At 37.5% G+C, this 144,179-nt stretch overlaps 1 non-coding gene and 1 pseudogene across 1 annotated transcript; both read left to right on the forward strand.

Annotated features, from left to right (window-relative positions):
* The first annotated feature begins 53,363 nt into the window (after nt 1-53,363).
* LOC127212405 (3-hydroxyisobutyryl-CoA hydrolase, mitochondrial-like) lies at nt 53,364-118,459 on the forward strand (annotated as a pseudogene).
* Nucleotides 62,476-62,607, forward strand: LOC127212536 (small nucleolar RNA SNORA17). The gene has a single exon (XR_007833575.1). It is a non-coding gene; the product is annotated as a small nucleolar RNA SNORA17 (small nucleolar RNA).
* Nucleotides 118,460-144,179: the final 25,720 nt, after the last annotated feature.

Genomic DNA, 144,179 nt, shown 5'->3' on the forward strand with positions numbered 1-144,179 from the left:
ATCCTCATAAATGTATATGCATATACTTCTGCACACGTGTGTGTGTTACAACAGTTAATGAAAAGGAGGTTACAAATCTGAAAGATAGGAAGGGAAATTATATAGGAGAGTTGGGATGGAGAAAAGGGAAGGAGAAAGTAATTTAATTATATTATAATCACAAAATAAATGTTTTAAATTACATTTTAATATTTTGTGAAATGTGATAAACTTTTTTAGTATTTAAAATAAGGCATGGGTTTTCATCTTCGGGCATTATATTTCTTTAATCAGAATTAACATTTCTAACATCTATGTCATTCTATAAAGGATTTCACTGTGCATTTTCAGGACATCTTTATGGAACTGGTTCATAATGTTTTAGTGCTGTGTGAAAATTCAATTTCTGTTTCTAAAGAAGTGGTTCAATCTCAGTCCCACCAACTGTGTATTGTAGTCACTGTCCTGATGTCTTTAAGTCAGTCTCTCTCTCTCTCTCTCTCTCTCTCTCTCTCTCTCTCTTTCTCTCTCTCTCAGCACAACCCACACACACACAGGAGAGAGAGAGAGAGAGAGAGAGAGAGAGAGAGAGAGAGAGAGAGAGAGAGAGAGAGAGAGAGAGAGAGAGAAGAGTTATAACAGGAGGACTTAAGGGTGTGGAAGACTTTTCTGACTCTATTGCTATAAACTCTTGCAACACATAACAAACAGCCGATCAGAGAAATGGCAAACATTGTCTGTATTCTCTGTGCACTTGGCAGGGATTTTTCATATTGTACATTATTGGCTGTGCTGTGTGATAGCACAACAGAGCCTTTGTAATGCTCTCGGCAGAGCTATTTATATACTGCGCCTCTACTAAGTACCCTTCCCTCTGCTGGTGTTCTTCCACAGCCTCAAAAAGAAAGTGATTTTCCCAAATAAAAGAAGTATGGATTGGCATCATTCGGAGCACAGGATGCTGCAAAGGCAAAATACGTCTTTATGGAGCTCACATTAAGTGTCATTATTTTCTGTTGAATGGTAAAATGAAGGTTAGCCTACAGTGAAGAAACGGGATAGTTCCCTCAAGCAGGCTAAGATAATTAGAATCTGGTTTGCCTGCACCTGAGTTCAATGCATTTGTTATATCACGGGCTGTGGACTCTGGGGCCACTGGTTATCAGAGATTTCCTTCATCAACTGTTCAGATCAAAACTTTAGCAGATGTGGGTCAAAAGGCACCTTTTCACTTGGGATAATTTTTAAAATTAGGTTAGTGAGAATGTAAATGACTTTGCTGTACATGGTACACAATAAAGAGAGTGTAAAGTTAATAACAAAAACAGTGATAAATAATATTTTCAGTCCTTAGAGTTCTAAATAAGTGACTAATAATTTTTAAACTGACAGTCAAATGCCTAGAAAGATAACATCATAAATCTCCCAGGTATTTCAAGCTTGGTTTGGCAGTGGATCTTATGCCTTTGAATCTACCTTCTTTCTCTAAATTAACTGAAACCTTTGGGTGTTATTGAATCCATCAGTAGCACTATGTTCCTGCTTTTGTAAGGACACAGTTGATGTGACATTCTAGTTTTAACTTGACATTGGATGTGCTCTCTGTTATCAGATACAACCAACAAGGCTCTGCTGCGAGCTGACATTTGTATTCACATTAAAAGGTCTGATATTTGTATTCACTCATATTCAGTCAAGACATGCTCAACAGCATGACTTTAAAAATAGCATAAAATGCATACAAATAGCAAGGGAGAGATATACCAGCAGAATGCAATGCTCCTGTCCAGTTAATGTCATGCTAACCCGAGGATGTACAAAATGTCAATTTTCTGTGGTTAAGGCAGCCTGTAGATATGTGTTCAGTCAAAGGAAAAATTAGGCAAATGAGCAAAGATCTTTTATTTTTTATGTATTCATTTCTTGGTTAGCTGTTTAAAAGATTAGATAGCCACAGGAGGAATAATTTTCTAGGCCTTATTAGTACAGTAAGATAAATGTCAGCAGAAAATAAAACTGTAAAAATAACTGTCAGGTGTTTTAAAATTAAGCATCATAGTACGGTTAATAAATAACATGATTTTCATAAAGGAAAATCATGCATATACTTTTGTTAAATATAGGTATAAATTTATTCTCTTCTTGAGATAATTGTCTTTAAATGTCTCCCAACTATGAAACTCCTAGTTATTATCTGGCTTATTTTCTATGCATGTCATAAAAATATGTGTTCAAACTTGTTAATAGGACATATTACATGAAGACTTATAAGAACTAATAAAATGGTGACCGATAGATATGTGCTCCAGTTTCAGATTTATAGATTTGGCAAATATCTGTCAGTGAACTTATGTTGGTAAGAGGAAGCCTGCTGATAGTAAGATGCAAGAGCTTCAGCTAGTGGAAGAAGGCTAACTTAAGAGCAGAAGTTTGGTACTGATGAGATGGCTCAGCTTTTAAAAGTGTTTGTTGCTCTTTCACAGGATATGAGCTTGGTTCCCAGCACCCGTATCTGACAGCTCACAACCTCTCTAACTGCCCCTCTGGGAGATTCATGACTCTCTTACGGCCCATTAAATCACCCACAGGACATGCGTAGGCACCAACACATACTCATTAATAAGCACAAAAACAAACCTTAAAATAGAAAAGTCAGTGTCTAATATATTCAACTAATTATAAAGCCTTTTGCCAAAAAAAAAAAAATAGTGGTGTTTTAAAATAGGGCCTCCCACTCAGAGGAAGGATATCAGACTACCAAGAAGAGACTTAATACCCTAGCATCATATTCAGGGAGAGGAGGTCCCCCTCAGTCACAGTTATAGGGAAGTGGAATGGGGTGAAAGAGGGAGGGAAGGAGAAATGGGAGGACGCACGGGATGGGATAGCAATTGAGATGTAATATGAATGATTTTATTTTTCAATAAAAAAGTAAAATAAAATAAAATAAAAGTAGGGGCTCCCAAGCATGAGGCAGACTCTATTTAGCCTGACGGTTCTTGAGTGACTTCTGAGACCAGAAGTTCATCTTCTGAAATTGACATTTGTGTGTTTGTGAAAAATTGACATTCCTGAAAATATATGTTGAAAATTTGCATGTGGTGACTTTCCAAGTTTCAAAGGCACCTGAATATATCAAACTCTGTGTGAAGTCAAGTAACCAGGGAAAGTGTTATTCTTCTTAGACATATTTAAATACATATATATGATTGTTGACTCATTTTTATAATTTTCATTGATACAATAAGAAGCCAGAATTTCTGAGAACATAATTTGGACATATTGGATGGCAGTTGATAAAGATAACTATGTTTAAAAATAATCAGTCTAAAATGTGTATTACATTTTATTCTATCTATGTATCATCTATCTATCTATCTATCTATCTATCTATCTATCTATTTATCATCTATAAAATTGTACAGCACTCATTGTCTATCTGGTAGGTATTATCTCTATTTTAAACAGGTGGAAACTCTGACTTATGGAGGGTTTTGGTGACATCCGAAAATATTAGTTTTGGGTAAGAATGCTGGCACAGACCCAATCAGCACTTGATTCCAAATCTGATGAATATTTGTATTGCTTCTTTCATTTCCCAGAAATGTTGTTTTTCCTAGTTAAGCTTACCACATTTTTTTAATGTTTCAATTTGTCCATCAGAAATAGGACAAGTAACTATTGGGTCACTGGTAATCATGTATTTGTTATTGGGTTGGTAACATCATATTAGCTGTGTTTTCTAAGGGCTTATGCTTCATGGAACACAGAAAAGGAGTAAATGATAAGCAAACGCAGTCTTTAGTCCTACCATATGACCTTTATTCCTCAGAAGTCTTATACAACCAAGAACTTCCTTACCAGCTCCTGTGAAACTATTGTATTCTAGGGTTCTTCTGTCAATCCACTAAAATAGCCGTAACACGTTATAAGTAACATCTCTCTTCTAAAATGTGAACTCTGCCATTAACCTTTATCTTACATTTCAGCAGTGTTGTTAGCAAACTTTCCTGTTCCTTCCTTCTTGGGAGATGTTCTTCAACTAAGTTCTGAGACACCATTCCCCTGAATGCTTTTTCCTGGTGACTGCTTCTTTTAGCCTCTTTGGCTTAATCTGTCGAACCACAAGATTACTAGATCACTCTTCATTTTTGTCCCATCTCATGAGATCAACTAGTCTCTGGCATTAAATTAATCTGTTTATCAAGGGACTCCTTTTTTCAATTTTATTCTATTAATTTATTCTTATTACATCTCAATGGTTATCCCATCCTTGTATCCTCCCATTCCTCCCTCTCTCCCATTTTCCCCCCACTCCCCACCCCTATGACTGTGACTGAGGGGGACCTCCTCCCCCTGTATATGCTCATAGGGTATCAAGTCTCTTCTTGGTAGCCTGCTATCTTTCCTCTGAATGCCACCAGGTTTCCCCATCCAGGGGACATGGTCAAATATGAGGCACCAGAGTACCTGTGAAAGTCATACCTAAATAAATACATCTCAGATCTCATTTTTGTGAAGTCTCATTGGTACTATCTGAAATATAGTGGATACCTCAAATTTTTAGTATTGAATCAAAAATCCTGCATCTCTCTATTATACTTTCTTCTCTGATTTTTTCCATATCTCTGAAAATATGCAAATAAGTAGAGCTGGTGCATACATGGAGCCTTCACCAGTAATTTCTAGTCTCTCTAGCATGGGAAGGTACTCTATAGGCTACCAAAAGAGAAACTTAGACACCAACCCACCCACAAATCCTATACCTACAATCTTTCATGTCCACAAGATATGCTGGGGCAATGGTGGTCCTGAGCATTTGGGAGTCGTCCACCAATGCTTGGTTTCCCTTAGGCCCACAACACAAAAGCAAGCCATGTTCTACACTGCCCAGATGGCCAAGAACCAGAGACTGGATATCCCAGAGACCTAGAGTAGAACCAATCAAGAGTGTGGAAAAAATCAATGAAATGATCCCTAGTGATATTCTGCTATACTCATAAATTACTGTCTTATCCAGCTCTACCAGCAGATGGGAGTGGGAGAGGAGACCCATAACTAGACATTATGCGGAAAGAGAGTCTAAGCTGGAGGTTCCCATTGGGTTCCTCCCCTCAGAGATGGAGAATCTCACAGGAGAGGAGTCAGGAAGATTGTAGGAATCAGAGGGGATGGAGGACATGAGGAGATGGTCCACTGAATCATCTAAACAGGGTTCATATGGACTCACACAGACTGTAGCAGCAAACATGAGGCCTGCCTGTGTCTGGAACCAGATCCTCTCTGTATGTTATGGCTATTAACCATGGTGTTTTTGTTGGCGTCCTAATAGCAGGAGCAGGTGTCTCTGACTTTTTTGCCTGCTCTTGGAACTCCTTTTTTTCCCCTGCCTATTGGGTTGCCTTGTCTAGCCTCAATATGAGGGTTTTAAAATTTGTCTTATTGTATTATGTTTTGTTCTGTTTGGATTTCTTCTCTTGGAAGCCTGTTCTTTTCTTAAGAGAACATGGAGGATAGTGGATCTGGGTAAAAGAAGAAACGTGGAGGGGAGTTGGAGTGGAGTGAGGAGAAACTGCGGTCAAGATGTACAAGAAAATAATGTTTTCAACCATAAAAATAAATAATTATTTTTTAAAAAGTATTAATTAAGAAAGTGGAAAAAATGAAAGAAAAGCTGCTTTAGCTGTCAGGCTTTATAAGTCTTTATAATAGGTAAACATTTCACTTGTCATTACTAAATGTTGGGTTAACCTAAGTTCATGATGTCAAATAGCATGAAACAGATCAAGCAAAATGGATGCTTCACAGTGAAAGGACATTTCTATAAAAGAAAACAGCCATTTACACAGAGAAACATACTTGTTCTACACAATTTGGAAGGTCACTAATCCATTATGATCTTATGCGGTGGAATAATCTTCCATCCAACATTAGACAACCCTTCTACCATTTCTTAAGAACTTTAAGGGAGATCCTTGTATTTGCATAGGAAACAGCTTGAAACATTTCTGAGGTAAGATATTATATTTATTATAGTTTATATATTATATGTATACTACTATTAACTATCTGACATTGGTAAACTTATAATGTTTGATTGGTTTCTTACATGTTTTGGATACCACTGACTAAATTGTCTTTCTAACCAAAATTCTGCCATCAACAAAGGGATTTTGCTATTATGAGACAACACAATCTTCTATGAAGTTGGAGAATTAAGAGCATAATACTGAACTAAGATTGCAGTGAAGTTCCAATGGATTGTATATTTGATATTTACTGCTAGACAGATTATTGAATATTTTACCATTTATAATCTTAGGAAATAATGCTCCTGGATCATGGTAATGCCAGGATGGTAAGAAAAACACTGTCTGATATGAAGAGGCTGAACAGGAAGAAGGTAATTTTCATTACACACTATTTTGTCACAGTTTCTCTTCCCTTGAATTCTCCCAGATCCTTCCTGTCTCCTACCTACCCAACTCTATTCACCATCTTTCTCTTTAGCAAACAAAGAGGGGATCCGCACAAACAAACCGAAATAAAACAAAGAAAAATGCAAGACACACACACACACACACACACACACACACATACACACACATTCACACACACACACACCAAAGCTCAATAAAACATCAGAAAAAGGAGTATACAAAAGAATATGAGACAAAAATCTGCAAAAATACCATTGTTGGCTTTAGGTTGGTATTCTACTGATGATCAAGGGGCCTGCCCTTAAGTGTACTTCATATACACAATGAGGCTCCATTCAAGAAAACTAAGTTTTCCTTTGGAAGCAGTTACCAATTTCAGATAGCTTCTTGATTACTGGGGAGAGCCTCTGTCTACTCCAGGGGTCATTTATACTTAGGAATATTTCTGTTAGTCAATTGCCTTTGAAACGTTGCACATTGCTTTTTCTGTTTTTCCTTCATTGAGAAACTTTTCTTTGTTATCTAAAGCTTTGTTTATAAAATAAAAAAATCTATATTTGAACTGAAATTTATTAGAAAAAGGACCCTCCAAAAGGAGATGGTTATAGAAAAATTAAGTCTAACTCTATGATGGAGGCATTAACCAGCAGTTCCAGATTACATCTCAATTGTTATCCCTTCACTTGTATCTTCCTGTTCCCCTTCCCTCCCTCTTTCATCCTATTCCTCTCCCCTATGTCTGTGACAGAAGGGGACCTCCTCGCCCCCCACTATAAGATCACAGCCTATCAGGTCTCATCCTGGTAGCCTGCTAACTCTTCCTCTGAGTTCCATGAGATCTCTTTACCAAGAGGAAGTGGTCAAATAGGGGGCACCAGAGTTCATGTCCGAATCAGTCCCTGCTCTCCACACAATTGGGGAGAATGTGGTGCCCATTGGCTAGGTCTGGATAGGGGGACTAGGTTTACTTCATGCATTGTCCTTGGTTGGTACACTGACTGCTATTTTTATATTGTTTGAGTGTGCTTGCTAATATTTTACAAACTGTTATGAGAAATATTTCTTTGAAAATAGAAGAAACTTTCAAATTTTTCCTTATTTAAAATGATTACTACCTGATAATATCAGACTTACAAAATTATCAGATAGCAAGTTAACAGAAATCCTAAGCAAGAATTTCCTAAGGTATATTATAAAAATTATTTTTGTGACACTTAGGATGGGCTTTACACATGCTGGGCAACCCTTGTACTACTGAGCTATAGTTGCAGCCCCACCCTGACACTTAGACTGTACTAAACAGAGTAGCTGCAATAAACTCAATATATGATTACTCTTCAGTGTGTAGCTGGGAGAAGCTGATGGGCAAAGAAACACAACTTGTATTTTGAGACGTATTTCAGGAGTCTGTACAGTAGAAGCTAGGACTGCTGCTGAAGCACTTGGTTTCATGCCAGATGCTCCTCTTTAGTTTATAGAAGGATTGTGGTTTCTCACTTCCGAAAATCTCACTGCTGCTTGGCTAGTGTACAAATGCTAAATCAAACACCTGTTTTCGAGGCATGCACACTTAATAGTCCGCCTACTCCAGTCCATCTGATGCTACATGTTGCATTTTCTGAGGAAGTCTTACAATCGGTATTTCCATGTCAAAATAATGGTCTGCCTTTCTGATCATTTTTATTTTTTTAAATTTTTTATTAATTTATTCTTGTTACATCTCAATGGTTATCTCATCCCTTGTATCCTCCCATTCTTCCCTCCCTCCAATTTTCCCCTTATTCCCCTCCCCTATGACTGTTCCTGAGGGGGACCACCTCCCCCTGTATATGCTCATAGCGTATCAAGTCTCTTCTTGGTAACCTGCTGTCCTTTCTCTGAGTGCCACCAGGTCTCCCCCACCAGGGGACAGGGTCAAATGTGAGGCACCAGAGTTCATGTGAAAGTCATACCCCACTCTCCACTCAACCGTGGAGAATGTTCATTTTTAAAAAATAAGAGAGTGCAAACTGCTTTCTTTCTTTTCTTTACTGGGGACTGAACCCAGAGTCAAATGCATACAAAGCCTCTGCTGCTGGGCTATATGCCTTATCCAGTGCCCCTCAAGCCTTTTTAAAAACCTTTATATCTGTTTCAAATTTTGAATTATTTGTTATTAAAATATTCCCAAATTCAGGTACCTTCTGCAAACATTATTAAGTGAGATTTTTTTTTTATGTACTACATGGAAATCTTTCTTTTCATTTATTATGCTGTGTCCTGGGTAGATTTTGCCAGGACTCCAACTTGTTGTGCAGACTAAGATAGATAGATACATAGACAGATAGAGAAAAGATAAGATCCGCTTAATGGAGAAATGATTTAAAGTTTGTATATGCAAATCTTGTCAACTGTAGATTCTTTGAATATTCATAGTAATATACATGTCTGTATCTCTCTCTCTCTCTCTCTCTCTCTCTCTCTCTCTCTCTCTCTCTCTGTGTGTGTGTATTTCAAATCATAAGTACAATAAAAAGGATTTTTTAACCTTGATTTAAAAAACATTATATTTATTTTAGAATATGAAAGAATGTGGTGTACATGTAGGTAAGAAGCAACAAGTGACTTCTCCATTCATCAAAAGTTTACTGAAAGCATGGTTAGCCAGTAGAACACAAGAACCTGTGGAGCAGACAAAGATTAATTATACCTGTACTCGTGCAGCAATGTTTGTGTTCCAAACAAATTATATTTGCTTGTGTTTAAACGCTGCATAAATCTGATGCGTGCAGATGAACGCGTGTTCAGGATGAGCGAGCACACTTGTTTGAATGTCATATTTATCCCTGTATTTTGTCAGAAAATTAACTTCTTTGGAGTTTGTGCTTGAGCTGAGCATATGGTTGCTGATCTCTGGAGATGACAGTCTATCTGAGCAGCGGCTCCTTATGGCTCCTGCTCTCCTCGGCTGGCAGATGCTTTGGGCTTTTCTACAATTAAGTGGAGATCATCACTGTTTTCTTTGAGCACTGCTGTGCCTTGTACTCTGAAGTGTTTTGTTAATCACTGTCTGCCTTCGACAGAAGCTGCCAAAGCTCTCATTAAGTCTGAATTTTGAGATGTCATGCTCGGATGATGGAATTTCATCCTTTTTTCTGCATGAATGGAATTGGCTATGGAAAGGTGCCAGGAAAAAAATCATGTCACTACAGTGTACTTGCTTTATATTTTGGAGATGAAACAAAAGGCAGTTGGAGGGGGGGGGTCCCCAATAATTTGTCAACTCTGGAGGATGTAGTTTCCTAGGTGATATAATTGTTGGGTGCTCACCTTATTAACAGTAGTTCCATTATTATATTACTTATCAACAGCCAGGCATTTATTCTTCAAAAACTGAACTCTCTTCTCCTGCTTGCCCCAGGACTCTTCCTGACGTTTGCTATCGACTCCCAGTACACTGAAACACAAAGCAAGGCTAAGTCGCATTAAAAACAGAGTGATTTCTTTAACAACATGTCTGCCTAATTGGGGGCAGGAGAAAATATTTGGTAGTAAAGAAAAAAAATCCACTTTTGCCCTTTAAAGTAATTGCTTGAAGTTGTATAGAAACTAAAAACTAAATGCGACTGTTGACTGTTTAATGATTTGCTGCAGAAAACTAAGTGCTATGGGAAATATGGTTTGAAAAGACATTATCCATTTCTCCTGGCGAATCTAATTGTTTCAGCTGAAGGAGGAAAAGTAGGTAGTAAGCCTCGAAGAGAAAAAATACTTAGAGTAATGAGCTCTATTGCCTAATCACTTGAGTCATACAGCATTTGGAAATTTATTAAACTGATCTATAAAGCCCTACTCTTACAAAGAGTGCCACCGCCTACTTGTTAATGAACTTGAAAGAAGTAGCCCGTTTGTGCATGTTTGCCTGTTGCTGTTAACTTTAAACAACAGCATATGCAACGGATATTTCACCGACCCATTTCAATACATAAAAACAAAATAAAATCAAAATCTGTTCCATAGCAGGAGGAAGAGGATTGGCTACTCATGGCCACAGAAACGCTGTAGGCTGCTCACTTCTGTATGAATGAAGTGCATTTGCTGTAAAGCTAAGAATGAGTGCCATGGCACACTATATATGGAGAATGTTCCCTTCATCAATTTCATGATTTTGTGGGTTGAAAGAACTGGGTCACATGTTGATTTTGAATTTTGAGCCAACATCTTATGTAATGGTTTCAACACATACAATGCAGGGAAAACATACTCTAGTGAACATTGTTGCACTGTAATTGTACGATCACGTGGTGCAAGATAGGCATTAGATAAAAACCTTTTTGCATGTGAAATTCTACTTTTCCTCCTTTACTTATGTTTATATAGAGGATTTAGTTAACTTGGCAGGCATAAATAGACCCATGGAATGTTATTCTGTCACCCAAAGTACAACACATACCTGAGCTTAATGAATTACCTCTAGGACTAAAAAGTATATTAAATTACAAATGTCTGTTCAATCAAATAATGCTATTATATCTTTTACCTCCAGCGAGTATTATTTTAGCCTATGGAGTAACCATTCCATAGACTGTAAAGGAGTCTATTACAGTAGGGACCCACCTGAAAGTAGTCAAGAAGATCTGGGAAATCTAGCTGGCTGACTTACCTTGTATCCTTAATATATTAAAAAGACTATGAGGATGACTGGTACAAATGGTGTCCCAAAATAAAATCTAAAGATGACCACACCTACTCTCACTATAATTCAGAAGATGTAGAGGATGCTGCAAAAACCAATGGAACACTAAATCTGTCTTGTTTTGCTCCATCATTGTGGACAAGGTTACCAAGAAACCACACAAATTCTATGATTTTTTTTTTTTTTTTTTTTTTTTTTTAGAAAATGCTATCTGCTGTGTATGACTCAAAGTGGCACTATAACTTTAACTTAATTGTATATTGAAGACCATTAAATACCTGGGTTGGCATAAAGGGAAGATAACATCCAGCTTAAAAATTTCAGCCTTCTTTGTAGACTCCTTTCCATAGAACACAGGTTCAGTAATGGTCTATAATTACTGCAAATACTGAAAATTACCAAAGCAGACATCTTCTGTGTATGGTATGGTAAATCATGAGAAATATTAATTCTCCATGTATATGTACAGTTACATATAACATATAATCTGTATATATGTGTATCTTTCTGCCTATAGTCTTGGATTTATGGTAACTAGTATATTTTTCTCTTCTTTATACACAGGATAAGTTTAAATTTTATTAAATTATTTTGAAATTTACTAAAATAGAATATAAAGGGCAAACATGTCATTGATATTGGCAAACACTTTGCCAGATATTTGAACAGCTCTAGTCATCAAAAATGGAAGGTTTCTCCTTAATCTCTAAATTTTATATTGCATATACTAATTTCTTAAGGAACATATGGAACAGAAAGATTAGCTGTTTACAACGTTTAAATCATCACCTCTCTGCTTCAAAAATTTAAAAATTATAAATCTTTACGGTAAAAAGCATCATAAGTAAGGGAAAACGAAAGAGTAGCTAAAAGCAGTCTTTCTCTTATGGGATGTGATATGATACCTACTCAAAGATGTTGACGTACATCTACTGCATGCTCACCTTTAAAACAAGGATGCCTGCCAGGCATTAGTGGAACAGCCTGTTTATTGTAGCACTTGGAAGATATGGGCAGCCTGGTCTTTATGAGTTCAAGAACAGCCTGGTCTGTATAAGAAAGTTCCAGACCAGCCAGGGCTATACAGAGTGAAGCCCTGTCTCTAAACTAAACTAAACTAAACTAAACTAAACAAGCATCTTAACTGTTCTGTTTTATTAATTCTTGTGCTTTTGATTTAGTAGTATAGCTACTTATTTGACTTAGAAACTCCTTAATCTATATACAGTTTTCATGTGTCATATTGTATATAAAATATACAATACAATTTGATATTCTGTTATTCTGAGATCTCAGTTTCTCTAGTGTTTAATTGTTTCAAATAAAACTCATATATATTGAATATAAACTGTGTGAAAGTAGTATAATTTTTTTATTTCATTTTTTCAGAATTCTAACACTACTTGAAAAGTCATGAGCTTTGTTAAGGCTGTAATACATAAGGACAAATTTCATCTTAGAACTTAATTTGAAAGTTATTAGACATCTTGATGTTTTTCATCACCATAACATCACACCTCAGTGAACTCCCCAGTAGTAACATGGAAACAATGCAGTGGTTTTTTACCTTCCTGTTACATACATGGTATACCCATGTACAACAAGTGATCCAAAATGGAGAACTAAATAAAACTTTGTGTAAGGAAACGTACATGACATAATATTTCGGAATATAACCTCTTGAGTCTCAGCTGAGCAGAGCGCAAGTGCACTCCTTGACCATAGCCACACTTGCAAACATGCTTGGACACTGTCATCTGCTGTGTTCATCCTTTGTCCCTTCATACTCCTTCCACTGTTTCCATTTCTATCACACTGCTGTAGTATATAAAAAAATCACTACTAGACATTTAAAGAATAAAATGATATTAGCAAAATGGGTCATTTTTTAAGCATAAGTTCAATTGACTAATTATAAAATGCTTATGAATATTAAGACAGTAAAACACACTGAGTGACTGATAGGAGAACATAACAAATGCTTAATGAAGAATTAGGTTTCCCACTTTATGCCTGTAAGCAGATCAATGATACAACCCTACTGAACTTAAAAATTGCCTATAAAATATATACTATGTATCAAAAGTAAATTATTTCTAGAAAATTAAAAATCTTAAATTTAGAAAAGTCTTCTTACCAGTTAAGTTTTAGCTATAAATGATAGCTATTGAGGAATATAAATTCATTTATTTTCCTATAAAGATATGAGAAAAAACTTCAGTAGATATATATAATGTACCTATCAGAAATAATTATGATTTTTTTTTATTGCCTAGAATCAAGATTATTGCCTTTGTATTTATGTATCCTCTCTTAGGTTTTTCTTGTTATTTATCTTTTTTGGGTCTGTGAATTGTACGTTAAATCTCATTCCTAAGAAGAATTAGAATAGACAGCTGAATTGGTTGAAGAGAGGGTACAATGTAAAAGAGGGAACTAGGAGAGAAAAGAGGGTAGAGATCAGATCTAAGGAGAGTCGGGGCTGGAAGAGAGAGGGCCAGCAGAGAGAATAGAAACTTCAGGTAGGGGCATTTCTGTGATAGGGTGGAGACTTACAAAAGAGTAGAATTTTGAGAGGATATGGGGGTGACTTAGCTGAGACTCCTAGTAACACCCTCTAACTAGCCAGGACTCCTAGTGGTAGTCCAACCACCCACAAAAATTTTTATCCAAAATTTACCCTGTCTACAATATTTGCAGGGATAAAGATAGAACAGTGAGGGAGGGAATGTCCAACCAATGCCTTGTCCAACCAGAGACCAACCATATTTGAGAGAGCCAAACCCTGACACTATTAATGATAATCTGCTAAACTTGCAGAAAAAAAGCCTAGCATAGTTGTCCTCCAAAGGACTCCAACCAGCAATGTATTAAAACAGAGGCAGAGACTGACAGCTAAACATGGGTCAAGAGTGGGGAGTCTTGTGAAAGAGTGGGGGAAAGGACAGAAGGACCTGGAGGGGACAAGAGGTCCACAAGAAGACAAACAAAGTCAACTAACCAGGGCCCAGAGTGGTTTAAAGAGACTGAAGCACCAACCAAGGACCATGCATGGACTGGACGTAGGCCCCCTACACAGACGTAGCCGATGTGCACTTGGGCTTCATGTGGGTCCTTTAGGAAGGGGAACATGGGGTATCTCTGAAATGGACTTTGTTGCCTGCTTTTAGATCACTTCCCTCTGATAGGGCCGCCCAACTGAGGAAGAAGACTCTCTCAGTCCTGATGCAAATTGATGATCTGGGGTGTGTGGTGGGGGCATCTCTTCTCTGAGGAGTAGGGGAGGGGAGAAAGGAAGAAGAGAGAGGGAGGGGCCTATGACCAGGATGTAAGATGAACAAATAAATAAATTTTAAAAAGACTATCTTTGAACTTTTATTTTTTTATTTTTTTTAATTCTTTTTTTTTATTAATTTATTCTTGTTACATCTCAATGTTTGTCCTATCCCTTGTATCCTCCCATTCTTCCCTCCCTCCCATTTTCTCATTATTCCCCTCCCCTATGACTGTTCCTGAGGGGGATTACCTCCCCCTGTATATGCTCATATCATTGTCTATTTTAAATATTCTATTGTATCTTTAATGTAATGTTACCAGTATTAATTAAATGGCAATTTAAAAATTTAAACATAACTTAAATAATAAGTAAAAATTTTCAAATGTTGTGGTCATTGGAGAAATCTCTTCAGGACAGTGCAGCTGTGATGGGATGGTCAGTACTCGGTTGGATATTATATCTCCAAGAGGGAGCCTAGAGAATTCAAATTCTGTTTTCAACAATGAATTAATATAAAATTCATATTTACCTAGCACTTGGCACCACCGAAAGACACTCACAACACCAACAAAACATTTTTTGCAAAATAACCCTAAGGCAATATTACTGACATCGCACCTCACCTACCTCACATAGTGCACTCTAGCACTAGGAAGAGAGCAGTGCAAATGGAAAGAATTTGAGTTAGAGTCTTAATGCTCTGAGAAAAAAATACAATCTTACCAATTAAAAGGTAACAGAAGGAAATACCTTGGACATTTTTGCTGGTATATTTGGAGAATAGTCTCTTCATAACAGAATTACTTTGCACCACTCACACATATTATTGTAAATCAGAGCAGACTGTTCTGTCCTGTGAATGCTCCACAGAAGTAGGCTTTTTACAACCAGGGGAATTGGGTGTGCTCTCTGAAAACCTTTACATAATTATCTCCTTTCTAAACTTGCCTAGAAAGTTTTACTTGAAGAACACAAGGTACAACTTATCTCTTATATTATAAATCCTTGGAGAAGTCTGGATTTGGGTTCTGTATATTAAATATATGACATGCATGCATTTCTCTTTATATACACATATTTGTACACATGTATAGCTATAATTTTTTAATTAAGGTAGATTTTATTTAAATGCATTTTCTTTGTGAATGAATGCACCTGTGTGGGCTGCATAAGCCTGTAAACAGGTGAGCTGAGGCCACAGGAGGGAATCAGGTATCCTACTCTCACATTCTTATTCTCTTCAGCCAACATATTTTTTTTTTTTACTGAGCCTGTGTCTAGACTAGCAGCCTGCAATCCTTAGCAAATTTCCTTTCTCTGCTCCCCCTACCTCCCAGCACTGTGGTTATAAGAGCAAATTAGTTCCACCCATCCAACTCTCTTGTGGGGGAGAGGGAGGAATGGAGAAAGAATTTATTTGTTCGGGCTCACACTTCTATGTTACTGTTCATCTTTGAGGGACATCAGGATAGGAACTCCAACAAGGCAAGAACCTGGAGGCAGGAGCTGATATCCATGAGGGTATGAAGCATAGCAGATGGGATCAGGAATCAGATGGGCAGTAGTCAAAAACATTACCAAAGGAGATATGGTGGGGTGGATTGCCTGTTAGCTGAAGATATATATATATATATATATATATATATATATATATATATATATATATATATATATATGTGTGTGTGTGTGTGTGTGTGTGTGTGTGTGTGTGTGTGTGTGTATCTGTGTGTGTGTGTGTATATATACTGACACTCTAACATGTAGTTTACTCATTCTGCTAAGAGTGTAGGTTGTACACTGCTTGATTTTGGGGGTAGGTCATGCAGCTCCTGGTGTCCTCGTAAAGAAGAGGAGCAGTGCTTCAGCTAACTGGTCCCTGGAATCCACTGTCGCTCTGCTGTCTGTGCTAAGATCTGAGACAATTGTGCAAAAGGTGCATGAATTTCCATCCAAGGCAGAACCACCAACCCCAAACACAAATTTTCAATTATGAGGAAGCATCATTTTTGTCAGAAATTGATACTTGGAAAAGTTTTTAATTTTGGTGAGTGTGACATTAACACAAGAGAAACTTGACTGCAACAGTTCAAGGTCTAGATCTGCAGAACAGGCTCTGCTAGTTGGAGAAAGAGGGATGGCGTTTGTAGGTTAGTCTAGATGAGGCCTCCTTGGAGTAAGCAGTACCCATGTAGAACAAAGAATGCAATCGAGGGAGAGTAAAAGAAGACAGTGTCATTTTACCCGAAATCTCCGATACTTCTATACTTAAACTTCATTTTACAAGAAGTATAAAATTTAAAGGGTGAGAAACAGAGTAATTAAGACAGAATAAAAGCTTTTTTGTTATTGGTTTTTTGAGACTGGCTTTTTCTGTGTAAACTGAGCCCTGGGTGTGCTGGACTCATTTTATAGAGCAGGCTGGCCTCGAACTCACAGAGATCAGCCTGTTTCTGCTTCACAAGTGCTGTGATTAAAGTCATGTGACACCAATGCCTAGCATCACATTTTAAGAAGACAACTTACATCATTACTTAGTTTGAACCGAAGCTTACCCTTCAACTTTTTTGGTGACATTTTAAGTTTTTCCTGTCATTCTAGGCAGGTAAAAGTTGTTTTCTGTATGTAACTCATTGTAGACTGAATGAAAAAGCCCTGCCAAGATAGGTGAGAGAATAATGTGAGTTGTAAGCAATGTCAGGAAATGAGACAGAATAAAGGCTTCTGAAAGATGAAAATAAGAGAACTCATTCTCTCTGTCTCTGTCTCTCTCTCAGTGTGTGTGTGTGTGTGTGTGTGTGTGTGTGTTTGCGTGCATGTGTGTGTGTGTGTGTCTGTCTGTCTGTCTTTCAGATTTTGGTTTTTTACTAAGATGGGGTCTCTCTGTGTAGTGTGGGATGCCTTTAAAATCTCTCTGTATACCAGGCTGGCCTTGAACTCAGAAATCTGGTTGCCTCTGCGTCCCAACTTCAGGAACTAAAGGCACACACCTTCACCATTTGGCTTCTGGGTTTGTTCAATGTTTACTTTTTCTCCAGGATATTTCTGGACAAAAAAAACCCTCTAAACCTTTAGGAGAAAGTTCTAGCATGCAGCAGTTGATGCCATGGGAAAAAAATGTTATGCGCATAGTCCTTTCTTTGTATTGGGGACTGGAGTTTCCGCACTTAACTTGATCAGAGTGAAAGGCTAAGATGTGTGGATGGGCAGGTGCAAGTACCACACCACTGTGTTCTGGGACCAGAGCGTCTACCATCAGTAGTGCACTTGGAAAACAGCTTTCAAATTTTGTAGAGAATTCTGACTTATACTTTGTCAGCCTGGGGAGAAACAGAAATGTGAGTGAGTATACTTTTGTTCTAATCTAAATTTTCTATATGTTGTTACAAAACTATTTCTAGACAAACTGTCCCAATAGAGGCGAAACAGAGAAATAAGCATTTACTTCTGTTAATTTCCTGAGAAGTCACCGCTAAGCTTCTCTTACCCCAAGTCTTCTGTTGCCCTGGCAACTGCCTCCCTTTACTCCAGCTTAATCACAAGACACTCATATCCTTTTTAGATGAATAAGATTGCACACCTATAAAGAAAAACGCATCATCAAAAGTTGTATCTTTGGACTTTTCAAAATAAGAAATATGTATTTATAGACTTGTCAGACTATGTATGTAGTCTTAATTCTTGCAGTAGGTATGAACCTTAGTTTGTCACTTTTTATTTATTGGGACTGATTATGACCCCACGGAACTCATATCTCAAAACTCTAAGGCACAGCTGTGATGAACGTAGGAGGTTAGGGCCCTAGGAACGGTTTAGATTATGAGGTTATGTCTTGCACTGATGTGATTTATATGCTTGTAAGGGACAGGAAAGATGGTATTTACCTTGATACTTGATAAAGCAAGGAAGTAGTAGCCTTTGGCAAATTGAGAAGAGAGGCTTTGTCACATTCTTCATGTTTGCTTCTTGATCTTGGACTTTCTGCTTTCCAGGGCTGTGAGAAACCAAAGTTTATTTTGAAAGTCCAACTTTACAAGACAGCATTTAAAAGCCTCTTAGACTAGGACAATAATTAACATCATATGACCATAATTTCTTAGGAGTACCTAGGGTGGACAATGGAGCTTTTCTTGTTCTTATTGAGTGTAAACTGAAACAGAAATGGCTACATTTATTTACATTGTAATGATTGATTTACTTTTTCTCCTTGCTAACGTTTTTTTGGAAGGAGGTAGAAAAAAACCCATGATCCAAATCTAATGTGTGAAAAGAAAATGTCTATTTTTGAAACAAGAAAAAAAAAGACAGTGAGTTTTTTTTAAATTTTTTATTTTTTTTATTAATTTATTCTTGTTACATCTCAATGTTTATCCCATCCCTTGTATCCTCCCATTCTTCCCTCCCCCCTTTTCCCATGATTCCCCTCCCCTATGACTGTTCCTGAGGGGGATTACCTCCCCCTGTATATGCTCATAGGGTATCAAGTCTCTTCTTGGCAACCTGCTGTCCTTCCTCTGAGTGCTATACTCACTTATATCTGCATACTAGCCCAAGGGGCATGTCCCACGAAAGCCTTCACTTTCCAGGAAACTGGGACAGAGGAGAGGACATCCTATTGGGACTCTAAATGAAAGAAGCATGGGAGAATAGCAAAGTAGAAGGATCCAGAGGGTCCTAGAAGCCTACAGTAGAACATTATGATAGGCAGATTTGGGCCCAGGCGGACAATACAGGCGGTAAACTTTAAACCCCCATCCAGATCTAGCCAATGGTCAGAACATTCTCCACACTTGAGTGGAGAGTGGGAAATGCTTTCTCACGTACTCTGGTGCATCACATTTGACTATGTCCCGTGGAGGAGGAGACCTGGTGACAGTGAGATTTTTTTAAGCCACTTAACCCTCAGCACAACAGGACGAGGTGGGTAGCTCTGCGGTCTCCAGGATGCCACAGAAACTTTTCTTTGAGTGTGAAATTTTCTGTCCTAATGTGTTTGTTTTCAAATTGTTCAACTACCAAAACAAGACCTAAAGCCTCATGTTTTGGTGATTAAAATTATGCTGTTACACTAATCTAATTATTTGAGAAAGAGGTTCATTACACAATAAACTATTGATCTGATGTCTCCAGATCATGCTTGTCTTACGTTCTCTTGATGTCTTAAAGTAATGAGACTGTCGTGTGATGATGCATCGACATAGAACAACATACATATTCTTAAGTAAAAATAATCTGCATTAAATCACATGGCATGTTTAAGTTCTTAGATGCTTCCTGTGGTTTCCTGCTTGAGTGAAATATCTTGACACATGAATGGTGATGATACCAGTTTGAGCCAGACTCCAGGCATGAGACCTCTGTGGAAATAAGTCTCAGAAGATACAGATTGTAGATCCTGCACATAGACTTTTTAATAAAGCAATTTTGCCATTTCTGTCTTTGATGAGCATAATAGTAAATCATCCTAGCCTTACATGTGTACCAGTGCTGCAGTTCTGTCCCACATGAGTATGCAGCTATTTTGAAAACCACTCTCATAGAGAGTACAGAAAAGGTAAAACTGCCCACTCTTAGTTTTAATAAACACCTTGAAACATGAGTATTGAGAATGTTAGAATATTTTCTACCCTAACTGCCAAAATAACATTTCATACTGCATTGCCGTTTTATGCTTTACAATTATACTTTCAAATGAATTGTTTAATAACTCACTAGAATAGATTGCTAGTCCTTTATGTCCTTGGATTTTCACAAAACACATTTAAACTTAAAAATATAATATAGGAAGCTGGGATTTTATAATACAAAATTACTGCTCCAAAGGAGTGAGACCAGTAAAATATAATCTTCCCATGGCTCTTCCTGAATTTAGACTCCCTTGAAAGGCTTGTGGCTATAATCCTCTGTGATCTGCTGACATGCTCATTGTGTCAGCTCAGCACTGCAAAACTATCAACTCCTCTTAAAGATGCTAATCTCCAGGTCCTCTGGTCTCCATGCACTGACTCCTTTTCTTTCACTAGGAAGCTTGTGGTGGCTTTGTATACTGGGCTTTGGTTTTTGACATCAAGTAGCAGAAAATCACTGTGTATAGAGTGCTGTAAAACACTCTGATAAGTAATATTGCTACAAACATCAAATACCCATAGTGTTCTTGTTCTGTCTCATCTGTTCCAGATTCATCGTTGGCCCATCTTTAAAATATAGTGTGTATAGCTGCACCTTTAATTTGGAACTGATATCAAGCAAAATTCAACTTAGATATTGTGATTTTTTTTTTACACAGATTAAAAGACAAATTTTAATTTTAAAAGAGGCTTACAAAATTGACTACTGCAGTGCAATGAAATCACTAGAACAGCATTATGTAAATTAGCCGAATAAGCGCATTTACATTGTCCTATGCATTTGGTGACATTAGATAAGATGGGAGATGTTTAGAGAACCACACACAGGCCATACAACTTCTGACAGATCAACATATCAACTAATATAGTTAGGCTGAGACATTACAACTTAAATTAGGGTTTTCTATCCAGACTTTCTATTTTGCAGAGTTTATATTTTAATAAAGGAAATTTGATTTTCTCCCTTTTGAACGGCACTTCCAGTTATATTGCCCTTTTGATCCATTTCCATAATATAAACTTTCTTCCTTGGAACTGCCCTAAAATAACACCCTCTAATCCCTTTATAACACTACTGAAAAAAGGTAAATGTGCATGAAAACTCACTTTTATAGACAAATGCACTGACTCACAGCAAACACATCGCTCATGTCTGGACTCTCAGGTTCTGTCAGATATCTGCTTCAGTCAGGGAATTTCTGAGAGTGCAGTGGCATCTAGGTACCAGGGCTCTAGCCACTGTGTGGTTGATTTGTGACAACATTTCATATATTTCCTTTTCATGTAATATGGACCATCTTTCACATCATCTATTTTACACATCCACGTCATAAGAAGCAGTTCAACAGTGATATTATTAATGTCGACACTTTTGCAAATCCCATATCTTCCATTTTATAAAAGATACATCTCATCACTGCACATATTGAAAGGCGATTAGGATGTTTAAGTGCCTTAAGATGCAGTGGTGTATGTGTGTGTGCATGCATGTTTGCTTGTCAGTATATGTGCATGTTTCTCTCTGCACCTACACGTACAACTAGACAGACTTTGTGAAGTATAGTCTTGAAAGAATGAGATCTGTTTAGAAATTTAATGCACAAATTATTGGAAATATTTGAAGCAGAAGACACGGTTAGCTCAGCATAATGAATATGTCTGCCAGCTATTTTTATAATGATCTGCTGTGGTTTTCATTGTCTGACAAACCATGTGCTGTGCTTTACTGAGAGCTTTCTTGCTTGACATAATCAAAAACGATGCGATGCACCCCTCAAAGTCTAGCAGGATAAAAGGAAAACAGCAAAGAGTTGCTTCTACCAATAGTTTGGTTGCATTTCAGTGGAAATTAGCCTGTGACTGTGAAATGCCCAATTCTTGTCATTTATCATTCATTCTTCCTGATTTATAGTAGGGATATTAGGTAATTACAGAGCTTAAAATCCATTTATACATCCCAAATTTCCTAATATGCGTTAAAACACTAGTTATGTCTAAGTATATTGAGAAAACATGTTTATTATACTTACAAAAAGCACAAGATAATTTACTTTTGCTGAGTTAATGTGTGACCTTATTTCATGTGACTACATGCTCATTTGAGAAAATATTTCAAAAGATAAAGGTCTTAGTTTATTAATAAATACGTCAATTTACCGTTAAATATTTAGCATTAATAGGAGTAATCATTTTCAGTTTATACTTCCGTACATTGTAAAAAGATCCATGCTAGATTTTAATAAGGGCACATTAATGTAACACTGGGAAGAAACCTCATACAATAGAATCACAAAAATATGTATATTCACTTGGGTGATAAATGCTTCCCTCTTTCTTCAGAGGATTATTAAAAGCATTCTCTGGAGGAATAAAATGGTGGAAGTCACACATTTAATAGCTCAGGTACAAAGAGTCAGATTGTGCCAGTTGGCAAAAGTTAGCAGGAAGCTGTCACAATAAATGGCAGCAGCTGCTCATAGTTCCAAAGAGTATGTCCCAGTCAGAACTGAAAACTGATGGCATCTACATTAATACTACCTTAATGGCCCATCTGCTGCTCCATAGGGTCCCTAGCTGCTGTATGGAGTCATAGGCATTTGACAGGCAGTCTCTGTATGCCAGACGTACATTGTGCCAAATGTTTTAGGCTGCTTCATCTCGCTCTGATCTGTCAAACTCTCCCTACTCATTTATCAGGAAGGAGTTACGAGGGTTTTCTTTTCTACACATCATTGGCTTTCAGCACTGGGGCAGCTAACAATTTGGAAGGCAAACTATTTTGGTTATTATTTTTTTTTCTAATTGATGATGCAAGGCAAAGTTGTCTAATGTACTGTACATTAGTAGGTAGGTTAACAAAATGCTATGACATGCAAGCCCCGTGGAGAAATCAATCCAGTGCATTTGAAGTGCATTGCTGCATAAATATGTTTCTAAAATTATACTGAAGGAGATTGTTGTACATTTATGTAGAGCCTTACTAACTGGGTAAATATTTTAAAAGCTTACTGTAGATAATTTAGATAGAAAAGCGCTATTATTCTATGGGTATAATTAAATGTTTTTAAATAGGAAATAGAAAATTTCCTCTGATCATATATTAAATATATATATCTCCAGAATGAAATAAGCCTGATGCAGAACAATGAAAGGTGAATGTAGGCAAGCTTGTGTGATGTAGCAGTTAACCCCTTACAGAAGTGACATTGTTAGTTGTCTAGAATAAAATATTCATATTGAGTGTTCTTAACTGTCAAGACAGTCCAGTTCATGTCTCACTGGGTGAATGATCAGTTACAAAAAAAAAAAATCAGATTCATATTACTCATTACATCCAAAAGTGTAGAAAAAAAAACAGATATGGCTTCCTAGACCAAAGAGTTAAGTCTAATTCTTGAGTTCACAGGTGACTGCACTTCTCATTTTGGGGATCAGTCACAATGTGGCTGTCAGGTACAAGCATTTAACAAAACGGGGTTCCCTTCTGAGAAGGGAGTTGGCAATTAAATTCCACATCCCCTGGAACCTTCGTGGGCCTTGTTTCACCTGCATGCACTTCAGACACAGCTGATGGATGCTTATAGATGTCCTTCAGGGCGTAGGATGCATACAACTTTTTTCGTTAAAGATTTTTCTCAGCATCCACCATTAATTTCTAGAATGCCAAGTTTGGTCTCACCGGGATGGCAAGATTTTATGACAAACAAAAATAAACAAATACAGTGTTACATGAAAACCCCATACAATGAAAATGAACTGCAGTGTCATAACACAGTGTCAACCATACAATGTCAACTGTTGTGGTGTTCTTACAAAATAATGTGAGTAAATTAGGTACTTTAGGAATTCTTTTATTGTATGGGACTTTTTTAAAAGATTTTTTCAAATTTAATTAATTCATTCAGATTACAACTCAAGTGTAATCCCATCACTTGTATCCTCCCCTTCCTCCCTCCCTCCCACTTTCACCTTATTCCCTTCCCCTAGGTCTAAGACCGAGGGGGACCTCCTACCCCACTATATGATCATAGGCTATTAAATCTCATCTTGGTAGCCTGCTTATTCTTTCTTTGAGTGCCATCAGGACTCTCCACCATGGAGAGGTGGTCAAATATGGGGCACCAGAGTTCATGTCAGGACTATTTTCGCTATTCTGGTGGTTTGGTTTTTCCATATGAAGTTAAGAATTGATCTTTCAATGTCATTAAAAAATTGTATAGGCATCTTGATAGGAATTGCATTGAATCTGTAAATTGCTTTTGGTAAGATGGCCATTTTTACTATATTAACTCTCCTGATCTACGAACAAGGAAGACCTTTCCATCTTCTGATATCATCTTCAGTCTCCTTATTCAGAGAATTAAAGTTTTTTCAAACAAGTCTTTCATTTGCTTTGTTAGAATTACACGTAAATATTTTATATTGCTTGTAGCTATTGTGAAGATTGTAGTTTCCCTAATTTCTTCCTCTGCATGGTTGTCATTTGTATATAGGAAGGCTACTGACTTTTTTGAGTTAATTTTGTATCTAGCCAATTTGCTGAAGGTGTTTATCAGCTGTAGGAGTTCCCTGGTAGAATTTTGGGAGTCACTTATGTATACTATCAAATCATCTGCAAATAGGGATAATTTGGCTTCCTCATTTTCTGTTGGGATCCCCTTGATATCCTTTAAAAATTATTTTATTAATTCATTCAGATTACATCTCAATTGTTATCCTATCACTTATATTCTCCCATTCCTCCCTCCCACTTTCACACTATTTCCTTCCCCTAGGTCTATGACTGACGGGGACCTCCTCCTCTACTATATGGTCATAGGCTATCAAGTCTCATCTTGGTAGCCTGCTTATTCTTTCTCTGAGTGTCACCAGGCCTCCCCACCAAGGGGAAGTGGTCAAATATGGGGCACCAGAGTTCATGTCAGAGTCAGTCCCCACTCTCCACACAACTGTGGAAATTGTCCTGTCTATTGGCTAGATCAGAGGAGGGATTTGATATTTACTGCTTGTATTGTCCTTGGTTAGTGCCCTTGATCTCCTTTTGTTGTCTTATTGCTCTAGCTAGAGATTCAAGAACTATATTGAAGACATATAGAGAAAGTGGGTAGCCTTGCCTGGTCCTTGATTTTAGAGGAATATGTTGAGTATCTCTCCATTTTATTTGATGTTAGTTATTGGCTTGCCTTTATTAAGAAGACCATCAAGATGGGCAGATCTGGACCCAGGAGTTCTGCTCAAACTCCTGTACCAACCAAGAACAATGCATGCAGTAAAGATTGAATCTCTACTCAGATCTAGTGTTTGGACAACACATGCTTCAGAATAGTGTGGATAGCAGGGACTGACTCTGGCATGAACTCTGGTGCCCCATACTGGACCACTTCTCCTTGGTGGGGAGCTAGTGGCACTCAGAGAAAGGATAAGCAGGCTTCCAGGATGAGACTTGATAGGCTATGACCATATGGTGGAGGAGGAGGTCTATTCTGTCACAGACCTAGGGGAGGGAAATAGTATGAAAGAGGGAGGGAGGGAGGAATGGGAAGATACAAGTAAGGGGATAACAATTGAGATGTAACCTGAATAAAATAAATAACTAAATAACTAAATAACTACGAAATTATTGCATATTTTTTAGTCCAGGTCAATAACAGAAGTTCATTCATAATAATTTTAAGTACAGGTAGTAACCATATAGTTATGTCTGCTGAAGAATATAATCAACTTGCCTTGAAGACTAGACTTTGTGTGAGTAATGGTGTCTAACATGAAGTATAATTATATGCAAATGTGTGTCCCTCCGCACACGTATGCATCTACCATGAAATTTGGAGGAAGGGTTTTGATGGGAGCACACTTTTAATATGGCTGATATTATCTTAATTATTTGAGTATCAATTATTCTGATATACACATTTTAAAAAGTTTAATAGTCAGCAAAACTTAATGTAATATTTATAGGTGAGTGAAACAAAGGTGCTTGACATCTGATGATGCATCACAGTTGAGCACATGTAAAGGCTAAAGGGGAAAACTGAGTCCATGAAGTTGTCTACTCACTATCATATACATGTACGTACCTTTTGCACACTTACATACATATCACACATGCTCACACACACACACAGACATGTGTGTACACACAACAAAAACAAAAACAAGTCCTCTTTTTGAAAAGAGGTTTACATGATTTTAAGAAGAGTTTAACGGTCTTTAAGTTATTTCAAAATTCAAGTAAATAGGCCCATTGCAGCTTTCCATCTTTCGGAGAATTCAAGTCTCTCTTAAGGTTTTACTAATTTATAATTCATCCTGGGGTGCAGTTGTACCACCTCACTTAAGGGTCCTTGCTCTTCGAAAGCAGAAGAGTTAAGTTTGAGGGGTCAGACAGAGTCCTATTGTTTTTTTTTTTTTTTTCTGAAATTCTTTGGTATTACTTACTTTCATTGGTATGTGAAATCTTCTGAGATGAAGAACATGTCTCCATATTAGAAATACTGTACTTAGAACCCAGCAGTGATTTGTGGCATTATCTATTACATCTCGTCTTTCCTCTAACCCTGTGAGGCAAGCATTGCTCTGTTTATACAGAAAGGGAAGCTTACTTAGTGTACTGGCCAGTTTAATGTCAACTTGACCCAAGCTAGAGTCAGCAAAGAAGATGGAGCCTCAGCTGTGAAAATGTCTCCACAAGACTGGACTATAGGCAAACCTGTTGTGCAATTTCTTAATTAATGATTTATGGAGGATGGCCTAATCTACTCTAGATGGTACAATCCCTGGACTGGTGGTCCTGGGTGTTATTAGAAAACTGGCTGAGAAAGACATAAGCAGCAAGCCAATAAGCTGCACCCTCCATGGCCTCTGCATCAGCTCCTGCCTAGAGGGTTTTCCTCTGCCAGAGTTTGTGCCCTTGCTGATTCTGATTATGGACTGACAAATGGAACTATGGGCAGCATAATCCCTGTCCTCTTGGAATTGCTTTTGGTCATGGTGTTTCATCACAGAATAGTAAACCTAATTAAGATAAGTACCAGCTGGGCAGTGGTGGCACATACCTTTAATACTATCACTCAGAAGCAGAGGTACGTGTTGTATTTCTGAGTTCAAGGCCAGCCTGGTCTGTGTAGCAAGCAACAGGACAGCCACCCTGACAACTCCTCCCCCAAAAACAGCAAAGAAAGAGAAGTACCTTTCTCATATGGAATTGGATGTCTTGACCAAGAGTCACCAATGAGGTTGGAATTGATTCTACCAAAGCCAATGTTATACTGCTTCACTGTTTACAATTATATTTTTGAAAATGATATTCCAGGCATTTTATAAAAATATCAAAGAAGCAGAGCAGAAGGAAGGAGTATGGCTTTTAGAATTTTCGTATAAAAGGAGTCTAGCAGACAGAGGAAGGTCAAGGTCTATGCATTAGAGGAAAGCAAAAGTTCCCTCCACAGTATATTAGTGGTATGAGGCCCACACAACTCTTTGACCCTGGAAATTTCTTGGGAGATGATGTTTTACCATTGTTTGGGTGAGCTAAAACTCTTTGGAGCACAATAATAATCTGTGGTATTAATTTCAATTGTTTTTATATGAACACATGCCTTGGGTAGTCTGATTTATTTTTTAGTTCTTTTCTGCCAGATAGTTTTTCTCCAGACACTCCTAGACTTGTAGAAAATAACATATTTTGTTTTTATATAGCAAAGGCTAGTGCACAGGGAGAGAAAAAAAACCAAAATAGTGGGCAAGCTTTAATATAGTTATTACTTGGAATAAAGTATTCTATTTCCCTTGTAATTTTTAGCACAGACTTTGGAGATATGTATTAATTTTTGGGAGGGTAATTTTCAAAAGAAAAAAAAAAACAGGAAAACAAACAAAACTGTGTGCAACTGGAGACAAAGAAAATCCTATGAATATTCATGTTCTCTGCTGGCTATAGCTTTGGCAATGAGACCACTTTTTGGTAGCAATATCAATGCAGTATTTGCCATATAGGAGTTTTCTTTCCCCCCTTACACCCTGTTTTTATTATTCCTTAAGCTATTCCAGCTACATTTTTTGTAGCTTATTTGTAGTGCCCACGAACTAATGTTACTACTTACATGGTAGAACATAACCTCATACAGAATGATACAGGTGGCAAAAAAATAATGGTCCATTATTTCAGATAGGCATGTCAACAGGATCTAGCGACCTGTCTATAAAATATACTGGTACAACCGGGACACACATGTTATGAGAATAATAAAATACTTCTAAAATTGGATTTAAGACCCACTCTATGAGCTGGAACCCACAGCTGACACTGCTAAAGTGGTCAAGAACCTGAGACTAGGTAGGTCATTGGCTTAAGGGAAAATGGCTACTATTGTTCTGCTATAGGGGTAAAATGACTCCTAATGACATTCTGCTATAAGATTAGGTAGATGCATTGCTCAATCCACATGATGCTTGACTCTCACTCAAAAAGGGAAGTAAAATAGGCATTGAAGGTGGATGGAGGGAAGGAATTGGGTAGGAGATGGGATGAGGAAGGGAATAGGTATGGGGATTAGGAGTAAGGAGAGTGGGAAAGAAGGCTGGGTGGGGTTAGAGAATGGAAATTGGAGGTGGGGGCATCTTTGGGATTTGCCAGAGACCTGGGAGATGGGAGACCCCAGGATATCTATGGAGTTCACCCTATCTGAGACTCCTAGTAGTGGGGGATATTGGGCCTGAAGTGGCTCCTCCTCCTATAGCCAGGCAGGGCTTCCAGTGGAGAGATAAGGACACCAATCCAGCCATAAAGCCTTTGATCCAAACTATGTCCTGCCTACAAGATGTGCAGGGACAAAGGTGGAGCAAAGATTGAAGAAATGGCCAACCAAAGACTGGCCCTGCTTAAGACCCATCCCATGGGAGAGAACCATTTTCTGACACTTTTAATGTTATTCTACTATGTTTACAGACAGGAGCCTAGCATAACTCCTCTGAGGAGCTTCACCCAACAATTGACAGAAACAGATGCGGAGACCCACAGCCAAACATTAGACAGAGCTCGGGGAGTACTATGGAAGGATTGGGGGAAATGATTGAGGGAGTCAGAGCGGTCAAAGTCCCCACAAAGAGACCTACAGAGTCAACTAACATGGGCCCATCTGAGCTTATAGAGCCTGAACCTCCAACCAAAGAGCACCCATGCACTAGTCTCCTTGCACATATGTAGCGGATACACAGCTTGCTCTTCATCCAGATTCCCCAACAACTGGAGCAAGGGCCTCTTGGCCTCCAATTCCTCTCTTTGGATTCCAATCCCCTAACTGTGCTGCCTTGTCTGGCTTCAGTGGATTAGGATGCACCTAGTTCTGCAGCAACTTAATGTGACAGAGTGGGCTTGAATCCATGGGGGCACCTCCCTTAATCTGAAGAGAAGGAGAGGAGAGAATAGGGGGAGGTGTGTGTGTGTGTGTGTGGGGGGGGGTGATAGGAGAGGAATGGGGCTATAATCAGGACAAAAAGTGAACAAATAAAATTTAAAAAGAAAGTTGTCAGCAGATCCACTTGAACGTAGCAATTTAAATTTTGTTTCTAAAAATGGAAGAAAATAATAGTGATACTATTAATAATAAAATAATGGGGTATAAATGGGGAAAAGGAGTATTTTCTTTCCTCAGTGAGATTCTTTCATAAAAAACTTAATTTTTCTTTGTAAGTGGTTATCAATAGGAGATAGATATGAAGAAAAGAAATAATACAACTAAATATGGGGCCCCAATCTAAATAGAATTTTCAAAGGAGGGACTCAAATGGCTGAGAAACACTTAACAAAGGTTCAACATTCCTAGTCATCAGGGAAATGCAAATGAAAACTATTTTGGACTTTCATGTTTCACTGTCAGAATGGCTAAGATCAACAAAAGAAATGGTAGCTTATGGTGATGAGGATGGGGAGCAAGGTGAACATTCCTCCACTGCTATTGGGAGTACAAACTTGTACATCTTCTATGGAAATCAATATGGGTGATCCTCAGGATGTTTAGAATCTATCTACCTCAAGATCCAGCTATAGCTGGGCAGTGGTGGTGCACGCCTTTAATTCCAGCACTCGGGAGGCAGAGGCAGGCAGATCACTGTGAGTTCGAGGCCAGCCTGGTCTACAAAGTGAGTCCAGGACAGCCAAGGATACACAGAGAGACCCTGCCTCGAAAACAAAACAAAACAAAACAAAACAAAACAAAACAAAACAAAAGGTCCATCTATACTACTTTTGAGCATATGCTCAAAGGATGCTTCATTCTACCACAAAGACAATTCCTCAACCATTTTAACAACTGTTCTATTCACAATATCCTGACATTGGAAACATCTTGTTCCTCAACAACAACAACAACAACAACAAAAAAAAATGAATAAAGAAAATATGAAACATCTACACATTGGAGTATTACTCAGCCATTAAAAAAAAACAAACAAAATTTCAGGGAAATGGATGTGAGTATAAAAATCCATGCCATATGAAGTTACCCAGAGCCAGAAAGACAGACATGGTATATATTCACTTAAAGGGGATATTTGCTGTGCAGCCAATGATAAGCAGGCTACAATCCATAGAACCAAGGAGATAAAGATGTTAGAACAAAGGACTGGATGGAGGGTGGGGGTGGGGTCCAAATAGATATCCCTAGGAAGCAAAAGTAGAATAGATGTTTATGGATGGATAGGAATCTGGAATAGGAGGATCATGCGGGAGTGAGAGAGGAAAGAGGGAAGCAAGGTGGAGGGGGGAATATTATGAGAGACAATTAAAAGGGGCATTTGAAAGGTAGTATGGGAACTGAATAATACAGTAAAAGCATCCTAAAATGTACACACACACACACACACACACACACACACACACACACACACATATGAAGGTGACCTAAGTGAAATTGCCAAACAATGGATAGACACAGCCCCAACTGGACAAAGAGCTAGAGACTAACTAGCTCAGGGACCTGGAATAAACCAGAATATGGATGCTCTTACAGACAAACAAACAAACCAAACAGTAATAGCAATAAAAATACTCCTAATGGTATTCTGCTATACTCATAAGTCAGTGACTTGCTCCGCCATCATTAGAGAAGCTTCCTCCTGTAGCTTCTTCCTTCAGGACTCAAGGGAACCCTATGGAAGAGGAAGCAAAAGTAAGAGCCAGAGATGATGGAGGACACTAGAAAACCAGGCCCTCTAAACCAACATGATCTGTATCTACATGAGCCCATAGAGACTGTGGCAGGGCATCATGGTTCTGAACCAGATGGGCTGGCTCCTACAGATGAAAGAAGAGTTGGACATATACTCCCACCCCTAAATCACTTTTTCTATGAAATTTAAGCTTTGTCAAAATATAATGCTTAAACTTAATTCCTGTTTCAAATGCTATATGTGATTCTAGTGCCAGGCGTCAAATAAAATCAGAATCATTAGTACTGTGCTATTTTAAGATCTAAGGCAAATTTCAGAATCTGTTAAGGGCTATGGAGAAGTAATTTAAGTTTTTGAAAAGTACTAACAACTCTAATCTACTTTAATAGAGTACATTTTTAAAATCCCCTTTTCCCCAAATGTCTGGAATCACTTCTTAAACTCTAAATGTTTAAATGAAAACAGAAACCTGAAAAATTCAAGCTTACTGATGGCACTCTTTTGAAGACAACTATGTAGCAGGTATGATGTGTTGGAGCATGCTTTGTACCTTCTTCAAAATCCCATACTACTTTTTAATATATTTAGTACAATGCCATGAAAATAACCTATACATAAATATCATTTTGTGGCTGTTAAAGTGAAGCATTTGTAAAGTAATGAAGTAATGGGTGTAGGTCACAGTATGTAGCAGAGACTAAAACAACCTGGGTCTGTTTCATGTGCACTCATCTGGAGGAGATAGGACTAAAATTGTGTAAGAAAAAAAATAGGGGGCTGGAGAGATGGCTCAGCGGTTAAGAGCACTGACTGCTCTTCCAGAGGTCATGAGTTCAATCCCCAGCAACCACATGGTGGCTCACAACCATCCACAATGAGATCTGGTGCCCTCTCTTGGCCTGCAGGTGTACATACAAGCAAAACACTATATATAATAAATATTAAAAAAAAAAAAAAAGTTGAAAGTACTAGACTCAGAAGCCAGGCCCAGGCTTCTTGCCTTCTGGACATGAGATGGTTTTCCTTTGTCTAAATAGATCTTTGCAGTAATACCCTATACCTAGTATGCTTTATACCTGAAGGCACATCAGCATTTGTTATCTTGTCTTTAGGACACCAGTCTGAGCTACAGGAAATTACTTATTTGGGAAATAACTAGCACTGGCTTTATACAGCTGAAGCAAATGATACTGAAGGATGGTTGGAGTTTGTTTCCTGTCTCATAACTTTTGAAAAATTCTAGCATGGATTAAGGAGAAACTCATAAGTCTTATCCCAGTTGGGGAAGTATTTACAGGTTGCTGACTGCTAAGGGAGAGTGAGTTCTGTGGTCCCTGGTGGATTGAATGTACTCTGGTGATGGTCTCACACTCATGTATATGTGAACAGCATTAATGATTCTGTGTGTGTGTGTGTGTGTGTGTAAAAATAACACATGGAGTTTGGAAGTGGTTTTCAAGGAGGAGTTAGGGGAATGAATACTTTCAACATATATGTATGCTTGTATAAATATTTCAAAGGATAAACTAAAGAGCCTTTATTTTGTCTCATTTTTCCAAGACTTTTTTTTTTTTTTTTTGGCCTGCAAAGTGGGTTAGTCACATCTGTATCACATTGTTTACATCAGGAGAAAATAACTGAAAAAAATCTACTCATTGTATTTTTTCCTTAGTCATGACATATGCACTAATAAACATGACTCTTTACTGACGAAAAACCACTGGACTTTTTTTTTTTTTTTTTGGCCTCCAATGGAGTCATGTTCTGGACTCATGTTGTAGACCAGACTGGCCTCAAACTCAGAGAGATCTGCCTATCTCTACTTTCCTGAATGCTGGGATTATAGGTGTGTGCCACCACACCCAGCAAGATAGCCTTTCTTTCTCTCTCTCTTTCTTCCTTTTCTTTCTCTTCCTTATTTCCTTCCTGCCTTCCTTCCCCCCCTCTCTCTTATTAATTAATTAATTAATTAATTCACCTTACATCCTAATCATAGCCACATCACTCCACTCCTCCCAGTCCCACCCTTCCTTCCCCTTCCCTACTCCTCAGAAAGGGGGAGCCCCACTACCCACCGACCAGACTCATCAAGTTGCATCAGGATCGAATTCTTTCTCTTCCCCTGTGGGCTGGCAACACAGTCCTATCAGGAGGAAGGGATCAAAAAGCAGGCAACAACATCCCTTTACTAGTGGATTCACATGAAACCTGAAGTGTCTGTCAGCTACATATATGTAGAGGACCTAAGTCCATTCCATGCATGGTCCTTGGTTTGTGCTTCAGACTCCACTGGCCCCTGTGGCCCCTGGATAGGTAGCTCTATTGCTCTTCTTGTGGAGCTCTTTTCACCTCTAGGTTCATGGAGACTGAAAAGGACACCCTCTAACCAGACAAGACTCCTAGTGGAAGGAGGAGAACACCATCCAACCACAAAAACTTTGATCCAAAACTTACACTACCTACAAGACATGAAGGGATAAAGATAGAACAGATAGATCACATATTGAGGGAATGTCCAATCAATGCTTGGCCCAACCCAAAATCTACCCCATGGAAGAGAGCTAACCCCTGACACTATTAATGATACTCTGCTATCCTTGCAGAGAACAACTCTGAGAGGCTCCACCCAGCAGAGGTTAGAAACAGATGCTGAGACTCCCAGCCACATGTTGGGTGAAGCATAGAGAGCCTTCTGGAAAAGTGGGAAGAAGAATAAAGATAGCTTTTCTTAAGGGCCATCCACAAGTCTTGATCAATGCCACAATAACAGAAAACCTGTTAGAACCATTATTTATAACTGCATTTAATTTGCTAAATAAACCTGATGCTGAAATGTATGCCTCTCAGAGCTATGGAATACGGGCTTTTGCTACTCCAAAACTATAAGCCCTGAATTAAACTATCATAGGATAAAAATGATATCTCTCTATATACAGATATAAAACTATATAGAGAGGTAGAAAAAAAGAAATGAAAAATATGTACTATGTCCAGATAAACTTAACATTTATAAAAAAGAGAAGCTGAGGGGATTCAGAACCATCTAGTGGCCAGGTATGTATTGGGTTTTGATTAGGTGGAAGTCAGAAAAGCAGAAAGGAAAACAGGGTGATGGCTTGTATCCCAAACGTTCTAGCCTGAGGAGGAGTAAAGCCACAGGTGTGAGAAGTATTTGAAAAGTACCGGGAAACGAGAGTAGTTCTGTAACTTTTGCTTGTAAGGATGGTGAGAATTCCAACGCCACATAATAATGCTGGCTTAGAGTCCAGAACGTTACCTGGATAAGCCCTATACCAAGCCCAGAGCTGCCAATGTTATTTTGTGTCATCATGGAGTCATTGATTAATTCCAATGTGAGTGATATGACATTTTCTCTACGACCAAAAAAATTCGTTCCATACCAGAACATTCACGGAAATGTTAGGGCAGGACAGAGTTCGACACTGTACTAGATATGATGTAAATGACTGAATGGATAAAATTAGAAAGGAGGCCTGGTTGTGTGAGGCCCCATTCATCAACGGAAAGAGTAACCCAGCAAGAACATCTGCCAAGGCAAAAGAAATGAAATAGTGTTAGATCTAAAAAATTTCCTACGCAATAGATGATGAAATCACTACAGCACAAGAGGCAATCTGAGCCAGCAAGTCTCCTGTATTCACTCACTCTAATGCTCGTTGGAGCTGGCAGACACACTCAGGTTAGCAACGCACACCATATAAGCAGGTCGCAAACCTCACACAAGATAATAAGGAAGGAGAAACTCCCACCCACCTTCTTTTCTCTTTACAGGACTGTTATAAACTGGCTTTGACTCGCAGGGTTAAACTGAGGTCGGACTTTGCGTGAAGGCAGGAGTCAAAACTTGGTAGCTTATCATATTGTTCTACTTGTAGATTTCTAGGACCCTCTGTATCCTTTTATTTTGCTGTTCTCCCATGCGTCTCTCATTTAGAGTCCCAATAGGATGATAGGCAGATTTGGGCCCAGGGGTCCCGCTCAAACTAAGGCACCAGCCAAGGACAATACAGGAGGTAAACTTCAAACCCCTTCCCAGATCTAGCCAATGGTCAGAATATTCTCCACAGTTGAGTGGAGAGTGTGATACGACTTTCTCACGTACTCTGGTGCCTCACATTTGACCATGTCCCCTGGAGGGGGAGACCTGGTGGCACTCAGAGGAAGGACAGCAAGTAGCCAAGAAGAGACTTGATACCCTATGAGAATATATAGGGGGACGTAATCCCCCTCAGGAACAGTCATAGGGGAGGGGAGTAATGGGAAAATGGGGGGGGGGGAGGAATGGGAGGATACAAGGGATGGGATAAACATTGAGATGTAACAAGAATAAATTAATAAAAAAAAAACTTGGTAGCTTCTGGGGGGAGAAATAGAACTCTTTTTAAAAACTTGTTTTTATTCATTTTTTTTTATCCATATCCCGGTGCCCTTCCTCTTTTCCTCCCAGTCCTGCCCTCCCATCTTCTTCCCAGAGGTACCCACATGTGACAAGAACCCCCACAGAAGACCAACAGAGTCAATTAACTGAGGCCCATGGGGGCTTACTGAGACTGAACCATGAACCAACGAGCATGCATTGGCCCTAGGTCCCCTACACATATGTAGCTGGTGGGCAGCATGATCTTCATGAATTAGCAATTAGAGCAGGGGCTGTCTCTCACATAGATTCTGTTGCCTGCTTTTGGATATCTTTCTCTTAGCTGGACTGCCCTTTTGGGCCTCTCTATCTCTTTAACAGCTAGAGCTGGTGGCTCTGCGGCTGTTTCCATCGTGGGGAGACATTCTAAGGAAAAAAGAAAGGGGAAGATGGAAAGGAAAAGAGCTGATGGCTTCTGGCATAGGCTGCCCATAGAGAAAGGAAAAAAGGGGAAAAATCACACATGTATGCACACACACCCACACACAGAGGCATGTACGCATGTGAGAGCACTTGGTGGATGAAGCAAAGGCAGGCTCCAACATGCTTCAACAAATTCACACACACACATACATACATACATACACACACACACACATACATACAATACATAATCAGACAGACATGTATTTGGTGAATGATGGCTGGAACAAACCTCTAATGAGGGGGCTATTATAGACTCCAGCCAACCTTACATATATATGTGTGTGTGTGTGTACATATACATATACTCACATATGCACATATACATATATACACAAACATGTATGTGCATATGTACATACATATATACACATCTGTATATAGTGTGTACATATATACACATATGCATATATACATATATATACTGTGGATGAAAAAACTCAAAGGTTCTTCCAATATCATACACACATACATATAGACAGACATACAGACAGACAAACAGGCACATATTTGGCGGATAAAGCAAACTCTAAAGAGTAAGCTCCATTGAGTAAGCTCCAAACCACATTTCCCCCACCCCTTTCTCTCTCTTTCTCTGTCTACACACACACACACACACACACACACACACACACACAAAGACACACACACATTTTGGGTGGATGGAGCAAATTTGAGCAGCTCCACCAACTTTTATTATTGTCCTAGGCTTATATACCCTCTAAAGCAAAGATCTGCATTTCAGAAGAAGAAGAAAAAAATACTTCATAGCCATAAAAGCAATTATTACAGAAACAGATAAAGTCTTTACACTGTTGGAAATACAGCAGGGTTATTGATAACTAGGCCTAACTAACCATTTCTTATCTATCACTTCATTCCACAAGTTCAAAGCTATAGTTCTTTATGCTAAAGGTTAACAAAGTTGAGAAATTTTGAGGTGTGATAGGAGGAAAATTGTTTACATGTCTGTCCATTAAGGCTCACACCTAACAAAACATTCTTTATATCCTGTTAGCTCCCACAAGTTCATTATAAGTTCAAAGTAATTTTTTCATATGTCTTTCATGCCACAATCTCATTGTAAGTTTGGAGCAATAGTTTTTCATGTCATAGGCTATCAAGATTTTGATTTGGTTTTTGTTTGTTTGTTTTTGTTTTTAGTATCAGGAAACAGGTCATCTATTTTATGTCTTATTTTTAAAGCCTTGTGTAGACGAAATTAGTTACCATGGTGCATATTTAGACTTGTGATCCCCTCTTTGGACCTAAGCTAGAATGATTGCCTTCCTACATCAGAAGTTTGCCTCCAGCCTATTCTTCTGAGTGCAATTTATATGCTTCAGACATGAAGGTGCAGCTTTTGATATTCTGCAGGAGGTGCTTAACGTTACTTGAATCAAATCAGAAATTTTATAAAATCATTTTCTGGAATTAGAAAATGCTCGATTCACCTAATCAGCATTATTTCGTGAAAGTACATCTTCATATTGGTACTGCAGTCAATCTTTCCTGCAGAAAACAGTAGGCAGTGAGGGTCTCTCTGTGCCATGCCAGATATATGAGGGGGTACAGCAGTGACAAACATGAAAAGGCATATCAGCAGCAAGAAGCAGGACAGAGACAAAACCCCCGGGGTCCATGCCTCATCAGGGTATTCCTAGCATTATCTGTGTGAAAAGAGGGGGCTGCCTTCACTCATAAGTTTTAAAATCAACTTCAAGATTTAGGGTGATCTCTGCGCCTGTTCATGCTAAAAACTAAACATTGATTAGTGTCTTCAAAATAGGATAGTCACTGACTCTATAAGAAGCTTGCTTGCATTGTTATTCAAGTATAGGTATTAGTGAAGTGTGACACGATTTGATTTCAAAGGAAGAAACTATTTGTTATTTTCTTTCTTTCTTTCTTCCTTTTTTTTTTTTTTTTTTTCATCTTCAGAAACAGAGTCTTGTGGAGTCTGGTCTAACCAGAAACTCACTGTGTGGCTGAAGATGGCTTTGGTCCTTGTCCTCTACCCTCAAAGTGCTGTGATTATAAGACGGCTGCACCACCACATGTGGGTTGTGATAGCCTTCTGTAGTTAGTTGACTTCACACTAGCCCTGTTTGCCAAACTTAACATCGTTCTGAATCAGGAAATATATAAATGAATAATTAAATACAATAAAAAATTAAAATCACAATTTCTGGAAAAGATAAAAAGCTGTCAATAAGTCAATGATGTGGAGGGTTATTGTTAACAAATGGAGAGTTGACAGCTGAAAATAAACAAGGGCAAAGATTTTTCACAAGGAGTGAGTTGGAAAGAGATGTATTCTTTATATTCCAATTTCACATAAAATAAGTTTTAATCTATGCTTGTGTTATACCTAAATTAAAACATTATATTTTATTATTCTATTCAAATTGTTAAGTGTACTCTCCCAAGCAAATATCTTTATTCTTCAGCATGTTTAAATTTTACTTACCTATTTGATAGTCTTAAAAAAAATAGTTTAGAAAGTAAAGAGATTCACTGTAAGAATTTCATGTGTCTCTGCTTGTGTTACCTCCCCACCCTCTCCGCTAAGCTCTGGTCAGCTAGTCTCCCTCCCCCTCCCCAGTAGATGACTCCCTTCATCCAGGACACATGTATTCCCGCCCTCCTTTCCATCTTTTTCTCCCATCTCTGGCACTTTCCCCTAAGATGTCCTTTTTACCTCTCAATTTCTCCTTTCTGTTTCATTATCAATATCCCTGCCATACATATAAAGACTCAAATCTAAGATCTATGTTAGAGAAATCATATTTATCTTTTTGATTCTGGGAAATTTCACTTAAAATATTGATTTCTATTTCCATCCGTTTTCCTGAAAATGCCATAATTGTATTTTTCTTAGTGAGTGAATAAAATTCATACACACACACATGCACACATGTACACGCACACACACACACACACACACACACACACATACACACCTATCTGATCAGATGCACATCATACATTTAGGCCATTGTGTCAGTGGTGAGAGGAGTTACCCGAATTCCAATGAAGTTATTTCAGGTTCAGGGTATAACAGGAATTATATATATATATATATATATATATATATATATATATATATATATATGTAATATGTACTTTTAAAGAAACAAAATAACTCCCTATGACTTTTAAAATATCTTTTGTGCTTTTTCTTCATCTCCTTCCCTGTTTCCTTTGGTTGTCTCATGACTCCCTCCATGCTCAGGTAAGTCTCTTTCACCTAGGTGTCCTATTTCCATCCTTGTATTTCTCAAATAATTCTTTTATGCAATATATTTTGATTATGGTTTCTCTCTTCTTCTCCCAAATTCTCCCCAGTTCCTTACCCTTCCAACTGCATGCCTTCTTTCCCACTCATTTTTAGAAAACAAAGATAAAAAAAAAAACCCTCATAATAAAGCAAAATAAAACCAAAGCAAAGAAACAAACAACAATCACAAGAAAGACATACATAGACACACACTCATGCATACTCACACATATGCTTATACTCACACACTCAGATATTCACACAAAAAATCTTGCACACACTCACATGCACATGGACACACTTGTAGGCACACACACATGCATGCGTGCACACACACACACTCACCATAAAAAACAAAATTGGAAAGCACAATATACAAGCAAAGGACAAGTAAGGTTAAAAATCATGCAAACAGCAATATGAGACAAAAAGTATCTCCAACAACAGCATTAAGTTTGCTTTTTGTTGGCATCTGCTGCCCTGAAGTGCGATTTGTACCTAGTGTGATTGGCTCCAAAGCCAGGGGGACCTGATGGACGTGGACAAAAAGGGGTGTAGGTCAGTGAGTCCCAGGTGGTGCAGAATTATATGGAGCACTGGGGTGACTCTCCTGGAAGGATTGCTGGCCTTGGTTCTTTGGTTCTTTGGCAGACAGAATCCAGGTTTTCATGTCTCTCTGCAGGAAGAGGTCCCTGCTAAGTCTAAGTTGGGTCAGCAGGGAAGGAGTCCTGATGGTTCTCCGCTTGGAGAGTGCTAGAGGCAGTCGCCAGAATCAAAAGCCTAAGGGAGATAGCAAAAACAAAACAAAACAAAACAAAACAAAACAAAACAAAACAAAACATCCCAACAACAACAACAACAACAAAACCCCACCCAAATCCAAAAACAAACAAACAAACAAAAAACAGGAATTAAACTATATTGTGCACTCTTAAGCCTAGTGCATTTGGTGTAGAGGGGGAGTCAAGACTAAGCCAAAACTGAAAGATTAAAAGGAAGCAAAAAGTAGGGCAAGAAGGAAGGGCAGGGGAACAGAAGGCTAAAAGGGGAAGGATCAAAAAGACTAGACCAGAATGGGCCAAAATGCGACCTGCCCCCATTTGGGAATGTTGGGGTTCTTAAGGCCTGGAGCTTGTAAAAGAGAGGGGGAGATCCCAGGATGTGGATTCTGTCCATAGTAAATATCCTGAGAGTCTTATCTCAGACAGGGAAACAGCCCATTGCTAATCTGGACATGGCTTTGAAGGTTTTTTTTTTTTTTTTTTTTTTTTTTTTTTTTTTTTTTAAATCAAAGTAGGGCCAGGTCTATGATACCTCTCACCAGATGGGATTTAGGGGTCTGCTGAAATCAAAATGGAGGTCCTTCCTTTTTCTAGCACGATAGGCCGGATTTCTAGAAGTGGGGTGTGGACTTCCACCTTGTTCATCCAACCATTCATTCCTCCATCTCTCTATCTCTGCACATTGTCTCTCTGTGTGTCTCTGTATCTGTACCTAATATAGGAAGAAGCTTCTCTGATAATGCTGACCAATACTCTGATCATATTTGCCTTTTGGCATCTGTGTTAACTCACTCAGATAATTTTTTTTCTAGCCCTATTCATTTACCTAAATCTCAGCCAGTGGTGATTTTCCTGCTGTTGCTAACTGTGTCCTTGTATTCCCCTCTCTTACCCTGCTATTGACCCACCCACTACTCCAGTCTCCCGCCATCAGTTCTTAATATTTTCCTGGTTTCATGGTGACTCTGGGTTCTATTACTCACATCTAATGATTGACTTGTGGATAGCACACACAAATAAAAGAAAACAGTAGGTGTTTATCTTTTCTGCATCTAGGTTGTTTCACTTGGTATAATAGCTTTTAATTCCACCCACTTACTTTTAATTTAGTACTTTCTTAAAGTTCTTAACACAGAATTCAGTCATCTATCAGCCATCCTGACTAGATCTCCTCCTCTGCACCATTTCTATTTTCTTCCTCATTTCCGTTTGGTTTTTCTACTATGCATGCCTGAATGCTTCCATAGGCTTTCAAGGCTTTATTGGTTTTTTTCCTCCTTTAGTTCCCCTTTCTGGCTGGGAATATCATTCATGCCCTAACAGCATTCATACCATTACTTCTAACTCTGTCATGCAAAGACCACCACTCACACAGAGATGACAAATTAGGTCATATCAGGTAAGCGCTGGGTGAACACAAAGCATGTACACATGTGAACCTATATATGGCAGCCCGTTAAGAATCCTAAGACTACATCGGAACTTTCTCAGCTTTCCTAGAGACATATCATTTTCCAGATATTTCTCAGTTGCCAGTAATTCTTTGTGTAGGGTTTGGGTGTTGTGAGCTTTTTCTCATCCACTTTGGCATGTCCAATGATGCCATCTTTGTTCAGCTCACTTTCGTTGGGCAGGATGTGGTGAGCATGTTCACGTGTGTAGCTTCTCACATTACTAGAAGACAAAATCTCAGAGCAAACTCCCTGATCTTCGGCCTTTAAAATCTGTTCCCTCCTCCTCAATGTTGCCTAGCCATGGGTATGAGAGTGTTTTGTAGAGTATCTCTTGGGACTGAGCTCCAAAATGCCTTTCGATTGGTTGTACTGTTCAATAATGGTTGTCTTTTGTTGGAAAGAGAAATTTCCTTGGTGAAGGGTGAAAATTATGTTTATCTTTGGGTACAATGATGGACATTTATTCCTTACTTTTAATTTTATAAGCTTAAAAATGTATTTCTTACTATTTTTATTAATGGCCCAAAATGAAGACATTTTTTAAGCTTTACAAAAATATTTTCTTTCCTTATATTATTGCATTTTTCTAAATATTTTACTTCTCATTTGTTATATTTGTTCTTAAAAACCTAGTTCACAAACAAAGCAATTAGGAGAGGTCTACTCAGGATCAAGATAATCAATATCATCTCCATTTTCTCCTGTGTAAGGTTTCAGAAGCATTCCACACACAGCCCTCATCTTCCATGTCTTCAATGCTTGCCTTCAGAGTTGCTCCCAAAGGATTTATTTTTTGCTCATGTAAGGTAATGTAAACTAACAGAATAATACAAATAATATATGATATTATAATTATGTATATGTATGCATTTACATGCAGAAGTACATTGTAATGATAAAAATTATAATACAGTAAATACATACAGCAACAAGAGTCTGTTGTCTTTCTCTTTTTTAAAAATTTTTTATTAATTTATTCTTGTTACATCTCAATGGTTATCCCATCCCTTGTATCCTCCCATTCTTCCCTCCTTCCCATTTTCCCCTTATTCCCCTCCCCTATGACTGTTCCTGAGGTGGATTTCCTCCCCTTGTATATGCTCATAGGGTATCAAGTCTCTTCTTGGTAACCTGCTATAGAAGAATGGATAAAGAAACTGTGGTACATATACACTATGGAATACTACTCAGCTATTAAAGCTATTAAAAACAAGGAATTCCCGAAATTTGTGGACAAATGGACTGAGCTAGAAATGATCATAATGAGTGAGTTAACCCAGAAGCAGAAAGACTCAAATGGTATATACTCACTTATATCTGCATACTAGCCCAAGGGACATGTCTCATGAAAGCCTTCACTTACCAGGAAACTGGGACAGAGGGGAGGACAACCTATTGGGACTCTAGATAAGAGAAGCATGGGAGAATAGCAAAGTAGAAGGATCCAGAGGGTCCTAGAAACCTACAAGTAGAACATTATGATAGGCAGATTTGGGCCCAGGGGTCCCACTCAAACTAAGGCACCAGCCAAGGACAATACAGGCGGTAAACTTTAAACTCCTACCCAGATTTAGCCAATGGACAGAACATTCTTCACAGTTGAATGGAGAGTGGGATATGACTTTCTCACGTACTCTGGTGCCTCACATTTGACCATGTCCCCTGGAGAGGGAGACCTGGTGGCACTCTGTTGTCATTTTCAATCATTATCCGTTATACTTATTTCTATTACTCTTTTATATGTATTTAAACTCATATATACATATAATATGTTTGTATGTAATTTAGCCATAATTTCCTCCCCTCTAATTCCTCAACTATAACACTACAAATTTTCCATCCCAATTTTATGTGTTCTGTCTCTATCTCTCTGTTTCTCTTACTTGTGGATGAGATGTCATCTTTCATCTACCTCTGTAGCACCATGATTGTCTACAGGCAGGATGTTCTCTGCCACTTATGGTCCTGGAGTCACCCTCTGAAACTGTAAGCACATCTCCAACTAAATTCTTTCTTTTAAACATTGCTTTGGTCATGATGTCTTTTTGCAGTAATAAAACAGTAACTAAGACAGGATCCTTCTTTTAAGGGGGGCTTTAAATCTTAACAAGAAATATAGGAGATTAATTCCCAGCAACATTGCTCCAAAGTTACGAGCAGTGCATTGCACTATGTTGTCATGTGACAAGACAAGGCTTATTCCTCGTTAGCTCCATTACACTCCTTTGAATCACCTGCAAATAAAATCTGCCACTGACCAAGAAGTACACAGTACATGACTACAGCTGTCCTCTGCCTTTGGGTCCTTCTGGTGCCAAGAGTGTAAACGACTATTTCCCCAACACTGTGACCAAGTGTTTGTGTCATTTTTTTTTCTGCAAAGACAACATTAAAGTTCCACTTGTTCCACGTCTCACAAAGGCTTGCTGTAATGTAGTGTTAATTTGTATTTGTCTAGTGGCTGATGAGGTTGACTACTTCTTCATGCACCAGCTGAATGTTAGGATATCCTTCCTTCTCATTTATTCTGGGCACTTTTGTCAGTAATTTGAAATTAAGTTGTCTGTAATATTTATATGTGTATCTGTGTATATTTAAAGATATATACATATACATTGAAAGATATATTTAAAGATATGAATATACCTCACCATTTGAATACGTACTTTTTGTCATAAATATGTATTGCAAAGGTCTTTTAGATGAAAGAGTTCCTGTGTTTTCAGCTATTTCATCTATATAGGTTAAATGGAGAACTTTTTAGCGAATACATAAAAAGGCACATCTAAATGGGCTAAAGGTGTGATATTTTGATACATGTATGTATTGAGTAATGATTATATTAGTATAATTATACGTACCTTCTGAAATACTTGTCTTAACTTTGGCGTCAGAATCTCAAGATCCTTTGTTCTGGAATTTTGAAGTGTGTTTTACGCTATTGTTTCCTTTAAGATCAATGCATAAGCACTTTTTAATTAATGCTCAAATAAAAAAGTACAAAGGTTATAATCTATATTTTATTTATGATTTGCTGTCCTCTTAAATGTTTATCATAAAGGCAAAATTTTTATTTAACCTTTTCATGGTCTTTCTTTTTAAGATATTATGCTGATGGTGACAATATATTTGGCATGTTATGAAAGTCAAAAACATTTATCTAAAACGTGCTTTACTAAAATGGAAAAAAATAATTATACACATTGAGTGGTTTTAAATAAAATTATCTGAAAGTTACATAAAAACTTGAAGGAGGAGAGGCCTGCTACCAAGCTGAGAGGGAAGGCAGCTAGGTGACATTTTCATGATCAAGTATATGGTGGATAGATAAGTGAGGAAAAGAAGCAGATAGTTTGTGTGCTGGGTGGTGAGGGAAGCTTGATAGTAATAGCCTTAACTGTCAACTGATGTCCCTCCCGGTGCTGCAACTGAGGGCCATGTCTAGGTCTGTGGCCCTACAGTAGCAGATAGCTCTGTAGATGTCATTGGTTCATGTTACCATCTGGGGCTATGTGGACATAACTGGTCTGGGCTGCCATGTTGATTTCCAAGGGCTGCACAGAACTAGTCCTGCCCATTGCCTGGGGGAAAGATGGCCCCAAGGGCATAAAAGCAGAAAGATGACCCTGCCCTTTGTGGCCTGTGGCAGGAAGGATAACTTAAACACCCTTCCCTGGGGTGGTGAAAGAAGGCTGATCCCTATGCTGTGAGATGGTCCCTGTCCTTCGCCTGGGTAAAGCAAGAGTGGCACCTGGTGGCACTGGTGCTGGAGAGTGGGCGTGCTTACCAACTCAGCTACCACCTAGGTCATGATCCATGGCTTTGAGTCAGCCCACCCCAACATCTACCTTGTATACGAAGTGGTAGAGCATGTGAAGGCACTAGTCCTGGAAAACAAAAGCTTCAGCATCTCCTTCACACAGGGCCACAGCAGGATATTATAGAGGTGTCCTCGTGAGTATCCAATATTGCTAGTATAAGAGAAACTAGAGGCCTTTAACCAGAGCAACGACTCATTGAAATGAACCTGTGCAAGTAAACTGTTTGAGCAAAAGGGTATACTGTGTGTTATGCCATGACATAATGCAGTTCCCATGGCAATATTCTTAATATTTAATTTAACTTCTTTTTCTTTTGGTGGGGAAAGGTTGCAAGGGCAGAAGGTGGAGATCGCTGGATGGAGAGATGGATAGAACTAGAATCCATGGTATAAAATCTACACACACACACACACACACTTACACACATACACACACACGCACACACAAAATCAATAAAGACTTAGAAAAAAAGAAAAGTTGAAGGAAAGATTGATATCATTTTGTATCATTACTTCTTCAAACTTAAGGTAGAAAATATAGGAAGTATTATTTGTTTATTTAGTCTAGAAATCTGCAAGTAGAACAATATGATAGGCAGATTTGGGCCCAGGGGTCCCGCTCAAACTAAGGCACCAGCCAAGGACAATACAGGAGATAAACTTTAAACCCCTTCCCAGATCTAGCCAATGGTCAGAATATTCTCCACAGTTGAGTGGAGAGTGTGATATGACTTTCTCACGTACTCTGGTGCCTCACATTTGACCATGTCCCCTGGAGGGGGAGACCTGGTGGCACTCAGAGGAAGGACAGCAGGTAGCCAAGAAGAGACTTGATACCCTATGAGAATATATAGGGGGACGTAATCCCCCTCAGGAACAGTCATAGGGGAAGGGAATAATGGGAAAATGGGGGGGGGAATAATGGGATTATACAAGGGATGGGATAAACATTGAGATGTAACAAGAATAAATTAATAAAAAAAAAAAGAAAAAGAAAAAAAAAAGAAAAAAAGAATTATTTAATTGAACACTTTTTGTTATTAAAAATCTGAGCGCATTGTAAATCAAAAGTAAGATCTTAAGAGAACCCTGGTTTTGAAATTGAGTATATAAAACAAAGTGTCCAAAAATAAACAAACTTTTAGTTCTTCTACTTTCTATATAAGGTAGCAAAATGTAGAAGCTACTTGTATAGTTTCTGGTTTCATCTTCATGACATTAACTAATGCTGAAATGTCATCATAGCTGGCTTTCAGTGAATAGCTGGTCCAGAGAAAATTTCTTTTTTTTTTTTAATTGAAAAATGAAAACATTCATATTACATCTCATTTGTATCCTCCCATGCATCCTCCCATTTCTCCCTCCCTCCCACTTTCACCCCATTCCCCTTCCCTATGACTGTGACTGAGAGGGACCTCCTCCACCTGAATATGATGCTAGGGTATCAAATCTCTTCTTGGTAGTCTGCTATCCTCCCTCTGAGTGCCATCGGGCCTCCCCATCAAGGGGACATGGCCAAATATGGGGCACCAGAGATCCTGTGAAAGTCAGTCCCCAGTCTCCACTTAACTGTGGAGAATGTTCTGTCCCGTGGTTAGATTTGGGTAGGGGTTTGATGATGACTGCACGTTTTGTCCTTGGTTGGTGTCTTTGATCAAGCAGAACCCCTGGGCTCAGATCCACCCATCATAATGTTCCTCTTGTAGGTTTCTAGGACCCTCTGGATCCACCTACTTCCCTATCCCTTATATTTTTCTCACCTAGAGTCTCAGAAGGATGTTCTCACCTCTATCCCACTTTCCTGGTAGGTGCAGACTTTCATGGGACCTGCCCCTTGGGCTAGTGTCCAGTTATAAGTGAGTATATACCATTTGAGTCTCTCTGCTTCTGGGTTAGCTCACTCATTATGATCATTTCTAGTTCAATCCATTTGTCCACAAATTTCAGGAATTCCTTGTTTTTAATAGGTGAGTAGTATTCCATAGTGCAAATGTACCACAGTTTCTTTGTCCATTATTCTACTGAGGGACACTTAGGCTGATTCCATGTTAGACATATCAATACTAACTACTCCATCTTCATATATCTTTGTCTTATTTTCTTCTATACTTTAAGTCAAAGTAGAGTTCCGCCTTCAGATAATTTTTTCTTTGCTGAATGGTAAAAATGCATTGTTTTAATCAAAGAACATGTCTGCTTTGAATAGCTTAGGCTAAAACAATTGTATTGTGTGACTTTGAGAATTGTTTTGAAAAAGCATAGACTATCTGAATGGAAATAATTACTCCTTTAACAAGTTGTGTAAGACTATTTGAGTGAGGGCTAAGTATAAAAATGTTTTCCTGTGCTTTCTCACATCATGCACTAAGCTGCTTGTGTAGAACAACATAAAGCCTCATTCTCATATCTCTGTTCGTTTTCAATGCAAAGCCCTACTAGTTAAAGGCATCACTCTGTTACATTTTTAAACTTGATACCCTATGAGAATATACAGGGGGAGGTAATCCTCCTCAGGAACAGTCATAGGGGAGGGGAATAATGGGAAAATGGGGGGGGGGAGGAATGGGAGGATACAAGGGATGGGATAACCATTAAGATGTAACAAGAATAAATTAATAAAAAAATAAAATAAAAAAATTAAAAAAAAAAAGGACACAGCGAACAGTCTCCAGTTTGATTGTATCTTAACTATTGATTTGCTAAGTATAAACATAATTGAAGGCATCTGAAAACATTTTTTTGTGGTGCTCAGTTTGCTTTTGGATTAGTTGAATTCTTATCATTTTCTTTCCCTAAATAAAGTAAACAAGGTGACAGTTCTGAGTTCAATGGTCTTAAATCACGTTTTCGTTTCTACTCTGGTATCATCATAACTTCTCAGACTAGCTGACTCAAGTAGTAAAGCAAGGAAGGAGAGGATATCTTGAATGGAAAGCTTGCATTTCCTGGTGTTATCCTAAAAAATTAGACATTTAAACTAAAATTATATTTCTTTATGTAAATCTCCATCTCTGTTTAAAATGGCCAGTTATAAAATAATTTATTAGCTTTGATTAGACACGCTATTTAATCCTCATCTTGAAAATATTTTGTATTTTAAGTTATATATCTAATTTCTATATTAATAGAAATGAATTTTCAAATGTAGGTAAACTTACATTTGACTTAAATTTTTTGATTTTGACAAAATTTAATCATGAACATTTGTTTCATAACCATAATTAAATTTGTGTGCATTTACTGATACAATACAGTTGCAGGTGTCTAGGTTGTGGAAGTGTCATTGATAACAAACAAGCTAAAGAAACAATTGGAAGTAATTTATATTAGAGATGGCCATGAAGTAACTTATTTTAATCAACCTTTTCCTTTCTTCACAGATGCTAGGTAATGTAATAATTTTAGTAACATTACTTTCTATAAGCAACAACCATCAAATAACCATATAAATACATGAAAAACTATCTGATCAGTTGTAACCAAGTTTGTATCATTTTGATTGTTTAAGTACCAATAGGAAAAACAGCAGGTTGGGCACAAAATTAGAATTTCTCTTTTCTGAGCTAAATATACCATATGGAGTTTTTCTTTTTAGAAAAGAAATCTAGGGCCAGTCCTTGGTCAGATATTTTCTGATAACCCTTGATGGCTGTGAGTGCTGAGACATCTGCTGTGTTCATACTATCTACAGTTACTGTACTATAAACTTTTTACAGACCCCTCCCCAAATATTAGAACTCTCTGTTCTTTCTAAATATATTTCCAAACTAGTGTTTAATCTTGAGTGTTTTATACTCAAGTATTTTTATTCTTCTTCACTGGCTCATATGTTAGGCAATTTGTTTCTTGCTGATGCTTAAGAGAAGATTTATAGTTTTCAACTCCACTTTTTCTTTAGGTAGCAAGAATGTTGTCTCATTGTCTAAATCTTTAGTTTAATTTCATTTTTTTTAATTGTGTGGGAGGTGAGAAAGTTTGTTGAAACTGACGACCGACCTCAATGTGATTAATAGTTTCAAAGAAAACCTACCAACTTTGTGAGTGACATAAGGTCTTCAAAAACCTCAGAGAAATACAGAATATGGGATTTACTCAGGTAATTCATTTTATTCCTTCTCAAGTTTCTGATGGGGCTGAAGACCAGATAGTTTACTTTTACAATTAGGTTGAGCTGTTTAGGGGTTAAGATGTTGTTAAATATAGATAGATGTTTTAAGTTGATAATGATGAGATATGATAGATACTGATTTACATTCAGAATTTTAGACTCACCAAGATAGGAAAGATGTTTTCTTCAAGGATGCCAAATACAAATGGCCAAAACACTAAGAATGCAACATTTATAATTCCTGATTTTTCATGCTTCTTCTTGCTGTAGGTAGTTTATTGTACATATGATTAGTAATATACATGTATATGTAAAAAAATAGAAAAATTAATAAAAAATGAAAAAAGAAAACCTACCAACCAAGAGCCTCTGGTGTACACATTGCCACTTAGCAAATGGTTCAGAATTTATTACAAGATTTACTTTATAGGAAATATTAATCTACTGAGTTTTATTAAATTTCTTAACTAATGTAATGATGCTACATAAAATTTGAGGCGTCTGTTACTCTAAGAAAATAACTTGTTATCCTTTTGTGGATCTTCAAAAATTTGTAAATTTAGGTTTAGGAAGATAAAATATACTAAAACCTGACCAGAATGTACAAAATTAATGCTATTATGATACCTCTAGAGGGCAGTGTTAAATTATTTGAACAAATTAACTTAGAAATTTCTGATGTAAATCGCTCAATTTTTGGAACAGAGACAGTCAAAATGGAAGAGGGACAGTCTCGCTGTAATCTTATATGTGGGTGCAAATGGTTGTCAGTTCACCTCTTGGCCCTTGAACCAGCATGCTTCTGACCTGCTCCCCAGGAAGGAGTTTACGTTCTCCTTTTAGGTTCAATGGGTCAGTACTGGCAAACTGAAAATATGTAGTTTAGAATGTCAACATTTTAAATATTTTCTTTTATTTTTGATATTACAGCATAATTGCATCATTTCTCCTTCCCTTTCTTCCATCCAAATTCTTTCATATAATTCTTCTGGGTCTCTTTAAAATTCATTGTCTCTTTTTATTAGCTATTGTTATGTGCATATGTCATTTATGTATACACACACACACACACACACACACACACACATTTTGAGATAATTTTCCAGTAGGCATTGTTTTCATGCAGACTACAATAAGCTACAGTTTGGGACAAATTTAATTACTTTTACCTTTGCAATTTAAATTATGAATGTTAAACATATTAATACATTAGTAACTTTATAATAATTTAATTTTATCAGATTCCAGAGTACTTTTCTCTTATGTTTTTACTCCATATATATGTACATATATACACACATATATATTACATTTATATAATTTCTTAGACTACAACTGAAGTGGGAGGAAAAGGTGAATAAAAGGAATAATACATCTCTCATTGACAGGTGTCACTTAGCTTTAGTCTTTTTATACGTAAACAAAAAAACACACCTCATTCTCAAAGCACGAGGGAGACGAAGACATAGAGGATGGAGCAGATTATCTGCCTTCCTTAAGCAGAGAACTATAATTTACAGTTTTTCATTTTAGTTCTCTTCTTTGTAGATAGATCTTTCCAAAGTTATAAAGTCAATTTTATTTCTCTCGAATAATCCCGTCACACCCTGAGGTGATGAAAGATGATCTGTGGTCCCAGCTGCTTTGCTGTCTTCAAAAGTAGTTGGAGAAGTAAAGGTTTATTCCTCTTGTTGATATAGAAGGTGGGATCAGAACGACTTCTTTATTCATTCTTCTGGCATTCTCTTTGGGAGTGTAGAATATATGTTCTTTTGTAGAATATGCTTCTAAACTGAATACAAAATCTGAGGTAGAGTTTTGTATTTCTTTCAATATGTTTTGTGAAGGAGGCATTAAATATGCCCTTTAGAGTTGCAGAAGTCATGCTTAATTTAAAATGAAGTATATAAGAAAATGTCAATTTTGCTAAGAAATTTAATTTGTTGACAGGGTTTATGTGCCTCAGTTTCTTACTAGTCTATATTTGAAAAGTTTGTGAATATTTAATGAAAGCTTACAGTGTCTGTGGAGAGGTACAAAGAATTACCCCTGATTTAAATTTGCAACAGAATTTGAGAGTCAAAAGTGATTTCTGTAAGGTTACACCAGGATCAACATTGGTATAAGGAAAAAGTTCTGACTTTACACTTAAAATTTCTTATTATAAAATAATCTTGTCTGTATGAGAAAATAGTTTTACTGTGAAAGTAAAGAAAAAAACTAAGTCTTGTTGCTTCCAAGTTTTATATGAAACAGAGAAGCTCCCTGGAAAGCTTCCTTCGCATCTCTGTATATTTCCTCCTCCACTGCTTTCTCTCTAGGCAGCAGCTCATAAGGTGCAGGACCGCAAACTGATCCTGCACCTAAGATGTTACCCTCTGTTGTGAAGTAACAGCTTTGACTCAGAATAACTATATAGTGATATGAAGCTGGATTTATGTGCATGACTAACCAACCAACCAATATGAAGTTCTTAAGACATTTTTCATACACTTAGATATGACCGTCATGAGTTTTCCAGGGAAATCCTGCCATTTCTCCTGTTATGGAAGAAAATACAAAGCACATTACCTCAAGCAACGCAATAAACAGAGTTTGAAATTACTGGTGGCTGATTCAGTGTTCCTGTTTATATCACACATATGTGCTAACTGTAGCTTCTGGCACTCCTAAAGGAACTGTTTAATGGAATGCGCTTAGTCCAGCAGTAATAGCATTCATTGAGGAAAGAGGCCAGAGTCACTAGACTTACTGAATCACCTCTTAACTTGTTTTCCAATTCCTTGTTCTATTATTGCAGGACATCCATTGGTGGTTTGAAGAGGCATGGCCCCAGAGGCTCATGTATTTGAATGGTTGGCCCATAGGGAGCGACACAATTAGGAGGTGTGGCTTTGTTGGAGTAGGTGTGGCCTCTTTGGAGGTAGTATGTCATTGTGGAGGCAGCCTTTGAGGTCTCATATATGCTCAAGCTACTCCCAGTGTTGAGACAGTCTCTTCCTGCTACCTATGGGTTAAGATGGAGAACTCTTCAGCTCCTTCTCCAGCACCATGGCTTCACAGATGTTGCGAAGCTTTCCACCATGATGATAATGGACTGAATCTGTGACACTATAAGCCAGCCCAAATTAAATGTTTTCCTTTAAAAGGGTTGCCTCTGTAATGGTGTCTCTTTACAACAATAAAATGTTAACTAAGACAAAAGTTGGAACCAGGGGCTGGGGGTATTTCTGGGAGAGGCATGGCCACGCTTTTGTTTGGAGGAATGTGGATTTTGGGGTTTTGGATTAGGAAAGCAGTGGGATGCTTTAAGTGATGCTTAGTGGGTCATTCTAGTTGAAGGTTAAAAGACACAGGTGCTGAGGGTGACTCGGACTACGGGAGTCTGCCTCAAGGGCTTTCAGAGGAGAAAAATTTTAGTATGGAGCCTAGACATCATTCTTGTGATATTTTGATGAAATATGTGGCTGCTTATTACAGCTGAAGGGTCTGTGGAGGAGGATCAAGGTGAAAAGATTTAGATTAATTACATTGGCAAAAAAAAAAATTGCAAAAGAGCCTAGCATAGACTTTGTCCTGCGGTAGTTCATGCTTATGAAAAGCATTTTGATGAAATACAGTAAGATAATAAAGGAAAAATTAAAAAAAAATTTGGTTCAAGGAATAAAAGGCTACCAGGAAGTGAAATTGAGCTAAATCTCATACTCAAGGAGATAAACAGATTAAAGGTATTAAAAGGATTTAAGGAAGTGGTGACTTCTGAGCAAGATCTCACCCATATAAACGTCTACCTGTGAGAAGGAATTAAAGAAAAATTTAGGTCCATGCTTTCCATGACTTTAATTCTAGCACTAAGGAGACAGAGACATGCAAATATCTGAAGTCAAAGTCAGCATGGTCACAGAGCAAATTACAGGACAGCCACGCTTAGGCAGCGAAGGAAACCGTGGAAAACGGAAAGTTGGGCAAGATGCAATTGAACAAGGGCATCATCTTCCAGCCCGGAAAGCAGAAGAACTTTGGCCACAAGGTTATGGCTTTAGAATCAAGGGATAGAAAAAAAAAGGGTTGTGGAATTTCCCTATGCAATGAAGGAAAATTGCTGAGACCGAAATGTCTCACAGGTGTCTCTGTATGGGATGTTAGAAATGCCAGAGACGTGGAATACTTGCTAAGGAAAGGTGCTAACAGAGAGTGAAACTAGTTGAAGAGAAAGAAGTATGTTGCAGTCAAAAAGTTGAAAGGAGTTGTGGATCTGAAGAGCATTTTGACACCAGACATGGATTTACAGTGGTTGGAATTTTCCCAGATGGTTTTCAATCATTGGTCCAGTATTTATTGTATTTTGGAATGACAATGATAATATATATCTTGTGTCATTATATATTGGAAGTATTTGGCCTGGTTTTTTTTTGTTTTGTTTTGTTTTGTTTTGTTCTTAATAGGGGATTAGAATTTGTGCCAATATAGATTGCATAGATCCAGGAAAGACTTTGAATTTTTGAGTTTTAAGCAAGTTTGAGTCTTAAGCAAGCCTATGGGGACTTTTGAAGTTGAACTAAATACAAGCCTATGAGGCCCAGGGAGTAGATAGTTTTGGTTTGAATAGGTGTGTAGCTTCCACAGACTCGTGGTTTGAGTACTTAACCCAAAAGGAGTGGCACTATTAGGACCTGTGGCCTGGTTGGAGTAGGTGTGGCCTTGTTGGAGGAAGCTTTTCCCCGTGGAGCAGAGCTGGGTCTCATATGTGCTCAAGCTATTCTCCGTGTTGGGACAGTCCCCTTCTGTTGCCTACAGACAGAGACCATGTAGAGCTCTCCAGCACCGCATCTGCTTGCTTCCCACTGTGATGATAATGGACAAAAGTTCCAAAATGCTAAGCCAGCTTTAACTCAATGTTTTCCTTTATAAGTGTTGCTGTGGTTATGGTTTCTCTTCATAGCAATGAAACCCTTACTAAGGCCATCATTATTGCTCAGCAAATTGTGGTCCAAGATGACATCACAAGCTCACAATAGTTTTGGATGCATTTTGATTAATGATTTAGGCAAACTTCTTTTCCTCATTTTATAGTTATCCTCAACACAAAAGGTCATTTATACATCAAAAATTTGAATACTTGAGTGGTATTTCCGAGCTCTCTAACACTATGTATGCAATGGGATCTTGGGTATTAATAATTAGGTGCACTGTAAAGAAAAAGCATTTACCCTATGCAGCTACTAACTTTTTACACAAACTTGACTTTATGTCTTGCTCTTCTAATAAAATAAAGATTTTCCCATTTCATCAAGATTGAAACTACTATGATACCTCACACAAATTTCTCTTCATTTCTGAAGTCTTAAATTTTCTTGAATAGCCGGGCATGGGGATACATGCTTTAGGCCCAACACTCTGGAAGCAGAGGCAGGCAGATTGCTGTGAGTTTGAGGTCAGCCTGGTCTACAAAGTGAGTCCAGGACAGCCAAGACTACACATAAAAACCCTGTCTCAAAAAAACAGAATTTTTTTCTTGAACAAAACCACTTTATTTTCTTTCTGATCCTGGATTATTAATATTTCTCAATTGAGCATGACAGCAAATAAAACACGAACTCATGAACAAATATTTTGAACTATAATCTGTCCTGCCTGCAAATATACTAGGTTAATGGTAGCACTAAGCTTGTTGTGGTAGTAACCAACTAACATCTGGTTTGATTTAAAGCCTACTACACAAGATGGAATCCATATTTGACAGTACTTATACCACTTAGAACCATAGACTGAGTAGCCAGTAGACCTAAGATAAAGCCAAATACTACTGATTAGAAAAAATGTAGTGATAAAATGACTCATAATGATATTAGGATCTATACTACTATGTCACAGCCTTATTCAGCCATCATCAAAGTAGTTTCCTTCTGAAGTATAAGGGAACAAATACAGAGACACCCAGGTCTAGGGGCATGGGGACACAGAGCTCTAAATGGGATATCTCCATCCAATCTTACCCCTCAGAGCTAAAGGAACCCCACAGAAGAGGAAGTAGGGATTGAGGACATCAGGAGAGAATGGTCCTCTAAATTAACAGAGCAATGCCCCAGACCTTACAGCGTCTGAAGGAGCAAGGATGGTACCTAAATGAGTCTGTACCTGGTCCTCTGTATATGTATTATAGCTTCCAGTTTAGTATTTTTATGTAACTCCTGAGTGTGTAAACAAGTGAATCTGGTGCTTCTTCTTGGGCTCTTTTCCTTCTGCTGTCTTGCCTTGGCCAACTGCAGTGTGATGGTTTTGTTTTACCTTATTATATTTTATTTTGTCGTGTTTAGCTGTAATCTCACAGAAGCCTGTTTTTCTCTAATGAGAAACAGAAAGTGAATGAATCAGAATTGGGGTGGTAGTGCGTCGGGGGGGAGTAGAAGACGGGAAAACTATAATCAGGATAAACTGTATGAAAAGAATATGTTTTCAATAAGAGGGACAGTAAAGCTGTAGGATTTTGTTGGCATGACGACTGAACTGGTTGGTGTTGGTGGTCCAACTGTACATATGAAACAAAAGGTCTGAAATGTACACTTTGAATACATAATGAATATAAGCCAACTCTTTTTTATTTATTTTATTTTATTTATTTTTATTATTAATTTATTCTTGTTACATCTCAATGGCTATCCCATCCCGTGTGTCCTCCATAAGCCAACTCTTAATAAAGAATAAAGAATAACAAGAAAACAAAAATTATACAAAAACAAAAACAAAAGCAGAAACCTACAGAATGGGAAAAAACTTTCAACTCCACATCCCATAGAGGATTAATAAGCAAAATATATAGCGAGCTCAAAAAACTAGATATTAAAAAAAACCAAATAATCCAATTAAGAAATGAGGTACAGACTATAAAATAATTTTCTTTTTTTATAATTTAAAAGTTTTATAGATTAAATTTGTTCTTTGGAAGTTTTATATATGCACTTATCCTTGTCAGGCTCCTTTCTTTCTTTCTTTTTTTTTTTCTTTTCCTTTTTGTTCTTTTTTATTTTTAATTTATTCACTTTACATCCTGATTGTAGCTCCTCGCTCATCTCTTCCTGGTCCTACACTCCATCCTCCATTCCTTCTCCCCAATCCCCTAGTGTTCAAAAAGGGGGAGCCCTTCTCCCTTATCATCTGACCCCAGCCTCTCAAGTTTCATCAAAATTGCCTACATGCTTTTTCTCTGTGGGCTGGCAAGGCTGCCCTACCAGGAGAAAGTGTTTATAAAGAGTGCATACCAGAGTCCATGTCAGAAGTAGTCCCTACTCCTCATATTATGGAACCCACAAGGAGATTGTGCTGCCTGCTGACTACATTTGAGCAAGGTTCTAGGTCCTCACCGTGCATGATCCTTGGTTGTTGCATCAGTCTCTGCAGCATCCCCTCCCTCTGCCTGGATCTCTTTGTAGAGCTCATGTCCCTTCCAGGTTCTGCTTAACTATGTTCAGTGTAAGTTTATTCAGAATAACCAGAGACTGGAAACAACCTAGATATCCCTCAATTGAAGAATGGATAAAGAAGATGTGGCACACGATGGATTATTACTCACCTGTTAAAAAAAATATCATAAAAACTTGCAGACAAATGGATGGAACTAAAAAACTAAATCATCCTGAGTGCGATAACCCTCACCCTGAAAAACAAATACGGTATGTTTTAACATATAAGTGTATCCTAGCTGTTAAGTAAATAAATAACCAAACTTCAATCCATAGACCCAGAGATGTTAGATCAAAAGGAGGTCTCTAGGGTGGGGGGGTCACAAAGATATCCCTGGGAAGGAGAAATAGAATAGATTTTATTTTAAGGGTGGACTGAGCATGGAAGGGGTCAAGAGTTGAAAGGATCAGGTTGAGTAGGGAAATGGGAGGGACAGAGGGAGAACCAGGGAAAAATAGCTGAAATAAGGGGGCCTTTGGAGGGGGATGTAGAGATGGTACAATGAAAACTTCCTAGAATCTATGAGGGTGATCCTCCTGAGGACTTCTGGTAATGGGGGATTAGAAGTCTCAACCAGCCATCTCTTGAAGCCAGGTAAGGCTGCCAGTGGTGGGACTGGTTTGCATTTGGTTGACTTGTTGGCTGAGAGGGTCCAGTGGAGATTCCAAAACTCCCTAGGCCGATCCTAGGACAGAGGGTTGATCTCTGCAAACTGAAATTGGGGCAATGTTGCCAAGGAAAGCATCCACATAAATTATTGACTGTGGAGAGGTTGAGCTGGAGTCTGCATGGACTCTTCACCCATACATTCTAGCCTCTGTGGTGCAAGAAGACACTCTGCAGGCTACCAAGAGAAGCCTGGATATGACCCCAGGCACAAAAACCTCAACCTACAATCTTTCCTTCCTGCAAGATATGCTGGGGCAATGGTGGAACAGAAGTTGTAGGTGCAGCCAATCAGTGTCAATTTAACTTGAGGTTTGCTCCATTAGAGGAAGTCCATATCCAAACCTTCTTGGATGGCCAGTAACCAGAGACTGGATAGAGTAGAGATCTAGGGTAGAACCAAGCATGATTGGTCCAAAATAAAAAGTAATAATTGTCAATGATATTCTGCCATACTCATAGGTCAGTGTCTTGTCCAGTAGTCATCAGAGAGTCTTCCTCTCACATCTGATGGGAGGGCATACAGAAACCCACAGCCAGACATTATGCAAAGAGAGTCTAAATTGGAGGTCTCCATCAGGTCCCTCCCCTCAGATTCATGGAACCCCGCAGACAATGGGGAGAAAAAAAAACCATGGGCGTCAAAGGGGATGGAGGACACCAGGAGAACATGACCCACTGATTCCACTAAGTAGGGTGCATATGGTCTCACAGTGACCAAAGCTGCAAGCATGGAGCTCACATGGGTCTTTCCTAGGTCTTCTGCCTATATGTTATGGCCGTTAGTTTGGTATTTTTCTGGGACTTAAAATTGTGGGAGAGGACGTGTCTTTGATTCTTGTGCCTGCTCTTGGGACTCTTTTCTTTCCACTGTATTGCTTGTCTAGCCTAGGTGTGAGGGGTTTTGCTTCGTCTTACTGTGTTTTGTGTTATTGTGTTTGGTTGTTGTCTTTTGGAGCGCTATTCTTTTCTAAATGAAGATGGAGGGGGAGCAGACATTGGGGACAGAGGGATTGGGGGGAAGCTGGGAAGAGTGGAGAGAGTGGAAACTGTGGCTGAAGTGTACGAGAGAAAATGTGAGAATTTTAGTTTCCTTAAAAACCCATTTGTCTTATGTGAATTATGTCCTAATCTAAAAATATATGGAACAAAAATTTGAAAAGTATCAGATATTATTTGTTGTGTGTTAAATGTCAAGTAACTACTTGCTCATTAATTATAGTCTTCTTGAAACTTTCTACACATAGCTTGTTTTGCTTTTCATTAAAAGGCAAATATCCTATACATTTTCCTTAGAAATGTATTTGCTTCTGGAGCTTTCAAGGGAGCATATTTTGTTCCATATCGGAGCAAACACCTACCACCATGTTTTTTACTACTTATATAAAGAGTTGCTATTTTTTTTATATCGTTTTATCCTTGAGTGAAATAGGATACCATAATAAGGGAAATTTAGAGATTGAAAAAAAATACTGTTTTAAAAAATGGCTCTGTGCTAATAAGATATGCACAGAAGATGAAATTTGGAAGTTTCCTCAAGATTATATTTATACATGAGAAATGGCGGCAGACACTAAAAAATCAGGACGCTTGATTCCACACATGTAAGACCAGAAAAAGACAATATTGGATTGTCAATGATTATAGGAATGAAGACATTCTTTAATGCACATTAAACTAAAATGGCAGCAGCACACATTGAGATGCTTTTATATCATGATGTGTGTATGCATTATTTGTCTACAAACAAAAAGATGTAATATGCCTGAATTAAGCAGTTTGTCACATTTTAGATTTGTTTGTGTCTCAAGTCTTTTATACAATTCTCATGAAGATTGTACAAGTTTGTCATTTGTGAATTCACAGTAATTTCTTAAGATGTTCTTTAATAACGTGCAATCTTTTTAATATTTCAGTATATTTCCAAATTCCTCAAATATAAGCTACTTTTTGAGCCATTTGAGTCATAAAAATCTATTGATATTGAAATATGATATGTCTGTGTGATTTGAAACCACTCTATGACCTTCTCGGTAAAGTACTACAGAAGCTCTACCAGCAGCCAACAGTCTCAATATTTATGACTTCCATTATGATTCCATCTGCACTGTGTTGGTGTGCTGGAAGAATGGTCCACGGTGTGGAGCTACATCAAAGTGTGTACTGCACTGGGTTCCACCTCGAGAGATGAGCCCACATCATGGGTATCACTGAGGATTAATGAAGGCCAAAAGAGGATATGCTTCAAGCCCATTTACTTCCCAAAAAAGAAAAGGAAAAGGCCATCATATATAGAGAAATATGTTGTTCACTCAAATTGTCCACACTCAGCTGAGGGGATGAGAAATATCTGCATGGAGTATCCACAAGGCAGAGAAACCCAGAGTTATCAAAAAGAAGGAGAATTTCAAGGTATTTAATCTCAGTATAAAATATCAAGAGAACTGCTGGAGAGAATAAAAATATAAAAAATAAAATTAAAGTAAAGAAAATATTTTAAAACATAAAAATAAAATGACTGATACATTGAATAAGCCAAGCATTTAAAATATTCTAAAGAAAACCAGTTGAAATTTTCATTTGTTTCAATTGTGCAGCTGTTTCTTGGTACTTCAGGGATCTCCCAGGTTAAGCCTATATATATAATTTAAGGGAGTTAAAAAAAATGGCTAGTTGAAGAAAGAAGACCAATTTATAAAACAAAGTGAAAATAATTAAGAAGTTTACAGCCATGGTGGAATTCCTATAATGAAAGATTAAATTTTCAGAAGTGCTCTTCTGTGTGATATTGTTAGGGTTATAGCAGGAGAGCATTACCTACTGTGTTCACTAAAGTCCACACTATCCATCACATCTTTCTGATAATATGTATTTTCACATAATATTATATATATGTATATATTTTTTACTTGAAATATATACCTATTCATGTGTGGAAAGCAACATCATACTACCTTCTAAACTACAGAGCTCTGAATCACTGCAAGAAATACTCTGCATGTAGAGGAATTACTTATAGGGTTTCCTTCCTCCTGGTAAGAGGTTTTGGATGCACAAGGAAGCCTGGAGAATGGTTTGTTGCTAGGAGCAGCCAAGTCACAGGTTATCTCCCAGATGAATTAACTTTGGTAAAACAAGAAACAAGTGAAAGGGAGAAAGGAAACTAAAATAAGAAGAAAGCAAACATTACCTTCTTCTAGTTTCTCCAGTTGGCAATTTAGTCTTTTTAGGAGTGTGGGTTGCCCTAGAGAAGCTAGAGCTGTGGACCACACATTTCTTAGCCTTCCCTTAGAAAGAGCATCAATTGGTACCAGACACTTTGCTGTGCTGTGTCACATGAATATGAAGGAATACTAGCATGTAAGATGATTAGGAGGAAGAAATGGAAGGAAAAGGTGGGAAACTTTACATTCCAGAGATGGCTGCACAGCACTTACCAGGACCACCACTGTTTATGCAGTTGTGTGCACTCTTACTTCTTTGGGCCTTTAGTACAAGTTTCCTTTATTCTTAGTCTTTCCAGACAGAAACCATGATTGACATGAAAGTGAAGCTCTCATTTGAAGTTATACGCTGGGGAAACAGTGCTACTCAAATGGGCCTCAGAAGTAGGTACCATTTCTCGGCTTGCTTCTTTTCCGATCGAATTGGATTGAAGATCTTGAAAGGCATATGTAGCAGAGTGACAAAGTGGATTGGGCTTTGTCCTTTGGAGTGACCTGAGTCTTCACACAGCTACCTGGGTTCCTCCTTTTCCAAGAAGACCTCCGTCTTCTAAGACTCTGAACTGCAGTACGTGGCTAGTCTACCTCTTGTACGTGTAGAATAATTTTGGCTTCTTATGCTCTCCACTTCACAGGGCTCTTCTCTTTTTTATGATGTCTTGTTCAGATGGGGTCATAATGCAGATAAGAGTCTGAAGTTAAATCTGAAGCAAGATATCAAAGCAAGAATACTCACCACAGTAGTAAAAGCATGGTTGTCTTGTGAGGAAAGCACATGGCTTCAATGAATGTAGCTTTGATTCCAGTGCTTGAAAAAAAAAAACACCTAACAAACAAGAACTCCCCAAACATTAGGATACTGTGCAGTAGTTTACTAATTTTTGTGTGTGTTTATAATAGACTGTCACGTCTTGGTGAAAAAAAAATCCATGAGTCATTCTGTATAGCGCTATCTGATGTTTGAAATGGAATCCCACCTCCAACTCCATTTCTCATGAGAGAAATTGTCCAGTGCATTCTTTGTGTGTGTGATGGAGGGAGGAGACAAGAGCTTTCTGAAAGTAACAGACAAAACTCTGTAGTAGTCTCCTTGAGTGATGTTTTTAGAGATTTCAACTTGCACTCAAAAATTGCAGAAACTATGTTCAAACATTTTATGAAGGCAAATAAGATTGGCATCTCTAAAAATGTTTATGTGTATATGCTTGACCTGCAGACACGCACATATAATGTAGATGCCTGATATCCACAGGTTGCAAAAGAGAGCACTGGGTCCACAGGAAGCGACGTTCCATATTGCTGCAAACTGCCATGTGGATGCTGAGAACCAAACCTGCATCTTCTGGAAGAGCAGCATGTACTTTAAAGCACTGAGCTGTCTCCCCCAAACTCCTAATTAATAATTTTATTCCCTCAAAAATTGACAAAAAAAATAACAACCCTGTGTTGTCTGTAAGTTCCTGGTTCATTAATCCTGTCTTATTCCAGCTAGTTTTAATTTTGTGTCTTCTCTCTTCTGACATCAGGATACTGAAGAGTGCCAACTAAGGAATTTGGTTAATTCTTAACATACTGATTTCTACAATCATCAGTAGTGGTTATAACCACACATTTTCCAGTTTTAACATAGATTTTTGTTTAAAAATTAACTGATGCTTGCCCCTAGAAGTGCTGCAGGTGTAGCTGCTGTGTCACATGTGGGTCAGAAGGCGGTAGGGAGGAGAGAGGCTATGTCTATGCTCAGTGTTCTGACCTGTGAACATTTGAATAATTAATAGCCTAACAGTCCCTGAAAAAAAACGAGCCTGAGATGACTACTAGTTCAGTGCCATGCAGGCTATGGAAGCTCCCAGAACCAGGAGCAAGCCGGTGATTAGTAGAGCACAGGCTGGTACTGAGGGCCCCTAGGCAGGAGTGAGCCTACCACAGACCAACCTCAGATGGGGTCACTTGAGTGGGTCAGGCAAGGAGCGAGCCCGAGATGACCACCAGATTGGCTCTATGGGACCTGGGCAGGGAGATAGTTTGGGGCGGCCACTAGTCACCGCCACACAGGCCTGGGGGAGATGCTGTAGACCGTGGCAGACATGACTGTTGCCCAGTGCCATAATGAATGAGTGGGGTATAACATTCTTGAGACCATTCCTGAGATGATCCCAGACACGCAGAGACCCCATCACCACTGAGAAGAGCAAGGAAATGGTGGAGAAATGGGAAAGAAAGAGAAACGGAAGGATGTGGATGCAATAAAGGTAGAACTGGCGACTTGAGGGTGATGGGGAACAGACTGAAGTGAATAGCAGAGGATGCCACCTGGGACTATGATGGGGTCCTGAACTTTGCTGTCACCAGAGGCCACATACAGGTTTTTGATGCTGCAGCAGCAGCCGGTCCCGCTCATTTGGGAGTATGAGTGAGAGACCTCGCCCTGCCACCCGTCTCCTTCCTGTACAGTGACATCGACGAGGGAGAGATATACTCTTCGTGTTGGAGCACTGGCCCTGGTGTCAGGATAGGAGGAGAGCTAGCCTTCCCTTTCACTGGCTGCAGCACTGGGGAGAGTGGGAGTCGGGGGGCATTGGCTTTATCTCACCTGGGCAGCATAGTAGAGCTAGTCCTGGATGCAGAAGTACTGGATGAGGCAGCCCGAGAAGGTGAGTGTGGGCGAGCTGGCCTCACCATTTGTCTGCCATGTGATGACATGGGCAAAGGAAAGATGGCCCCACCCCCTGCCCCTTGCCACCTACAGCAGGCAAGCGAACAGTGCCCAAGGTCATCAGAGTGGGCGACCTGTTCCTGCTCCTTGCCTGGACAGCACAATAGAACTGAAGCTAGTGGCAGGGATGTGGGCAAGTCAACTCCAAGGGCAGGAGCATAGGAAAGCTGGCCCCACAACTTGTTTGCTGATCTGGGTGAGGAAGAGATGGCTCCTCCCTCCATTTCCCTTGCCGCATGCAGCTTGGAGGAGAGCTACCCCTGCTTCTCTTTGGCTGCAGTACTTAGGGGAGCATACTTTGCACCTTGCCTAGGCAGCACAGTATAGCTAGTCCTGGATGTGGGCATCGTGGGTAAGCCTACCTGAGGGTGTGAGTGTGGGAGAGCTAGACCTGCCTCTTGTCTGCTGAAAGATGCCATAAACAAGGAAGAGATGCCTTCTTTCCCTCCCTCATCCCTTGACATTCATGGGAGGCAGGAGAACTAGCCCCAGGGACATGAGAGTGGGAGAACTGGCCATGTCCTTTACCCTGCTGCAACACTCAGAAGAGTGGGCCCTGCACCTCTTCTGGCAAGTAGAGTAGAGTTGGCTGTGGTAGCAGGAGTTGCTGGTGAGCCAGCCCTGAGGACATCAGAGCAGGAAAGCTGGAGGGATGAACATCTCAGATACCTCTCAGGCCCAGATCCTAGGCTTTAAATTGAATCACCCCAGCATCTATTCCATCATCGAAATGTTTGATGCATGACGGGGCTGGTTCTACAGATCCAAAAGTACAGCATCTCCATGACAGAGGACAACAGCAGGATATCAGAGAGGAATCCCAGTGAGGTTCCAGTATTGACAGAGTTGCATAAGCCATAGGTCTTATATCACATCAACAAGTCATTGCAATGAACATGTGCAAGCAAAGAAGTGTAGACAGAAGTCTATACTGTGGAAAACATTATAACACACTATAGCTTTCACAATGAGAGGTTTTTCTTCTGGTGTGTGTGTGTGTGTGTGTGTGTGTGTGTGTGTGATTGCAGGGTAGAGAGTGGGTATGTAGGGAGGGAGAGATGTGCAGCAAAGGGGAGTATGATGTGAACTTCATAAACCAATAAAATAGTTTAAAATATTACTTCTTTAGGTAACTTTCATTCTCATAATTCAATTATATTTTACCTTGAAAGGAGCTCCAAATTAGAAAAATAGAAATCTGACTTTTACATTATATTCATTAAAATGCTTTGTTGCCTGTTTATGTTATGATAATATACTCAAAATTAAGTTATTTTTCTGAGAATATTGATAGTCCTTTTAAGAAGCAAATACCACAATAAAAACAATTAAGTCTCTTTCAAGTGTTTAAAATCCAGTGTCTCTTGCTTTGCCTGTTTTCTTTGCTTGTCTCAATTTGAATAGAAAATAATTCATTAACCATGTGGATATAGTAGATCCGCAAAACATCAATATAAGTTAAAAAACTTCTGCCCTGTACCTAAATATGAAATTGTGGTTTTACTACTAATTTCAAAAATATTCAGATGTTAGTAATTACTGTGATACTCAGAGTGAAAAGAAAAAGATATTCATATCCATCTGTAATTGAAAATAAATGGAAGGTTTATTTTTGTTTGTTTTTTGGTAGAATGATCATGGTGGCCCTGCTTAGATACTATCCAGGCTATGATCTGAAATGGGTCCCAAAACACTGTTCCTTAAATTTTTATCCAAGAGGCCAGGCAGGGTGACACATGCCTTTAATCCCAACACTTGGGAGGCAGAGGTAGGCAGATTGCTGTGAGTTGGAGGCCTGCCTGGTCTACAAAGTGAGTCCAGGACAGCCAAGGCTACACTGAGAGACTTTGTCTTGAAAAACCAAACCAAACCAAAACCAAAACCAAAACCAAAAACAAAAAAACAAAAACAAAAACAAAAAACCAAAAAAACCAAAAACAGTTATTTAAGCTTGTTAGGGCAAGTCCTTACTCTGTCTATTAACTTGTAAAACTTTTAAAAAGCTTCTTGGTGGGTGTTTTTTAACCACAGAAGGGTCCTGTGGGAGAGGAGGGTCTTCAGTCAGTAGTTGCTTTTCTCAAAGTGTAAAACTATCTCCTGTCATGAAAGTTTGAAAAGAAAGACTTTTCCTCTGAGGGAAACTTGTCATCACACGCAGAAGGCTTATAATCCTCTCCTATATAGTACCATCCTTCAGCCCTTAACAGCTTTTTTCTTCTATTGTGATAGAATTCAATAAAGCCCCCCATTTCCTGTTTAACTGTAGGTAGTTCAGCGTTTGCCTTGAGTAACATTATTCCATGTAAAAGATTATTTTCTAGTATGGGAAAATGGTTCATAAATGTATACATTATTAAATTTAATACAATATTTTGTTTTATTAAATAGTAGTGTCACTACAAATTCAAGGAAGTGATACTATTTATAATGATTTCTCATTAAAAGAATTCTTTGTTTACTGTAACTATTTCATTGTGTTGTAGGTGGGGATGCATGTGTTTGGACTTGTTCTTGCATTTGTCTGTGCTGTGCCTATTTACCTACGGAGGAAATGCACTAAGTAAATGAACCCAGTCAATAAGCCAGAGAACCCTGAGTTTCTCACATAGTGTACACGAACCTTGGACACTGTATTTCTCATATAGTGAACCCAATGAATTCTTCTACAGATTCCCTTTGGCATCTGAATAAGTTCCTAGTGCCTTTTAAACTTCAACCCCCTACCCAGATATAGCCAATGGGCAGAACAGTCTCCACAGCCAAGTGGAGAGCGGGGTCTGACTTTCACACGTACTCTGGTGCCTCATATTTGACCACGTCCCCTGGATGGGGAGACCTGGTGGCACTCAGAGGAAGGATAGCAGGCTACCAAGAAGAGACTTGATACCCTATGAGCATATACAGGGGGAGGAAGTCCTCCTCAGGGACAGTCATAGGGGAGGGGAATAAGGGGAAAATGGGAGGGAGGGAAGAATGGGAGGATACAAAGGATGGGATAACTATTGAGATGTAACAAGAATAAATTAATAAAAAATTAAAAAAAATTTATGGCATTTTCTCCACCTTTCACCCTGGAGGCAGGATGTTGCTACTTTCACACCTCCTCATGCCTTTCCTGGAGGACCTACCTTTCTCGGTTAAGAAATAACACATAACTGCTAGACCTAGCTGTTTTACCTCTAGACTATCTTCTTCTGGACCTTCCTCTTACTTACGTTTTTGAAAACACTCTATTATTCTGTTAGTATGCAAGCAATAAGAGATTCCTAGTATTCTCAGGATTACCTCCAAAACAACAAAGCCTATGATTTTGTGCATTTGTATGTGTATGTATGTTTACACTTCATTACTATTCATGTTTATAGTCATAAATGAATACAGCTTTCCACAAGATCATGTAAGAAAACAAGCACAAAGAGAATTTCATCTCAGAATGTGTTCTTGCTTATGATAACATCTAAGTTATCTTAAGTGTGTAGAAGTCACTACCTAAGAAAGTCACACAGGGTTAATTTTTCTTAAAACTGGTAAGCACAGAGGTAGTCAGGTATTGTCATCTGTTTTATAATGCGTTGGGTAAGCTGTGACTTTTGACAGTTGAAAATGAACAGAGAAAGAGAGACAAGAGAGAGAGAAGTGACCGCTGAATTTCTGAAACTCAAGTACCAAAGGAATAGTGACACATTATACTCAGTTGCATACATTCATTTTATAATTCAGTAATTTACTTGATAGACAGGTATTTGCGTATGTTATGTGAAAACTTAAACAAAGTAGCACATATTTTAATATAAAAGGTAACATTTTGTATCACTCTTGTAAGTTGGTTTAGCCATGTTCTCTTTGTTGCTTATTCAGTTTTACTGATTGACTGTCACTAATTCTGCAGAGTAAAGGAAGGGGTAAAATGGAAAAAAAAAAAAAAAAAAAAAGACTGCACCAACATACTGCCACCTCCTGTCTTGCTCAGATATCTAATGTGGGGCCTTAGTAGTCTATCCAGTTCTATTAAGATTGGCTGTTGTAAATTATTGGTAATTGTAGGAACCAGGCCCGACTGGACTACCTGCCTGTCTTGCTGTTTCATGTCCTGTTTCTAGCAGCTTCCACATCTGTGTTTATCTTGGTTAGCTAGTCGTGCTTACCGCTCTGAGAACACGCCCCTCCCTTCCTCGAGACTTTTCCTCCTGTGTGTGATTACCTCTTGAGGGATTTCACCTGAGAGGAGGATTATGGCTGCCTATAAGAAGGCTCTTTGGAACTCTGGGAAAAGAATAATAAACCATTGCCGCAGCTACTGCTGCAGCTGCTGCTCTCTTAGCACGAAGGGCCCTCTGTGTTAGTGTGTGTGTGTGTGTGTGTGTGTGTGTGTGTGTGTGTGTGTGTGTGTGTGTGTGTGTGTGTGCATATGTGTGCATGAGTTAAATCCTCAGCCCCTTACCCTCAACTCGGTACTGCGGTGGCGTGGGCGCCACAAGTGGAGGTCGCACCGAGATCACGGAAAGAAGGGAGGAAGCTGACGGATCGCCCAGGGAAGCTGGCCAGCGCCTCAGGGAGGTAGGAATGGGTGTAGTGGAAATAGGTGCCACAGGTTTGTCCATGGTTTTCGAGGGCTAGTGATTAAGGCACCGGGAAAATAGGTGCCGCAGGTTTGTCCACGGTTCTGGTGGACTAGTGATTAAGGCACCGGGAAAATGGGTGCCTTGGGTTCATCCATGGTTTTGGTGGATCAAGTATTGAGATTGTTAGAGGATTAAGGCACTGGGATTAAGCGTGAGAGTGTTAAAGATTTTATAAAAACAATAGAATTGAGTAGTCCTTAGTTTATGGTATCGGGAGAGCTAAATATCCAAGATTAGGATCAGGTGAAGTCTGATCTCCAGAGAACTTTACGAAATGAAGGGTCCAACAGTGTTCCTATTGCTACCTTTTCGTTATGGCGTCTTGTTAGAGATGTGCTTAGGAACGAAGATGAGAAAATAAGAGAGCAGCTAGGAAGTTTGGAACTTGCCCTAAATGAAGTGCAGGAGAAGCAATCTAAAATCTTTGGCCCCGTCTGAGATCGCCTCTGATATATCTTCTAATTCTGAGTAGGAAGAGGCAACTTTAACCTCTGAGATACGGGCCCTAAAGAAGAAGTTGAAGGAGTGTAAGATTAAAGGAAAAGAAACTAGAGGAGAGCGGCCCCCAGCGTATAACCCAGATTATCAAAGTCAATTATCTTTGGCAAAGCCTTCTGCTCCCTCTCGGGGAGTAGTCTGACCAGTAGTTGAAGTGCCTCACCCAACTAACCCAGGGCAAACTCAGAGACAGCATGAAGCCCTCCAGTTTAAAGACATAAAACAGCTTAAGGAAGCAGTTATGGCCTGTGGTCCACGTGCCCCTTTTACAGTTGCCATTTTTGAATCTTTCACAGGACAATTCTTAACACCTAGTGATTGGCAACAAATGTGTAGAGCAGTCCTCAGTGGGGGTGATTATTTGCTTTGGCGCAATGATTATCAAGAACAGTGTATTCAGACTGCCGCACGTAATATGGCAGCTGGGGTTCCACAGAGAAACGTGGATATGCTAACAGGACATGAAACAGCAAGACAGGCAGGCAGGGTTCCTACAGGTAATTTCCAGAATATCTTGTATACAGTAACATAGCAGGTCTGTTTGTTTTTCAAAGTACAATGTGCATTACTTATAAGCTGCTTCTACTTTCAAGTTACATAATGGACGCTACACTCCTTCGACCTGACACACATCCTGAGTAGTACAGGCAGCACCTCCAATGTGCAGACTTTTCATGTAAAGTTATATGAATTTGAATGTTACTTCTGTTACTGTTAGATTAAATTTATATTTTGAAATTCAGCAGTCACTTCTCTCTCTTGTCTCTCTCTGCTCATTTTCAACTGTCAAAAGTTACAGCTTACCCAAAGCATTATAAATAACATAAAACAAACATAAATGAATGGAAACAAAGGATGGCAAATTCCCTGAATTTCTGAGGGATGGGAGGAGGAAGTTATAAAAAGTATAGTCTTTATTTTTGTCAACAAATAGACTTCATATAATTTTCACTGTCTTAGAAAATTATAAAGCGGTAATGAATTTTATAGATTTTCTGTTAGTTTTAGGCCCTTGATGATGTTTATCTTAAAACATTTTTTTTTTTTTTGATTTTTGAGTGTCTTCTTTTAATTTTATTTTTGAGGTTATAATTTAATCATCACAGTTCTCCTTTCCCTTTTCTCTTTCCAAACTCTCTCATATTCCCTTTCACACTCTCCTTCAAATTCGTGGTCTGTTTTGTCAGTAATTGTTACTGTATGCATACATGCATATGCAAGCGCATATCTATTCCTAAACGTAGCGTGCGCGGTCCACGCAGTGCTACCTGGATATATGCTTTCATGGACAGTGCTGACACTAGATAGATAAGTAATTGCTTTGCCCTTTCCTGGAGAGGACCACCTCTCCTGTTTCCAGCCTTCCCCTATTGCCTATAGCTCTTTGTGTGGGTATGAGGCCTTGTGTACTTTTCTCTTTGCAGCATGCTCCCTTGTGTCCTCTTTGCTCAGCTCATATTTGGGTAGACATGTTGGGGAGGTGCTGTGGGTGTAGATTCTGACATTATTAGGAGCCCTATCTCAAAACAGACTCCATGGTCTTAAAGTTTTTCTCCTCTGCCTTTATTTAAGATAACTTTGAAAAAGTAATGTAGCTGCTAGTTGGGTTTTGTTAATGTTAGACAAACTTAGATGTATCTGGTAAAAGAAATCTCAGTTGAGAAAATGCCTCCATTAGATTGCATATGGGCAAATCTTTCAGGCATTTTCTTGATTAATTGTTAGTTTCCTAGATTAAATGTTTATGTTTACTATGTTTCTTTTTCTATTTACTACTTGGAAACACTAGGTGAAAGTATGATTGACTACTTTTCTTTTGTACTGAAAAGATGCTTAGGAATGTTGACAAAATATTCTTAGTGGCTTCATAATAATGAGTATATAAAGTAGGTTTCTTGTCTGAAGTTGACGTTACAGACAAAAATATGCATGTATTTCAATAGGACACATTAAAAGTCAACACAGCAGATAGTTATCAGCTAAGCTGCCTTTACATATGTTGAAGTGGTACCACATAAAATAGTCCTGTTCCTTTCTATGGCATAAAAGGAATGCTTTTACATTAGTTTTTAATTTCCAAAGAATAATCACAGAACCATCTAGATCTCCATTGAGTCTGTCTTTCACAGCACATTTAAAGTCTTGTAATATGATGTCTCTAACTTGTTGATTTACAAGCTTTACTTTTGAAAGAAACTGTAAGAATTAATACCTACAGCATACACAGCACTCAAAACAACAAAAATGAAACCCATTTTGTAGGTTTATGCCTTGCTCAAATGATGGTGTCCTTTGTTTGACATAAGAAGCTTTCTAGCTTCATGAGTTCCAACTTACTAATTACTTTTATCTCAATACTTGTGCCATCAATGTCCTGTTGAGAAAGTCGCTTCCAGTACCAATGCATATGTTGGACCATAGAGTCCACTCGGGTAGGGGGTCATCACGAGAGACCACTCGAGGACCACAGTGTTGATGCAAAAGCACAAGGTTTATTGCTGACGCGCGTCAGGGGACCTCAGCACTCACTCGGGAGGGAGGCACACCGAGTCACTGTTACAGGCTACTGGTAAAGACTAAAACCGCAAAGGTTAGGAGGGGCTGTGTGCCCTATGTTAGAATTGGCTCTGTTGGTCGCTAAGGGTGCTTGTCCAAATGTTATTGGCTATTGTAAGGGTCATTGGTCTTGGGGGCTATCCTTGGCAGGGAGGGGTGTTGGGGAGTTTCCAGAGATTTTCCAGATGGTACTTTTCTGAGAATTGTTCACCTTAGTTGAAATTGTTTATCTCGGTTGACCACCTTGATCTCAGAAACTGAAACTGGCCTTCAATTCTTTCTGGGTCACTTTCCCAGGCTTAGGCTGAGAGAGAGAGAGAGCCTTACACATCCAAGCCTATTCTTCACGTTCTCCTCAATCCTATTTAGGGTATATGGTCCTATGCCGTTGTCCTTGGTCCATTTGGAGCTCAGTTTTGTTAGCATGTGAGGCATGAAGGACGAAAGAGTTTGTGGGCTTTTCTTCTGTGGTTTCAGAGAGTTACTGAGTCTAGGTTGAGTATGTCAGAGGTGTACACGAGCTTTGAGGAGGCAGGAAACTCTAATAGGGCCACTAAGTGAAGCTATTAAAGTGAGGTGTGGGTTATGTTGGAGATCTGAATGTTGAAGATGTCAGAGGTGTGAAATATTTGCATACAGGGCATGAAACTGGCCAGAAAGTTTGAAGCCTTGAAGTTTGCTTGGGCCAAGAGAGGAATGTAGTGTTTTATGTAGAAACTACCCAACCCAGGCTTTAATTTTTCAACACATTGCCTCCAATACGTGTCAAAGTATGGGGCAGTTAAGGAGGAGTAGCTTAATTGGAAGAATTTGGAGGAAGTATGTCACCAGCCTAGGCTTTGAGAGTTTAAAGATTTGTGCCACTTCTAGTTTGAACTCTCTGATTCACTCTTGGGTTGGAAGGTAGGAACTCTTAGCTCCATGTTGGTGCCGACCTCCTGTTGCTACTCCACACTGTCTTAACAGACTCTTGTTAGTCTGAAACTGTGAACCCAAAGAAGTTTCATTTTATAAGTTGCTTCTGGTCATAGTGTTTTATGACAGCAACCAAAAAGCAAATAATAGATTATTATGAATAGAGCAATAATGGCCATTTATGTGCAAGTATTTCTTTAGTAATATATTAAGTCAGTTGGTTATATTTCCAGGGGCAGTAAAGCTGGAACATATGGTAGATATACTTCTTATTTTTCAAGGAAAATTTAACACTGATTTCCACAGTGGTTACACTAGTTAACACTCCGTTAAACCATGTCTAGAAGTTCTTCCAGGGCAATATTTTATGTATTTCATCTCTAGTTTCCCTGGTTACCATTTTTAGGCACCATTTCCACATAGTTTCAAAGAATTTGCCACATAGACCTATTACATTGTTTCTTTTCCTACATAAATATTTATTTCTGACTTTTTTGATGTTTTTCCTTTTTTTTTTTAATTTTAAAATTAATTTATTCTTGTTACATCTCAATGGTTATCCCATCCTTTGTATCCTCCCATTCTTCCCTCCCTCCCATTTTCCCATTATTTCCCTCCCCTATGACTGTTCCTGAGGGGGATTACCTCTCCCTGTATCTGCTCATAGGGAATCAAGTCTCTTCTTGGTAACCTGCTGTCCTCCCTCTGAGTGCCACCAGGTTTCCCCCTCCAGGGGATTATGATAGGCAGATTTGGGCCCAGGGGTCCCGCTCAAGCTAATGCACCAGCCAAGGACAATACAGGCGGTAAATTTTAAACCCCTACCCAGGTCTAGCCAATGGTCAGAACATTATTTCTGATTTTTTGTTCCTTCCTTTTCTTAATTTTTCTCAGTTTTTTCTGTTAAGAATCTCTATTTCTAGAAAAGCCTCTTCAGTGGATACGTTAGGGTCTTAATTTCAGTTTCCCTTTGCAAACTTGTCAAAAAGAAACTGATACTATAGCAGTTACAAAAACATCGAAAACAAATTTAAGTTTATTTAAAATTCACTTGTTACAAACTATGGCTAGGTAAAAGTACTTTTCAGATAGCAAAGTCTTAAATTTGAGGAGTTATTATGAATAATATTGACAATATTGATAGAGATCTTATAATCAGTAGCATTTCTAAAGGCTAAGTTAAACCATGAGGAATAGTTCAGTTAATTTACTATTTATCAAATAATACCTCCCAAATACCACTGAACTATCAAGGCCATCATAGCAACTATTTAAGAAATATTTTATATGGCTTCAATTATATGTCCAAGTTCTCCTTAAATGTCCACTTTTAATGTCAATCCATGTAAAGTTAATTATGACATAGAATTACTATTGTCATGTGAGGTAATGAGATAATTTGAAAACTGACAAGTTCTATGATTAATATATTTTATTTAAGTGTATAATGCTTGGTTTATATTAAAACTTCTATAATATAATAGTTTGGGTATATTTATATGTATATATTATTTTTCAAAAATGCAAAATCATTGAAAAATTTAAATGAAGAAGAGATCTCTTTTTACTTTAGATATCGATATACTGGATATTATTTGTACCTGCATTGGAAGATATATTCAACATGTTTTATTTAACTGGTAGTGCATATACTAGCTTATCTGTCACAAAAAGAGAGTCCACCATGAGTAGAATTTTATTCATAGTTTGCACAAAGAGCTCTATGATATTATGACAACATACAACAAGCTTTAATCTGTCAATTTCAAAGTTTGTCACCAGAAAGTTCATTTAAAGGAAGGTGTCTGTTCAATTCACATTAAATACAAAGTGAGTACAATAGATATCACTTACAAAGTGCACCATTTCTTGGGAAAATAAAGTTGTTAATATGGTTATTATGTACTTTCAAAGCAGACGACAAGTTTTTAAAAGCACATCTTAAAACATCAATTTGAAGTAGTAGAATGAAAAAGTGTATTTGTTCATGGAAAGCATACAGTAATAGCAGTAAAAGCAAAGATGCTTTTCCCTGCAGTGATTCTTCATTTATACAACAGCGTGTAAAGTATAAAAGTGCTGCAATACTGAATTTCCATTTTTTTCTTCAACTTGATGGAAGCTTGATAAACTATAACATTCTAAGGAATTTTTTATAGTGTTCACAGTCTTTCCATTGCTGGCATCTAAAGCCCTGAGGTTTATGCAAGCGTGGGTTCCTTTTTATACCAAGCACACTTCATCCAATGTCCTCTGCCTGATGTCACTGGCAGTTTAAATATTGATCAGAAATTATTGCAAAATGTGCATGTTACATCTCAAAAAATTATAGTAAGACATTTGAGAAAGGTTTCTCAAAACAAGAACACAAGTGATCTGTGATCACTTTTTGTCTCTCCACCCCTCAAAGTTTTAATGTACTTAACTCAAATTTTATATGTTACACAACAAGATGGAAAGACAAAGAAAGGTAATACTCTAAGAAAGGATGACGGAAGCAAAGAGCACCATGCTCTTCAAGAATCCCAGTAAGCGACAGCCTAAAAGGCTCTTCTGGTTGATAGTGAGCCAGTGTGTACATAGTCCAGGGCAAACATATCAGGAGGTTTGCACACATGTTTTGCTTTTTAAATATACTTTAGGTGATTAATATTTTTAAAACAGTTATTTGAATTTCTCTCATTGATTTATGATAGATTGGATGACTTTGGGGATTCCTTTGTTTCATATACTATGCCACAGTCATGGAACAATGAATAAAACTTTTTTTTCCTACAGGGAAAGTTGTATTATTGAGATATTCTCTCTCTCTCTCTCTCTCTCTCTCTCTCTCTCTCTCTCTCTCCCTCTCTCCCGTTCCCCCCCCCCCTCGCCCTTTGGTTTTTAGAGACAGGGTTTCTCTGTGTAGCTTTGGATGTCCTGGACTCTCTTTGTAGACCAGGCAGGCCTTGAACCACAGAGATCCAGCTGTCTCTGCCTCCTGAGTGCTGGGATTACAGGCATGCACCACCGTATGCAGTTTTTGTGTTATTCAGATTAAAGGTGAGCATAACTGTGCCTGTACTTAAAATGTTGGGTTGTAACATTCACTTTCCTCTAAAAAGAGCAGTTGAAACTGTTCTTGCACATTTTACTAAATGAATGACATGCTTTTTCTTCCCTGATGTGTTCTAATATCAGCAAACATTCCCTTTCTCAGGCCTAAGGTTGTTATGGGACATCATGATTGTGTTTAAATTCTAAATAAAATTTTCTTAGTGATATGGTTTCCCAGATACGTTCTTCAAATCAGGAGAACAGTATTATTAACCATCTTGTCATTTTCTGCTCCTTAATGTTCTTCGGTTATTTATTCCACTATTAAAATAATGGCACAAGTTCACTATCACCCTGGTGCTAGATATACAAGACAGTAGCTTTTTTCTCTCTCTGAGGTATTGTAAAATTCTGGTTGAAACGGCAGCAAATGGCCACTTCATTGTGTCACCTTTTTGTTTTCCTACTTTCCCTTCACAGACCTTAACTGATGACATAAAATATGATGTAGCAGAAGAGAGATGTTAGCACTAAAAACATACAGAAAATATTGGAGAAGTGACATATGAGAGAAGACTATTAAAGAAGAGGGAAGAAACAGTGTTCAAATGAAAACCCTGCAGGGCTTAATCTGCTCTTTGTTGGTATCAAAAGACTCGATGAATGAGTCCAAATATATTTCTGGGAAAGAAGTCATAGGAAACATGAATGCATTGTACTGATCTAGAAAAGACACAAAGAAAGAGAAGGTTCCGTGTTGAAATCCTGTCTTCTTAGTAACATTACTATAAATGCAATACATAAAATATGAAATATCCACATAACTTTGAATGTTGTATAACGATGAATATATTTTTGTAGTGTATATAACATGCAGTGCTTGTATATTCAGAATTTAGTTTATTGGAAATGCAAATGTAGAACCTATATTTGTACAACCTACAACTGTGCTTCTGCTTTTCTTCCTGAATTAGGAAGCAGTGGAGAAGAACCAGAGTAACATAAGAAAAGTTGTGCTTACATTGACTTTAAACTTCATCATGTTTGAGATAAAATGTCAAGTCGGCGCTTTGAACTAAGAGCTGAGGGAAAATGTCTGGACTGAATTGATTGTAGCATTGACGCTTCAGAATTTCACATGTTCTGAGTAAGTGCTTTCTTACTGTCAGATGATCATCATTTTAATGATACAACCATTGTGTTCATATGCAAAGAAATAAAACATTATAGCCATCTTTTATTTGATTCTTTTTGCTACGTCAGTTACCGAATACTAATCATTAGTTTAGTAGCTGTCAATATCTTTATATCTACTTATCTTAATAATGGCATAACTACAAACACATTTATTACAGATTATTAAAATTGATAATCAACTTTCCATTTGTATCGCTTATACAATGATTTTCCATAATAACAGGCTGTGTTCATAAACTTTTAGTGACTTATTATTTAATATAAAATAAAGATCACTATGTTTCTGGTTTTTCACAATGCAAAAATTTAATTGTTTTTTATATTAAAAGATCAAGAGTCAAGGTCAAAGAGATCTTTAAACACATATAAATATATAGAGGAGTTGTAAGTAGATGGAAACAAGAAAAACATATTGATTCCACATTTTCCAAAAGATTATACCTTAAGACTAGAAGTCTGAAAAGATAGACAAAAGTATTAGGAAGCAACGAATGCTTTATACTATAGAATTTTGCCCAATTATCATGCTCCTATCTTAAGAATGAACTTGAACAAAACTATTATGCTAGGAACATATGACTATTCAGAAGATAAAGAAATACTATTTTTTTAAACCTAGAAGTTTTTGTTCTGTGTTAAGAATAATTTTATTGCATTTTCACCCTGAAGCTCAGAAATAGGAATATACTGACACTATTGATCACTTACAAGTTAATAAAAAAATATTATTTTCTCATCTGTATAATAACTAAAGGGTTGGCTTCTTACATAATTGCCTCATTGCTAGGGACATTTCGATTAAAGTAATGTTTTATTTGTTTTGAGAATATCATACTATATACTTTATTCATATTTATTCCCCACTCCCACCTCCTCCAAGATACCTACCTACCTACCTACCTACCTACCTATTCAACTTCATGCCTTCTATCTCACTCTAAGAAACAAAAAACAAAACAAAACTAAACAACAACAACAACAACAACAAAAAAGAACTCATGTAGTAGTACATTTTATATTGGTGAAACACTAGGCATGATGCCTTCCCTGGTATATGGTCCAGTGTCACCCCAATGAAGAAAGCTGACTTTTCTTCTCCAAGCAACAATCAAATACCAGTAGCTCCACCAATAGTGTAGAGATTCATGTTAAAGTTGCCTGCTCCGTGCTGGGATCTTCTCCAGCTTGAGCTTGTGCAGATCTTGTGTAGGCTCTTACAGTCTCTGTGAGTCTCTCCTGTTGTATTTGGAAAACACAGTTTCCTTGAAGTCATTCACCATCTCTGACTATGACTATTAAAATCATTTATCCCCTTATTGGCATAAATGTCTGAACCTTGGTGGGAAGGGTATGATTTAGATATCCAATTTCTTGCTGAGCACTCTGCACACTCCTATTCACCTCAAGTTGATGAACTGTGTGTTTCTGTACTAAATTCCCCCCAATTCATCAGCCTCTTTGGTAAAGATTGAGTGATGTACTGATGATATAATAATTAAAAACCACCAAACCAAATAATCCAATTAAAAATGGGGTACAGAGCTAAAAGAGAATTTTTAAAAAATATTTTATTAATTTACTCATATTACATCTCAATGGTTATCCCATCCCTTGTATCCTCCCATTCCTCCCTTCCTCCCATTTTCCCCTTACTCCCTTCCCCTATGACTGTGACTGAGGGGGACTTCCTCCCTCTGTATATGCTCATAGGGTATCAAGTGTCTTCTTGGTAGTCTGGTATCCTTCCTCTGAGTGCCACCAGGCCTCCCCATCAAGGGGATGTGGTCAAATATGGGGCACCAGAGTTCATGTGAAAGTCAGTTCCCACTCTTCACTCAACTGTGGAGAATGCCCTGTCCATTGGCTAGATCTGGGTAGGGGTTTGAAGTTTACTGCAGGAATTGTCCTTGGCTGGTGCCATAGTTTGAGCAGGACTCCAGGGCCCAGATCTGCCCATCATAAAGTTCTTCTTGTAGGTTTCTAGGAGCATCTGGATCCTTCTATTTCCCCATTCTCCCTTGCTTCTCTCACCTAGAGTCCCAATAGGAAGTCTTCCCCTCTGTCCCACTTTCCTGGTAAGACTTTCATGGGACATGCCCTTTGAGCTAGCCTCTACATATAAGTGAGTATATACCATTTGACTCTTTCTGCTTCTGGGTGAACTCACTCATTATGATAATTTCTAGTTCAATCCATTTTTCCACAAATTTCTGGAATTTCTTGTTTTTAATAGCTGAGTAGTATTCCATAATGTAAATGTACCACAGAACTAAACAGAATTCTCAACAGAGGAATATCGAATGGCCAAGATACACTCAGAGAAATGCTCAACCTCCTTAGTCATCAGGGAAATGCAAATCAAAACAACTCTGAGATTCCATCTTACACCCATCAGAATTGCTAAGATCAAAAATTCAAGTGACAGCACATGCCGGAGAGGATGTGGAGAAAGAGGAACATTCCTTCATTGCTGGTGGGACTGCAAACTAGTACAACTACTTTGGAAATCTATCTGGAGCTTTCTCAGAAAAATTGGAATACAGCTTCCTCAAGATCCAGCTATTCCACCCCTTGGAATATACCCAGAAAATGCTCCACCACACAACAGGGATATATGCTCAACCATGTTCATAGCAGCCTTATTCATAATAGCCAGAACATGGAAACAGCCTAAGTGTCCCTCAGTTGAAGAATGGATAAATAAACTGTGGTACATTTACACTATGGAATACTACTCAGCTATTAAACAGAGAATTTTTAACAGAGGAATTTCGAATGGCTGACTAACAAAGAACTGCCCAAGGTCAGTAGTCATCAGGGAAACGCAAATCCAAATGACCCCGAGATTCCATCTTACACCCATTCGAATGGCTAAGATAAGAAACACAAGACATAGCACATTCTGGCCAAGATGTGGAGAAAAGGGGAACATTCCTCTATTGCTACTGGGAGTGCAAACTTGCACAACCACTTTGGAAACCAATATGACACTCTCTCTGAAAATGGAAAATAGTATTACCTTAAGACCCAGCCTTAGCACTCCTTGGCATATACCCCAAAGATGTTCCACCATACAACAAGGACATGTGCTCAACTATATTCATAGAAGTTTTATTCATAATAGCTAGAACCTGGAAACAAACTAGGTGTCCCACAACTGAAGAATTGATAAAGAAACTATGATAAATTTACACAATGGGATACTACTCAGCTATTAAAAACAAGGAAATCTAGAAATTTGCAGGCAAATGGATCAAACTAAAAATAGTCATCCTGAGTGAGGTAACCCAGACCCAGAAGACACGTATGATATATATATTTACATATAAGTGATTATTAGCCCAACATAAATGTCCTCTTATAGACTACATGCAGTGGAGGATTGGGGACAGATATTTGGGCTCCATGCTAGACTTGAGGCAGAGTGCTGAGAGTTGTATGGAAGAGGAGAGAGATGGAGGGATCCGGAAGGGTCAGGAGCTCCACAGAGATAAAATCTAGGCTGGTGGATCTGGACACATGGTGCGGGGGCTGCACAAACTGATGTACTAAGGACAATACATGCAGACAATCTAGACCCTCTGTTCAGATGTAACCAATGGACAACTAATTCTCCATGTAGGGGAGGGGTTGCTGTTGAACCTCTGACATGCACTCTGGTTCCCGTGACCTGATCACTGCCCATTTTCAGTGTGGCCAGCACACAGAGGAAAGGAATGCAGGCTATCCTGATGAGACCTGATGGACTGTGGCCAGAAGGTGGGGGAAGATGGTCCCTCCTTTTGGAGGTCTGGGAGAGGGAAATGGAATGGAAGAGGAGGAAGGGTGTTAAGTCTTTAGAATTCATCTTATCACCATATCCCTTTGCAGAGTAAAAGCAATTGGTTTTCCTCTAGATGTCATGACTTACCTAGTTTCAGGCTCTTGGTGTTATTGACAATGTTAAGTATGGGTTCTATCTTGTGGAACGGGACCTTAAATCCAACAAGAGGCATTTGGTTACTGGGAGTCCACTCAGTCCTGAATTGCACCAAAATGCCTCAATTTTGATATTCAAACTATTTATAGCACAGTGTAACATAACTGTATGAACAGCAAAGAATCTATAAGCAGCAAACCAGGGCCACAAGATGCTCAGAGTCATTGGTGCTTATTGGTAGAAATTGTAGATAAATTTTCTAATAAACACATAATTTGAATTCATGGTGGTGCTGTTATCTTGGATGTTTTTCTTTCAATAGTTAAGCTTTAAACTAGTGTATAAAAAATAAATACGATTATATCATAGAAAGTAGAGAAGAGACCTTTTAATATAAAATGTGTTGGACATCACTGAGATAACAGAATATCAATGCAAATCAGGTCAACATTCATATGATAAACACAACTGAAGATTATTTGGAAGGTATTATTTATTGGAAACAAATCTTTAAGAGAACTATACTTTCTTATTAAAGACTTTCTCTTGACCCCATTGTTGTTTGTGGCTAGGAATATCTTTCATCTCCAGGGAATGACATCTTCTAGTCAGCTTTGTGATCATGAATCAAGTCATTTTTTTTTTTTTTACATTTCTCTGAAAATGAAAAAACAGTGATGAGATCTGAGAGCAGCCAGAGACTGAATTTGAACATGGTAAGTACTTTGTGAGTCTGTAATAAAAATTTAATTCTGTCTTCTCATGACCTTGTAAGAAGCATTAATTGATATTTCATTTTATTTTCAGACAAGCATCATTTAAATGAAGGCACCTTTAAATTACTCCTTCATTTTTTTCTTTATTGAAGTGTGTTTTCTTTTAGTGGTACCCTGTCTAAAACACTGTCTTTCTGTATATCATTTGGCTCAATCTTAATTTATTCCTACTCTCCCACAAGATGTGGTCTTAAGTGAAAAGCACTCGAGTCTGAAACAATTGAATCACAGAAACGTAAGACTAGATCTGGCACATGTTAAGTAAATTATTACTGTCAAATATTGTCTTAATGCAAGTTAGAAACAAAGTAAAATGTTTAAACAATAATCCAATTACTTTTCCTCCAATTGTCAATCATCCAATCCTCCCCCAAATCAAGATCTTAAGAATTTGGAAAGGAAAAAGAAGAAGTTGAAGGAGGATGATATTAACCTTAACCATGTCCTTGGCCGCCTTAAAAACCTACACAAAGAACTACAGACTATAAGGAAAGCTGAGAGTGGGAGAAATACTCTTGCCCAGGGAAGACCATATCTATTGGTTATCCAATACCAAATAGTAATTGTTGGAAAAGGGTCTTGCAGCATTGTGTTTTCAGATGCTGGTTTCAGTTCCCTGAGATCTGGTTTCTTTCCTGCCATGGACATGTTTTGAATATTGAGTCATCCCCTGTATCAAGTATAAGAAATGTAACCCAGTTATTCCTGATTGGTTAATAAAGATGCTGAAGTCTATGACTGGGCAGAAGAGAGGTATGCAGGACTTAGGGTCTCTGTGGGACCACAAAGTAGGGGTGGGGGTGGTGGAGAAGAAGAGAAGATGTAGCAAGAGAGAAGGAGGGAGGAGCTCAGAAGCTGAACAGGATGGACTAGGACACAAGGTCAAGGGAAGTGTGCCGTGAGGACAGGCTGATGCAGAAGCCACCTGGCAGTCATTAGATTGGCAAGTCATTGGCTTTTATGTGACTTTTAAGGGGAGTAGTATTAGAATAGGTCAGAATCTGCCCAGCATAGTGCCTACAGCTTAATAATAAATAATTTGTAGTCTCACTGTGTCAGTCACTGGGGAACTAGCTGATTAAAGAAAAGTGCTGCTGTATTAATTTCCAGTATTAATGAATATTTACAGAATAATTAATGCTTCTACAGATAAGCCCTGAAAACATAATCTAATAGTATTATATAGACAGAACAGGTTGCATGTAAAAAAAAATCTGTATATATACATGCAAATATACAAACAACAACAATTATTGCAAAAAGAACCATGAATTTGAAAGAAACCAAGGGGGAGTATAAGGGAAGATTTTGTGGAAAGAAATAAAGAGAAATGAGATAATCATATTATAATCTCAAATAGAAAAGAAATTTTAAAAAATCATAACATCAAGGAAGAGGCAGATGTTTCCTGCAACTAGAAGTTTCTCCTTTATCTCCCTACTGATCACCAGAAGCTGCAAAGAACCCCAGGCAAAATTGCCTGGAGACATATGCATAGGAAGCTAATGTAATTATCTTGGATCAAAAAGAATAACAAGAAAAACACTGTGCTCTGTATGAGCACTTGATAATGCTTTGAATCACTGACAATTGTGGCTTACTCAAAGGAATCTGATTCAAAAGAAAAATAGGAAACGAGGAAGAAGTCTGGACATGAATAATCTTGTCAGCTGTGTAACAGTTCAGACTTATTTATTTTCAAATTCATTTTTGTTACAAAAACTTGAAAAGGGGCATCAGAAGCCTAGATGGATATATAATATCATATTTAGGTAATGCTCCAGTATCTTGTTCATGGAAGTAGTTGTGATTCTTTGAGATCTCAGGGTGCTCATCAGATTTGTAACCTATAATTTTACTATCACTGTGCTTCCTTCATGAGAGTAGTGGCTAAAAAACGTAGGCGCTGCTAGAAAGCAGTGTCATGAATAGGATGTAATTGAGAAGTAAGAGATGGTTATTTCTGGAAAGATAGGACTGATAAGGACCAGTAAGTAAGAATTATCAAAATTTTAATTTTTATTGTACATGCAGTGTATTTTTATAATATTTGTCTCTCTCCCTTCAACTCCTCCTAAATCCTCCATCAGCTTTTTGTATATCACCCACTCAACTTCATACTTCATGTTCTGTCTGTCTGTCTGTCTCTGTCTCTGTTTCTCTCTCTCTCTCTCTCTCTCTCTCTGTCTCTCTCTCTCTCTCTCTAAAGTCCATCAAGAACAGCAGAACAGTTTGCACTGACTCACTACTGCTGCTACTGCTGCTGCTGCTGCTACTATTACCACTGGCATGGGATTATCCTGGAGTTGGTCTATATAACCAGTATCATACCATTAATGAAAACTTATTTTGACAGGCACAGCGGCAATAAAATTCTAATGGCTTCTCAGTCAGGGGTTAGGGGTGGGTTTTGTACATCCTTTTCCTCCTCCATGCTGATGCTTTGTCTGCCATGAGCTTGCATAGGTTTTATGCATGTTACTGTTGTGTCTGGAAAACATTGTCTCCTTGAAATCATCCAGCATCGTTGGCTCTTACTGTCTTTCTGCCTCTCTACTCTATGGGTTCCTGATCCTTGAGGAAAGGGATGTAATATAGACACCAACTTAGAGCTGAGCATTCGTAACTCTCTCTTTTTTTTTTTTTTTTTTTTTTTTAATTCTCTGCACGTTTACCAGTTGTAGATATCTGTGTTGTCATCTACTGCAAGCACAAGCTATTGATAATAATTGAGTGGTACACTAACCTACAGATACAAGAGTTATTTTGTTGCTATTTCCATTTATCAGATAACAGTTTTCCCCTAGGGTTCACACCTACCAAGCCTCAGGTCCTTGGCCTTATTGACAGTATTAGTTATAGGGATCACTTTGTAGAGCAAGCCTTAAGTCCATTGAAGAAATTGTTGCTTGCCCATACAACATTTTCACTACTTTTACATTAGTGGGCATATATTGCCAGGCAGGCCATTAATACTGGGTTTTCAAGGTTCATAGCTGCTTAATACTGATTATTACAATGCTCTTCCAATAGCATGCACAACATTTTTCACCACTGTAAAATTTGTCCAATAGAAAGAAACCACCAGTTGAACATGAGATTTCTTAATTTTCTATGACTTAAGGGTCTTACTACCAAAATTTATATAATAACTAGTGGCATTGGCAATAGTGTATAATATTTGAGCCTGAGCTAAGGGATTTCTTGTCCAACAATTGAAAAAGAAGTAATACATGCCCAGTAGTCGAGGTTTTTTATTTGGTAGAATATAGTATCTAGTTGTGGTATTGTCCTCTATTGTAGTGTAATTACATTTAAAGACCTTTATTGTTAATTTTCCATTCATATAACCTGACCTCTACTCTGACCTCTCAATTCCCAACCTCATTTAATATTTCAAATATGTGAGTCCTGAGATGATGCCTGCACTTCAGTAAGTGTTCTGTACATATGCACATCAAGGTAACAGTAAATGGACTTGTGGAAAAATTTAAAAGACAGCACTTGAATTTGGGGAAATTATGGTAGGGGAGAGTAGGGGGATTAATTGTAAGGGAGGAAAATGGGGGAAGATTTGATTAAAACACATTATACCTATGTATAAATTTTCATACAATAAATTAAGTGTAGCTTTTATTATGCTTGTGAACTACAATCTGAAAAATAATGATTTATACTACTTTTAAACATACACACATGTACACACACATACACACACACCTCATTTTTTCCATTACCTGTGATATTGAAGATAGAAACTAAATGCTTCCTTAATTCATTTCTAGTTAGGCAGGACATTTCTGTTAAGTATTACTACATAAACTATTCAGTTAATTTTATCAATCTTACTCAAGTTTTCCATGATATCTACATATTTAATTGCTGTATTGTTTTCTTTCTTGTGCAAAAAATCTTTCCAAAAGTATTTATATGTTAACACAGACTTGGGTGTAATGTAATTTTTTAATCTACTCCACTACTGACATGAATAGATTTTAGAACAGGAATGTAGACATAATCCCAATATTAGCCCGAACTGATCTTATACTAGACTTGCTACCTCTTAAATACATTTTAAATTAAGTTTTTGTTTTCGTTTTTTAAAACAAATGTTCTAATTCTATTGTATTTCCTCCATGGTATTTAAACATATTCTTTTTTTCTTGCCATTTTGAAGTGGAAAGAAGATCAATATTTTATCTGTTTGTTTGTTTGTTTGTTTCTTTTGAAAAGCTGTCACCTGCTGGTGTCAGTAAACCCAGACCTACCAGTACCAATAAAGTTAGCAAAGTCACTGTCTCAAAGAGAGAGTGAACCTAATTTGCTTTGACAGTCAACACACTGCAGAGCTTTGGGAGAACAGCCAGCCTGGACTTGGAGGTGGTGATGAAGCTGTCGCCTGAGTGTCTGAGACTTCCTACTCTCTGACTCATGTAAAATGGGGATCACAAGGGAAAAGGAGCCCAGCTAGATTGGCTGTGGCCTTGAGTATCATGAATCATGTTATAATGAAGACAAGAAATAGTGTAGAATGTGACTTTTCTTTGGAAGAGAATATTTAAGATAAAAAAATATAATATACTCAGAGTATATTATTTTAACTTGTAATTAACCTTATGTATTTATTTTTTGAAACTGGGTATGAAGAAACTGCAAATACTTTTATAAATATAATTGTCTCAATTAATTACATTTCAAGACTAAATAGTGTCAGTTGGTAGCGATACATTTAATAGAGTGGGTAGAGTTTATATTTCAATTGAAGAGTGGATGCACAAAGTCAAATATACACTCCAAACCCCAGTGAATTAATATAATATATTTCCACCAAATAACATGTCAAGGATGTTCTTAATTAAGTTCAGAGCAGGTAGGAGCTTCTAGCAATTTCTTAGTGTCAAGATCAAATGTAGTGTGTTTCACTGCATCATTCATCTCCTACATAACGGTCTCATAGAAAAGTTAATCATGTAGCAATTAAAGTAAATTTAAACCCTGTAATTCACATGTATAAAGCAGAGACATCTATGCCAAAGTTGAATGTGATAGTAACAAAAGATAATTATAAACACAGTTTTAATAAACTAGGCATCACTGATTCTAATATAGCATAAATTCTTGTAAGGTTATTTATAGCTCTGTAAAGTGATATGAGCTTAGCATTCAGGATTTTAATCATAAATCTTGAAATCTTATGTCAAATTTTATAGGAACTAACAGGACACTCTTACATCAAGGCTGTCTTAAAGATCCTTAGACATATAAATAAATAGATTAAATAAATAAATAGATAAATATTTTAAATTATCGATGACAAATGAGTCTTCTTTTGTATTACACAAGTTACTATAGTTTACTTGACATTCGTGTCTTCCTTTGGAGAAAATGAAACACTGAGACTTTAGTCCTAATATCTTTCCCCATTTATTTCTGTCATCCTGCTGTTTGGCATCTGCAAACCTAGCTCTTACCTCTAGGCAAGCAGGCACGCAAGCGTCTCTTTCCTGAACTAATGGCCATGTAGTTCCTTGGATTAATTGGCAAGTCAATGGTGCAGCCTATATGCTGTTTCCCCAGGAGACCTCATACTTCACTTTAGCAGCTTTCTGGCCTTCAGTTTGCTCCAGGTCTTAACCCTTTCTTGGTCTCACTCCATCAAAAGAATAGCCATACAGAATGCATTGTTGAATATTTTGCTTATGTGCATAAGGATACATCCATCACCTTTCATTATAATGAGAAAAGTAGTACAGATCGACTAATTAATTACCAAATAGGCACACAATTTGACAAATAAATTATTCTTTTTTATTTTATTAATTTATTCTTATTACATCTCAATGGTTATCCCATCTTTTGTATCCTCCCATTCCTCTCTCCCTCCTATTTTCCCCTTACTCCCCTCCCCTATGACTGTGACTGAGGGAGACTTCCTCCCCCTTTATATGCTCATAGGGTATCAAGTCTCTTCTTGGTAGTTGGCTATCCTTCCTCTGAGTGCCACCAAGCCTCCCCATCCAGGGGACATGGTCAAATATGAGGCACCAAAGTCCGTGTGAAAGTCATACCCCACTCTCCACTCAACTGTGGAGAATGTTCTGTCCATTGGCTAGATCTGGGTAGGGCTTTGAAGTTTACGGCCTGTATTGTCCTTGGCTGGAGCCATAACACCAGAAAGACAGAGGTTCACAATTTTGCTGCCAGGCAGAACAGTTGTCTCTTGAACTTATGTTTGAATTCATAGAAGAGACAGAAAACTCAAAATTTCAGCCCTAATATGACCACTTATTTTCTAATTGACTTTGGAAGCTCGATATGAGATTTTTTTCTTTTGCAAAATTAAAGGTTTATATAAGGTTGACATATTCTTTAACTAAAAAATATCTGTATTTTATATATGCACAAATATGTGTGGTTGCTGGCATTTAGAGGTCAAGAAGTCATGACTGGCATCTTCTTCTGTCTTTCACCATCTTATTTTGAGGCAGGGACTTTCATGAACCTGGAAGTTGTAGTTTTGGAGTAGGATGCAGGAAGCTCTGAGACTTTGCATCTGTATCACTTCTCATCTTCCTGCCATCAGTACTGAGGTTACAGGCATGAGCTACCTCACCTGCCTTTGAAGAGAAGTTGCTAATAACTTAAAGTCAGATCTTGTGGTTATGCAGCAAAGTGTTTGCCCACTGTACCTTCTACCAGACTCTAGATAAGGGAGTTAGTAGGACTAACATCTCTCTATAGTTTTTAAATCCAGCTAGTTATTTTTAATTTATTTTGTAGTGATAAAGGCAGGGTCCCAAATGCTTCAAGTTCATTTTTCTTCCTCAAACAATTTTTCTGAAGTCAGGTGTTCTATTTTATGTCTTATTTAATTATTTAAGTGCAGTCTATTACGAATCATTTTTGCAAGAACTGATTCTTCTGAGAAATTATATTCACTTGTAAAATCTCAGTGTTCCAGACCAACACTCAAGCCAATCTAATCTTTCTTGTGTTCACACTTAAAATTATAAATTAATATGAAACTATTTATAATAAAATAGTTTAGACAAAAATGTCAAAATATCAATATTAATACCAACTGTCAACATTTTAAAATAAGTTATGGATACATCTCTTTCCTGTAAATTTTTAAATTCAGTGTATCTTGATTCTGATGCTGAGTTTTCATCAGAAAGAGTTTATCTATATTTTAATTTCACAAAAAGTATAATAGAAAAAGTATATTCACAGTTGTTACTCAAAATGTGCTTAAAAATTAAATTAATTTAAAATTAACATCAAATTTAGTTATGATTATATTAAATTAAAGAATGAATTCTCTATTGGCACTCACCATATTGCAAGGGCCCAGGAAGCAAAATCCACCTTCTATAGCAGCTCCAATTTAAAGTCTCATGAGCTTCAAGTTAACAATGACTGTTCATAGAAATCAAATGAGTCTGGTAAATTCCACGCATTTTAATGATATTTAAGAATAAAAGTTTTAATAAGTTGTTTTAAGTATATCTTTTCCCAAATACCCATATACCCTAGTTATATAGGGGAATCCTATCACTAGAAGTCTTGGTTTAAGATAATCCAATAGTAGGACACTTCTTCTAAAGTAATACACAAAAAAAGACAAGCCTGGCTTAACTCCTTCCCTCCCTTCTTCCCTCCACTTTTCTTTTACTGTTCCTAAATTGATACAGTGGTATAGACTAAATTTTTTCCAGGATGAGAGAATATTTGGATCAAATATGCTCAAGGATCATTTCATACTTGAGTGAAATACAAAAGAAATCATGAAATTAAATATATATATAATATGGAAGCATTGATTTCCTGGTGCTCTGTGTCAAGGGAGATCTTCTTGAAGATCAAGTTTTCTAAAGTATTAGTAAAAATTAATGGCCAGAAGCCATATATTCCTTGAACTTTAAATGTGCTATGTGCATAGTTATTCATTATTAAAAGGTTAGCTACATGTAAAATATTAGAAATTAAAGAATAAAAGGCCGTTGTCTCTACAGTACAAATCTATCGAGTTCAAAAAACAGCATGAAAAATGGAAGACAACTGTCCAAGATGGTCAGCTATTTCATTGCTGGTCTTAAGCCTGTTTAAGCTTTATTATTTCCTATGTAGTACTTTATCCAACACTTTGTTCTTTTTTTTCCTTTTTTATTGTTTAATTAATTTATTCAGATTATAACTAAATTGTTATCCCATCATTTGTATCTTCCCGTTCCTCCCTCCCTCCCGCTTTCATCCTATTCCTCTCCCCTAGGTCTAAGACCAAGGAGGACCTCCTCCTCCATTATATGGTCATAGGCTATCAAATCTCCTCTTGGTAGCCTGTTTATTTACTGAATTATAAAAGTTTTACAGATTTAATTCCAAAAGTCTTCTGGGAAAGTAAAGAGATTCACTTCCAACTGCTGAATACTAAAATATAACACTAAATAATAGTTATGATAACTTTCTTTCTGTTGTATTTTAATATCAAAAAGAGTCCGTGAGCGCTCCACACCCAAACATGTACATACATACATACATACATACATACATACATACATACATACATACAACAAATATTATAATAAAGACAAGGTTAAAAATAGAAGTCTATCCTGTTCAAGACAAATTATATTTGTTAAAGTCTTATAAGAGATGTGTTTGAAAATAACTGTCCATAATGTGACAGTTCATATAGATTATCAAGTTAGCAGGATCTCAAATAACATAGGAGACAGGCCAGCAAAAATATTGTCTCAGTTATTTGTCTAATGATTTGAAGACTATGGTTGTTTGAAAAAGTATGGCTCTTATAGGCTCATATATTTAAATATGTGGTCCTCAGTCTGTGAAACCATTTGGGAAGGATTAGGAGGTATGGTCTTAGTTGAGGAGGTGAGCATCACTAAGAGTGGCCTTAGAGGCTTTAGCTGCCTGCACCAGACCCGTTATATCTTTCATTGCCTCATGCCAGGTGATCAGGATATAAATCTCTTAGCTATTGTTCAAGCATCATGCCTGTCTGTTTCTTACCATGGTAATCATGGACTAATCATCTAAAAATGTAAGCAAACCCTCAGTTAATGATTTCTTTTATAAGAGCTGCTTTTCACAGCAACAGAGCAGTAAATAAAAGAGTAGTTGGTACCAGGACTGGGGTATTACTGTGACAGACCTGACCATGCTACTTATCAATAGAAAGAGAATTTCAGAGTCGTGGATTAGGAAACTGGTTGAATGCTTTAAGTGGGGCTTACTGAGCCACACTATCTGGTGCTTAGAAGACAGTGATGATAAGAACAATGTGACTGGGAAGGCTCTGTTTAAGAAGTTTCAGAGGGGACTAATATGAGAAATATTTTTTGGCAAAGAAGGTGGCTGATTTCTGCCATAGTCATAAATCTCTTTGACGCTAAATTGAAGTGTTTTTAATTAATGTCACTGACTACTCTTATATAGATTTACGATGAAAAGAATAAACAGAGAAAAATATTAAAAACATAAAGCTGAGGAGAAAAAATGAGTAAGAGGAAACGTAATATTGGAATCAAGTTTTGTACTCATTTAGATGAGAATTTAAAAGAAAATCCTGATGCTAAATGGAATTAAGGGAACGGAATCCTCAGGGCAAGGCCTCAACTAGCTAGTCCTGCAGTTTGTGAAAGGAAAAGATCTGGGACATTTTCTATGACTAAATAACAGCAGAAAGTTATGCAAATGTAATTTAAGGAGGGTGCCAGGCACAGCCTCTGCAATCAGAAGAGCACCTTCCACCATGTGGTTATGGATTTAGAGTCATGAAAGAAACAGGAAAGGGGTTTGGAATCTTCTTCCCCAGTTAAGGAAAACTGCTGAGCCTTGGCATGTAACAGGAGAGTCCCTACTTGGATGCCTAGAGAAGACATTGCCTGCAGCTTATAATGTGTAGCCTTGCTTGTATTGAAGAGCCCAAGATGTTGGAGATGCCAGAACAGTGGGATAGCTGCCAAGGACTGCTGCTAACAAGGTATGGAATTGGTCCAAGAGAGAAAAGTATGTTGTAGTCAATGAAGCTAGAAGAAGATTGGAAGAGCCATCTAATAAACAATTTTGAGTTTGCTCTTTAGGTTGTTTTCTTTCTTTTTTTTTAACTTTGTGTCAGCATTACCCCATTATGTTCCTTTTCCTTCCTTTAGGAATGTTAATGTATATTCTGTGTCATTGTAAGTATGTGATTTACTTTCATGTTTTGCTTTTGTTTTATATGGGGTTACAGATAAGATATTCCTTTGTGCCTCAGAAAACACATGGAGTTTGAGATAAATAGTGCTGAGACTGAAGGACTATAGGGAGTTTTGGGGTTGGACTAAATGTGTTTGCATTATCATATGGGGATAAACCTAAAAGGGCTAGGGAAAAAGAATGTGGTGGTGAAGGAGAATGGCCTCCATAGGCTCATTTATCTAAGTGCTTGATCCTCAGTTAGTGAAAATATTTGGAAATTATTAGTCTTTTTAAATTAAGTATGGTATTGTTGAAATAGGTGTGGCCTTGTTGGAGGAAGCAAGGCCCGGCGGTGGGCTCTGAGGTTTCAAAAGCCCACATAAGACTCAATCACTCTTTTTTTAAAAAAGATTTATTTATTATGTATACATTATGCATCATCAGATGACATTATAGATGACTGTGAGCCACCATGTGGTTGCTGGGAACTGAACTCAGGACCTCTGGAAGAGCAGACAGTGCTCTTAACCGCTGAGCCATCTCTCCAGGCCCCGACTCAATCACTCTTTATGCATGCTGTCTGAGGATCAGAATGCAGGGATCTAAACTGCCTCTCCAGTTCTTGCCATAATCATCTTAATCTTCTTAAACTTTGTGCAATAGGCCAATTAAATGATTTCCTTTGTGAGTTGGCTTGGTCACTGTGCCTTTTCAACCCAATAGAAGAGTAACTAAGGCAATGCCCATATGACACAGGGTATACATTACCATTTCAAAAAGAAGAAGTCAGGGCATAGTGAGGAAATGCCCAATGAAAAGCAAGACCAAAATCCAGCAGAGCAAACCCGGACACTTTAGATCCATTTTCTAAGCCAGAGGGCTTGCAAATATACCCTGGATCTGTCAACACACTTGGTTCTAGACTGCAACATGATCCAGGCTTCACTTTCATAGCTTCATGTAATTATGTTTCAGGGCCTTTGCCTTCTCTAGCTTTTCATGCAAGGCCCGTTTCACTACACATTGTCTTTCCTCAGTAGCTGCCCTGTGGAAGATTCTATAACCTTTTTTACCTGTGTACCTTTCATGAATTTCAGTTCATGAACCATATATACGATGGTGTCTAGTCTGTGTACCCTTATGAGGTGACGCCTGCAGCCACTTAGTCGCATTTGCAGAAGATTGCCTTTGTTGTTGCTTTACAAGACCATTCTTTAGGTCTTTTCCTTTCACATGTAGAAAGTGTAGTTGGGATGGATTTTGCCCTGAGTACTTCTTTGCTTTATTCCATTTCATTTTGGGCCTTACCTCTTCTTATTCAGCTTAAGATTTGACCTAAGCATCAAATTTCATGATGCTCTTTTTCTCCTCAAAGTGTGCTTTATATTTAATTTTTGTTCAATTGCTCCTTTTTCCTTGCAGACTTACATAAGATTGATTACTAATAACCATGTGAGAAAGTCAATATTAGGCTGTCTTAAAATCATCTCCTCCAAAGATATGCGTAATGTTTCAATTTAGCATCAGGCAAATTCTTAGGGTAGTGGCAGAATGTAGCCACATTCTTTGTCAAAATCTCCTTAGTGCAATTGTTAACTTAGTTCACTTTCTTATCTACAACCTCTTAATCTGAGTCTTCATTGTTAAGAAGTGTTTCAGCAATACTGCCTTCCATTCTTCTACTAGGAAGCCTCAGTCTCCTCCCCTTACAGAGTACTACTGCTTTCCTGTTCAAAGTCCCAAAGTTGTCTACTTTCCTTTAAAAACAATATATTCATGTCTGCCACAGCAATTCTGAATTCCTGGTACCAACTTCCGTATTACTTTTCTATTTCTGTGACAAAATATCATGACTAAAACAACTTAAAAAGAAAGTGTTTAATTAGGCTAGGCTTTCTTAGGGTTAGAGTCAATGATCTTGGAATAAAAATGTGGTGACATGAGCTCTTGAGCACTTATATCTGGAACCACAAGCAAAAGGCAGAGAGAGCATGGTATGCATTTGTTTGTTTGTTTTTAAATTCATTTTATTAACTTATTTATTCACTTTATGTCTCTGTCATAGCCCATCCTTTCTCTCCTCCCAGTTCCACCCTCCCTCTTCCCTCCTCCATCCCCTATTCCTCAGAAAAGGGGAGTCCTCTATACTTATTTACCCAGGTCATTGAGTCATATCTGATTGAGTTCATCCTCTTTCCCCGTGGCCTTGCAAGACAGTCCTGTCAGGGGAAAGTGACTGAAAATCAGGCAAAGGAGTCCATGTCAGAGATAGACCCTACCTCCCTGCTACCCTTAATCGTGGACCCTGAGCTACCCAATGGCTTCATCCATGAGTAACATTTAGGTCCATTCCATGCATGGCCCTTGGTTAGTGCTTTAGATTCCACAGGCCCCCACTGGGACCTGGTTAGTTGGCGATGTTGATCTTCTTATGGAACTCTTGTTGCCTCTAGGTCCTTCTATCCCCTTTCCTCTACTTTTCTACTAGACTCCCTATGTTTCCCCCAGTGTTTGGCTGTGAGTTTAAGCATCTGTTTTGAACTGCTGTTGGGTGGAGCCTATCAGAGTTATCCTCTGAGAGGCTCCTGTCTGCAAGCATAACAGACTATCTTTAATAATGTCATGGGTTGGCTCTCTCCCATGGGGTGGGTCTTGGGGTGGGCCAGGCATTGGTTGGACATTGCCTCAGTCTCTGCTCTATGGGCTCTATCATTATCCCTGTAGGTCTTGTACACAGGGTAAGCTTTAGATCAAAGTTTTTGTGGGTGGGTTTGTGTTCTCCCTCCATTAGGACTCTTGGCTAGTTAGAGGCTGTTCTCTTCATTCTCCATGGCCCCTGCTACTAGGAGTCTCATCTAGAGCCCCTCCCCCACATCCTCCCAGGGGCCTATTTTGACTTAAGTCTCCCATTTATCAAAGAGGAGCCATCACCCACAGTTTCCTTTTTTCTGCAGGCCTCCCACAGCCACTCTCCCCATGCCTGATCTCCACTCTTATTTCTCTCTGGGTTCCCTCTCCATTCTTGTTTCTTCTCTTCAGTCACAATCTGACTATTCTATTTCCCTTTCAGATGGAGGTTTAAGGATTCTCTTTTGGGTCTTTCTTGTTACTCATCTTCTTTGGGTCTGTGAATTGTAGTATGTTGATCCTATACTAAATGGCTAAAATCTGCTTATAAGTGAGTACATACCATGTATGTCTTTCTGTGTCTGGGTTACCTCACTCAGGATGATCTTTTTTAGTTCCACCCATTTTCCTGCACATTTCATGATTTCCTTGCTTTTATTGGCTGGGTAATATTCCATTGTGTAAATATACCACAGTTTCTTTATCCATTCTTCAGTTGAGGGACATCGACATTGTTTCCAGATTCTGGTGATTACAAATAAACCTACTTTCCACTTACCAGGAAAGTGGGACAGAGGGGAGGACATCCTATTGAGCCTTTAGGTGAGAGAAGCAAGGGAAAATTGGGAAGTAGAAGGACCCAGAGAATCCTAGAAACCTACAAGAAGAACATTAGGATGGGCAGATCTGGGCCCACGGGTCCTGCTCAAACTATGGCACCAGCCAAGGACAATACATGCAATAAACTTCAAATCCCTACCCACATCACGCCAATGGACAGGACATTCTCCACAATTAAGTTGAGAGTGGGGACTGACTTTCACACAAACTCTGGTGCCCCATATTTGACCAAGGCCCCTGGAAGGGGAGGGCTGGTAGCGCTCAGAGTAAGGATAGCAGGCTACTAAGAAGAGACTTGATACCTTTGATCATATACAGGGGGAAGAGGTCCCCCCTCAGTCACAGTCATAGGGGAGGGGAGTAGGGGGAAAGCAAGAGGGATGGAGGAATGGGAGGATACAAGGGGTGGGATAACAATTGAGATGTAATATGAATAAATTAATAAAATATATTTTAAAAAAGATGATAAGGCAATGGTTGCTGTGACCTTGTGGGAGTACCAACCAATATCTTATTCAACTTAAAGTCCACTAAGCAAGAGGGAATCAATATCTAGCACTGCTTGGGTGACCAAGAACCAGAGACTAGATAGCTCTGAAACCTAGGGAAATCCAAACACTGCTGGTATAAAAAATAAGAATATAAATAAAATGACTCATAATATTTTTCTCTTATACTCATAAATCAGTGACTTAGTCATCATCAGAGAAGCTTCCTCCTACAGCAGATGAGAATAGATATAGAGACTCAATGTTATACATCACACACACACACACACTCACTCACACACACACACACACTCACACACACACACACACACACACACATGAGAAGAGAGAGAGTGAGAGAGAGAAGAGAGAGAGAGAGAGAGAGAGAGAGAGAGAGAGAGAGAGAGAGAGAGAGAGAGAGAGAGAAAAAACCACATGAGAAGAGAGAGAGTGAGAGAGAGAGAGAGAGAGAGAGAGAGAGAGAGAGAGAGAGAGAGAGAGAGAAAACTTCTAATACACAGTTCTTAATGGGATGTTTCCATCAAATTCTGGTGAATGAACTGAGAATGGCTCATTATGAACTCACAGACAAAGAAGCAGCAAGCATAGAGATGACTTGATTCCGCATTATGTCCTCTGCATATATTTTATAGCTTAGCCTTAGTATTTTACAAGGTTCTTGAGTGTATGAATGAGTAGGTCTCTGATTCTCTTGGAGCTTTTCCTTCTGTTGGGTTGCCTGTTCCAGTCTGGAGGTGATTCATTTTCGCCATATTTTATATTTTATCATGTTTCATTCTTTTCTAATGAGAGACAGAAAGGAGTGGATCCAGAGGGAAGGAAAAGTGGGGAGCAATTGGCAAGAGTAGAGGGAACAAAAAGTGGTATTAGGATATACTGTATAAAAAAGCATCTATTTTCAATTAAAAAAGGAATCAACTACCAACAAATAATTGGGTGGTTGGCTGTTTTATTGTTTTGTTTTTGTCACTGAAATTTGAAAACACCTTCTCAACCAAGAACTCCTTTGTGCGCCATCAGGCCTCCCCAACAAGGGAAGGTGGTCAAACATGGGGCACCAGAGTTCATGTCAGAGTCAGTCCCCGCTCTCCACATAACTGTGGAGAATGTCCTGTCCATTGGGTAGTTCAGAGTAGGGTTTCAATGTTTACTACTTGTATTGTCCTTGGTTAGTGTAATAGTTTGAGTAGACCCCCTGGGCCCCGATCCACCTGTCAGGATGTTCTTGTAGGTTTCTAGGACCCTCTGGGTCCTTCTATTTCCCTATCTCCTATATTTCTCTTATCTAGAGTCTCAGTAGGAAGTCCCACTTGGTATTAGACCTAGGGCAGGTGAATAGGGTGAAAGCAAGAGGGAGAGAGGAATGGGAGGAGACAAGTGATGGGATAACAATTGAGCTGTAATCTGAATAAATTTAATAAAATTTAATTTAAATAAAATTTAAATTAAAAAATAAAGAACTCCTTCATGCCAAAGATGCGCTACACACTGGGTCATAGATTTGTTTATTTATATTTAGCATTGAAATTATAAGGGCTTTGCTTGGATCAATTCCCTCTGAGGGTCAAAATAATAAGGAAGCTCTGCTTGGCTACTGTTGCTTCAGGGCCTCAGGATCTGAGTAGATGGTACTTGGGTTAGCAATGAGGAAACCTCCTACTGTCCAACTTTTGTTTCTCAGTGAGATCTAGCCTGAGATGTCAGCAATGGCTTTTAGCAAGCATAAGCACAAGAGTTTAACATGTTGAGAAACCACAATAGAAGACTTAGAAATTTTTGTAATATAGGATTTATTTTTATTTAAGTTTATAAATATAGCCAGGAAGAAAAACATTAGTTTTTATGAACTTTTTAAGTCTCTGGCTTAAGAACATATTATATACACTATAGAGGGTCAACGCATACTTATTAATTCATGTATTTAATTGACTTGTTCTTATTTTTAGCATTCTCTTGAAATGTAATGGGCAGACATACGAGAAGACCACACTTAATGAGGTAGTACCACCCTGCTGAGTCTTAACCATTAGTACATGTCTGTGCTAGGCCAGGTTTCAGTTCCACTTTATTTCAATTAAGTGCCTGTCATGTAATTACATTGCACAGGAAGGGTCTGTTGATGTTGTGAATTTGATTTTTAATGGGATACTCTAAACTATAATATGCCTTCATAACTTTGGAAATTCCTGTTAGGCAATTATTCTTTTAATCAGCTGTTAGGAAAGTTTCATTTACACAATTATTGGAAAGGCTTTTCTTTAAGACACATTACAGTGGTGAGGACGTTCTACTCATTTCACGTACGCATAGCGTACCCTTTCTTAACACAGCTAGCATTTGGAGGAGAGCCGGAGACCATTATATAGTAAATATAGAGAAAGTGCCACTTAAAGGAAAACTACTCTGTCTTTCAGATTTTTTAAATTTTATTTTATGACACTTCTATTATTCATCCACATTTCCAGTGCCCTTTCCTCTACTTTCTGAGATATACAGTCTGTCTGATATATGCTTCAGATGATGCATGTTATATTCAGGTTATTCCCAAGTAGTTGGCATTTAGTTTGGAGACATCATATTGCTAAAGAAATTGTAGTGCAAGTGACCTTAGACAAGGAGTGGAGTAAGTGCTGCTCTGCATTTGACACTTCTCTGGTTAGTATTTTTATTTAGAGAAAGGAAGAAATTGTGGAAATGTACATTTTCTTGCTGCAGAAAAATAGTTTTATGATGCTTATAATATGCATTTTCTTGTGAATCCTGAAGGGTGTATATCCATTTATTTAACAATTGCTGCATGCTTATATAACAATGAATGATATACGTATAAGTTATGTAGGCCACATGTTTTCTTCTTACGTTTTAAACACAACAAAATAACTCAACGCAAACAAACAGAAAGTTAGTGTTTTTATCCTAATGTGCACACCACTGTTGTATGTATGGCTGTGTATTCTGAGATTAGAATATGAATATAAAAACATTTGTTTAAGAGTGACCACATTTGAACTTAAGACTACTGAACTAAATGTGTAAAACAAAAGATGTAAATCATGGGCAGCTGTAAGTTTTCAGATTTTTGCTGAAACACAAATAAAATGTATTTTACTCGATAATCTTAATTATTAGTTGTAGCTTCAGCTTGAAAGGAATCAGTTTAATTTTATTTATTTTTCAATTTTTATAAATATTTTTACATATACACTTATATTATTACACATATATACAATAAACTACTACAGCAAGAAGAACCATGAGAACAATCATGAATTATATATAAGCTATATTTGTACTTGGCAGCCTTGAAGAAAACATCTTTCCTATCTTGGTGACTCTAAAATTCTTAATGTAAATCAGTATATATCACACATTATCATTATCAACCTAAAACTTCCATCTAGACCTAAAAACAGCTTCTCCCCTAAACAACTAAACTTAATTGTAAAACTAAACTGTCTCATCTTCAACCCCATCAGAGACTTGAGAAGAAATGAAATTAAATACCTGAGTGTTCAGGGAGGGAGGGCAGGTTAGAACCTTCCAAAGTGAGAAGATGACTGAGATGGTTTGCTGCCTGAACAGCCAGCAATTTTGTACCAATTTTTGTTTTAAAAGTTACAAATATTATTTGCTTTTTCTCAATTTTCTTTTTTCATTTTCTTTCGTTTATTGGCCGAATACAGCAGAGGAAAAACTTGTGAAGGTTCTAGTGTGCATGTATTGTGCTTGTGGCAACTTTAGTCTTCGAGTTCAGAGTGACTTTCCTGAGGAAACGGTGAATGAGCTAAGGTCTGAAAGATGACAGGAGACAGCTCAAATAAGGGGAAGGCTAACTCTGGCAGGCTAACCAGGTTTTCAGAGGGCATGAGAAGAAATAGAGAAAGATGCTTTACATAGCCAAGTCCAGAACAAGAAGTAATGCAGGCACATGATGAACATGAAAGAATTTCTCTGGCTTCTGTCAGGAGTCAATTCTGGATGTGCTGCTAGTAGCAACTCATATGAGAGACACAACGAAGATTAGCAATGATGCATTGATGCTCTACCTGTCAGAAATGTCAGGCGGTAGGAAAGTTGTATCTCTCAGTTCTTAGACGGACAGACAGATGTTTATTCCAGTTCATGTTTTACTCTACTGTATCAGTTTTGGTTTCATGAATTCTTAAGATTCTCAGACAGACCTCTTAGGGACAGTGAGGCTTTCAGTATCTTAGAGATGAGGACCACACAAGCTCTAGCTTTCACTAATCCAGATACTTGTTTTAACATCTACATTCCTCTCGGCTTTCCGTTCTGGACACCAACAGGTCTCACAAAGTCCAGCCCATAATGACACATTGAATGAGCTCTTACAAGTTACTTGGGTGATTCTGGTTGGAGCCAAAATGTTCACAGAAAAGCTTTCCTTCATCACCTCATTTTCCTGTAGCAAGCAACTCTGACCTCAAATGTCCCGCACAAATCTAAATTTATTTACCCATTTCTTACTACCTTGTTGTAAAGAACAATTTTAAACTGTGTAAACAGAAGTCAGTATACCATTTCAGCATATGCTTAGTGGAACATTTAGAACCTGTCCTGACTTGCCAGGATACTAACTGATAATGATTAGATGCAAGAAAATTTGGCAAGAATCATGGAATGAGTGACACATACTTACTATTCGACAGTAGTGTTTTGAACAGTTTATTCTAGTAGAGTCATCAAGTGGTCCCCTTTCCATATAGTTCTCTGATCTCAAGTAGGTAGATTAAGACGATCATGAAATTCTACGAATGAATAGCAGAGAAGAGTGATGGTCAGGTGGCATATATTATTTATTACTCAGGCCATTTTGGGAAAGAAAAAGGAATGTTATCAGCAATAATGCTGACACAACAGGCAATGCATATGCTCTCAGAACACTAGGCTTGAGTTCACCCCAGGAAAGAAAAGACAAGACAAAAGAAGAAAAGAAAAGAAAAGAAAACTGAATAGTATTCGTACCATTATTTTTTCCACAAAGATTTCAGCAATAGACATCAGCATTATTATATGTTGACATTGTTGGATGAAAAATCATTGTTCTTCATAAACATTGGAGTTGAGAAAAAAATGACAAAGTTGAGAACACTCCTTTTTGTTAGAGTGAAAAGTTGTGGCGTAGTCACTGATTACTTTCAAAATAATGGAGTAGAATAAGAGAAGATTACTAAGCATATGTCAAAAATAAGCAACAATACCAGCAACAAGGAATTTACAGAAAAATTGTCGGGTGATGGCCCCTGAGTTCATTAAATAAATTTAAATTTACTTACATTGACGCCTCACTATGTGAAGTGACTATTCAGGTACCAAAAGTTTCATTTGGAAATAAAAGTGACTGTTGAGTCTTATTTTAACAATTGGAATGGCATGACTAGGACAAGTTTATATTCTGATTATTCACCTATTCCCTGAATTTTCCAAATGTTATTTTCTCTGCTTTGTCATCAAATGCTGATATTTGTCTACTCTAGCTTGTATTTTGATGTCTGTTCTTTATGGTCTTGTGGAACAGAGGAAAACACTGCACCCACTGTGTGCTTCCATAACACATTAAATAGAGAAATTATTGTTAATATACAGGTCAAGATTATATCTTTCATCTCACTAAAAGACTGGCAGTTGTTTTTGTTTTCTCTAACCTTGATAAGTGGAGGATAAGAGTGAGAATCCAATCCTACTCCACTCATACCTAACTGAATGCTTTGGTTAGCAATGAACCACATACATAATACATCCTTCATACTAGCTGGTAATTCTAATTGTCTTAGTTTGTGTAAGCACACTCTATCATGTTGCCTAACAGTAACATTGACAGAAAATTAACTTTTTAGAACAGATGGCTGTTGTTAAGAAAGATTGTATGTCTAACATTGCTTTTTCTAAGAATTCTGTGTGGGCTTTCAAACATGCAAAAAATCACTACAGTGAGAACTAGTCAAGTTACAGTTTGTCTTTCCTAACGATGAGGAGTACCACATCTTGCTCCTAGTTGTTTCACTCCTACTTTCTCCCCTTGACTCATGTCAGCTGGCTGAGGAACACTGGATGGATGATGAGTTTTAAAATACTCTTTGGAAATTTCCTACTATAGCATCTTCAAAATTAGATTTTCAGAACTGTGTTTATATAAACATGAAAGTGGCACCCGTTGTTATTCCCCTTTAAGTCTTACAGGACTGTTCTATTAGAGATTTTCTGTTTCAAACTGTGGCATTGTTTTACATTTAATGACGTCACACTACTCTGGAGGATCCTATAGGACTAATGTCTAATGATGCATGTTAAGGAATGTGCCAGCTTCATGTAGTCTGTTGGGAGGGCACTTTCAATATGCATCTGAGAAATGACTTGATGTTTTCTGAAATTCTCTCTCTCTCTCTCTCTCTCTCTCTCTCTCTCTCTCTCTCTCTCTCTAACACACACACACACACAACTTTGCATGCGTTGAAATGATTTCCTTTCTAATACTTTTGAATTTCAGAATATTGTGTTTATTTCATTTATGAGATCAATTGTCAGAGCAGAAATATGTTGCTCATTTTGAGAAGTCTGGAGCAGCAGCCTGCAGACCCATGGGCTAAGTGTACAATATGGTGCACTGCCTTGTTGAAAAATGAAAATAATGCAGTAATGAGCATTAGTTATGACATATATTTAGTGTTTTGTTATCTATTTTGCTCTCATAATTTTATAGTTGAGATTGACTTTCTTAAAAGAGACCAGTCTTCTCTTGATGAGTAGCCAGTTAACAAATGAAACAGAATTAAAGCTGTGAATTTGTGTTTCCTACTAAGCTATGCTTTCTCACAACCCCTGAAACATAGTAATTAGTAGATGCTTCTTGAATAAATGAATGAATCAATTAATATTTATCACATTACAGTTTTGATACTTTCTCTATTTCTTTATATCACCTCTAGGATCATTTTTTCTACCTTTTTTTTTTTTTTTTTTTTTTTTTTTTAACCTTTTATAACCCCCACTTTTAAATTTCAATTCTTATGATACCCAATAAATTAATTTGCCATCCAGGATTCTTTTTGGTAATCATACAAGTCAATAACTGACTCTGGAATTCATTTATTCATTGAAGTTCTTTCTCAGGGAAGTGATGAGGAAACTATGTGTCATGAATAGATGAGTGCAAAGCTGAGAAGGGGTGGATGCCTTATTGCTTGAGGAAACATCTCCCATTCACAATTCACAGCATTTCCAACAACCAATGTTTAATGTGCCTTTTGTCACCTACAGAGATATACCACAGTCACATGTGTTCATTGGTGCCAAAACTCTGTCCTCTTAGTTTTCTTAAAAACAGGGGCTTTCTGACTCACTAGATGCTTTTCTGGCAGCGGGCTACACTCCTGAACGTTTTTTTTTTTTTTTTTCCATTTTATTTGGGTTCATTCAATGAATCCCATCAGAGTTCCCAAGTCCAACATTTCAGAACAAACGTTTTCACAAGTCTGAATTTGGAAACCCTTGAATTCTGTGGTAGATAAAATGCTCCTGGTAGAGTAAGGCATCATCATTGTCAGTTTCAAGTTGGCTGAAGTGGGTAGAGGAGAAGTTTCTACCGTTTAATAATCTGATCTGGAAAGAGGTTGTCTTAGTTTTGTTATATGGTGCACAGTGTCGAGTGTGATTCTTCGTGGATGGGAACATCCAGGTGTTGAATATCAATTTGTGTGTCATAGCATATTTCAGGCTCTGGTCACGGAAAGCCATAGACATTTTGTTCACGTAAATAGGTTGTCCCCGTTACTATCTAAGGCATTTAAGGTAGGTACATAGTTTGGCAACTTTGAATCCATGCTGATTTTTATTTTCACAAGTTTCTAATTTAAATAATGCTATTTCTTTTGTTTATTGAGGGAAAAGACCCTCTCCCCTCTCTAATTCAACAGACAAATATCGACAATTGTGTTAGGGTAAGCTTATAGACAAACAGGAAGTTACTGCCCAAATTACATAATTTGATGTGTCTGAAAATCTCCCAGAAAGCTGTAATTGTTTTCTGATTACCTGTTTGTCTTTGGCTGGGTTTGTGTATGTGTGTGTGTGTGTGTGTGTGTGTGTGTGTGTGTGTGTGTGTGTGTACACACGTGCATGCGTGTGTACATGTATGCATACACCATGATTAAATGTCCAGTACTTTGCTTCCTCATCTGGTCTTCTTTTAAAATGGAGACTGTTAAGGGAGAGAACACTAAGCTCTTAAGACTGTAATGTTAATAAAAGTATTTGACACGTTCTTTCACAAAGCTAAAAGAACTAGAAATAGTGAGTTTAGAAATACCAACAAACATCATGTTAATTTTGAAATAGGATAACCATGGAATTAGAATGAACCTTACTTAATAGCCCCAATTTATATTTATAAGGCTTGTACTATAGCTTGAAGATTGCACTAATATTAGAAAATAGTCCGCCTGCACAATGAGGTACATTACGTAGAGTAGCGTCTTATGATTTAATTGTAAGGAGTATATTAATTTAATACATATAAAGTCAATAGCACTCAAATTACCATTTAAGTCAAATCAGCCTTTATTCTTATATTCTACACGACTCAAAAGGTTGAATAAAAAGTGATTTTCAAAGTGACTTGACAGTGGTCACATTTCTATTATAATCAGATGCCAAGACGATTACACACACATCACATTTATTGAGGCCCTGCTCAAGTAGTAATTTCTATAATACTGTTTTTTTTTTTTTTAATGTAGAGATGTGGCTTTTTGAGTACAGGTTCTCAAAAAATGTGCAAAGCTGGAATGTAATTGTAGGCTGTATTATTAACTCAAAGGCTGGCATCATTTCAGCATAAAAATATAACAGTTATGGGAATGCGGACCCCTTCTTTAATCATGAAAGAGCTTGTGTATGGATATTATGAGGGATTTTCCCGAGTCGTATTCTTAAACAGATTACACTATTCAAAGTCTCAAAGAATCAAAATCGTGCTCAGCTGGGGCAGTCAATGTGCAGGCTAAACATGTGACAGATGCAGAGAAAACTTCAAAGATGCCATTACAAATGCCCGTGGAGATATTTAAGGAGCCAGATGCTACTGTTTCATGTCTTCCGCAGCTCTCAATGTGTCCTGTGATCACCTTCCAAGGAGGAGGTGTGGTTCAGTGTGGTGAGCAACAGAGTGCCACCTAATCTTCTTGTTGCTGCTTGTCTACTTGTTGTGTGCTTAGGTATGAGGGGCTGGGAGCAGTTATTTTTGCAGGAAAGAAATGTATATGGATTTCCTATTCCTTATGAATACAGGAGGGTGCAACTGCAGAGAAATAGGCATGTGATGTGTCCCGTGAAAGCTTTCTGCAGAGAATGAATAATTTATTGGTGTTCTTGGCCATGGAAACACTTTTTTTCTATGACTTTTTCCATTTACTTAGGCACTAAAAGATGTAATAAATATATTCATTATGGTAAGTGTTTATTTCCCATTTTATTTTGGTGTTGAAATAAATTACTTTCAAAAACATATTACTAAGTTCTTGTTTCACTTTTATCACTACCATGTTCTACAAAAAAATCTTAAATAATATTTTGAAGATGAATGACACTTCAGGTAAATGCAGAGGTAGAAAAATTCAGATAAAAATCTAAAACCACCACTTTCTTTCATTTTATACTTATTCTTTTATTTTTTTATTGAAATGTTTGTTTCATTTCAACTTTTATGAATACACCTTTTTTATGTTTATCATTGAATTGGCATATAGGAAAAACAGAAACAACTTTTATGAAATGTGCTACACCAAATAAAGAAGCTTAGATCATTTGGGTTGGTTAGTTGTCTAATTAATCTTTCCCTTTTCAACACATTGAGAAACTAATTCTGTCCAGAAGCATTTTGTTTATTATATGCACAATGCATTCTTATCCTATTTTCTATTATCTAACCCATTAAGAGGTTATTTTGTTAATTTTTGAATTGAAATTTGTTGTGTATTATATAATCTCATATATATAATTATCTCCATGAGAAGGAAGGGTTATAAGTGGAAAATAAATAGCACAGGATATTTTTCTTTCTAATGTAAACATCTGGCAGTAATCCTTGCTTACACAATTAATGGGCATTTAATTGGCAATGATCAGTTTATTGCTGCAATATGAAGTGAATGTTTCCCCAGGAACAAACAGCTGTTGCAAGAATTTCACAGTGATTTAGCAAACACCAGGTGATAGTTGTAGCTAGAATAAACGGCTCTGTCTCACTCCAAATCACAGCTCAATGAAAAATAAATGAACCAGGTTAAAAGTACCAGAGTCAGACAGACTCTCACTGGACAGACTTCTCAGTAGCTTTAAATCTATCTAAAACCCAATTTAATAAGCAACAGTTAATTACATTTCATAGTGTCCAAATTCAAATATAGGAAGTGTAATTTCTCCGAGAAGCAAATATTAAATTGGCCTTCAATCTATGTATATAAAACAGTATTTTATATCTTCTTTTAGAGACAGAATAATTGATGAGGTCTTTTTGTACTCTAATATTTTATCTTTTAAAATTCTTAAAAATTTTGCTAGCCACGATTTTAATTTTTTGATTAAAAAGTTATAGAAGTCATTCAATAGTTACTGACAATTACAATTTTCCTCAATAGATTTTATTGAAATGTCTAGGATTAAAATGCACTACTTTTTAATTTGCATTGCTTGTGAGCTGCACTCCATTAAGTTTTAAATAAAAAGTTTTTCATTTTTCATTATGCATTCTTATTACTAATTTAATAAAATGATAATAGCTATGCAAACTTTCTGTTACTACTCAGCTTTTGGCATAGATTAAATAATGCATTTTAAATGCAGTGCATTGTCAGACACAGCTATTTCATAAAGCAGAGTTTCATTAGTAAAGAAAGTAATTCTGTTTCAACAAAAGTGTTTCTATTTACTATATTATTTAGTATTAGATCATGCTAGAATATATGGACAATGAAATCAAATGAACAAAGCATCAAGGGCCAATTTATAGAATACTGCTTTTATTTTTCATGTATGCATTCTGCAATAATTCATCTCCATGACAAAAGCAGATAATCATCTTCTATTGTGCTTTTCCCAATACAATTACCATCCTTGATGTAACAAAGGAAAGCTGCCTAAGAAACAGGAATAGTTTTACATGTTTCAATCAATAAACTGACCGTACTTCAAACAACCTTCACTCATCAAGATGACAATGCAGTTTTGTGTTGAACTTATCCATATTAATATTAAATTAGTAAGTAGTATTGTTCTTTTTTCATTCAAGAAAACAATAGGGAATAAGAAAGCATTTTTAAGAGAATGCTTTCAACTGTTTCAATGACAAGATTTTTGTAGCCTCAGTACTGACATGGTATCATTCTGAAAAACATCACAGTTAGAAAATAGCAAGTCTAATATATGTAAATCTGAAAATCACAAATCCATGGTAGGTTATGTGAAGATGACATATTTAAGAATACAATTTGCACAGCATTGATTCTAAAAATTAGAGATGGTGTGCTGTAGAATATGTAAAAGTAGCTGGGTGTGGTGGCACATGCCTGTAATCCCAACACTTAGGGAGGCATAAGCAGGAAGATCTCTGTGAGTTCTAGTCCTGCCTGGTCTACAAAACAAGTCCAGGACAGCCAAGACTACATGAAGAAACCCTGTCTCAGAAAATCAAAACCAAAACCAAACCAATACAACCAACTAACCAACTAAAAATAACACAAAAGTAAAACTTAAAAAAAAAAAAACTTGTGTGCATTTTTCATAGGACAATTTATTTAAAAGGGATGCAATGCAACAAAAAAGTTCAATGGTTATGTGAAAGTTTCTAAGAAGATGATGTCAGAACTTTGTTGGTAGAGATATGGATACAAACACATTTTAAAAGCTGATGCTTTATTTTCAGTGTCAATAGAAACTTCTATGTAAAATAAAAGATTTGGCAAGTATTCTACACACTGAGATATATTTCCCACGCATATAGTTTATCTATATGCTACTCTTAGCTCTAATTTCTTTCTAAGAGCTCCAAGAGAATTACAGTTCATCTTGTGTTAAGAGTCTCTATGCTGCCTCTCAGCATAACAGGCTTAACTTAAGCTAATGATACTTATGTAATTAATGACTGCAAAACACAGATGCCTTTTAAAAACTTTAAAGACATTCTCTGATTGTATTTTTTTCTGAATTAAAGAGGCCAGGACATAACATGTTTCTAGAAAGTAGATATTTTTGTTTGGTTGGTTTTTTGTTTTTCTAGACAGGATTTCTCTGTATTACATCTCTAGCTGTCCTGGAACTTGCTAAATAGACCAGGATGGCCTTGAACTCACAGAAATCCACGTGCCTCTGCCTCCCAAGTGCTGGAATTAAAGATAGGCACCGCCACAGCCTGCCCCCCCCTTTTTTAACTCTCAGAATCCTTTTATCAACATAGATGAGCAAATTATATGTCTCCGTATGTAAAATCACTTTAAAAATAAAATAAAATAAAAACATTGATAAGATAATAAAGGGGAAATCACAGAAGAGCATATTTCAAAGAAATAATTAATCAATGTGATCAACCTAAGAATGAAAACATTTCATGCCAACCATTTGCAGATATAAAATCAGGAATCACCATTTAAAATTAAAGTGAAAGAAAATATTAAATCTTTGCTCATTTTAGAAAAATCATCAAGAAGTATCTTTCAAGAAGGTTCACTATAACTTTTCCTAATAATTTTCAGATATTGATAGTTGCACTAAAAGTTGTGATTACTATGATGGGTGTATTTATTTATATTTAATAACAACCTTCATATTTTTCAGTATACTACAAACATACATAAATGTTCATATGTATATATAAACTCCAAAGAACAGAAAATTATACTGCCAATCTAAAAACAAAACAAAGACAACAGATATCTACCCAAATATTATACAATTATGTTAATTGTTCACAGTTTGAATATGTATACAAGTCTCTCTGCTACTAAGTTCTTTTTTCACTAATTAATTAATTAGTTTACTTTACATCCCAATCCCATTTCCTCCTCTCTGCCCAGTCCCTCCCTGTCACCTCCCCTCTCCTGATGCTCCCCTCCTTTTCTCTTTAAAGAAAGGGAGACCTCCAATAGATATCAATCCTTCTTGGCATATGAAATGGTAGAAGGACTAGGTGCATCTTCTTCTATTGAGAGTAGACATGGATGTCCAGTTAGAGGAATGGGATCCTTAGGTACCCAGAAGAGTCAGAGACAGTCCCTGCTCCTGCTGTTACAGGTACCACATGGAGACCAAGCTGTACATATGTGTAGGGGGCATAGATCCATCCCATGCATGCTTTCTTGTTGCTGGTTCAGTTTAGTTGATCCTATAGGTTTTCTTGTGGTGTCGTTGACCTCTCTGGATCTTTCAATCCTTCCTCCTCCTCTTCCACAAGATTCTCCAAGCTCTGCCTAATATTTGGCTGAGGGCTGCGGGTCTCTGCATCTCTTTTCATTAGTTGTTGGGTGAAGCTACTCACTTATGATAGCCTCCTGTCTGCAAGTATAGCAGACTATTAATAGTCCTAGGTGTGGGTTCTTTCTCACGGCATGGGACGCAAGTTGGGCCAGTCATTGGTTGGCCATTCCCTCACTTTCTGCTCCTTCTTTATCCCTGGACCTCTTATAGGCAGGCAGAATTGTGGGTAAAATGTTTTGTAGCTGGGTTGGTATCCCCATATATAAGCTGGAAGTCTTGTCTGGTTGCAGGAGATACCTGGTTCTGGCTCCATATTCCCAATTGCTAGGAATCTTAGATAGGGTCATCCTTAGAGATTCCTGAGAGTGCCATTGTTGCAGTTTTCTAGATGGTCCCAGAAATACTCCTCCATAATCATTCCAGCTCTCTCAACCAGTTCTGTCTTTTACCATTCTCCCTGTACTTGATCCCCTCTGTTGCTCTCCCCACTGCCTCTTTCAACCGTTTTCCTTTCTTCATCCACTCCAGATGAATTCTTTGCCACAGGAATATAATGTAATGCAGAACCCTGTCCAAGAATGATTTCATGTAGAGGAACAATGCCAGTTTATGAAGCATAGGATGCCACAAGCCACAAGTCACACTCACTTATATGTAATTATTTAGTTAAAATGTATTATCTGCTCATGATAGTAACTGCTTTCCAATATACAATGAAGTCACTAGTTAATCTTGTAGGAATGGCACTCAAAATTAGATACATTAAGAAATAAATCACTGCATTTTGTTGGGTATTATTATTTTTAATATATTCTAATATTTTTACATATACATTTATATTATTACACATAAATACAAAAAAAAAACTACATACAGCAAGCAGAACTGTGAAACAATTAGGAATTATATAAATGTAATATTCCTAGTGTTTTGGCTATTTGTATTTGCAATAGTGAAAAAAAATCTTTCCAATCCTAAACCCTCATCAATTAAGCTTAATTGTAAAACTAAACAATCTGGTCTTCAGCCCCATCAGAGACTCGAGAAGGAATAAAACTTAATTACCTGAGTAACCAGAAGTGCAGGTTAGCAGCCTCCAAAATAAAAAACTGACAGAGACCTTTTGCTGCCTGAAAAGTCATCCAAAACTCTCTACAACACTGGAACATCATCTTCAACCTTCTGGAACAGTATACCTGACAGACATATTTGTGAGGCAGGAACTATTGCAGACTTGCTTACCCCGTCTTGGCAGAGTTTGGCCATTGACTTTGCCTGCATCCAAGCTTGCTCACTTTAAGGCAGAATTCTTTCTGTGGCCAAAATGTGGACATTTTTTGCCCATGGCTGGATTGCTAGTGGCTCCTTTCCACAAGGTTCTTTATGCTCATCATCTTCTTTGAGGTAGACTGAGTGTTGCCAGGAGTTCACATGTCTTGTCAAATAATCTTTTAAAATAATAAAGCACATCTTTAACTGTCATATTATGTAGGTCTCTGAGGCATTAGAAGACCTTATCTAAGTATTTTTACCTTATCTTTCTATAGATTTATATCTATCTGTTAAACCTAAGATGTATATTCTTGTGATAAAAATAGACTAGTAATTGATATGACCATGATTTGATCTAATAACATCTAACTTGTATTACATACTTGTCCTAAGCAGCCTGCAATAGCACTTTCAAAGTATTAGAAGTAAATCTTGTATTATATTTGAGTTGTATGGGTACAAAACTTCATATTAGAGTATATATATTTTGTGTGTGTGTGTCAAGAATAATCTTAAATTTGAATTCTATACTAATGTATTGAAATTAAATTTGGTTTGCACTAACATACAAAGTTATATGCCAATGAATTAAAAATAATCTTATTAGTGGGTAACAAGGCCTTAAGTTAAGGAGTACATTCCATAACTACCTTTTGTCCTATCATACCTATATATTTCTATATTCCCTCTTCTTTCTTTTCAACCCCTATCTCCATACCTTCAAAATAAAGATAAAAGATAAGGGAGATATCCCTGAGTCTATTTTTAACATTGATTAGTTGATTTAAAGATTGCTAAAAAGGTAGTTCTCTAAGTATTACTGAATTTTTATTACATTATATTGTTATTATTTTAATGGAATGTTATTAGGTAACCTTAGACTTCAAACAGATTGTTAATTTCCCCCTTTCCTCTCCCTAGGAATCTGATAATTTACTCTGATTATGTTCCCAATCAGTAATATAGTGAGCTATTTGTTGAGAAATCTATTATGGGAAATCAGCTCTTACGAAGGAATCTTGAGGATTTATATGTTACTTCATTCATTTCAAAGGAAACTTTCAAGCAAAATCCAGAAAGTAGTCTTTTGTTGTATGCTTCATTTTTATCTTATCATCCTTAGCCATAGTTGTTGAAGAAAGAAAAATCAGACCCTTTAATGAGAAAACATTTTTTTTATACAAAGAGTTCTGCTGTGTTGTGTTTTCTGAAACTATTACTTTACTTCCAAGAAAGTCATGGCCAGGGATCAAAGTGTGTTCTTTGTTTCCAGATCTCAAGGAATAATAGCTGTTAATAATTTACTATTACAGCCTCTGCAACCTTTTTGACCCATACTCCTGTCTCCCCTTTGACTTGTATTTTGACTCTTTCTCTTCTTTACTGATTGCACTTAAGTCCACTACAGTGTAATGAATACTATCCCTGACCTCAGATATTTGGACCCAGAACATTTGCATCAAGTGCCAGGCCAGGACCTACTGGGTTTTGTTGTGTTGCATACAGTCACTGATGTGACCTGGGAATGCTGTGATTGTTTCCCTGAGTGAATATCCACTTAAAAGTCATTCCTTAACCGCCACCTGTAAAGTAACGAATGCCACCTATCTTTGTCGGTGCACACATTTGTAGTATTCTACTGAAAATTGAAAAAAAAATTTAAATAATGCTTTGAAACTGCAGAGGAGCAGAACTACAGAATCGCCGACATTTTCTTATGGTATGCCAATCATCCTTGGCAGTCACCACTTAGTATGAGGGCATAGATTTTTTTAAAAGTTTGGAGAAAACCAAAAACAAAAGTTGTGATTGTTGGAGGAAAATGTATAGGCCCTCTCTGTGTCTGTGTCTGTGTCTGTGTCTGTGTCTGTGTCTGTGTGTGTGCCTGTGCCTGTGCCTGTGCCTGGGTCTGGGTCTGGGTCTGGGTCTGGGTCTGGGTGTGGGTCTCTGTCTGTGTCTCTGTCTTTGTCTCTCTCTCTCTCTCACACGCGCGCACACACACACACACACACACACACACACACACACACACACACACACGTGGGAGCACCTGCACATGTGTGTCAAGGCAACTGAGTTAATTTAAACCGAAAACAAAATGTCTGCATTCATCCTGAAATGCCCTCATTTGTACAGACTTTCAATTCCCTGAAAAGTTACCATATTAGATACAGATAGGCTAGCTGAAAGCAGTAGTATCATTCTGTGATTCTGTAGCTCACTGCATCTGTTTCTTCTTTATAGAAATTGACAAAATGACAATGAATGGCATCAGGGTCACACTAGGACACATTAGGTATAATTCACTTGTAATGCTTCAACTAAGATGTATAATGCTACATAGTTTAAAAATAATGATAATCTCATCATCATCATCAGCCATCCTGGAGTAGAAACAAATAGAAACATCTGTCACTCAATTCTCATTAGAATACTTACCTCAGCATGAGGACAAATACACTATCACTTTTGGAAGCCCAGTTCTGAAGTTTAGAACAACTTTTACATTTATTATAAGAACATGTATGCATACATTGATCAGTTATAACCCTTTTTTTCTTTACTTTTGTGGGTAAGAGGTGAATTATATATATTATGTCAAGATTTTTTGGAATTATTTGATTTTCTTCTGGTAAAATGATACTGAACCCTGAATTTTCAGATGACAACCTTTCCCCAAATTTTTATATTTTTCAGACTGTGATTATTTTGAATGAACTTTCATCTCTCTTAGTCCATTTTTCTTTTGTTAGCTAAATCCAATAAAACTAAATCCATAAAATCTTTTATGTAAATTTTAATGTGTTTATGTATATGTGTGTACATGGGTATATGTGTCCTTGCATGCCCATGTGGAAGCCAGAGTTTAGTTATTGAGATAGGCTTTCATTTTTAAGAAAGATTTTATTTTATTTTATTGGAATATACATTTATATTATTACACATAAATAAAAATTCCATACAGCAAGGAGAGCCATGAAACAATCAGGGATTATATGAGTGTTACATTCATGGTGTTTTGGCTAACTGTGTTGGGCAACGTGTACTAAACATCTTTTCTATCTTGGTGATTTTAAATTTCTGAATGAGAATCAATATCTATCATATCTCTTCTCTATCAACTTAAAACATCTATCTATACCTAAAAACATCTTAACCCCTAAACAAATAAGGTTAATTGTAAGATTAAACTATCTGGCCTTCAAACCCATTAGAGACTTGAGAAGGAATGAGACTTGATTACACGAATGAGCCAGAAGTGCAGGTTAGCAGCTTCCAAAATGAGAAAAAAATGGCAGAGACAGTTTGCTCCCTGAATAGTCACCCAAACCTCTCTATAACATTGGAGCATCATCTTCAACATTCTGGCCCAATATATCTGACAGACATATTTGTGAGGCAGGAACATCGAGGACCTGCTTACCCTGTCTTGGCAGAGTTTGGCTGTATCCAAGCTTGCCCATTTTTACACAAAATTCTGTCTGTGGCAGAAACATGTATGGGAAGAAAGCCTTTCTATGCCTATTTACTATTTCTATTATCGGTAGCTTTGACTATAATTGTAGAAATGTTTTCTTTTTATTTTATGAAGAGTATTTGACTACTTAAAAGTCAGGGGAAAACGTAACACATAATCGAGATATCAAAGTCTTCAAGGTGAACAGTTTCTATCATTAAAATCAAAGAAGATAATGAAAATGAGAACTTCAATTAGATATTAAGAGAGTTGAAATATGTGTCAGAGAAAGAGCTGAACCCAGATTCATATGGAAAAACATAACAAACAAACAAAACAGAATAGCTAAAACAATCTTGTGCAATAGAAGATTGTCTGGAGATATATTCATTTCTGATCTCAAGTTTTACAATAGAGCAAAAGTGATAAAAAAAACTGCATAGTACAGGCATAGAAGCAAACTAGATGACCAATGAAATCAAATGAAAGACCCAGAAATAAACCCACACACCTACAGACACTTGATTTTTGACAAAGAAGCCAAAACCATAAAAGGGAGAACAGACAGCATCTTCAACAAATGATTCTGTTCTAACTGGATGTCTACATGTAGAAAAAGCAAATAAATTCATACTGATTACACTGCATAAAACTAAAATCCAAGTGGATCAACGAGCTCAACAACAACAACAACAACAACAACAACAACAACAACAAAAAGAAAAACACTTGGCACAGGAGACAACTTTCTGAGCAGAACATGAATAGCTCTAGCTCTAAGATCAAAAATTAATAAATGGGATCTCATGAAACTGAAAGGCTTCTGTAAAGCAAAGGACACTGTCAAGAGAAGAAGATGGCAGCCTACAGACTGGGAGTTCTTCACCAACCCCACATCTGACAAAGGGCTCATATCTATATCTATATATGTATACGCATATCTATATCTATATATCATCTATCTATCAATTATCTATCTATCTATCTATCTATCTATCTATCTATCTATCTATCTCAAGAAATTAAACATCAGCATACCAAATAATCCAATTTAAAATGGGGTACAGAGCTAAACGGAGAATTCTCAACAAAGGAATATAAAATGGCTGAGAAGCACTTAAAGAAATGCTCAGCATTCATAGCCATCAGGGAAATGCAAAGCAAAACACCTCTGAGATTCCACTGTAAACCTATCAGAATAGTTAAGATAAAAAATTCAGGTGACTAAAAGTGTTAATTTTTGGTTTGGGATATCTTTAACACACACCCAATAAAAGGTGATATAGTGAACACTTAGCTGAGCATTGCTTAGCATGGAAATAATCAATATTTGACCAAAGAGAATGTTTCAAAGTATTTTTAAATTATTTTTCTAGAAATAATAAATGCAACGTTTGTTTGAAAATTGTCACAATGACACTCATTTCTTTATGAGCTGATAAAATAAAGAGTAAAAACTCTTTTCTAAAAAGACAAACAAACAAAAACAAACAAACAAATAAAAACCTCAAGTGCCAGGACATGATGGCAAAGATATGGAGAAAGGGGAACACTCTGCCATTGCTGGTGGGAGTGAAAACTTGTACAACCATTTTGGAAATCAATCTGACTCACAGAAAATAGAAAATAATGTTACCTTAAGATCTGAACATGATATTCTCCACCGTTGAGTGGAGAGTGAGATCTGACTCTCACACGAACTCTGGTGCCCCTTTTCTGACCACGTCCCCTGGATGGGGAGGCCTGGCGGCACTCAGAGGAAGGATAGCAAGTTACCAAGAAGAGACTCGATATTCTAAGAGCATATATAGAAGGAGGAGGTCTCCCTCAATCACAGACATAGAGGAGGGGAGAAGGGGGGAAGTGGGAGGGAGGGAAGAATGGGAGGAAACAGGGGAAGGGCTAACAATCGAGGTGTAATATGAATAATAAAAAATGTAAAAAAAAAAAAAAAAAGAAAGACTATATTTTCCATGGGAAAATGTCACTTTTTTTCCCAAGTTAAGACTGGTGGCAATCCTAATAATTACAATAAAAGGCTGTAATATTAATAAAAAAAGATGCTCTCTCATACAACAAGGACATTTGCTCAACTATGTTCATAGTGGCATTATGTTCAGTAGCCAGAAACTGGAGAGTGAATAAAGGAACTGTGGGACATCTACACAGAGGAATACTGTTCACCTATTAAAAACAAGTCAACATGAAATACGCTGGCAAATGGATGGATTTGGATAAGATCATGCTGAGTGAGGGTATCCAGACCCAGAAGGACACACATGGTATATACTTACTTATAAGCAGACATTAGCTATGTAATACAGGATATATTTCATACATCTAAATGCTCAGATTCTGAACATGATCCTGCAGATCCATCCATGTGTAATAAAGTGGGAACAATTTGCTACCTTATCAGTCACCCAAAAACTCTCTATAATGTTGGAGCATTATCTTCAGCCTTCTGGCCCAGTATATCTGACAGACATATTTGTGAGGCAGGAACTATTGAGGACTTTGTTACCCTGTCTTGGCAGAGTTGGGTCATGGACACTGCCTGCATCCAAGCTATCCCATTTTCAGGCAGAATTCTGTCTGTAGCCGAAATGAGAACATTTTGCCTAGTGGCTGCTTTGCCACATTTGAAGCCATCTCCATAAGGAGATTCATTGATGCTCATCATCTTCTTTGAGGTAGGGTGGGTGTTGACAGGAGTTAACCTGTCTTGTTGTCAAAGAATCTTTAAAATAATAAAAATCATCTCTAAATACCATAACCTGTAAACCTGTGAGGCTTTTGAAGACCTCCTCTAACGACTTTACCTTATCTATCTATAGAATCCTATCTATTTGTTACACCTAGGATGTATATTCTTGTGATGGAAACAGACTAGTATTTGACATGACCATGGTTCGGTCAACTAACTATTAACTTGTATTACTTAATTATCCTAAGCATCCTACAGTATCACTTTCAAAGTTTTGGAAGTAGATCTTATATTATAATTGAGTTGCATGGGTACAATGCTTCATATTAGAGTAGAAATATATATAGTATATGAGAAGAATAGTCTTAAATTTTAATTCTCTACCAATGTATCAAAATTAAACTTATGTTGTATCAATATACAAATTTGCATAGTAGTGAACTAAAATAACCTTGTGAGTAACAATAAGGGTATTAAGTTGAAGAGTAGATTTTTTAATATACTTTTTGTCCTATCATCCATATATATTTCTACATTGCCCCTTCTTTCTTCTCAACCCCTATCTCCAATTGTAAGAAATATGGATAAAAGAGCAGAGAGACATCCCTGAGTGCAACTTCTTTTCTCTCTGAATACCAATAAAAACTTAAACACACTCCCAATAAAAATAAACATCTATAGCCAAAGAAAGCAACCAAAAACTAACCCAGTCTCCTTTAAGAGAAATGGGGTATGCTTCTCTTAAGGTTTCTTATGGCTGATTTTTTGACAAATAATTCCTTCTATGTACCCAAATAAAATTGGGGAAAATGGTTAAAGAAGCTAGGAATAGCTCCTGTTATTTCTGTCTCTGTCATTTTCTCATTTTGGAAGCTGCTAGCCTGCATTCCTGCCTATTCAGGTAATCAATTTTATTCATTCTCAAGTTTCTGATGGGCTTGAAGAACAGATAGTTTAGGTTTATAATAAGTTTAGTTGTTTAGGGATTAAGTTGTTTTTAGATCTAGATAGATATTTTAAGTTGATAAAGATGAGATATGATAGATATTGATTTACATTCAGAATATTAAAATCAACAAAATAGGAAAGATGTTTTCTTCAAGGTTGCCAAATACAAAAAGCTGAAGCACCGTGAATATAATATCTATATAATTCCTCATTGTATCCTGTTTCTTGTTTCTGTATTGTATATACATGTACTAACATAAATGTATATGTAAAAGGATGTTCTTAGGTCTAGATAGTTGTTTTAAGTTGATAGAGATGAGATATGATAGATATTGACTTACATTCAGAATTTTAGACTCATCAAGATAGGAAAGATATTTTCTTCAAGGCTGCCAAATACAAATAGCCAAAATACCATGAATGTAACATTAACATCTGTATAATTCCTGATTGTTTCATGGTTCTTCTTGCTGTATGTAGTTTATTTCATATGTGTGTGTGTGTGTGTGTGTGTGTGTGTGTGTGTGTGTGTTTGTAAAATAATACAAGTGTATGTGTAAAATAAGGGGGAAAGAGAAGTGGGAACAAAACCCTAACACAGTCCTGAGTTCCTGATCATCATAAAGGGAGCCAGAGGAAAGGCCTTCTGTACTGGAGGGTACATCAAAGCACTCTCAGAAGCTAAAATAAAAGGCAGGCTTTGACTCAAGATTTATTTGGAGAAGAATATATCCTGAAAAATGTCATTGTTTTTTGTCAGAAACAATATATTCCCCTTATTGATGAGATCACAATGGGTGTGGAAGTTGATCTTTCAGGTCATGAGCATTTCTGAGTGGCTACACAAAGGTCTCTCTTTGAAATGTAAGAAATAGAAATAGGGCTAAAACCTGATGTGAGTGGAGGCTATTTTTTTTTTTTTTTTTTTTTTTTTTTTTTTTTTTTTTGCCAAGAATCCAAGGAAATTTGGGTTACTTCCTTACATTGACTGGATTCAGACTAAAAGGAAGAGATGTGCACAGAATAGGAATTTCTAAACACTTTGTTGGAGAAGTTGTTAGTGTTGAAGTAACCATCAGTAGAGTTGCAGGTGTCTTAGAAAGCTACCATGCCAAGTCTAAGATGAATGAGAACAAATCTTCCATATCTGATGACCATATGGACAAAATAAACAGTTGTTTTCTAGCCAATACTGAAGAAGAGATTTTTGAAAACTTATAGCAGGATGTAAGTTTTGCCTTAGAACAGATAAAGATAATTAATAAAATGTCTTCAACATCCCTAAGGTCACACTAAGGCAGTTCAAGGAGGGCTCTTCCAAGACCTTACAAGAGGTGCTGACCATGGACTATTGACTAGTTCAAGGATATATGGTAGATCATGACTTTGATGAGGCCATGAAAGCTGTTTTCATTGACAAAGACCAGAGTCCAAAGTGAAAACCATCTAAACTAAAAGATGTTACCGATGAAGATTTGAATGACTATTTTAAATCTCTGCAAAGTAGTTATTTGAAATTCTGAGAAGTTCAGACCACTAAGGTTTATTTGGGGGTGGTTCAGCAAACCTATAGCACAGAGGCCATATCTGGCATCTTGACCATGTCCATCCATCCTGCAAGCTGAAAATGTTTTCCTTACATTTAAATGGCTGGCAAAGAAATAAAAAAACTAATGTTTCATGATACAATGGTTGTCTGAAATTTAAATAACAGTTTATAACTTTTCATCATTGGAAAGTTACATTAAGTTTCACCACCAATATATTATGGTATAATACTGCAGAATATCAGTATGTTTTATCTGTGGCTTCCTGGAGTGGTAGTGGCATATGACCCATAGTATATGATATCTACAATGATCTTCATCAGAAATGGTTTGTTGGTCCCTGGTTTAAAGATGAAGAAATCTCAAGCATTCCAGAGAGTCTTGAGTTTATCTCTCATGAAAATGGTAACTTTGGCTTGAAGTGGTAGTTCATATGCTACTTAACAAAATTATGTAGAGATTATTAAAAATAAAGACTATTATGAATAAGGCTGCTATGAACATGGTTGAGCAAATTTTCTTGTTGTGTGCTAGAGCATCTTCTGGGTATATTCCAAGGAGTGGAATAGCTGGGTCTTGAGGAAGCCCTATTCCCATTTTTCTGAGATAGCACCAGATAGATTTCCAAAGTGGCTGTACGAGTTTGCATCCCACCAGCAATGAAGGAGTGTTCCACTCTTTCCACATCCTCGCCAGCATGTGGTATCACCTGAGTTTTTGATCTTAGCCATTCTGATGGGTGTAAGATGGAATCTCAGAGTTGTTTTGATTTGCATTTCCCTGATGACTAAGGAGGTTGAGCATTTCTTTAAGTGTTTCTCAGCCATTCGATGTTCCTCTGTTGAGAATTCTCTGTTTAGTTCTGAGACCCATTTCTCAATTGGGTTATTTGGTTTGGTGGTGTTCTCTTGACAGTGTCTCCTGTCTTACAGAAGCTTCTTAGCCTCATGAGGTCCCATTCATTAATTGTTAAGGCCTGGGCTGTTGGAGTTCTCTTCAGGAAGTTGTCTCCTGTGCAAATGAGTCCCAGGATCTTCCCTACTTTTTCTTCTAACAGATTTAGTGTCTCTGGTTTTATGTTGAGGTCTTCAATCCACTTGGATTTGAGTTTTGGCATGGTGATAAATATGGGCCTAATTGCAGTTTTCTACATGTAGACATCCAGTTAGACCAGCGTACTTTATTGAAGATGCTATTATTTTTCCATTGAATAGATTTGGCTTCTTTGTCAAAAATTAAGTGTCCATATATGTGTTAATTTATTTCCTGGTCTTCTATTTCATTCCATTGATCAACCAGCCTATTACTGTGCCAGTACCATGCTGTTTTAATTACTGTTGGTGTATAGTACAGCTTGAGATCAGGTATAGAGATTCCTCTGGAGGATCTTTTATTGTACAAGATTGTTTTAGCTATTCTGGTTTTTTTGTTTTTCCATATGAAGTTGAGAATTGATCTTTCAATGTCTTTAAAAATTGTGTAGGTATTTTGATAGGGATTGCATTGAATCTGTAAATTCGTTTGGTAAAATGGCCTATTTTACTATGTTAATTATCCCAATCCGCAAACAAGGAGACCTTTCCATCTTCTGATGTCATCTTCAATCTCCTTTTTCAGAGATTTGAAGTTTTTTTTCAAACAAGTGTTTCAATTGTTTGGTTCGAGTTACTCCTAGATATTTTATACTGCTTGTGGCTATTGTGAAGGGTGAAGTTTCCCTAATTTCTTCCTCTGCATGATTGTCACTTGTATATAAGAAGGGTACTGACTTTTTTGAGTTAATTTTGTATCCAACCATTTTGTGAAGGTGTTTATCCACTGTAGGAGTTCTCTGGTGGAATTTTGGAGGTCCCTAATGTATACTATCATAGCCTCTGCAAATAGGGATAATTTGACTTTCTCCTTGCAATTTGGATCCCCTTGATCTCCTTTTGTTGTCCCATTGCTGTAGCTAGAACTTCAAGAATTATATTGAAGAGAAATGGAGAATGTGGGCAGCCTTTCTTGGTTCCCAATTTTCAAGGAATTTCTTTGAGTGTCTCTCCTTCTAATTTGATGTTGGCTATTGGCTTGCTGTATATAGCCTTTATTATGTTGAGGTATATGCCTTGTATCCTTGATCTCTCCAAAGCTTTAAACATGAATGGGTGTTGGATTTTATCAAATACCTTTTCTGCATCTAAGGAGATGATCATGTGTTTTTTCCTCTCAGTTTGTTTATATGGTAGATTACATTGATGATTTCTGTATATTAAACCATCCCTCTATGCCTGAAATGAAGCCTACCTAGTTATGGTGAATGGTATCTTTGATGTGTTCTTGTATGTGGTTTGTGAGTATTTTATTGAGTATTTTTGCATTAATGTTCATAAGAGAAATTGGTCTGAAATTCTCTTTTTTTGTTGGGTCTTTGTGAGGGTTAGGTGTCAAAGTCACTGTGACTTCATAGAATGATTTTGGTAATTTTCCATCCATTTCTGTCTTTCTGAGTAGTTTGAAGAGTATTGGTGTTAGCTCTTCTTTGAAGGTCTGGTAGAACTGCACTGAAACCATCTGGAGCTGTGCTTTTTTGGTTGGGAGAGTTTTAATGGTTGCCTCCCTTTCTGTGGGAGAAATAGGACTATTTGGTTTGTTTATCTGATCTTGATTCAACTTTGGCAAGTGGAATCAATCAATAAAATTGTCCATTTCCCCTAGATTTTCAAATTTTGTGGCATGTATGCCTTTGAAGTAGGATCTTACCATTTTTAAAAATTTCTTCAGTGTCTGTTATATCTCCCTTTTCATTTCTGATTTTGTTGATTTGGATAGTGTCTTTCTGCCTTTTGGTTAGTTTGGCTAATGGTTTGTCTATCTTGTTAATTTTCTCAAAGAACCAGCTCCTGGTTGTATTGATTCTTTGAATTGTTCTCTTTGTTTCTAACTTATAGATTTCTGCCCTGAGTTTGTTTATTTCCAGACGTCTACTTCTATTGGGTGTTTCTGCTTCTTTTTTTTGCCCCTAGAGCTTCCAGATGTGTTGACATGTTGCTTATATGGGATGTTTCCAATATCTTTATAAAGGCACTTAATGCTATGAATTTTCCTCTTAGCACTGCTTTCAATGTGTTCCAATAATTTGGGTATGTTGTTCCTTCATTTTCATTGAATTTCAGGAAGTCCCTAATTTCTTTATTTCTTCCTTGACCCAGGTGTCGTTAAGTAGACAGTTGTTTCATTTCCATGTGTGTTTAGGCTTTTTGTTACTTCTGTTGTTGGTGTTGTTGTTGCAGTCCAGACTTATACCATGGTGAACTGACAGAATAAAAGGTATTATTTCAATATTCTTGTATCTGTTGAGGCTTGTTTTTTGACCTACTACGTGGTAAATTTTGAAGAAGGTTCCACAGGGTTCTCAGAATAGGTTATAATCCTTTGATTTCTTGGATGTTTTGTGTCAGGAATTTTTCAGATTTAGCCTTTTCTTTGATGGTTGCTTCAAGATCTATTATTGTATCTTGTAGTCCTGAGATTCTTTCCTCCATCTTGGATTCCGTAGAGAAGCTCACCTCTGTGTTGCTTGATTTCTTCTCTAAGCTCTCTCATTCCCATTTTTTCTTCTTTGGCTGTGTCTTCCTCCATTTGTTCATGGATTTTATTCATTTCCTCCATTATTATTTTCATTACAAAGGATTTGAGGTCATTTTCTATTATTTCAATTGTGTTTGAGTTCTTCGTGTTGATTTCTTTGGGATAGCTGGGATCTGGAGATGCCATATTGTTTTGGTTTTGATTGTTTAAGATTTTACACTGTCCTTTAGTCATCTTGCTGTCTCTGATTTTGGGAGGTAGCTTATGGTGTCCTTCACTGGTCATTGAGATCAGTTTGTTGGTGTGTGATTACAGGATGAGGGCCTTTGTCTATGGTGATCAGGGAACTCTTCCCTGGGGCAGGCAGGTTACCAGGTTTTGGCTCCTAGAGACTTTGCTCCACACACTGGGCTCCCCCACTGGGTCAGCCAAGGTAGGTGCTGGTGCTCTGTAGCTTCAGTATCAGCTTGAGGTAGTGTATGTAGAGCTGGTTATCCTGTCTTTGGTTAGGCCCTGGGGCTTTGGGTCCTAGCTTCAGATTACCCTCAAGTGCCTGAACCTTTGGTGGCTTCTAGTTGTTGTTTAGGTTTCTGCCTTCTCCAACAGGTAGTAGGGCCTAGGTTCAACCTGCAAGGGAGAGAGCAGCTACTGACTTCTGATTTTTGTTGGTTTGCTAGATTTCTTCCCTTTCCTCTCTGGCCTCCCTAGCCTCTCCTGAGAGTGGGTGAGTCCCTGCTTGGCTATGTCACTTGGCTAGGCTGGGTCTGTTTTGATCAGTTGTGCCAGGACAGTCCTCTGTGGCTGGCAGCTAGGGCCCTGCCAGACTCAGCTCAGATAGTGCTGCTGTGGCTGGACAGTGTGTCCACAACTGTCTGGGCCCCCGTGTGTCACCTGGGCTTTCTGTGGACTGGCACAGGGTGCGGGGGTGGGGTGGGTCTGAGGACAGATCCACTCATTTCTCTGAGATTTCTCAAGGCCAGGAGCTCTAATTCTTCACTTCTGTGATCTCTCTCACCCAGTGATCTCCAGCTCCTGTGGTCCATGGCTACTGGTAGCATCTGCACTCTCCTCTCTGCAGCTCAGACACCGTGCTTCTTAGTCTCCACCATCTTGGAATCCTCCCAGCTGTATAGATTTTTAATAGACTTAGAAGATCCTGACAAACAAATTTTGATCAACATAGACTTGGCATTCCAATGATCATGTTCATTGTTTGATTATAGCTCTGACAACATATGAAACACAAAGTTTAGATTCATTATATATAAAAATTTTCTCTCTTTGTCTCTACTCTGTACTGAGAATTCTGGGAACCAAGTCTATTTTTAAAGAATACCTCTACTCTTAAGATTTGTAAAAAAAATGCTTGTTTTCAAATTCCAGGACTAGGGATACTAAAGCAGGAAGATATAAGGAAAACTGCATTTGCTTCATAGAAAACACTAACTAAACTGTATATCATGACATATGCCTATAATCCCAGAACCTTGGGCATGAAGGAGGATCAAGACAAATCTCAATTGTACAAAAAGTTCTATAGCTTCAGATACATTAGACTATGTATCAAAAATACATAAAACAAAACAGTTAATAAATTCACAAAATAAACAAAATTTTTTTTATGAATCCTTTATGTCAAATTTGTTTTATTGTTCTTCTTTTTCAGTGCTTTGCTTTTATTCACACCTAATGTGTCCTGTTGAGTTGAATTAAATCAGTCAATTTTTTCAGACACGGTCTCAAGTTCTTGAACTCTGTATACAATTGAGCCTTGTCTTGACACCCCCTCCTGCACACCCCAGGTTCTAGGACTGCAGGCATATGTATTTTTAAAAATATATGTTCTTTTTTTCCATTTGTTTGGTTTTTAAAATTTTATTTTATTAATTTATTCATATTACATCTCAATGGTTATCCCATCCCTTGTATCCTCCCATTCCTCCCTCCCTCCCATTTTCCCCCTTACTCCCCTCCCCTATGACTGTGACTGAGGGAGACTTCCTCCCCCTGTATATGTTCATAGTGTATCAAGTCTCTTCTTGGTAACCTGCTGTCCTTCCTCTGAGTGCCACCAGGTCTTCCCATCCAGGGACATGGTCAAATATGGGGCACCAGAGTTTGTGTGAAAGTCATATCCTACTCTCCACTCAACTGTGGAGAATGTCCTGTTCATTGGCTAGATCTGGGTAGAGGTTTGAAGTTTGCGGCCTGTATTTTCCTTGGCTGGTGCCATAGTTTGAGCGGGACCCCTGGGCCCAAATCTGCCTATCATAATGTTCTACTTGTAGGTTTCTAGGATCCTCTGGATCTTTCTACTTTGCCATTCTCCTATGCTTCTCTCATTTAGAGTCCCAGTAGGATGTCCTCCCCTCTATCCCAGTTTCCATGTAAGTGAAGACTTTCATGGGACATGCCCCTGGGCTAGTGTGCAGATATAAGTGAGTATATACCATTTGACTCTTTCTGCTTCTGGGTTAACTCACTTGTAGACAAATGGATTGAAGTAGAAATGATCATAATGAGTGAGTTAATGCAGGCATATGTCTTGATGCCCAGTTTATAAAAGGCTTTCTATGAAGCAAAGGTGTCTTGCCTCAGTCCCTACTTCTTTAAAATGTCACTTTTAATAGCATTATTTTGGTGATGAACCTTCTAGCTACATGAGCCTCTAAAACATAAAGCATAGAAATAAAGCAAAAATAAAGATTCTTTTCCTAATTTACACGAGGAAGAACAAAGAAATCAGAAAGACAGAATCAAAGAAAGCTCAACACACCCAGAGGGCTAGAAGCAACATGACTTTGGAAATGAAAATGGGATTTTTTGAGAGTGTAGGAGAATATAGAACAATGATAAAACTGGATTTCATCAAAGAAGGTTCCTTCTGGCTCATGATTTGGAAAAAGATGGTAGGAAATAAAAGATAGTCATTAAAAGCCCATTTTACCTAAAAACTCAGTTTTAGCATGCCAGAATACAATGAAATAGGAGTGAGAAGAAAGATGGATGGATGGAGAAAGATAATCAGAAGGAGAAGAGAGTAAGTATGAGATAAAGGAGAGAGAATGAGAGAGGAGAAAGAAGCAAAAATAAAGATAATTGAAGCAACCTGAAGTGACTAGAAATCATGTACATGAATGCCTAATCTCTGTTTCTTATTAATTAAAAATCTAATTACGTAGGAAGAGAGAAAAGGCCAAACTTTAAGCTGGTTGGAATCACTTTTACATGAATATATCATACTTATACTCAAATTATTTCATATTTCAGTGGCTCCAACGTGGATAACTTGATTGAAATCAATATAAAAAGAAAGCTGTGCATTTAGAAGTAGCTGGCTAAAATATTAGATAAGGAAGACAATAGCTCAGATGATAAGCTCAAATGGTTGCTTGTCCCTTTAAATGTAGTATGAAATCTAGGAATTCTATCTGCATGCACACCTGCTGGGTATTGAACTCAGAACCCCTGGAAGACCAGACACTGCTCTTAACCACTGAGCCATCTCTTTAGCCTTTAAAATCTATGAATTCTAAAGCAAGAAAAAAATGTAGAAGTTGGCTCCAGTTCATTGCTGATTAGGAAATTGAGATTTGACTATTTGAGCCATCAAATAAGAAAATAAAAAGGGAAAGAAATTGTAGGCAAAAATCTCTCTGAATGCAGGGTTAGCAGAAAAATTTTGAATAGTGTTTATTAAATTCTTGCTTCATTGTAGAAGTTAAACAATAACTTACAAAGACAAAATGAATCAAGAAGAAAGGAATGAGATAATTACCTTCACTAAACATAGATATAAAAGGAGCCATGGAAAATCCAAACAGTTCCATGATCTCAATCTAGCCAATGGGAAGAACATTCTCCACAGTTGAGTGGAGAGTGGGGTAAGACTTTCACACATACTCTGGTGCCTCACATTTGACCATGTGCCCTGGAGGGGGAGACATGGTGGCACTCAGAGGAAGGATAGCAGGTTACCAAGAAGAGACTTGATACCCTATGAGCATATACAGGGGGAGGAAGTCCCCCTCAGGAACAGTCATAGGGGAGGGGAGTAAGGGAGAAATGGGAGGGAGGGAAGAATGGGAGGATACAAGGGATGGGATATCCATTGAGATGTAACAAGAGTAAATTAATAAAAAATTAAAAATATATACATAAATCATGAGAAAAAATGAGAAAAATGAGAAAACAATTTCAAATGAAGTAACACAAAGCAAAAAAAAAAAAAGTTGAATGATGGGTAAAAAATAGGAAGGCATATACAAAGCATTTATGATAAATTTAATTAAGAATTTTATGCAGTGTGACCATTGTCAAAAACATATATTAGATTGATAATATGAAGAGAGTCAGTTGTGAGTTTTTAAGCCAGGAATACCAAGTTATCGAGATATAAAAACAATGGACGCAGGAAGTTAATATGAGTTAATAAGACTATAACTGAACATGTGCTGAGGATGGTTGAGAGGAGTGACATGAAAATATTCAAAACAAAATATACAATGTTCTTGTGTCAGAATTAAATATGAAATTCATATTGAAGAGATAGATGAAGAAAGAATCTGTTCCCTTTTCCTTTGGAAATGTTATTGATGCTACTTCAGAGAGACAAAAGGGAAAAGAGAAAAGATAAGATGATAGGGGAAAAGAGGGAGAAGCAAAAATAAATAAATAAATAAATAAATAAATAATAAAGGGTGAAGAAAGAGGATGGAAAAAGAAAAAAAAAAGGATAGAGGAAAGAAGGAAAAGGAAACAAAGGAAGGAGATAAATAAGAAGGAGGATATATTTAGGGTCATAACTTATCACCACAGACCTCATCACTATATATCAGATGAGGTTCTGAGATTCCCTCAGTGAGTAGCCAGGATTGTAGATGGTACCCAGCAGTATGCTGGACAGCTCCTTTCCCTCACACACGCAATTGAGGCTAATGTATTTTTCAGGCATTGTAACAACCATAAATACAGCAAAGAAAGCAATATCATAAGTTACTACTATATTTTTTTGAAAAAAATTCTATTTAATAGTATTGTGAGAGAAGGCTCAGATTATGCACCTTCTGCATAAGATGGACCATGGTATCCGTGTTTTGATATGTAGGTGTTACACTTATCTTTGGCTGTCCAAATTGATAAGTAGTTTAAATGTGTATTTGGTGAAATAATTCTAAATGAAAGATATGTATATAAGATCAACACTAGAAGGATTCTTAGGCATCACAGATATCTTGAGAAATCATGAAAGGAAATAGAGTGAATCTTAGCTAAAGAAAAACATGGAACACTGAAAAAAAAGTATGAGAGAAAAGAAGTTTATAAAAACATGAAAGTCAGTGAAAACTCAAAGGAAATGGAGAAGGCAAGAACATGCTTAGAAGTGTGTTTGCTCAACATACATCCTCATGTGACACAAGCAGTATCAGTGCAATTGTTGGGTTCAAGTTGAACTGAAGTGTTTTCAAGAACACAATAGGAATTGAGAGAAGATTGTGAAAGTAGTGTATATTCTTGAGTAGCCAGAATAATGATCTGTAAAGATGAGCACAGGCTAATGCCCTGCATTTTCCACCATGATAGCATTTATAGCATAGACAACACCACATGCTGGCGAGGATGTGGGGAGAGAGGAACACTCCTTCATTGCTGGTGGGAATGCAAACTAGTACAGCCACTTTGGAAATCTATCTGGTGCTATCTCAGAAAAATGGGAATAGGGCTTCCTCAAGACCCAGCTATTCCACTCCTTGGAATATACCCAGAAGATGCTCCAGCACACAACAAGAAAATTTGCTCAACCATGTTCATAGCAGCCTTATTCATAATAGCCAGAACATGGAAACAGCCTAAGTGTCCCTCAGTAGAAGAGTGAATAAAGAAACTGTGGTACATATACACTATGGAATACTACTCAGCTATTAAAAACAAAGAATTCCCGAAATTTGTGGATAAATGGATTGAGCTAGAAATGATCATAATGAGTGAGTTAACCCAGAAGCAGAAAGAATCAAATGGTATATACTCATTTATATCTGCATACTAGCCCAAGGGACATGTCCCACGAAAGCCTTCACTTACCAGGAAACTGGGACAGAGGGGAGGGCATCCTATTGGGACTCTAAATGAGAGACACATGGGAGAATAGCAAAATAAAAGGATACAGAGGGTCCTAGAAATCTACAAGTAGAACATTATGATAGGCAGATTTGGGCCCAGGGGTCCCGCTCAAACTAAGGCACTAGCCAAGGACAATACAGGTGGTAAACTTTAAACCCCTACCCAGATCTAGCCAATGGTCAGAACATTCTCCACAGTTGAGTGGAGAGTGTGATATGACTTTCTCATGTATTCTGGTGCCTCACATTTGCCCATGTCCCCTGGAGGGGGAGACCTGGTGGCACTCAGAGGAAGGAAAGCAGGTAGCCAAGAAGAGACTTGATACCCTATGAGAATATAGAGGGGGAGGTAATCCCCCTCAGGAACAGTCATAGGGGAGGGGAATAATGGGAAAATGGGGGGGGGAGGAATGGGAGGATACAAGGGATGGGATAAACATTGAGATGTAATAAGAATAAATTAATAAAAAAAATATATAGGTTAAAAAAAAAGAAAAAAGAAAAATCTGAAAATAAGGGGGGCATCCTGTTATTAGAATATGCTTTTAAAAAATCACAATGTCTTAAAAAATCACAATGGCAGAAAGCAGAAGAGGCAGAGCTGTGATGATGGAAGCTGAGGTGGGAAAGATACAATTACTGGATTTGAAGAAGAAACCATGAGTCAAAAAAATGTGGTATGCCTCTTAAAGTTGAAAAATGCAAAGAAACAAACCAGGAGAGCCTTCATAAGACTCTTGTTGGTAGTAGCCAACCAGAGACCTTTCTTGTACTTCTGTTGAGTAATAGAACCTCAAGATTGTGGGTGATAGCTGTTTAGCCACAGTTTTTATCCATCTCGTGCTGATGCAGCAGTACATTTGTGGAAAGTGATTTAGAAAAAAGATGTGTTTTCCTTTTCAGTGTTGACACCTGAAAACACTAGGTCTATCCCTTAGAATATGGTGAGGACTTTCTTGCTGTATCTGCATGACAAGACAAGGGAACTCCTAGTGAGGGTAAGTGTGTCTTTTTGTTCCAGAAGAACAGAGCAAAGACAAATGCTCCTGTAAACATTTTGTACAGCCAGGTTGACACCCAGCTAAAACACCTCCATTAAGCCTCAGAATTTCACTGGCAGTTAAATTTCAAGTACATAAATTTTAAAGCACGGCAGGCACTATCTTTAGGACAGCATCAGTACACATTGAATGTACTGTTTTAAGGGTAATGCTATTTTAGTACATGAGTGTTTGTAGATGTTCCTCCAATAACTATGATTCGCTATCAATAGACAATTAGCTAGGTTTCCAGCACTATTGCAAAGTGGCTCTTAAATCTACAAATATTGGTCCTTATACCCACAGGTAACTATAGTCTTCATCCATCATCAAAGAAACTCTTCTTTGTAACAGAAAAACATCACAGAAAATCACAACCAATGTAAATGTAGGATTGTACAGCCCAGTCCTGTATCTAAGGCTCAGGGAACATTGTGGAAGAGGAGGCTAAAATATTCTAAGAGCCAGAGCATCGGGGAATATGATGTGAGATTGAGTCTCTCAGTAATGTTGGAAGCTACACCCATAGTGCAGGACCACCAAATGTGATCTACATAAAGATGATGCCAATGAATATGACAGATGGTGTGGAGAAAAAGCCTGTGAGTCCTCAACTCTGTATCAAGTGCTACAGGCAACTAAGGAGAGATGTGAGAAGGAGAGGTAGCTTTCCCTAGGGCAGAGTGGTCTAGTGTGAACCAATCCTGAAAACATACATACAGGTAGCAGCAATATACAGACATAATGATTATCAATATATGGTTATGTACAGCTATATAGTTACATGCATGTAGTAAGATGCCATGAATTTTGAAGGTTAGAATGAAGGGGTATATTAGAAATTTTTGAAGGAGTAAAGGAAACAGAAAATGAAATCAAATTATAATTTCAAAACTTTTAAAAATCAAATATATACCTTTGGATATAGAAAAATCAGAGCTTACGATATGTATATGTGTTCAATATATCTGTGTGTGCATGCATAACATGTTTGTATATATAGGAATGTGTATAACACATATATACGCACGAATATGTTTTAGGTTTATGCTCCTGTGGTATACACACATATGTACATGATCAGGATATTGAAGGGCACTCATGAAAATGGGATGAAACAGGGGAGAAGGTGATAAAATTTTAATTCAGTTAAAACATATTGAAAATTCTAGAAAACAGGATATTTTACCTCTGGTGTTTGAATTTTTAGACAATTATATAAATAATAGTTATTTGCTTATTAGTATTTTATTCAGTTTCTGTCAGACACTAGAGAAAGAGTTGACAGTTGCATTTTCAGATATTTTTATACTTATGTCCTTGTATTTTCACATTTTATACACATATTACTTTATGCATGCATGCTTCTTCCTCATGTGATATTTATGCATTTAAAGAAAATTTTGTTCAGTGTGTTATTTATAATGATATGCTCCAGTTTTTTAAAAAGCAGCAAAATACGTTGCTGAAATATAATGAGGACCCAGGACACTAGTCATATTTCCAAGATGAAATGAAAATCATTTGATTGTGTTTAGTTTGATATTGGCCTTTGTAATGATCCTTGACTAGTCTCACTGCATAAACCTCAGAACAGTACTATTCAACACTTCTTGACTGTCAGAATGGCATAAAGCTTAGGGAGAAATGGCTTGATTTTATAAGAAGTTCAATGGAATACAATCAATGTTACCAATAAAAGGGGACTAGACATTGCTACCAGAAGATAATTCTTTCTGGCTAACTCATTGATTTACATATGCTAATTTTGGGTTTCTTAACTATAATTCTATATTATGGTTCAATGAGACTAAAATATTTATCCATAACAATATACCTTATTAACCTAATATGTTTTTTCCTCAAATTATTAAATATCAACATCAGTAAATAACGTAATCACTTTGCACCTAATATGTGATGCTTACATCAAAAGATTAAATTATATCCAGAAAGGTGCTAAGCAGAGCCTCAGATACTTTTCTTTCTTTCTTTCTTTCTTCCTTCCTTGCTTGCTTTCTTGTTAATTAATTTAATCAGATTACAACTCAATTTTTCTCCCATCAGTTGTATCCTCCCATTATTCCCCCCTCCCACCCCAGCCCTACTTCCCTTCCATAGGTCCATGACTGAAGGAGATCTCCTCTCCTACTTTATGGTCACAGGCTATCAAGTCCTATGTTGGTAGCCTGACTATTCTTTCTTTGAGTGCCACCAGGGCTTTCTACCAAGAGGAGGTTGTCAAAATGGGGCACCAGAGTTCATGTCAGAGTTAGTCCCTGTTCTCCCCATAACTGCAGAGAATGTCCTGTCCGTTGCCTGGATCAGAATAGGTGTCCAGCCTCTCCCAAAAGCATGGGAGATCCTGTCAAGACTGTAGGAGATGTTCAAGCTGGGTTCTAACTGCTTGGGTCTGCGGGTTCTGTCTGCTGCAACTGGACCACGCTCTTGCTCTCCTTCTTGCTGGGCTAGCTGGACTCAGCCATGTGGGAGATCCTGCCAGGGCTGTAGCAACTGATCAAGCTGAGTTCTAACTGCTTGGGTCTGTGGGCTCAGTTCCCTGCGCCCGGCTCCAATTTGGGTTCCTCCAGCATACTGCATTTTCTCACTGGGCTAGGTCCAATTTGGGACCATTCTGTGGGCTGCGCATGCTCTCACAGCTCCCGAGTTTCCATGAGGCTTTGGGGCCCTTCACAAATTGGCATGGAGTGGGTGGAGAGAGCCAAGGGCAGATTCTCCTGTTTCCCTGAGACTTCCCCAGGCTAGGAGCTCTGGTGTAACACCATCCCCCACACTGAATTCAGGGTGTATATGACGGCTGCAACCAGAAGGTAGGTTCCGTTCAAGCATCTGGAGAGTGGGTTCAGGACCTCCATGACTTGTTGCTTGACTCTGCTGGTGGTTTGCGGAGTGCAGGACCCCACTCACCTAAAGTTCTCTACACCTAGCAGTCTGTGGCTCCAGTCAAGTCCCTGGCCTCCATGCAGTAGATCAGATACAGTGCGTGCTGGGTACCGCCATCTTGGAACCTCCCTCATGGACTTTTCTATTTCTATAAGAAGACACAATGAGAAAGGCAACTTGTAAAATAAGGACTTTACTATGGGAATTACAGTTTCAGAAAACTAGAATTCATGCACATCATGACAGAAACGCATGGTTGTAGAGGAGTAGCTGAGGGCTCATAGAGGAGTGGCTGAGAGCTCATAGAGGAGTAGTAGCTGAGAGCTCATATCTTTAGACACAAAAACAAGGCAAAGGGAGAGGGAGAGAGCCCCCCAAAGAGGACTGGGACTCTTGCCTATATTTTGAAACTCAAAACCTGTTCACAATATCATATGTTCTTTACGACGGCCACACCTACTTGCAGGTAGAAACGCAAGGCAGCTTGATTTGATGCTCTTCCTCCTCGTCTTCGTCCTCTTCCTCCTCTTCTTCCTCCTCCTCTTCTGCTTCTTCTTTCTTCTTCCTCATCTTCTCCTCCTCCTGCTCCTCCTCCTCCTCCACCTCCTCATAAGTTGTACTCATAGTAACCTAGGCTGTAATTACAATATAAAAATCAGAATCTAGAAGATTTGCTGTCATATCTTATTAGGCTGCCTTATTTTTAAGTGGGTTATTAGCTATCTTTAAATATTATTAGTTGGCAATAAACCCTGTAGTTTTGCAGTCATAGTTTCAGCTTAACATTGTTCTTAAAAGAAATTCTTTTTGATAAATGTGTAAACACAGGAAGAAAATAATGTAAAAGTCTAGCTTTATTTAAAACAATTTTTATATCCTATCAAAACTAACATTGGATAAAAATGACCCAGCAATTACCTTCATATGTTCACAATTGTGTAAGTTTTACATTTCAGTAAAATTAATGGAATTGTGAGAATAATTAAGTTCACTCTTAAAATCTACATTTTATATAAAAGTATAAAACCATGCTATCACATTCTATATATCTCATGGAATATAATAATAACATAATTCATAATCAGTGTAAATAATCTTTTCTGTTTTAATTCCTTTACTCTTCCTGTTTGATCTTGCTTTATGGTTTAGATACAACTATAATCAACAATTAATAGATTAATAAAACAAGGCATATTCAGATATATTCACACTATATGAATTCAGCTGTTAACACAGATCATGGATCTGAACTCACAGTGTACAGTACTAAGGTGCTGGTCTTTCCTTGTATTCTCTGCATGGATTTTTATTAATGTTTCCAGAGAGAGAAAGAGAGAGAGAGAGAGAGAGAGAGAGAGAGAGAGAGAGAGAGAGAGAGAGAGAGAGAGAGAGAGAGAGAGAGAGAGAGAGAGAGAGAGAGAGAGAGAGAGACAGAGAGAGAGAGAAAAGAAGAGAGAGAGAGAGAGAGAGAGAGAGAGAGAGAGAGAGAGAGAGAGAGAGAGAGAGAGAGACAGAGAGACAGAGAGACAGAGAGACAGAGAGACAGAGAGAGACAGAGAGAGAATATATCATGTCCCAGCCCCTGTACTGTTTCCTTTTCACACCCTACATGGTCTTGAACGTCTGGAAGTTGCCATTTGTTGTGCTAATCTTGGTTCGCAGGCATCACCTTCACAAAAGTTAGGAGCAGTACTTTTATCATCATCTCATGTATTTGGAAATGGATTGCACTTGTATTCAAAACAAACAAAAACACCAATTTGGAAAAATAAAGAGCACATAGAAGAACTGAAATTTTGTTTAAATCAAAGTCACTACTCATCAAATATTTCTATTCTTCCCTTCATTTACTTAATACTAACTTAGAACTTGGAACTTGAGAAGGAAAAAAGTTATTCACATTTACCAGGGCAGAAAACAGTATAAAACCACAGGATATTTATTTTAAAAAATATTTTAAGAATAACTTAACTTATTTACTGACTAATATTTACTGACTAAAGCATTTCTTTGATCTTTCCAATGCAGCAGCTAAGACCATGATTTTTGCTTCTGGATTTTGTTTTTACCAAGTAAAAATGACAGTACTTGGTATTTTGCTCTTGAGCAAAACTTTTTATTTTACTAATTTTTTTAAAGATGTATTTATTTATTATGTATACAGTGTTCTGTCTGCATGTATGGAGGGCACCAGATCTCATTACAGATGATTATGAGCCACCATGTGTTTGCTGGGAATTGAACTCAGGACCTCTGGAAGAGTAGCCAGTGCTCTTAACCTCTGAGCCATCTCTCCAGCCAAACAATATCCATTGCATTTAAGAATTATTAACAAAGTCTATTAATAATAGTAACTGTATCATGCTTGCTGCGTTCTACTGACGTGAAAATGACCTTGCATCCCATCAGTAGGTTTAATGGCATTGTAGATTTCAGCAACATCTATGTACTGAACAATTAGGCTTCAGGTGGATGGAGTAAAGTCTTACGATGTGGTTGCTAGTATGAGTTTCCCTCTCACATATATCTCATGATGCTTCCTGTTGATTGATCTAATTACCTACACGTGGTTTTATTGGAGCTTTGTGAATCTGGAGATATCCATGTTCGCTTAATGTTCTACAAGCACAATTCAAAACCCTTTAGGCTTACTGGGATTGTTTCCATAATTCTTAATTGAGAAAAGTAAGCTTTGAGACTTTTGAAACATTCCGACTAAAGCAAACTCCTCGCACATTACATTTTCCTAGTAGATTTTTTTTTTTTTTAAAGAATGAGTCTTCTTCATTTTTTTTTTTTTTACAATCTGTTTTTGTATAAATGTCATTCATGGCTACTTGAGAATACATTGATTTTTGTGAGTGTGCATAATAATATACTTGTTTTATGGGCCTCAATTTTCAAATTTGTGATATGAGTAATTTGTGAAAAGAATACATAAAAAAGAATCATGCCACAGTAAGCAGTGTGCAGTAGAACAAAGGAACTACTTCAGTGTAAGGTGAATAATAATTTGTAAATTAGTACATTTATGTATGAAGACAAGTAAGAGTCTATTATTTTAATAACTTTAAATAATTTCATTGAACAATGAGCAGGAATGACTCAGTGAATCTCAGTATGTAATTGGCTTTGAAGTTTTTTGAAACATGAACCTGCATTCATGATTTGTCATTTATCTTTCCTCATGATGTTTCATATTCCCTTTACTCGAGTATTGCTTGAACTATAGTTATGACAAATGAGTGACGCTGCTCCTACCCACTGCAGTGGTTGAGAGTTTTAAATGCCAGTTTTCTAATTTTAATTAAGTAATTACTTATTATAATTTATTCACATTACATCCCGATTGTTATCCACTTGCTATTATCTTCCAGTTCCCACTCTCGCTCCCTCTTCCTTCCTATTCCTGTCCCTTAGACTTCCGACAGGAGGGGAGCTCCTCTTCCACCATATGTACAGAGCAGATTGGGTCTCATCAGTTTAGCCTACATCTCCTTCCTCTGTGTGCCTACAAGGCCGCCCTACAAGAGGAAGTGATCAAATCACAGGCACCAGCGCTTGTGTCAGAGGCAGTCCCTTCTCTCCTCACTCCCCCACACACATGGACAATGAGCTGTCTACCTGAACAGGGCTTCTAGGTATTCTGCATGCATTGTCCTTGGTTGATGCATCGGATTCTGCAGGCCCGCTGGGGCCAAATCCTCTGGCCTAGGTGGTCTCGCTGTGGAGCTTCTGACCCCTCAGGGTCCTTCCACACACACCTCACTTTTTCTTACAACTCTCAGTTCATCCAGGATCCAGAGGCAAGTCCCAGTACCTGTCGCGAAACCCCCGCTGGGTGGAGTTTCTCAGAGGACTTCTATCTTGGGCCACTATCCACTTATAAATAAGTATGTACCATGCATGTCTTTCTGGGTCTGTGTTAACTCACGCAGGATGATCTTTTGAAGGGTGCATCAGCTGACTGAAGTCCTAAAACAAACCTAAATTTTAAACCTATTCTCAAAGAACGATTGCAGTTTTTGACTAAGTCATTTTTATTTTATAAGCCAAATCTTGTAGCATATACAGTAGGAAAACAGCCGAGCACACTGCAGTGTTTCATAGTAAACCCGTCTCCTCTCTGCACGGATACACTCTTGCAGTCACGCAGACTCAACGCACAGTTGTAACAGAGCTAAACAAAAACGCTCGGTTCAGTGCCTAATACGGAAAGAGTAAGGAAATGGGTGATTCGATTAAAAAGGAAGAGCTTTTCTGTCAATAGTCCTCACACCCTTTATTTAGCCTACATAACTTGCTTCCCAGAACGCACTACCCTCGACAGGAGAGAGGAACTTTCTCATAAACGTAGACAACCTAAAGTGGCTCAATTAGTTTCTGAAGAAGGTGCACTAGCCTATCTGAAGAATAAGCTCAGTGGATCCTCCAGACCCCTTGCATCATCACTTCACACGGACAAGAGGTTGTATACAGGAAAGGAAAGGTAAAGGAGCTTTGGGGTTCAGAATGGGGGTCAAAGTCAAACGTGACAACTGTGGAATATTTAAGCGGGCTTCCCAGTGTCAGAATTCACACGCTCATTTAAAAGCCTCTCATTACACGAATCTCTTTATGGTGATTCTCACCTTTAATTTACAGAGGTTTTTCCGGAGCCCTATTGTTAGGCACTGCACTGAACTCTTAATCCTCTTAAACTACTCTTTATCTTCGCATTACAGATGTGCAAACTGAGGCAGGCCCAGCTGAAAGCGCTTGCTGATGGGCAGAGTCAGAAAGCAGAAGTAGGTCTCAGGACTGTAGCGTGCATTCTTATCTCTAATCAGCGTAGCCTAACTGCAAATTAATTCTTCTAGGTGTTATGAAACCGGGTCACTTTTTTTTTTTAACTAAAAGAAAACAGAATTGTACCATACTAAACCAAATACACCCAGAAACTGGCACTGATTCTGAACCCCCCCCCAAAAAGTATCTATTTGAATAGTTATATCCTGTTTCATATTCTAGTTTCTTCATAACCACTTAGACTGTTTTCATGAAAGAATATGTATTAAAACATTTTTTTTTCATTCCTTTATTTCATTTTTTACTTCGGGACAATGATCTGAAATTCCTTTGTTGATTGTAATTTACTTTGTTCTTCAGTTTTTTTTTGTTTTTTTTTTTTTTTTTTTTTTTTTTTTTTTTTTTTTTTTGTTTTTTTTTTTTTTTTAGATAAACTGATTAGGTTACGTATTATAGGACTGTGCAACTGAAGATTTAGTCACAGATCCAAGTTTTGCCTAAACGCAGTATTGAAGCTATAGAGACATGAGAGGCAACTCTGGGCATAGCAGCTATGCAGCTATGCTGTGGATTTGGATTAACACTAGCGTGTTCAAAGCATCGTTAAGGAAAAGGAAAAGGAAAACGTAGCATGAGGCTGTAGTTAGTGGGTTTGCTTTCTTATGTGCATAATATGAGCTTGTAATGGAAGTAGTGTCATATAGTATTTAACGCTGACATTTAGTGTTTGCCCTGGTAGATGCTCTTCCCTTTACTTAAGTGCCATTACTTTTATGTAGTCCATTTTCATTGCATTTAGTCCCATTTTAGTAATAATGCTTGCATGATTTACCAGGCAAATGCAATCTTTGCCCTGAATGGCACAGTGCAAGAAAAAAATGGAAGCTGTTAAGAGGCTGAATGGCAAAAAAGTATTATTGACCTATGCTGGCAGCCATGTGTTTCAATTATTTTCAAGAATCCATTTGTCAAATAAGTGAAGCGATGTGGGACATCAAGTTCAAGCTGGGGTTAGTGCCTTTCTACATCTGATATGATGTATCTTCTGTAGCCATTTAATTGAATTACCCAATTTATTTTTCAAGCAACAATGCTCTACCAAGAGCCATGACATTAAACAATTAAATATGAGTTTAAAAGTCTGCATTTTGTGTAGTCCATCATTCCTCTACAGCAGAAAGGAGCCCAAGGGCTGGGGGGAGGGGGCGTTTTCTGATTCTCATGCAGTAAAAGTTGGTTTTCAGGGAATGCCCCAACTGTCCTATATGCAAGAAAGATTAAAAGTAACACTTCATAATTCTTCTTCACTTTAGCAGCATGGTTATGTAAACATTGAGGGAGAGGCTGATATTGCGCAATATTCTCCTACAACGTACTAATCTCTGTGTTAGAGCATTCTGGCCTTACCTTTGGCTAATGCTCAGTGAGCGTGATCAATAACGCCTGTGTATTTTGTGTCATGGATTTTATAAAAAGAAAACTGAAGTCATAATGTGCAAAAAAAAAAAAAAAAAAAAAAAAAAAAAAAAAAAAAAAAGAAAAAAAAAAAAAGAAAAGAAAAGAAAAAAGAAAGAAAGAAAGAAACACAACAAAATCCTCACTTACAAAACCACTTTGAAGTGAGTAGTGCTGGTAGAAAGTTACTATATTTTCACGTTACTGAAATATTTAAACCATTGCTACTTATGAAGTCTTTGAAACTTTTAAAAAGTGGCAAGTTAACTGATCATAACTTTTGTCTTTAAAAGGGAGGAAATGGAGGAAAAAAATAGAACCTTAAAGAAAATCCAAACCCAGCATATTTTGAATTCAGATCGTTGTTGTGGAAAATCTAATTTTAGTTTATTTGTATTGATTATTAATTTCATTTTAAGTACTAAAGCTCTTTATTTAAGTTGTTTTCTTTTGTTGCTAAGTTAGACACACAGTTATGTTTTTGATCTGGGGAGAATAATTACTGTGACTCAGAGAACAGAAGTGACTTATATATTTTTTTCAATTAACATCCAACAATTAAATTTTAATATGGTCAGGGAATTGCTCAGATCCTTTTGTGTGGGGATACTGCACCTTTAATTATCTGCCCTCTGGTGCCAAGCCTTTTCTTTGAGTGCTTCCATAAAAGCTTATTGCAGCTAGTTATTGAGCAAATTAGTACTTGAGTTTTGGTGAAAAATGTCTTTATTAGTCCTAAAACTGGAGTCACTGTGCATTCCCAGAAGGCGTGATTTTGTTTGATGAATAAATCTAGTAATTATCCTGCTGTTAGGGCTGTACCGCAAATGTCATCAGCAGATAAACAGAGGGAGTAAGCCTTCCGTAAATTCTCTAATTATCTATGTTGGACCACTTATCGCCTGCAGATGATTTATGAGCATATTGATATATCCTTAAGTATGTTCATTTGAGTTCACAGATGCAAATAATTAAGGCACTAGTCACTTACAAAAGAGGCTTCAGGTCAGGGTCATTTCGTTATAAAACTTCAGTCTGGCTTAGACTTCACAACAGCATCTAGGTGTCTGCTACTTGACCGGGATATTTGCTGCTAAGAGATTTTTAATTTTCTTTCCCTTTCTCTCTTCTATAGATTTTATTACTTTCACACAATCTTTTTTCATTAAGTAAGAACATTTTAAGGTCCCTTTGTCATCTATTTTTATTTCATTTAATAATTATCAATTATTGTCTTTTTAATATGTTTCAACTGCTCGATGAAATAAATGATCACCGAGAAACATTACAAAAATATTTATGGTGACATTTTAAAAAATGAAAAAAATGTTTGAAAAAAAAAATACAATACCTGCATGTATTCAAACTATTTCACTTTTAATAATTAAGAACTTTCTTAAATTTAAGAAAAATGTTATTAACAATACTTGATTTTTTTACGTGTGTTTTGCAACTGGTTAAAGAATTAGAAAAATAAATGACCACAAACATTACATTCCTCAACAATTATAGAAAATTTACCAGAACACTGGAAGAAAAAAATTATCCTGATAACAAGCCAACATATGTCCTACTATAAACAGTGTCGGAAGGTGACAAGTCAGAGGTAGTATGTGCATCTCAGTCCATGAACACATGATACTTGGCAGAAAAATATGGTATTGATAGAGGGATGTACAGGTTGTAATATATATACTTTCTTCAACTGCACACAAAATCTAAATAAATAAGGAAGCAGAAATAAAATTTTACTTTTGTTTGTAAACAGAAATTAGGGTGAAATAGAATATCACAAATATACTCATCCACTTGATGTTTGGGCTTACATGCAAAGCACAAATATGTTTCTGGACATAACTTTAGTAAGCAATAAAATTATAGGAAAGGCAACTGCTCATTCTCTCAGAGAATTTATTTCATTTTTAGATTAGCATCTTCCCAAAGGTCTGATTTTAAAAAGCTTAAGAATATATAAGATTAACCATTGAGATGTAACAAGAATAAATTAATAATAAAATATTTAAAAAATTAAAAAAGTATTTAAAGATATATGTGTGTGTGTGTGTGTGTGTGTATACATGTAGTGTATATTTAATACAGATGCATACCAGTAGTTTGATGCATACACATAGTGTATATGTGTACAGAGTCATCCTGGTGCATATACATGTGTGTATACATATGTTCATATATATTTGTATATATGTATACATATGTATGTGATATTTGTATTTATATGTATATATGTAATATACATAGAACACATATATATGTATACACATAGTAAATATGTATACAGAAGCATTCAGTACTCTCAGACATATATGTGTATGTATATACATATACATATATATATATATTAGATGCATACAGAAACATTCCAGTTTTCTCAGGTATACACAATGTATATGTGTACAGAAGCATTCGTGACCGAGCCTGCTGGCGTTCACCTAATGCTTGGGAGGAGAATTCTCCTGTATAGGGACAGAACACAAAACACAAAGAAGAAGAGCAAGTCTTTGATCAAGCTCTCAAACTTTATTGTTCAGGTAGAAGGTTCTATAAGGCAAGGGGCAGGGAAGCATATTGCTATGGCAACCCAGCTGCAGGCTATCTCAAGATGTGAGAAATTCCAAGCAGGTCACAATGTTCTGCCACACTGAATATTTTGCTATCTTTATCTAATCTAACTGCTAAACTATAATAGGGTGGCTCCGTCTAAATCTTATCTTTAGTCTAACTGCCGAACCATGACAGGGTCAGCTGGTTTCTGGTAAATGACAGACTGCTGGAAAGATAGAAACCTAGGCTCTGACAAGATGGCTGAACATTGGCCATATGGCCTACCATCCACAACACATTCTAGTGCACATATATGTATATGTAATGTATGCGTACATATATGTGTGCATTTTTGTATATACATATTGTGTATGTATACAGAAGCATTCCAGTAGTCTCAGGTTAGTAGCAACTTGCAGCCTAGTCCCCTGGAAGGAATCCATTCTGCACAAGCACTCTGGCTCCATTGACCTGTCTCCTGTTACACAGAATGTTTGCCTGATTAAACCAAGGCACTGAGTCAAGATGAAGCGGCAAGACTTAATTCCTCAAGCTGTTGTGTAACATTTGTAGGTGAGGGAGTAGAAACTGGTTGAAGTTGGTTTTATAAATATTCCACATTATTTGATAAGTTATATCTCTCTTTCATATATAAGAGGTGACATAAAGCTTTCATTCTTGCAGGCACATCAACAAATACAATTCTTTTCTGTATATCTTTCCTTTCCTCACCCCAAGCACAGTCTCATCTCTCCCGCTTCTCATTCCATTTCACAACACGCTCTTTGTACGACAGAGTCCACTTTCAGGTGCTCTGATTCAGTGTGTTAAATTCGATATTTCGTTCTTTGATCATAAATGAAAACATTTATATACCATAAAGTCTATAAAAATAGATTCATATTTTATTTCCTCTTATCAGCAAAGTTACCCTGAATGTTAAACTCACTTCCATATGTTAAAGCAAATATAATTTGAAGAAATACATATTATGAAATAGTAATATATGCAGTATTATCAGTGGAAGCAAAAGTTGTCTAAGAATAAGAGCCTATAATATAAGCAGTATTCACATTTCTAGCAATCATATGAAAAAATGATATTTCTACAACCAAGTCATCTTTGAAAACTCCTTGGTGAAGTGTATTTTTGGTAGAATTTTTGTAAATGGGGTGAATAAGATCTGAACAATAGTTTGACAGTATCAGGATATCCATACTTTATTTTATTTTATTGAGAATAAAAGAACGTTTATTCTGTGCCACTGTATATTAAAATTACTTATTTTTTTTTAAACAACGGTTTACTACTAAGAGAGTTATTTGAATCCCAAAAGAGGCTCCAACTTAGATATCTGAATAAGAGTGGAACTGCTAAGGTTTAGAGGAGTAAATAAATTTTGCAGGTGAGGTGAACATACAGCCTTAAGGGCAAAGAATGGAATGCTTAAACTTGGGGTGGTATGCTTGGGTATCCACTTTAAAACGAATGAACTTGTGATGGCTAGTCTCGGTTGCAGACAAGTTTATTTAGTTTTATTCGTTATTATTATTTTATTAGTTATGACTTACTGAGCTCTGCAGCCTGTGATTTGATCACTACCCCTTGGCAGGCGGCTGTTTGGATACACAGAAAAAGGAGATCAAGCTATCCTGATGAGACCTGATAGGCTGACATCAGAAGGTGGGGGAGGAGAGACCCTGTCAGACATCTAGGGCAGGGGAATAGGGCAGAAGGAGGGGAAGATAAGAGCGAAGAGATAACAATCAGGATGTAATGTGAATAAATTATAATTAAATTTTTTATTTAATTAATTTATTCAAATTACATTTAAATTGTTATCCCATTCCTTTTCTCCTGCCATTCCTCCTTCTTTCCTGCTTTCAACCTACTCCCTGCCCTAAATTTTTAAAAGCAATCCACAAAATTGGAGAAAGCCTCTGCTGGTTATACCCCAACAGAAGATACATATCGAAGATGAAGAAAAAATAAAACTAAATAAGAAACTAAAACAATAACCAATAAAATGACAACCAATAAACAAATAGGAAACTCATATTTTAAATAAGTATTATTTATACATAAAGTTGTGGAAGTTGGTAATTTTAGAAGAAGACTTCTTTTACTCACAATGCTATTCTACTGCATACACAACTATTCAGATATAACATAATGATAGATGTTTAGTTTTCCATCTTTTTAAAGGAAGGTAAGAACACAGGCTCTTGCCCAGATCACTAGAAGGCAGTCTTCTGACACATTCTCATCATCAGAATTAGGATTGTGTTCAATCTACTCTCAGTCTGCAAGCTCCCAAGGAACGTCTTTTTTCCTAAACACATTGCTCATTTGACATTTATGAATTCACTCTAGGTATCATTCACATATCTACAAATGCATTAAATCTTTCCATTTCCAGAGTCTAAGGATAGTCTGTCCTAATATTGTAGAAATATAATATTCTTGTATGTTTTAAAATGCAAGTGCAAAAACAATTGTTTGGTCAATTAATTTGTGTTGTGAAAATTTGTTTAATCTGGTAAACATAAGCACACACATATATAAATTTGCTTTAACGTGTGTACTCATGTTTTCCAGCTTCCATATATTAAATAATTTCATTTTATGTTTTATTAGACATTTTACCATGAACAACTGTTAAGGACAGGGCTGTGTTGAAACAGAGCATAATGAAAATAAGTTGCAATGTAACATTTAGTTTTTTTGAGTAAAGTTGAATTTATGAAATAGTCAACTAGTTAATTTCTCTATTGCCATGATAAAATACCATGATCAGAAGAAAGTTATGGAAGAAAGTATATTTTGACTTATGGTTACAGAGAATTCAGAGTCAGTCATGAGGGTGGAAAAGTGTTGGGGCTAGTACAAGACACAGGATCCAGGAGAGAAACTGCACAAAGGCTGAGAAAGGGAACAAGAAAAGGGGCAAGGCTATAATTTCTCAAATGGACAATTCCTCAGAGTGATGAGCTTCTTCTACCATGGCTGTGTCTCATAAGCCTTCCCAAGCAGCTTCACTAATTGGGCATCAAATATTCAGGAACCAGAGCGTATGGGAGGCATTTCTAA

This window comes from Acomys russatus, chromosome 30 (assembly GCF_903995435.1).
Source record: "Acomys russatus chromosome 30, mAcoRus1.1, whole genome shotgun sequence".
NCBI lineage: Eukaryota > Metazoa > Chordata > Mammalia > Rodentia > Muridae > Acomys > Acomys russatus.